The 144,179-nt window shown below is 48.0% G+C and overlaps 1 protein-coding gene and 1 long non-coding RNA gene across 2 annotated transcripts in view; both read right to left on the reverse strand.

The window, feature by feature from the left end:
* Nucleotides 1–24,092, reverse strand: part of LOC119374967 (uncharacterized) — a 96,119-nt gene extending 72,027 nt beyond the window's left edge. The window contains exons 1-2 of the mRNA XM_049411104.1: nt 24,077–24,092; nt 22,502–22,709 (exon numbers count right to left, since the gene is read on the reverse strand). Coding sequence (XP_049267061.1) covers nt 22,502–22,709; nt 24,077–24,092 — 224 coding nt within the window. The remainder of the gene's footprint in view (nt 1–22,501; nt 22,710–24,076) is intronic.
* A 13,377-nt stretch (nt 24,093–37,469) lies between these two features.
* LOC125760394 (uncharacterized) lies at nt 37,470–109,458 on the reverse strand. Its single transcript, XR_007417968.1, has 2 exons — nt 109,310–109,458; nt 37,470–37,554 (listed from the first exon to the last, which is right to left on the reverse strand). It is a non-coding gene; the product is annotated as an uncharacterized LOC125760394 (long non-coding RNA).
* Between the last annotated feature and the right edge of the window lie 34,721 nt (nt 109,459–144,179).

Raw genomic sequence — 144,179 nt, forward strand, 5'->3', positions numbered from 1 at the left:
ATGATCCGTCCGACTCTTGGCCGATCCTCCCGAGAGGGTAGTAGCCAATTATCCCAGGAGCATCATCACTATCATCACCAACTCAACGAAGAAAAACACTGCGGCTGGCACTGTTTCATAACCTGTATCGCAATAGCCCTGACCTTCGAACCTCCATTTTAATACCACCTGTGCGAACATCCCGTCGGCTTTTCCATGAGTGTGTTGCGTATAACTGGATCTACAAACTCTTTCATTAAATCTTTTTTACCCTTGGCCATAGAAAAACGGAACTTGCTTAACGAATCAATCGGCCATGAACATGACAGATCGAAATTCAGGAGGTTGGTATCAGCTCACTTGGCAAAATTAAACTTAACAGCAGAGACCTTCACTTCATTGGCTCAAAAATGAAACTGGAATTTTACTTTGCAGCTGCTCCTTTTCCTGATTTATATTAAATATATTGCCCTGTACCTTTTTATTCTTTCCAGAAAATTGCGCCTCTAAAGTGATATCATTCCAAAGTCCTCGCTTCCATAAGAATGTATAACGTAACCACTCCTTGTTGTAGATTTTACTTCCTGACCAGTACGTAAAACATTTTGTAAACACGCCCGGGGATGTTTCCTTTTTCTTTTTTTTTCTCTATTTTTTGTGCTGCTGGAAACGCACAGCAAATATTTCGTTAACACATACCATGTCTTTTCTTTCCCTTGTTTTAATAGCAGTGCACAAAGTTAACGTGCCTTTTTCTCTGCGATATTCCTTTCTAAATGTGACCTTGTATATATATTTCGCTACCCCCTTCCCCCCCCCCCCCTTAGGTAATGCCCAACCCAGGGCCCAAGGGATAATAAAGGATGATGATGATGATCTTCATTGTCATTGTCATTAGGTAAAGAAAATGTCTTCTTTCTTTGCCGACTTCTTCACATCCTTTGTAGCAAATTTCAATTTTTCTTTCTTTTTTACCCCTTGCTCTGCTTAATTATTGTGGCATTTACCCAGTCGAGTATACCTTTTCCGTGGGTGCTCGCAGGTTAACGACGTGCACGGTGGCACACGTCCAGTGATTCCCATGTCGTGTCGTCTATTATTCAGACATACACACACTAGTGCATATCCAACGACCCGGTAATTTGTACTTCGTCAAGACAGCAGCCGGAATGTAGCAGCCAGCACTTACAACGAGCAGAGGGTAGGGAGGAGGAATCAACGTTTATTATTCGAAACGGTGTCGCGGTGCTGGTCCCGCTTCTACCCTCGGTTGGTGGTAGGGGATGGCACAAAAAAGTAGACGTCATCGCGTCGACCTCTTTTTCGGCGCTCAAGCTTTCGTATGTCTTCTTAATCATTTTTCGAGAAAACCGCCACAGCTGACTGCTAAACTAAAAAAAAAAACGTAAAATCCTTTTGCACACCTTTTTTTTTCTTATCTCATGCCAGAACGCATGCAAATGTGGAACAAGCGCAAGTTTCTGCCGCTTGTTTTTCGTGACATCATGAATCGAGCATGTTACTTTTGTCATTTCTAGAACCTTTTGGGCAGCAAACGCTGCTAGGGAACATCAAGAACGCCACTAGGGAGCGTCAAAGCTCCACTAGGGAACTCCAATACGCTTCTAGGGGGTCCGTTCTTACATTTACCATGCGCTGAGCTACTTAACTATTGCTATTCAAGGGCCAACAATGACCGAGTAGACAGTCCTCGGCATCTCTGTTAGCAGAACACTCGCAGAAATTAAACAAAAATACGCAGACATCACGGACCCAGTGTAAACGTGGAAACAAAGAAAACATTATCGTGACTTTCAACTAATATACGTCACAGTCTGATTGAATGGCCGGACATTGTGTACGGGTACAAAAAGAGGGGGGCGTGGTCATTTTTTCAGCCGCACTGTGTAATGCCGCGAATCTGTTGGCAGATAAGCCTCACGATCGTGAAGGCGTCCGAACCGCATCTTTTTCTGGCGTCCCCCAAGTGAACGTTGAACAGCATCCAGGCGAGTCGGCGTCGTACGGAGCCGTACTTCTTGACGGCCTTGAAGTACTGCGTGCGAAAAGCGGGATCACCCGCTGATTTATCGTTTCGAGCTGGTTTCCACAAGTTAAGTAGATTCAAAACATGCGCAAACACAGTATGGTTTCCTTAGCCGAAGGCTAATTGTGGGGCCATGTACGATTATATACAAATACATACAAATATCTACGTAATATGTAGCTAGTCAATAATATCTGGGGTTTTACGTGCCAAAACTACGACATGATTACGAGGCACGCCGTAATGGATGGCTCCGGAAATTTTCACCATCTGGTGTTCTTTAACGTGCACTGACATTGCACAGTACACGGGCCTCTACCATTTCGCCTCCATGGAAATGCCACCGCCGCGGCCGGGATCGAACCCGCGACCTTCAGGAGGTAACAAGTCAAGGATACAATGTTGCAGAGAACGAACATAAGAAAAACAACATATAAAAACTCTCTCGGTGAAATGTACAGCGAATTCTGACGACACAAGATCTTGTTCGAGCCTTTCAAAAAAAAAAAAAACAAAAAAACATGGATGATCTCTCAGTCATAGGAATCGGTATAAGACGAAAGTGAAACGTGTCTTCACAGACGTAGTTGAGCGTTTGTTGTGCATTCTTTCGCCCCAAGCGCGAAGGAATGAATGCTACAGCAAGAAATTGTCACGCGAAGAACGGCCAGCAGCTCTAAACTTGCAACGCGATGCTGAAGCAGAAATGGCGCACCGAACGAACATACACAAGATGAGCGCGAATTAACTGTCACAGTTCTAACTTATTTCTGTGTGAGCAGCGCGCTCCTTTCGCAAAAGCGGCCGCTGCGGTGAGAGAAGTGACCTTCGTACTCTCAACGCGGTGAGAGCGCAAGACGTACACACCACCGCCATCACGAGATAAGCCCGGGCACGAGCGACCACGCCCTGCAGACGCGCGCGATCATTCGCGTGGGGCGACGCCTTTTTAGCGCGCACTTCGAGCCCTTCGCGCCATCTCGCTAGTGATAACGAAAACAGGCTGAAGTGCGACCGATCTTGGAGTACCGCCATGGCTAAATGGTGTATATAAATAGCTCGCCGTTAGGATGTCAAAGATCGTGCTCTCTGTGGCCGAATCGTTTCTCTCACGCGTTGCGGAGCGAGGGGTCGTAGGTTCGACTCCCGGTGACGAAACTTTTTCTTCTGGTTTTTTTCATTGCCAACTGTTAGTCTTTATATTTTACAACGTCATATCCGTGACGGAAATACGTCAGTAGAGCCGTGGTGGACCCCGGCATAAAACACTTTTGTGTTAAAAATTTTGCGGCAGTCGATTCGTGAGGCAGTGAACTCAAGCGATTCAGTGGTTAGTTGGAAAAGTGCTGCAGGGTCCCTTTAAGCTTATGCATTGAAGCGAAACATGGTGGCGCATGTAGGACAAACATGTTATTTCATCGCCCTAGGGAAATTCTTCGTATACACAAATGTGCATCGCGTGAACACAAGCCTCCGAGGTCTGGTCTAATCAGGCCAGGCCAGGGGCTTTTGAGATCCGATCTCGGAAGCAAGAAACAATTAGAAACGCAATGACTCGTTAGCATCAAAAAGGGAGTTACACTAACCACATAATGCGTGTACGTGCAAAAGGGGCGGGATTGATCGAGGACTCGATCGAGGTATACACGATTTTCCGCAGCTGGTTTGTTCAATCAAAACTAGATGGCGCCACCCCACCGTGGCCGTCCCCCTACCCTGGCCGTCTCCATGGCCATCCCCCTGCCGTGGCCTTTGGCAGCGCTGCTCAATGTCTCCATCCGCGTCGCGTCGCCTGCTCGGAGTTCCCGTAGCGACTGCGCGCACGCGAGTAAAAGTAAAAGACGGCAGCACCGGAAAAGTAAACATCACGGAACCTGTGGATGCAGTTTCCTTCCGCCTCGAATTTATCGCGTCGTCGTTCTGCGCTGTGTGGCCCGTAAGTTCAAAACCTACGCATTTATTTGTTTTATATTCGCGTCCTGAAGCTTCGAGAGCAATGTACTCGTCAGTATTTTGCAGTGTTTCTAAGATTCCTTCTCATATTGTCGGAGACAAGGCTTAGCAGTCATGATAAATAAACACAGCTGATCGCAATAAAGACAAAAGCATACCTGACGCTTTTTCTGCAGCGTGAGCTGACACAAAGCGATGGCCGATTTTGCCACTTATTTATTGCTGTGAGAACGGTGGGCGATTAGCAAGCTCGAGGCCCAATGCGTTGGTTGGGGGAAGGCCAGTTACGATCACGTGATCAAACATGGCAGCGCCCGTGCGCCGCTGCGGAAAATCGTCTATTGGGGGCATTACTGGTATGTTTTCACTGTAGTATAGTAATTATAACATAAATGGAAAGAAATTAAAGTGGATGGAAGATCAACTTGCCGCAGGTAGGGAGCGAACCCACAACCTTCGGATAACGCGTCCGATGCACGGTGGTGGTCGTGGTCCCCTCCACTTTAGTGGGTATTTTGTGTAATCCTGGGAGCGTTAGCTAGCGTTGTCAGCGGGGCAACAGCTAGATAAGTTAGTGCGCCGCCGCGCGTGCTCAGCAGCAGCCATGGGACGCCCAAGGATCGTTCTCAATGTCGAAGAAGAAGCCACGCTTCGTGAAGCAAGACTTGCCGCTAAGCGAGAACGGCAGCGGCAGTGACGAGTAGATCCGCAGTATGCAGCCATGGGACGTTCAGAACGAGAGACAGCGGTGACAAGAGAATGTCGGGTACAGGAACCGTGAACGTCACCAGAATGCTGCAAATATGGGGACTATACGCAGGCATCTAGCCTACTGGGAAGCAGAGTATGAGCGGCGCCCCGCCCGTTCTTCTACCGGTGATGCTACGTCGATGACTACTAGGTACTTAGGACTAAATAGAGGCTTCTCTCATTCAGTCTCGACCTCTTTCAAATAAAGGCAGTAGCTTCACTGTTTCAAGCCTTGCGCGGCCGATCGAGTGCCATCTTTCGTCTTTTGTTGTTTTCTTCTTGCTAAAGTTGATTTTTCGTCTGCTTTATTTTCATTCCATTTATGTCGTAATTACTATACTACATTTATAACACAGAAGTGATGTCCCTTAGACCTTCCTTAGCTTCATTGTCTATTGATTTCATTAGTTTAATGCTGAGTGTACTTATCCTGTATAGCACTCACCTTGTCTCGACCGCTGGTGAAGAACTCCGCGAAGGCGATGCGCTTCTGAGTGTCGTCGTCTATAAACGTGCCGTACACGACGTACGGCTCATCCAGAAACTGCTCTCTTATGGAGGTGCTCGTCCTTTTCCCGCAAATCTGCGAAAACAAATGCCCATCGGTTCTGGCTGATTTCGTTGGCTCGAAATTCCCGCTTGGAAATGACAAAAAATATTCTGGAGCCTACCAATACAACCGACTGAAAAGAAAAAAAGTTAGGGCAGCATCGCACTAGCGGGGCCAAGCCAGAAGGAACAGCGGGGATGGGTGGCTTTCCTTAGAAACCGTGGGCTTAGATTGGCATGGAAGCGTCATCACCGGACGAAGGCAGATTGACTTTTTCTTTATCACCATCCTCTTTTTCTTTCATCTGTCGATCTTTGCGTGGCGCATGTCCACTTTCTGTGGACCCCTCCTCCTTTATTGCTCCTCACCCTTGCATCACTGCTCCTCCTCCTCGCTTCCCTTTACCATCCCATTATTATACCGTAATATGCATCATTATGCTACGATATAAGCGGCTTGGCATATACCCGCTTTCCGTGCCCCCTCCTCTTTTATTATTCCTCAACCTTGCATCACTTCTCCTCTTCGCTTCCCTTTCCCATCCCATTATTATACCATTCTATGCATGATTATGCTACGATATGAGCTGCTTGGCACATACCCGGTTTCTGTGCCCCCTCCTCTTTTAGGGGCGAAGCTCCTTAGGGTGTGGGTCATTCCCTCTCCTGTAGTAATAGTAGTAGTATGTAGCCACCTCTAGTTTATGAATTGCTCAGTAGATGGCGTTGTGTGTATATGTCCTTGGAAATAAGCACTAGGTGGTGTTAGTGGTTTTTCGTATACGTTGATGATTAAAGATGATAGATGGCGCTGTTATAAGAAAAGGCGCTCGCTCTTGGCGCGCTTTCCTATTCGCTCGTATAGTCGCCGTAGGGAAGACAAAGCGGCGGAGCGACGAGAGCGCAAGGCGGTGGCAGCGCGCGCTCGCAGACAGAATCCGGCCGTTTGAGAACGAGAGGCCGAAGCGTGTCGTCAGGCTGCTCGGCGACGCCGGGAAAACCCCGCAGTGCTAGAAGGGGAGGCCTAAGCGGCACGGCCGTCTACCTTGCGCCCAATCTCTCCACTGGGGACGTCAAGGCGTTCATAGACGAGGCAATGCGCAAGTACTACAAGAATAGACCGTTTCTACTCGTCGGCGATTTCAACGTCGACGTTGCAGACAGAAGTAAGGACTCGTTGATGCAATACACGGCAATCAGATATGGACTCAGATGCATATCGATAGACCACCCGGAACCAACCACCATCAGGGGAACTTGCATCGATGTAGTGTTTGGCAACTTCACGTTAACACCCATACAAGAACCATTTTCCCTGCATTTTACTGATCACAAAGCGTTGATAATGAAGGGACCACGTAAACCAACAGTACAATAAAGCTTTGATGTTTAATACATACACGGTGTTTCGCACTCTTTATATGTTGCACTGGGCGAATTTGCACGGTTTTACCGATGATTCCCTCCGGAGCTCCGCCCCACTCATCATCATTCACCCCGTGGATATGCTGTGATTTTTTATTCTTCCTAAACCTTGCATCACTTATCCTCCTCGCTCCCGTTCCCATCCCCTTATTATACCTGACTGCCAGCGACGGAAGACACCGCCGATTAGGCCAGCGGGACTTCTGCAGCCAATCGAACCACCTCACCGGCCGTTCCAGCAAATCGGGATGGACCTACTGGGGCCGTTCCCGACGTCGAATTCCGGCAATAAGTGGATCGTCGTAGCAACTGACTACCTCACCCGCTACGCCGAGACAAAGGCCTTGCCCAAAGGCAGCGCCGCAGAGGTAGCCAAATTCTTCGTGGAGAACATCGTCTTGCGACATGGCGCCCCAGAGGTCCTCATCACAGACAGAGGTACCGCCTTTACTGCGGACCTATCTCAGGCGATCTTCAAATACAGCGAGACGAGACACCGCCGCACCACCGCCTACCACCCGCAGCCCAATGGCCTCACCGAGCGTCTAAATAAGACAATCGCCGACATGCTGGCCATGTACGTCGACGTTGAGCACAAGACGTGGGATGCCGTCCTTCCGTACGTGACCTTCGCTTACAACACGGCCGTCCAAGAAACGACGCAGATGACGCCGTACAAGTTGGTCTACGGAAGGAGCCCGGCGACGACCCTCGACGCCATGCTACCGAACGTCACCGACGAAGAAAAGCTCGACGCCGCCGCTTACTTACAACGTGCCGAAGAAGCTCGACAGCTCGCCCGCCTGCGCATCAAGACCCAGCAGCACACCGACAGCCGTCGCTACAATCTTCGACGACGCTTCGTGGAGTACCAGCCCGGCGACCGTGTCTGGGTCTGGACGCCAATACGACGACGCGGACTGAGCGAGAAGCTTCTTCGACGATACTTCGGACCGTACAGGGTACTTCGACGTCTCGGCGCACTCGACTACGAGGTTGTCCCCGACGGCATCACGAACTCTCAGAGGCGCCGAGCTCGACCCGAGGTCGTGCATGTGGTGCGCCTTAAACCGTACTATGCTCGTTAACGCACCTGAGGACTCTAATGTTTGTGTGCTTAGTTTTCTTTAGTATTGCATGTATTCATGTTCTGTTTTAAGCATCGGGACGATGCTTTTTCAGAGGGGGGCATTGCCACGTATGTTTCTTATCACTTCTGCTGCATTCGCCCACAAAGACTGTCGGCAACGCTCAGCGCAAACCGCGCCTCATTCTTCGAGAAGCTTCATGATTGTTGTAGATGATTTTGTTAAGATTGCGCGCAAGACGCGAACGCTCGAGCTCATTCTAGAGATTGCGCAACCACCAGCGATATCGCTGGAAAGTTCGATAGCGCCTGTATAAAAGCCGACGCGCTTGACCGCTTGTGAGTTGATCGACGGTCGACGCCCCGTTCGCCGCTATTATTGTACAGCGTGTATTGCTGTAGTTTGACTATCAGTTTCCCGGCCACAAGTTCGGCCAAATAAACAGTTTCATCTCGGACGTGCTGACTGCTGTCTTCGTCGACGTCACGACCCCGTGACAATACTATGCATGATTATGCTACGATATAAGCTGCTTGACACATACCCGCTTTCTGTGCCCCTTCCTCTTTTATTCTTCCTCAACCTTGCATCACTTCTCCTCCTCGCTTCACTTTCCCATCCCCTTAATGTACCATACTATGCATGATTATGCTACGATATGAGCTGCTTGGCACATACCCGCTTTCTGTGCCCCTTCCTCTTTTATTCTTCCTCAACCTTGCATCACTTCTCCTCCTCGCTTCCCTTTCCCATCCCCTTAATGTACCATACTATGCATGATTATGCTACGATATGAGCTACTTGGCACATACCCGCTTTCTGTGCCCCTTCCTCTTTTATTATTCCTCAACCTTGCATCACTTCTCCTCCTCGCTTCCCTTTCCCATCCCCTAATGTACCATACTATGCATGATTATGCTACGATATGAGCTACTTGGCACATATCCGCTTTCTGTGCCGCTTCCTGTTTTATTCTTCCTCAACCTTGCATCACTTCTCCTCCTCGCTTCCCTTTCCCATCCCCTTAATGTACCATACTATGCATGATTATGCTACGATATGAGCTACTTGGCACATACCCGCTTTCTGTGCCCCTTCCTCTTTTATTATTCCTCAACCTTGCATCACTTCTCCTCCTCGCTTCCCTTTCCCATCCCCTAATGTACCATACTATGCATGATTATGCTACGATATGAGCTACTTGGCACATATCCGCTTTCTGTGCCGCTTCCTGTTTTATTCTTCCTCAACCTTGCATCACTTCTCCTCCTCGCTTCCCTTTCCCATCCCCTTAATGTACCATACTATGCATGATTATGCTACGATATGAGCTACTTGGCACATACCCGCTTTCTGTGCCCCTTCCTCTTTTATTCTTCCTCAACCTTGCATCACTTCTCCTCCTCGCTTCCCTTTCCCATCCCCTTAATGTACCATACTATGCATGATTATGCTACGATATGAGCTACTTGGCACATACCCGCTTTCTGTGCCCCTTCCTCTTTTATTATTCCTCAACCTTACGTAACTCCTCCTCACTTCCCTTTCCCATCCCCTTGCTATTCCATATTACGCATGATCAGACACTTGTAGCTGAACGTTTACTATTCGCTCCTGTAAGACCTGCGTATGCTTGCGATTTACACAAGAACGCGTAGAAGGAACTGTAGTGCGTGTGCGCACAACGATAATGCGAGCAGCGGACCGTAAAACGCACCTCTCCACCTGCCGGGCAGAGGCACCCCTCACGGAGCTGTGATCTCGCCAGCACTCTTTAACATTGCTATGTCAGGTCTTCCCAAACAACTTGAGCAAGTTGAGCATCTGCACCATGCCATCTATGGCGACGATATCACGTTGTGGACGTTTCGGGGTTCTGACGGTGCCATTCAAGACCGGCTTCAACAAGCAGTCAAGGTTGTGTCAGACTATGCTCGACAGGGCGGCCTCACTTGTGCCCCGAACAAATCTGAGCTCCTTGTCTTCCGTGGCCGCAGTAAGAATTCCCCACCCCACATCAATGTACTCGTCGAAGGGACGCTCATTCCTCAGGTAGAACGAGCACGCATCCTCGGACTTTACGTTCAAGCAGATGGCAGGGCTAGACACACCATCTCTCTACTCTCACGCCAGACGGAACAGATCATCGCCGTGCTCCGACGCGTAAGCAATCGACGCTCGGGCCTTGGGGAGCGGGATATGCTTCGACTAGTAGACGCGTGCATTCTAAGCCGCTTTAGTTATCACCTTCCTTTTCAACAAGGACAACGTGAACGAGTGGACACGCTCATGCGTAAGGCCATCAAAGTCGCGTTGGGGGTTCCGCACTATACTTCTACGCAGCGCCTTTTGTCTCTAGGAGTGCACAATACCCTCGATGAAGTGCTCGAGGCCCAGTGGATTAGTCAACGCCAACGCCTCCTTCGCACTTCAACGTGTAGACAGCTACTGACCCGCCTGGGTCACCCAGTCTTCCCTGTACCTCCAGAAACACAGGGGACTTCCGTGCCACTCCAAGTAGCTCGAGTACTTCGCGTGCATCCCCTACCACGCAACATGCACCCTGAGCGCAACACCGGTCGTCGGCGGGCACGAGTAAGATACCTAAACCGTACTCTCAGCGAGGTTGAGGAGGATAGGGTCTATTACACGGATGCGGCTCGCACGGCAAACGCACACACGGCAGTGGTGGTTAGCGGCACTCATGAGATTGTAAGTGCTGCCTCGATCTCCTCACCATGTTCAGCCACCGACTCGGGCGAGATCCTGGCGGTTACCCTGGCCATCCAACATACCTTGAGCCTCCCCGCGGAAACGTGCTACATAATCACCGATTCGCAAGCGGCATGTCGTGCTTTCCTAACAGGTCGCGGCATTCCCAAAACCTCATATTCTATTCTTTTACGTACATCCAAAGTTGCATCAGACATCAGCCACACCATACACCTGCTCTAGACTCCTGGTCATGCCTCACTGTCGGGTAATGAACGCGCTCATGCGGCCGCTCGAGAATTCACCCTCCGAGCAGCCCCGCGCAGTGAGGCGGCCAACACAGAGCTAGGTTCCCCACTTCTCACATATCACGAGGTCACACAGCATTACACACGCCAACGACAGCGATACCAACCCCCACCAGCTCCTTTCACACGAGAGGCTGTCGCACTTCGCCGGCTGCAGACCCGGACTTTTCCAAATCTGCACTTCCTGCACAAATTATATCCAACTCGCTATACCGACGCCTGTCCAGGATGTGGCGCCATCCCCACAACCTTTCACGTCACCGTAGAGTGCACCGCTGCCTACTTCCCTCCCCTCCCACCAATCCTTCGGTCCACCCGTACCCCAGAGCAGTGGGAAGGCATCCTTCGCGACGGCGCTCCTGAGGTCTGTCGGGCGCTCATCCAGCGGGCCCGGGCTGTCGCAGAGGTTGTCATAGGAGTCCTGGAATAGGGACCCTCCCCGTTTTCTTTGTGCTTTTATAAAGGAATGTTTTCATCATCATCATCTCCGCTTATGAAGTAAATTGAGCGGAGCGTGAAGGTGCGTCCATTTGGTTTCGGCGTCAGCTTGCAGCCAAGCTGACCGCGTCTCGACAAGGCGCGCTCGTCCAAGACGCGATATATATATACGGAGTTCTCTGCACTGCATAGCTCGGGACGGAGCGGAGCGTAAGCGACGCTCAGTTGCAAGCGTCTACAGTTGAAACCCGCAATAACGAAATCGGCGGGGAAAGCACAGAATTTCGCTCTTGTGGGAATTTTGTTGGCGCGAGAATGCGGCAGAAAAGACATGGAATTTACAAAAAAAAAACACATTTTACTTCGAAAAGTCAGTAAGTATGCTTTGGCGGGCGTTACCATGCAGCAATTTCATGCCACTCGATCGGGAACCTCGTTTGCCATGGCACAAAGTTCGCCCCATGCACTGGTCAGTGACGGCGGCACTGTGCTGCCACCAGTACCGTCATCAAGTGCTCCTACAGGCGAACCTTCTTCGGGCTCCGCTGCATCAGCGCGTATCAGCGCAGAATCGTGGACAGCGAGCTGCACGCAACGCCGAATTCTTCGGTGATGTTCATTTTTTCTCTGCCCTTTTCCACCTCACTGATGATTGCAGCCTTATCTTCCAGCGTGATGAACTTCCGCTTTTTCGTTGGAGGTGGCATTGGCGGCATCTTCGCAGGCAGCGAAATCAGACGAAGCAATCTCAACACACAGTTCACGTTGCACCAAGCGACCAGGCAAACGCTCCACAAATGGCTCCACACACGCGACCATGTGCGCGCAAAGCCGACAAAGCCAAGCACAAAGCCAAGCCAACGAACGAAACTCCATGAGGAATGTGGATTTGGCTACGTAGTCCGCGATAACGAGCAAGTGTTTCGGCAAGCCATCATCATCATCATTGTCGCCAGCTTTATGTTTTTTTGTAAACTATGGTGGCGGCCAACGTTTCGTGGCGGCTGCTTCTCAAGTGCGCTGTAGCGATAGTTTTGCACAATTTAAGTGTAGCATGACTGCATTTCAGCAGTTTTCGAATGTAGTTAATGTTGCGAGAGTAGATTATTTGCGCACTCGTGTTTCAAAAATTTCGTTAATGAGGGACTGCGGTATGAATATCTTTCGTAGTCGCGAGTTACGAAATGTATCGACTCCTATGGGCGTTCGCCGGTGCTCCAAAAATATTTCGTTGCGGTGAGAATTTCGTTCCCTCGGGATTTCGTTATCGCGGGTTTCGACTGTATTATGCTATGATAAGTGCTGCTTGATACATACGCGCTTTCTGTGGCGCATAGCCGTTCCTGTCGCTCTCACCTCCTCCCTTCCTTACTTCTCACCCTCTCTTCCCTTTCTCACCTCGCACTACATGACGCGTGTATATGTTTTTTTCAGCCGAAGCAGTGGAAAGCACTGGCGTGGCTCTGTCGTAGAATATCTGCCCGCCATACAGAAGGCCTGAGTTCAATTCCCGCTCCAAACCAAGATTTTTTTTAACTCTTATGCTAGGAGCTTTTACTTTTCTGGTGACGTCAACCGGCCTAAGGAAAAGCTTTAACAGCTTAGCTGCCAAAGGAGATGGCTTTCGTCTTCTAGTCGTCTCGGGCAAATGCGTAATGGGCCGTGTGAGAGCTTTATAGCAGCGAATGCCACGCCGAGTTCAACTCACCGCCTCACGACTCGTCATGCCAAAGTCTGTGCATTTCGCGTAGGCGCCGTCGTGCAGGTTGACGGCTTCACTCTCGAGGATGTAGAGTAGGGTTCCCATCTCAAACGAGAGCCCCACCAGCGTCTTGTCGCTTGCGTACGTCGCATTGGCGCTCACTAACGGCCAGTGGGTTTCCTGCACGATGCGTAGCGCATGCGCAATAAACCATTATTTTTTCAAGTAATCTTGGATTACCTTCATCTGTCAATTTATAACAAACAGACGAAATGTCCATATCGAAATCTGACGCCGCTCATGAGGTGTATGTAGCTTAGGGAATTCAAGGCAAACGTAACCCTTATCACTGGTAGAAGCGGCCAATAGAGAAGGGTGTAGCGATGGGATATATATATCATCCCATCGCTACACCCTTCCACGAGCGCCGTTCCACGAGCGCTATTCACTGCATGCTTACAGGAGGTTCTCAGAGCCCTGGATTGAGGAATTATGCAGAAGCTTTAATGTTAATTTGAGGGCTAGGAGCGTTTCGTTACGTTGAAAAGTGCATTCCAAAAAGACCGATCTAATTTTTCGTGGCAGCGTACAGCCGTCAGTACCCTTAACAGGGTCATGAACGAATTTCATAAGTAATCATCTAATGACGTCGCTGTCAGAGATTATTGCCTGAAGAATCGACTGCCGCTAAAATTTCTCGATTCCGTTAAGAACGAGCGGAGTTACAGGGATTTGCTGCGTTCTTTAAGGGGTATTCAGACGGAGGAGAAATGCTCGGGGGGTAAAGGCGGAGCCTAGTGACGTCAACTCGCGAGGAGAAGTCGCCACAAATGCCCCCCACTCACACGGACGGGGCGAACGGAGGGGGAGACCAGTGTTACCAGACTACTCCTGTGGCTTGTACCGCCCGTTTCACCAGCTGCTGACGACGATGACCCCAGCTACAGATGACCCCAACTGCAGACTGGACACCCACTGCCGCTCTCTGCAGGAGCAAGTGCAACAATGTGGCCAAACAAGAGCCAGAAATTCCGCCACATCCCCCACCGCCGGGGGATTGTTTGTCCTTTCGGGGAAAACGTCCCCGTCTCCTCCGAGGAGGCGCGGGGGGGTCACGCCCACTCGCTAATCCGTGACGTCGTGGTCACGTGATCCGCAACCCCCCCGTCTACCCCGAGCATTCCTCCCCCGTCTGAATACCCCTTTAAGCGCTTTCTCTGATATCTCGTCCCGACGAGTGTGCTTGACGCTACACAGGGAGAGATGGCACCGGGGAAGGAAGTTACGTCAGCGCGAATCATGACCTTGAGCGTGCGTGATGAAACAATATCGCTCTCTCCCGTTGCGATTCCTGTGCGCGAGTGTGGCTCACTGTGTAGTGTTAGCAGGCTATGGAGCGCTGCGCCGGCACATGGTAGCACCCCGTGGCAAGAAGCACAATGGATCCAAAAGCCGCTCTCGATTTATGTGGGCTATTTGTCAATAGCGTGCCATCTGCTGTTCGACGTCAAACAGCCGGCGCCGGCAGATTCGAAGAGAATACGCACAGGTCTATGTATGAAAAGAGGGCGCCTGAGAAAATGGCAACTTCACGTTCCGCTTCTAAACTCTCCTTGCCGTGCACGACTGCAAGATTTGGCTGAGATGTTCATGACAGTGTTTGCTATCCGCAGGACGTGTTTTCTCACCATGCCCGAGGGATGCTTCATGACCTCTTTAAGAGACATTGCGGCGTAGTCTTGGAGGCACGGCCTAAAGGGCCGTATCTAACAGAAAACGTAGGTCAGTTCAAGGGTAAGTTCGGTGCATCTTCACATAGTACACCTTCATAAATTTTATGTTACGCAACTTCTGTGCGCTTACTAGAGAGTGTGGCCAGCCTGATGCACGACACACGAATGCAGAACACTCACGAGGCTAGGGAATTCGGGTGACGGTGAGCTGAGAACATTCGGTGGCACGGCGTAGCATTCTTCGTTGCTTTCCATCGTGCTAACCGAGGATATGGCTATCACCGCGTCGGCGTTGAAGGTGCTGCAGTGAGAAAGCCCAAGGGCGGCCATGTTATAACATGAATTGTTTCATCCATCTACCTTGTTGCTAAGATCCAGCTAACGGCCAAATCTAACACTTCCAATCACAACTCGACGCCAACAAAATTCATTGCCGTTATTCCGAGCCGTTATCCGATGCATATTATACACCAGAGGTCTGGTGTACGCGGTCCGCCGGCCCCACATGGCCCGGCCCGCACACGACTGTCTTTGTCCCGTATATATATATATATATATATATATATATATATATATATATATATATATATATATATATATATACATAAGTATGTCATCAGCTACAAAGGCGCTGGTCTCAAGCACTTTTTATTGCGATAGCAATTATATGGACAGTCTCGACGGGTTTTTTGCCGTCGCCATCGCTGTCGCCGTCATGTCCTTCCGGTATGAAGTCCAAATTGATAATATCCCCCCGCGCATTGTATGTTCTACCGCGGGTAAAAGCGCTCGAGCGGGGGAGATGAACGCGGCGAAGCAGAGTTCAAACAAGCCGGCCCATCGCTCGGAGAGTGCATGCGATAACATCACCCCGCTCGAGGGAGGCCTGCCGTTGATGCAGACAGGAAACGCCCGGCTTTCTTTAACTAGCCTTAAAAGACGCGAGGGGGGGGGGGGGAGTGCGCGTCGCGCGAGGATCAACGGGCGCGGTCGCGATCGCCGGCGCGCGCGCTATCTCGAAAGCCATCACAGCGGGCGGCTCGTGCACCGTTCTACGTGCTGCGCGCTCAGCGCGAAGTGACTATGCGAAGAGCATCGCTCCCTGGAGCAGCCGTATTCTCCTACACCAGCGTTTTGTAGTTACGCGAGATCAGATACAAAACAGTTAGCTGCCAGCCTCACTTCGTGTAACACTACAATTTGTTGCTATCGCATTCATTGCTTCGCCCTTGCGGTGAAGCTGACTTTTTTGTGAAGCATTCAATGTGGTCACTATGTGTACTAACATAACCGTGGAACAAAAACTGTATTGCAGAATCGGGGTCCAGATTTCAGTCATTCTGAATATCAATATCGGTGTATCACGAATTCTGACGTCAAAACACCTTCAAAAATGTCTTCTTTAAAAATACGTTCTTTCAAATGGCAATTTTAGCGGACATTTTGCGACATGAACATCGTTGTAAATAATGGAATCATCCGCATTTGAACCTATCTTTATTTGTTCAGTAATAAATGTGACTATATAAATTGTTAAAGTAAGAAAGAATGTCACAGTTTCGCCACAAATGCGAATCAGTGAATGCGATAGCAACAAATCGGAATGTGAAACGAAGTAAGGGTAGCAGCTAACTTGTTTAGAACCGATCTCGCGTAACACTACAAAACGCTGGCTTAAGAGAATACGGCCGCTCCAGGAAGCTAAGCGGTTTTCGTGCTGTGTGTCGCCTCACCGTAAAGTAAGCGGTGAGAGCTGGGCACGTACAAAGGCAGAAGCCATCTGCTGATCTCTGTAGAGGTAGTACACGCGACCGCGCCCTTCTGACCAAAGATCGCAGTTGCTATCCGAGCGACGTAGCTCCCCCACAGGCACCCCTTCATGATCCTTCGCCCAACGGAGCTAGCCGGCAAGTTTCATCCCTGCTTGAACCGCGCCCGTCTGCAGCCTTCGAAAGCTTTCGCTAGCACACAGAACATACGACGCGCGGGGCGATGTTATCGATTTATACGGAACATGACGGTGACGGCAGAAACGCGCCTCGAGTGTCAATATGATTTCTATCGCAATGAAGGCTGTCCTGATCGGGGACGCGCCTTTGGAACCCGACATGCCAGCGGAGTGTTCATGTCAACGCGGCTCTTGTTCAGTATTTTGTCGTGTCGTGCTTACTTGACGACCTGCTCGATTATCTGCTTGTACTCGAGCTCAAAACCCACGGGTTTGTAGGTGAGTGAACCAATCGCGATCACGGTCTTCTTATCAGGATCGTTGTCCTGTACGTCCTTGAGCGCCTGAATGAAAAAAAGAAAGGAAAACGGGCGTTGATTTCCTTCGCACATGTTTGCATGTATATTACTTTATCATCACAGTATATTACTTACATTTATCATTTCACGCGTGTTCTTGTTTGCACAGATATACCAGCCTATTTCTTTTTAAAGACGATAGTCTTTCTTGGGATACTTGAACGCAGAAATTTTGGTCTGTCTTTCTCTCTGTCTGTCACACGACTCAGCTAGCCGGCCAAAGTTTAAGCACTTGCTGAACGCCCAGCCATCTTGAACTGGTAGCTGCGTTCATACTTGTGAACATTGTCGATCAAAAAGCAAGAAGTACGCATATCTGAGGCGCAACATCAATACGTAAGTATTAGATGGTGTGTTTCTTTACTAGAAAATACATCCATACGTAATTCTAAAGACCCTAATGATTCTTAGGCTGCGCTGAAAATGCGACGCTATGCACGAAAAAGCCCTCTGCCGACGATATGGTGCTGCCATCTGGCAGTGGCCCTGGGAACAGTATCACGGGTGGCCGCAGATGAGACCAGGATTCATATAGTACGGGCGGCAGAAGACTATCGTCTTTCGACGACATTTGCAGCGAAGCACGCAGATACTTGGCAATTTTTTTTTTGAAAAATTTCCAATGGTCATTACGTTGCATTGTCAATTGCATAATGTATTCCACCTCATATGTAACACCCTTGATTAAGGGGCCTTTAGGAAATAAACTGGCCCGACCCGATTTTGTTCACGGTGGTTGTTAGTGTTAACCCGCTCATTGGGTGCAGAAGTTACGCTTAGTGGCTGTCTAGGGTTGCACAGAAGGACTGCTCTTCGAGCTAGATGGATTTGCAGTTGCAATATGAAGTTATTATAATGCATAATTCCGGAGCTCGACAAGCTGACTCGAAAGTCGCGGGTTCGATCCCGGTCGTCGTAGGCGCATTCCGATAGAGGCTAAATGCTAAATGCCAGTGTACTGTGCGATGTCAGTGAACGTTAAAGAGGTACTGACACAAAAATTTTGGCCTCGCGTTGTTTTGCTGCAATGTGTTGCTGGGGGCCTGTTATTCATAACACGGCACATCGTTTGCTGCAGCGTGCGACAGATAATTAGTTACAGGCTCCTCATTACCGACCAGAGTCAGTTTCGGTTTTAAAAACGACAAGCCTCCGGGCGCAAATATCACTACCTAGCGTGTGCAGCGCTCGGTCACGTCAGCACACAGAAGTGTGACGCACTTCCGCATGGTTCGCGAGCAGCCGCCGAGAAGTAGGCTGCTGGAGAAAACGCGGCAAAATAACATGGCGGCTTTGACGTCATCATAACTTGTTGCAGCGTGGTCACGTGAGGGAGGTATGGGGGTCCCCAAGGGTCCCCTTTGAGGGTGTCAGTAGCGCGAGGATGTCGATCGCTCACGCAAACGTCAAAATTCATTTAAAATAACTTCCAAGCTATATTCGCTGTTGGTATTTTGCAGATGATATACGTATGTTCACCGGAATCGATCCCGCTGGCTATCTCGGCCGTGAAATATTGTGTCAGTACCCCTTTAAAAAATGAACTTTGGTTGAAACATCCGGAGTCCTCTACTATACGGCGCGCCCCATTATCATATATCGCGGTTTTAGAACGTAAAACACCAGATATTGTTATTGAACGAAAGGAGGGAAATTTATCAAGGCCTCGTTTTTTTTTCTTTTTTGGACACAACGTTAACGAAAACCTGTAGACAATGAAGACAAGGAAAGTATAGGCAACTTGCCGCCGGTATGGCCGAACCTACAAAGTTCGCGCAACGCGTCCGATGTCTATATACCGATTGTGCTACAACGGCGGCTGTCCTCCCGTCCAATTTATCGCGTATCTTTTCGTCCATTTTAATTTTACATTCATATCATAATTACTACAATGTAGGTAAAGGACTAGAAATAACGCCCCTATACCTTCGTTGACCTCATTGTCTGTGGGTTTTCATTAAGATATCTTTAACGAATAACTCTGCAAGATTCCACAGAACTAACGTGCCACGAAGAAAGCTACCGTTGAGACGCTCTAAATTTCGTCATAGCGCAAATTTAACGGACATGGGTCAAACGCTTCATCATATCACAGTGATATCAAGTTGTGCAACGAGTCGTACGACACTGCCGCGCTCACTTACTTCTATAATTGGCTGCATCGCTTCCACTGTTTCGTTCAGTTCATCGGGCTTCGTAATTACGTTGAGCAAGCCATAGTGCTCTAGACGTTGCTGGGCCAATTGACGGAGTTCCCGCCGGGCAGCGTATATCTTCACTCGGGAGATGTATCTGCAACCGAACGAGGACGCATGAGCAGGGTGAGAGAGAAGGAAACAAATTACGCGCAGCTTCAAGTGACTTAACGTCGCGAAGGCTGATTACACCGCGGAGCTCGTGAATTGAGCGCGCCCTTCCTCCACTCTCACAAGCACCATCTGTGCTCGAGCGCGCGCTACCATTGGTCAACTACCTTCGCCAGCGCAGCCAATTGTGCACCTGCTCTGTGCTCCTTACCACACCATCTGCTGCGCTCCCGGCATAGCATCGCATTTGCTCTCCTCCTCTCTACGTAGCTTCCCCTTCTCCACTTCACTAACCTTTTTCTACCATGGCTCAAACCACAACACTAGTCTTCACTCTCATAATGCAACAGGATAGAAAGTTGGGCTAGTTCGTTCAAAAAACGTGGCTGATCCCCCTTTCATAGGAATCGGTATAACACGAAAATGAAACATGTCTTCACAGGGGTAGTTGAGCGTTTATTATACATTGTTTCGCCACAAGGGCGAAGGAATGAATGCTATAGCAACAAATTGTAATGTCACGCGAATAACGGCAACCAGCTCGAAACTTGCAGCGCGCTCTAAAGCAGAAAAAACGCATGAAAACAACATATACAGGACGAGCGCGAACTAACAACTATCAGAATTCTTACTTCTTTGCGTGTGAGCAGCGCGCTCTTTTCGGAAACGCGGCCGCTGCAGCGAGCGAAGTGACCTTCGTTCTCTCCGAATCGTCAACGGAAACTTGCGGTGAAAGGACAAGACGTTACAAGCAGCCCCCATCACGAGGTAAGCGGGCGCACACGAGAGACACCCCCTGTAGAAGCGCGCTCGCATCGGGACGCGCGGGGCGTCGACCTTTAAGGCTCATTCACACCTGCGACTAGCACCGGTCGCGCGACCATTTGCGACTGCAAGTCAAAAAGCGACTCAAAGCGACCGATGTTCACACCTGCGTGCGACCTATATATGTCGCCACATAGAATTCACGTCTGCTCACATATAGCTCGCATTGCCATTGCCCCGTAAAATAAGATGACATCATGTTCCTGCGCATGTGATTGGCTCAGAGCTTTGCGACTGCAGTCGCGCGACTGAAAAATCGAGCAGCGAGCGACTGAGCCAAAGCAGTCGCTTTGCGACCAAAATGGCAATTTGCGACCGTTTGCGACCAGTCGCTTTGCGACTAACTTAGTTGCGCGACCGTTGCTAGTCGCCGGTGTGAACGAGACTTTAAAGCGCTCTCTGCGCGCTCTTCGCGCCATCTCGCTAGTGATAACAAGAACACGCCGAAGCCACTGATCCCCGAGTACCGCGAACGGTAAATGGTGTAGCTTGCCGTTAGTAAGCTTAAGAACGTGCGCTCTGTGGCCTAGTGGTTTCCGCCGCGCTCTGCGGAGCGAGGGGACGTAGGTTCGACTCCCGGTAACGGAGCTTTTTCTTTTAGTTTTTTTCTTTGCCATCTGTTAGTGTTTATTTTACAACGTCATATCCGTGACGGAAATACGTCAGTGGAGCCGTTGTGGACCCCGGCATAAAACATTCGCGTTAAATGTTGGGCTAGTAGGTACTCTCATACACTTAGCTTTACCCATGCTCTCCTTCTCGTCAGGCTTCGATCTCGCAGCTGGGGTAGGAAGTGCGGACGACAGATGCCCAGGGATTGACCTCGGCCTTAAAAAGCTCCGCTGTTAAAAACTCGGCACCAGCGTCTATTTAAGGCACCACAACAGGGTAGTTGGCCACGTTAGAAATATGTCACAGTTACGCCTCAAGGGCAAAACAATGAAGGCTATAGAAAAAAAAATGGAACGTTTATGATGTAAGGCTAGCAGCTCACTCCTCTAGTCTGCGACCTGGCGTAACTCAACAAAACGACTAGTGAGGCAAGGTGGGCGGGCTGATAAAATTGCACAGTGACTTATTGAAAAGCGCCAAATAACCAGGGCACGCTTTTTAATAAGTCACTGTGCAACTTATGAACCCGCCCAGCTTGCCGCACTTGTCAGTTTAATTTTCAGGACCTGTCCCATGTACCTTTGGAGCTGGTTATATTGCGCTCTTCAATAAGTCACTCAACCAAACGCTGGCCTAAGGAAACGCGGCCGCTGCAGCGAGCAGAGCGAACTTCGTGCTGTCTATCGCTTCAACGGAAACCGCGCGATGAGCACACAGCACGTACAAATGTATGAGCCGTCTACCAATCACTGTCAAGATAGGGCGCGCGCTACCGCGCACGGCCGATCAGAGTGCGCAGTTCCTGCCGGAGCGATGCAACCCCTCCCTTCCGGAGACAACCCCGCTACCTCATGGGCCTTTCGGGCGAGGGAAGACGGCCGGCGCGTTTCGTTTCCGCTGGAGCTGCGATAGTCGGTGACGTAGAACGTATGACCTCGTTGCGATTTTATCGATTTGTACATTGTACTGAACCTCACGGCAACGGCACAAGTGCGCCCGGAGTGTTATCGCAATAATGACGGGTCCTGCAAAGCAGGCAGGCAATAACCAAGCGATTTAAGCGGGTGCGCTGAACACGCAGCGCCAGGGGCGTAGGCAGAAATTTATTTCGGGCGGTGTGGGAGGGGGGAGTGCGTGCCGGGCAGACGGATGTGGTCGACTGTCATTTTGTACACTGTATGCCGTGAAAAAAAAAAATTGTTCGGGGCTGCACGAGCCCGGTTTGCCACCCCCTGGCTACGCCATTGCGCAATGCTAATGCTACTTTCTAAGCAGGCGTCATCTTGAGACGTTGCTGGCTTGCGACTGCTATGCTAGAGCTGTCGGTTATTAAGGCAAAAGCCTTACATGCCTCATCACTCACGAAAAGTTACCGTCGGTGTCAACACGATAAGATCATCATCATTGTGTTATTACGTCGCTCTGTGACGTCATCATGACGTGACGTCACATGCCATGACGCCATCACGCGACATCGTCGCTTGGTCATAGGTGGCCCGATCCAGGAGGCACGTGAGGTGCAGAAAGCTTCCAATGCCTCTAATCGCGGAGGCAATGAATGACCACATTGGATGCAGACAGCTTTCGGGGCGGGGTGATCAACAGAATCGATTGAGAATAAAAAAAAGCTGGCTTTCACCTTCGAATCATCTTTGGCAAATGTATAAGTGATCTTGTGACTTTTTAGTCTCGCGGTGGTTGATGAATTGCTCTGTCATAGACGGGTGATGGCTGCGCTGTACACCACCAAGTTTCGAAAGAACTCACCGGTAGTCGAAACCGATGCCTGCCTTGACTGTTTGATATATTCTGGCCTTCCTCTGGAACAACTTCCAGCTCTCTTGAACGAGTGAAGCCCGTATTTCGCTTCCCACAATGACGACGTCCGTGTAATAGAGGTACTGGCACGGCCCTTCGGGCGGGTACATATTTGGCGTAACGGCAATATGGCCCACGGTGCACAGAATCTCTGTCACTGAAACGAACGAAAACCAACGTTTTCTCCACCTTACAGGGGCGTAGCCAAGGGGGGGGGGGGGGTTCAACGCCCCCCCCCCCGAAATTTTTCAGTTTTGCTTGCGTACATATACACGCACACATACAAACGCACACACGAACATACATTAAGTATGGTTGAACCCCCCCCCCCCCCGAAAAAAATTTATGGCTACGCCCCTGCCACCTTACCAATACTTTATATAACGTAGCACTACCCTAACACTGACACACTACCTTCACAATCTGGGGCACGTAAATGATAGCTGGCATGTATAAGTTACTTTATTACATTTAATCAGCCTCATGTTTAACACTTACTACGCCTTTTCGACCGCACTCTGCTGGCTGAGCGCCGAAACATTTTTTAATTGTTTTTTTGTGAAATGTACTTTGGCAATTTCCCATATTCACTTATTTGCGCGTACGCGTACACACACACACACACACACACACACACACACACAGCACACGCACACGCACGCGCACGCGCACGCACGCACGCACACACACACACACACACACACACACACACGCACACGCACGCACACACGCACACACACACACACACACACACACACACACACACACTCACTCACTCACTCACTCACTCACTCACTCACTCACTCACTCACTCACTCACTCACTCACTCACTCACTCACTCACTCACTCACTCACTCACTCACTCACTCACTCACTCACTCACTATCTCTCGTGCGCACTCCGGTTATCGCGCGTGACTAACACTTCTAAAATTTTGTGAGCCTCCGAAGGAAAAGTGGGCTGTTAAGTTTGGTTTAAATTGGTTTAATTTGCTCTTTTTGCCTATTTTAGTGGTGGTCATAAACTCACCGCATATACAAAGGAGCAAGCTGTTGGGACTCTCCTTGGTCCCCGTTTACTCCCCAACGATTATCACAGGCCGCTCTTTCGATATTTCAAAGCGGCATTGGGCTCTTCGCAGGAAGAACTTCAATTCTCCTATTTGAACCGACCACCTGCCTCCACTAGTTGAAAGTTAGTTTATTTATTTAATTATTGCCATAACTTGTCTCCAGTCATCGTAATATGCGTGCAGCTACAGGAAATGTGATTATGAAAACAGCGAGGACATATTTTATTTCCCTTATTTCATAGGATTTTCGGGCACATTTCTTGAAGCACCATGTACATACATATTACTGAGCACTAACAAACAATAATTCCAAGGAAAGTATAGGGGACGTTATTAGTGGTAAATGTAAGGTAAATGTGAAGAAAGAAAAGTGGACGAAAAGATAACTTGCCGCGGGCAGGGACCGAACCTGCGACCTTCGAATAACGCGCCCAATGCTCTACGAACTGACCTAACGCGGCGGCCATCCCCCGTCCACTTTAGGGTATATATATATATATATATATATATATATATATATATATATATATATATATTATATATATATATATATATATATATATATATATATATATATATACTTTTAAACGTGGGAGCGTCAGTCAGCGCCGCCAGTAGCCATGACGGCGAGTGTGGAACACTCTTTTTTCTGCCTGTTGGCGTCACGTAGCACGTGAACTTATTACGAGCTGGCAGCTGACCAATAATCCCTCGCATACTACCTGAAATCATCAAGTCTGTCAGAACGAGACCCTCGCTATGAATGAAGGAAAGACGACTTAATTTTAAGGGCTCGGTTTTCTTTGTTATACACAATATTAATGAGCACTAACAGACAATGCCAAGGTAAGTATAGGGGACGTTATTAGTGGTAAACGTAAGGTGAATGTGAAGAAAGAAAAGTGGACGAAAAGATAACTTGCCGCGGGCAGGGACCGAACCTGCGACCTTGGAATAACGCGTCCGATGCTCTACCAACTGAGCTACCGCGGCGGCCATCCCCCGTCCACTTTAGGGTATATATATATATGTACATTTGAACGTGGGAGCGTCAGTCAGCGTCGCCAGTAGCCATGACGGCGAGTATAGAACACTCTTTTTCCTGCCTGTTGGCGTCACGTAGCACGTGAACTTATTACGAGCTGGCAGCTGACCAATAATCCCTCGCATACTACCTGAAATAATGAAGTCTGCCAGAACGAGACCCTCGCTATGAATGAAGGAAAGAAGTGTCGCTATGAAGAAGGAAAAATTTGTTGGGCTAACTGTTGCCTTCTTCATTTTTAGTGAACCAGTGGTGAGTAGTAGGATTTACCCGATTTCTGTGGCACGTACCCGTTTATGATGATAGTTTTGTGATACACGATACAAGGAACGATTTGCTAAACATCTTCGCTGTTAATAGCTTCTCTTTAGTACCTCACTAAAGTAAATATCACATTAAGCGCGTTTTCTCTTAGAAAGTGAATACTATTGTAGAGACGTTAGTCCATGTGCTGGTGTTGACCAACACCGCAGAGTTATTCCTTCAAAATATTTCTTTCAAAATATTGCACGTTATCAATGAAGTCATTTGTGACTTACAATCAGGGTATGGCGTAGTGGTGGACGTCGTCGTTGTTGTCGTAGTTGTCGTTGTAGTCGTCGTAGTAGTGGTTGTAGTCGTAGTGGTTGTAGTCGTAGACGTTGTAGTTGTCGTAGTACTCGTGGTTGTGGTAGTAGAGGTGGTAGTAGTCGTAGTCGTCGTAGTAGTGGTAGTAGTTGTCATACTCGTAGTTGTCGCGGGAATCGCAGTTGGGGTTGGGACTAGCGACGTGGTTTCAACTGTTGACACTGCGAACGCAACAGGCAAAGTGAAACGTAAGCACCCAGTAAATAAGAAAAAAAAATGAATGCGATAGCAAGAAACTAATGCTATACGAAGTGAGGCTCTCCAGTGGAGACTCTCAGTTTGAACAGCGCTCCTGTTGCAAAGGCGGCCGAAGCAGCGAAGGAAACTAGCGTGCTTCAAGTGTCGAGCTGTGACACTTGAGAGTTCGCGCTCATGTTTTGTTTGTTCGTTTAGCTGCGTACCTTGAGCTCGAGTGACTTTCTTACGCTCCGTAACATGAGCGCGGACGTCACGGTGAAAGCTCGAAACATCCCTCTTCCCCTCACCACGAGAAAACCGCGCGAGCAGACAGCGGAAGGGCAAGGTTCTCCCTGCGCAAATGTAAGAAGAAGCGAGCGAGCTCGCCGACGACTTTTAAATGCACCCGTCGCGCTCCTAGCGCCATCTCGCTGGTAATAAAGAAACGCTTATAAGCGCCTGCCGTCTCCGAGTCCGTCCAGCGGTAGAGGGTGAGTATATAACGCTCGCCGTTAGCTACGTGGAGGATCTGCGTTTCGTGGCGTAGTGGTTAGCGCCACTCGCTGCGGAGCAAGAGGTCCCTGGTTCGATTCCGTGCTTCGGAAGCAATTTTCTGAATTATTTTTCTTTGGGATTTTGATATATATATATATATATATATATATATATATATATATATATATATATATATACATACATACTTATACATATACGGTGCATGACGGTGACGGTGACGGCAAAATCCAGCCGAGACTGTCCATATAATTGCTATCGCAATGAAAGTCACAGTTTCACCACAAGGGCGAAACAATGAATGCGATAGCAACAAATTGTAATGTTACACGAAGTCAGGCTGGCAGCTAACTCTTTTGGATCCGATCTCGCATAACTCTACGAAACGCTGGTGTAGTAGAATACGGCCGTTCCAGGGAGAGATGCCATTTCCGCACAGTCGTGTTGAGAGCACAGCACGTAGAAGGGTATACGAGCCGCACGACCATGGCTTGAAACAGCGACGCTGGACGATTCTGAAGACTACTTTGGTTGTTTCTAGGCCTTAGCTAGGTGATTGAGGTTATCTCTAGGTTGCTTCTAGGTCGTCGCTAGGCTTTAGCTAGGTGATGCTAGGTTGTTTATACGTTGATTCTCATCGCAGAGAGGTTCGAGAGAAACCACAGACAGTCACAGCCACGACACGGATGTCCAAACTCCGGAGACATAACCTCGCGTGAAACCAAGAGTTCGCACCTCTCATAGATCTACGGGCACCTCGTCGTTGGTGTAGGCCTTGCATCGCTTCGGGGTCTTCTCGCAGCCGCCGTTGCCTCTCCCTAGTATGCTCTCGTACGTACTCGGGGTCCTCGGCTTGCCACCGCGGCTTCGCAGCCATTTGTTGTTGGGCTAACTGTTGCCTTCTTCATTTTTAATGAACCAGTGGTGAGTAGTGGGATTCACCCGATTTTTGTGGCACATACCTGTTTATTATGATGACAGTTTTGTGATACACGATACAAGGAACGATTTGCTAAACATCTTCGCTGTTAATGGCTTCTCTTTAGTACCCTCACTAAAGTAAATATCACATTAAGCGCGTTGTTTTCTCTTAGAAAGTGAATACTATTGTAGAGACGTTAGTCCATGTGCTGGAATCGACCAACGCCGCAGAGTTATTCCTGCAAAACATTTCTTTCAAAATATTGCGCGTTATCAATGAAGTCATTTGTGACTTACAATCAGGGTATGGCGTAGTGGTTGACGTCGTCGTAGTTGTCGTTGTAGTCGTCGTAGTAGTGGTTGTAGTCGTAGTGGTTGTAGTCGTAGACGTTGTAGTTGTCGTAGTACTCGTGGTTGTGGTAGTAGAGGTGGTAGTAGTCGTAGTCGTCGTAGTAGTGGTAGTTGTTGTCATACTCGTAGTTGTCGCGGGAATCGTAGTTGGGGTTGGGACTAGCGACGTGGTTTCAACTGTTGACACTGCGAACACAACAGGCAAAGTGAAACGTAAGAACCCAGTAAATAAGAAAAAAAAGTCACAGTTTCACCACAAGGGCGAAGCAATGAATGCGATAGCAACAAATTGTAATGTTACACGAAGTCAGGCTGGCAGCTAACTCTTTTGGATCCGATCTCGCATAACTCTACGAAACGCTGGTGTAGTAGAATACGGCCGTTCCAGGGAGAGATGCCATTTCCGCACAGTCGCGTTGAGAGCACAGCACGTAGAAGGGTATATGAGCCGCACGACCATGGCTTGAAACAGCGACGCTGGACGATTCTGAAGACTACTTTGGTTATTTCTAGGCCTTAGCTAGGTGATTAAGGTTATCTCTAGGTTGCTTCTAGGTCGTCGCTAGGCTTTAGCTAGGTGATGCTAGGTTGTTTATACGTTGATTCTCAGCGCAGAGAGGGTCGAGAGAAACCACAGACAGTCACAGCCATGACACGGATGTCCAAACTCCGGAGACATAACCTCGCGTGAAACCAAGAGTTCGCACCTCTCATAGATCTACGGGCACCTCGTCGTTGGTATAGGCCTTGCATCGCTTCGGGGTCTTCTCGCAGCCGCCGTTGCCTTTCCCTAGTATTCTCTCGTTGTACGTACTCGGGGTCCTCGGCTTGCCGCCGCCGCTTCGCAGCCATTTGTTGGGCTAATTGTTGCCTCCTTCATTTTTAGTGAACCAGTGGTGAGTAGTGGGATTTACCCGATATTTGTGGCACATACCTGTTTATTATGATGATAGTTTTGTGATACACGATACAAGGAACGTTTTGCTAAACATCTTCGCTGTTAATAGCTTCTCTTTAGTACCCTCACTAAAGTAAATATCACTTTAAGCGCGATGTTTTCTCTTAGAAAGCGAATACTATTGTAGAGACGTTCGGCCATGTGCTGGAATTGACAAACACCGCAGAGTTAGTCCTGCAAAATATTTCTTTTAAAATATTGCGCGTTATCAATGAAGTCATTTGTGACTTACAATCAGGGTATGGCGTAGTGGTGGACGTCGTCGTTGTAGTCGTAGTTGTCGTTGTAGTCGTCGTAGTAGTGGTTGTAGTCGTAGTGGTTGTAGTCGTAGTCGTTGTAGTTGTCGTAGTACTCGTGGTTGTGGTAGTAGAGGTGGTAGTAGTCGTAGTCGTCGTAGTAGTGGTAGTTATTGTCGTGGTACTCGTAGTTGTTGTCATACTCGCAGTTGTCGTGGGACTCGTAGTTGTGGTTGTGACCAGCGAAGTGGTCTCAACTGGTGACACTGCGAGCGCAACAGGCAAAGTGAAACGTATGCACCCAGTAAATAAGAAAGAAAAAAAGTCACAGTTTCACCGCAAGGGCGAAGCAATGAATGCGATAGCAACAAATTGTAATGTTACACGAAGCGAGGCCGGCAGCTAACTCTTTTGGATCCGATCTCGCGTAACTACAAAACGCTGGTGTAAGAAAATATGGCCTTTCCAAGGAGAGATGCTATTTCCGGACAGTCGCGTTGAGAGCACAGCACCTACAAAGGTATACGAGCCGCCCGATTATGGCTGCTGAGATTAGCATCAAAGTTCAAAGTTGCTGCTCGAGCGAACCCCCCGCCCCCTCGCGTCTTTTTATGCTCGTTCAAGACCGGCTGGGCGTTTCCTCTCTGCTTCGATGGCAGGTCTCCCGAGCGGGGTGATGTTATCGCATGCGCCCTCCGAGCGACGAAGATGGGCAGGCTCGTTTGATATCTGCTTCAGCCACGTTCGTCACCCCCGCTGTTTTTTTACCGCGGGTAAAAACATTGTATGTTTTACCCGTGGTGAAACATACAATGCGCGGGGGGGTGTTATCGATTTGGACTTTATACGGACATGATGGCGATGGCAAAACTCGTCGAGAGTGTCCATATAATTGCTATCGCAATAAAACATTTACAGAACGGTTACCCATTGGCGTAGACGTCTATGTGACTACGTAGGAAGGCGTCGTGATGGCTACCCCTATCGAGCACCGCTGGTGGCGAAGTACGGTTGGCATTTTCGTAAGAACTTGAGAGAGTACAGATTCAATAGAAACATTTATTGCTGTTCTTTCTCTGCACACACATTCCGAAACGAGAGTGCTAGAGGAGCTAGATTGAACAACACATGCATTGAAATATTTCAAAAGAATATCGTTGAAGTTCACATTTCCCAATCTTGCGGCGTCAATTCTTTATCATCGCATTATTCCATACGATGTCTCTGTAATCGTTATTATGAATATATATTCTAGTATTTCCGAAGAGTTAATTTCTTTATTGATTTCTTATTCTTACCAAGGCCTAAAATTGAGACTAAAGCCTTCTGCACCCCCCGTAGTTCTTTTTTTCCGCATCTCTTTGATCGGCCCACCTGTGACCAAGCGACGATGTGATATGATGACGCCATCATGTGATGTCACGTTATGTGAAATCATAGTGATGTCATGATCACGTCACCAAGTATGGCGACCTGTGACGTCGTGAACACGTCATCACATGATTATTTTTGCATCGCTCATGAGGCGTCTAAGGATGTCGCCTTAAAAAACTTCAACGAGGACCTGGTGAAGGGCCTGGCGATGTTCTTGAGGACACAATCAGCTTCGTGACTTACCGATTGGGGTGTAAACTGCCGGCGTCGGAGTAACTGGTGGTGGCAGCGTCGGGACTGGCGTAGTGGTTGGAACGGTGACCGTCTCGGGCTCCAGAGTGTTGTCTCCAGGAGCGCCCCTGTCAACGCCAGGGATGGCGACGGATTTCGGCAACGGGGATTTGGTAGTTCTGCCGTCCTTGTCTCGGTCTACTTCGATCAAGTCGTCGTCGTCTGTATAGCACCAATACAACCGATACAATATGGGCTATAGTGACTCGCTTAGACGAGACTTTGTCTTTACTCGGTTACAACCTAATAAATAATGTCAGCTCCGCCCCACAGAACCGCAGCGCGCCTGTAGCAACGGCTGCAGGCTGAGCCGGCATTTTTTCATAGGTTGTAACCGAGTGTAGACTTGTTTGTCTGCCATTTTTGCCTCTCTGCCTAGTCTCTGGTACAGCACGCTCGATTACGATGTATTCATAACCTTGGTTGTGTGTCTGCTGCCGATGCTGCTCTACTCCTAGTGCGTTGCAGTCTTGCCTGGCATTGTTTCTTCTGTATTCCTGCTTCTGTATTTAGTCTTTCGTCGAGTTATTCTAGTTGTTCGTAGCCCAGCCTTGTCTTGCCTAGCTGTCTCTTTAGCTTCTATCTGATCAGTCTTAGCTGACCAGTCTTAACTACAGTCTGTCGACTGCAATTTAGTGAAGTCTTGTATTGTCTGTCAGCCTAGTGAAAAGTGTAGTATCCAGTCAAGTATTTTTGTCTGCATGCATCGCCTCTAGCCTTTTCGCAATAGTCTAGCCTAGTGCAGTCTGGGTGAACTTTAGTACAGTCGGGTCTTAATCTGTCCGAGTGCTGTCATTCGCGCATGCATGTGTGCGCGAGTGCTTGCGTGCGCGAAAATTGCGCTGAAGGTTACCACTGCGAAAGCAATACCTGTGGCTACATCGATAGCAGTGCTCACCATCCGCTCCTCTCAGGAAGACGACGAGAGCCACGGTTAAGGTGAGAGAGAAAATGACCAGGGTGATGACAACGGCCGCCTTGCCGGCTTCAGCCGCGTGCCTGCAACGTAAACGCGTATAATATTAATAACAATTGTTGGCATTTTACGTCCCGAGACCACGATATGATTATGAGGGACGCCATAGCGGAGGGTTCCGGGAATTTTGGCCCTCTGGTGTTCCTTAAGGCCACAGGGTAAGCCCTACACGTCCCATGCATTTTTGACCACGCTGAGGAACCGCTTTCTGAGAAACTAAAAAGGGCATCCACATAGTATCACTTTCTTCTATGTTTACCGCTCGTTTAACTCTACGAGATTCATTAAAATCTGACCAATATTACAATTTTCGTGAATTTTTTACCACTAAGACCTATATTTTGAGTTAATTTGCATCTTTCAAAATTTGTAAAGCAAAGACTCTCCAGTGCATAACTTGTAATCTGATTATCATGAAAACTGGGCGACCAACGTGGACGAATGGAGACAAAAACATTCTTCCAAGTTGTATCCCGATACAGCAGTTGCAGCCCCACCACGGTGGTCTAGTGGTTATGGCGCTCGACTGCTGACCCGAAGTTCGCGGGATCGAATCCCGGCCGCGGCGGCTGCATTTTCGATAGAGGCGAAAATGTTTGAGGCCCGTGTACTTAGATTTAGGTGCACGTTAAAGAATCTCAGGTAGTCTAAGTTTCCGGAGCCCTCCACTACGGCGTTTCTCATAATCATATCATGGTTTTGGAACGTTAAACCCCAGATAATATTATATGATACAGCAGTTGTATGCGCTTATGCAGAATAAAGAAATAATAATCAACTGTTTATCTTGGAATGCATAGGAAATAATGGCGGCTAAGTAATAAAACATGGTTCTGAGATAATCGAGTTTAAAGTAAGAAAACAGCGAGCGAACATCTTTTGCCACAAATACTATTCAACTATTTTATTTCGTAGCTACGAGCTTGGTAATCATTGCAAAATTCATTTTTTCCGTTTCCAGCCTGTCTTGCTTGCCTTGCTTCTTTTGAAAGCTGTCGTGCAGCTCTATCAGCAATGCATCGGCGATTGTGGTAAACGTTTTTCAGCAAGTTGACAGTGCTTTGGCTAGGCTTCAATCCTAACGATTTCAGAATTTTCGCACGTGCGATACTGCCATCATTAAACGAAAGAACAACCCCCAATGTCGCAATCCTTAAGACTCTGAAGTCATCTGTTCAGAAAAACAGCAAAGAATCTGTGACACACTTGCGATTAGCTCAGCACTTTTACCGCACAGTTTGCACGCGCAATTATGTCTAATCGCATCACAAATAACATTAACCTACATTATAGCATACCCGTTGTCACCCTGCACGCGATAGGCTTCGAAGGACTCTGAAAAGGCTGAGAGGTTCGACGATGAAGAGCTTGCATGCTGGTTCAGCCTTCGGCATCTCAATGTGTCGCCGGCATTTTATCCACATTTTACTAGAGAACTGTATTAGTTGCCGCGAAACTTGCACTTGCTGAGGACCTTCTGTACCCTCCGAATGTCAACTTATCGACAAGCACGCCTGACACAAGGTGTAATGAAGCTGGGAGCTGAAAGTGTTCGAACAGACGCGCTACGAAGAACAAGTGCGATTAAAACGGCGCACAGCGTCTTCAGACTGCCTTAGAAGTTACCCGACAATTTCCTATATGCAGGTGACTCCACACAAGCATTCTGGCTTTTTTTACAGCAAGTTTTCTCTTTTTTTCTGTTTTTTTAGAAAAATGAACCGTAAGCACGGATGGCATACGAGGGGCTTGTCCTGTGTCCACTTACCACTTGTTTTCGGAAAAACTAGTTTTAAGTCACAATAAGGCTTTTTTGAGAAAATCGCGAATATGGAAAATATGCACAAAGGGATACACTTCCCAAACTGCAGAGAAAAAAAAACTGTTTTTTTATATCTTTTGCCTCACCGTGAGCCCTAAATAAGTACACGGAGCCTCAAGCATTTCGCTTCCATCGAAACGTGGCCGCCGCATATTTGCTAATCAGAGTTTTCCTTCTTTTTCCAGCTAAGCTTGATTTCGGTGGCGGCGTTGTACGCGAGAAACTCGACACAGAAACCGACCCTCGAAGGTGTGCCGGTCGTCTGCGCATTTGTATGCGCCGTTTTCCAATAAGTGATGCTCTCTCGATCGTGGGATTGTCGGTGATCAACCGTTTCTGACATGACAATCTGATTTTTTTTTATCGCGGTCACTTGTCATTTAGCGTTGCCACGTGTCATTGTTGCGTAGATGTAAACGCATGTCCTCACGTTCCGGCGCCGGGACGTTGAGGCATTCGGCACAATGCCAAGTGCGTGGGCGCGCCCTCACGCGCCACGCCCGCAACCAATCAGAGCCGTTTCGCTTAGGCCGGTCAGGGAAAGAGCACGAAAGGGTCTCGCACACGCTGCGCCGACTTCGTTGAAAAACGGCGCATAAAAATTATTGGAAAATTGCGCATAATGTGGCGCCGGGTTCCGCCTAATGATGAGGCAATGAATGCGATAGCAACAAATTTTAATGTTATACAAAGTAAGGCTAACAGCTAACTCTTCTGGATCCGATCTCGCATTACTCAACATAACGCTGGTTTAAGGGAAGCTGAAGCACTTAAAAATGACTTTGGAGCGCGTAAGGACAGTTTGATCCCTGCTGAATTCGAAAAACGATGTGAGAGTTCTCAAACGGGAACGAAAATAGCACTTTTTTGGCAAAAAACAGAGGCTGTGGCCTCAGGGCTTCTTGAGATGCTGAGCGAATGCGGTTACGTAATCCTCGGTATGCCACGTTATCTGCAACAGCAGCACTGCTGAAGCGTGGCCTCCTCAATTAGCTCCGGCAACGGCACGTCACGAGTAGTAATGGAGGCCACAATTGAAGATACTAGAGACGCTTGTTCACGTTGCGTTAGACTGTTTGTCGTAATTTCACATATCGTAATCCAGCTGCAAAACACCCTCCCCCCCACCCTCCCATCCCCTTGCGTCCCTTCATGCTCCTTACGAAAGACGGGCGGGGCGTTTCCTCTCGGCTTGAGGAGCAATCGACGGCAGGTGTCGCACGCGTAATGGTGTTATCGCTTGCGCCCTCCTTGCGACAGAGACGGCCGGCTCGTTTCATGCCTGCTTCAGCCGCGTTCGTCGCCAGCGCTCGCGAGCTTTTTTTACTCGCGGGTAGAGCATGCGATGCGCGGGACGCGTTGTCATAAATTTGGACTTTATACTGAAAATGATGGCAATGGCGACGACGAAAGGCTGTACAGAGCGCCTATGCAATATATAGGGAAAAAATACCTGCGAACACTCGCAACGTTCGCTAAATCGTAGCCACGACCTCTGCGAAACACCGTCCACCGGCTGTGAAGTGTCTGTCAAGTCGAGGCAGTACTTACCGCATGTGGCTTGCTGAAAAAAAGAAAAACGGAAGGGGAAAATAAGGTGGGCTTTAGGGTTGAACGGGTAGCTCATAATGTTTACCTTGCGATGAATATGAACTGGAGTGCACGGTATGCCGTGGAGTCATCCATGTATGCCGCTTTGGATGGAACTTTCGCAAATGGGAATATGGTGCTCTGACCGGGGCCTCGTGCAAATGTGGAGCGTGGAGTGGCAGATGGGAAGGTGGCGGCACGACGTACGCCTGCTCGCGTGGCATGGTCTCGGCAAACTCTCGTGGGCTCAGAACTATTATGCGGGGTTCTTACGGACTTTTTTTTCCGTCGCGGATGACGGAGGCCTCCGGTGCACGCTAACTTCGGTTCACGGGACGGGAAGGGCCATCACCACAGTCTTCAAAAGTGCTTCGCCAAGACTCTAAATTCTGAAAAATAAGACGTTACGAATGAAAACAGGGTTAGGCGAAACGAGATCTGAGGCGCAAAGAAGCATTTATTAAGGCGCAAGCCTGAGATGCCTCATCAAACGCGAAAACTGACCGTTGGCGCCGGCGGCGGCAACACGAGTGATGCAAAGAATCATGTGCTGACGTCACCGATAGCCAGAATTTGTGACACCATCATGACGTCCCATTACGTGACGTCACGTGATGGTGCCATCGCCCCTTGCTCAAATGTGCGTCGATCCTGGAGGCACTGCAAAACTGCCTCAGCTGCAGAAAGCTTGTAATACGTCCGATCCCGGAGGCAGTACGAAAGCACGTTAGGTGAGCGTCTCCTCTATCGTTCAGTGCCTCGGTGAAGGAGAGGTGTGCAATGGGAACTGGCCGTCGGCGTCAGTGCGGCTTTTAGCCACCAGGCGCCGCCACTAGAGTAAATCGGCAATCGCGTCGTCGCTCGCGGAAAGGAATGCCGTGGCTTCATTGGAAGCTGCTATAGGTTCAGTTTTCAGCTGTATTCGCGCTGTTTAAAGTACAATGAAAACTTGCTAACATTAATCATGAACCAATTGTCGTTCTGGGCAACCAGCCTATTTCAAAAACATGTGTCATTCGTGGCTATTAGATCGAGGCGCTCGCGCGTCGTCTTCTAGGCCGATACCCGAGGGCACATGCATGCCAGTGATGCGCGGAAGATTGTTTTTTCCCCTTATATTTATACGACTGAGAGGGTTTTTGACTGTCTGAAAGTCTATTTTTGAAAGCGGCATTTGCCAGGAGCTAATACCGAAAGCTTCGGCGCTTAATGGTCCCTGATGGATGCTACCGTCTACTGGTAGATTACATTATACGCAAGTCTGGAGTTCATGCGCTAAATAGGACGAAATGTCACTAGACTGCTTCCAGGGATATACGTGATCACCCGTTCCCTTCGTAAAGCTTTTGAGGATTACATTTGTTCCCGCCAAGAGGAAGCAACAGCTGTACGGAACATGCGGCATGCGGCAAACGCGAACATGAGGCATCTACATTCCTCGCTGTTTCGCATTTATTTTCAAGTGGTGGTAGCCTGGATGATTGATAAAAAGACAGAGTCATCCATGATACAATCAAAGACCATCTAGCATCTTCTGATTGCCACCACGGTCAGAACGTGATGAAAACAGCGCGCCGCTATGTTCACGTTTTTTTCCACCGGCCCCATACCTGTGAAAGCCTGCGAGAAGCAGGAATGCAATTAAACTCGGATGCAAACACGAATTCGTGGGCTGCGTAATACGCGCGGCCGTTCAGCGCCAGCTTCCCGTAGTCTAGAGTCACTAGAAAATCAGAGTACCGCAAAGGTAGGCTGCACGCGGGCAACATTGGGTGGCGGCGGCCATGTCCCTTCCAGACCGTCCGGCGCGTCGCTAGCGTGTGTTGAGAAGTGACCGATCTTTTAGCCTCAGTGCCGTGTTACGCTCGGCAGAACGGCATTATGTGTGTGTGTTTCTTCAAGAGGATATTAGAAGTGATTTCGAGTCATCGACAGGTATGGATCGACTGCGCGGTTAGCGGTGTAACTAATGAAACGTACGGCGAATGTTGCCATGTGCTTGTGAACTCTCTTCATGTCTTCATCGGTCTCTTTTCGTGTCACGCCCTGGGCGTGTTCGCGAGGTCCGGATCTGTAAACATAGTTGCATTAGCGCGGTGACATAGTGCGAGATGCCATTTACTTGGACATTTGGTGAAACTTCACTGTTTGCGCTGGCTTTGCAGTCGGTGTTCAGGTTATTCACTGCACTCGAGGACGTTATCGAACATCGAGAACATCCAGCATTGCGTCCTTGACTGATTGCTGAGGCATAGCTTGCTATGCGCACCTTGCTTGCTGTTCAACTGGTTGACATGTGTAATAGAAGTTGTGTGTGTACGGTAATTGGAAGTTGTGCGCGACGTCTTGATTCGGAACGCCAGCAGCCGAACGCACGGGCGAATCGGCGTGCGGTAGGTAAGGTGCATCTTACGATACGCAGAAAATAGGCCATCAAAAATTATTGACATCACTACTTAATTGTTTCATTTCCTATTTCTTGTCTCCTTAATATTCCCAACATTGCAATGAATTTGCAAATATTTTGCTGTGTTCTGACAAACAGTTCTTTTTTGGGCGTTGCCAGTGCGTAAACAGCCGGGGTTCGGTTTCTGCACTGCTGCACTTTTTTTTTTTTTCATAACGCGCTCTTATTAAAAACGTCCTCGGCACGGTGTTTTATGTTCTTTTGATCAGAAATAGCACATCCCGGAATTTTTAAAGCGCATGCTACTGCAACACAGTATGTATATAGATCTAGGGCTCGCATAAAATCGACTCCCCCAATGCGTGGGATCTGCTTTTTTTTGTTGTGACCATTTCTCATCAACTATACAGTATTTTAAGGGTACGCTCGGTGCAATGCAGCATTAGCAGCATTTTTTTTTGCAACAAATGTAAAAATACGCTTGATAACATTGCCTTATACCAAGTTTATCAACAGAGTTCCACGCTTCTGTTTTGTGCAATGCCAAAGATAATAATAATAATATCTGGGGTTTAACGTCCCAAAACCACGATATGATTATGAGAGACGCCGTAGTGGAGGGCTCCGGAAATTTCGACCACCTGGGGTTCTTTAACGTGCACCTAAATCTAAGTACACGGGCCTCAGACATTTTCGCCTCCATCGAAAATGCAGCCGCCGCGGCCGGGATTCGATCCCGCGACCTTCGGGTCAGCAGTCGAGCGCCATAACCACTAGACCACCGTGGCGGGGCTGCAATGCCAAAGATCATGCCACAATTGCCTTCAAGGTATACCAGTAAACAGTTATTATTTTAATACACCTTCCATTTCGCTCTCGTGCGTGAGACGCTTATAACTCGGATAGCATGCGTAATCTGTTCAACAGATCGAGATATAAACAGCCGAGCAAATAGAAAGGTATGTAGTTTTCAATATCGCTGACCATAGCGAACCGAAAAGGTGAAGTATCCTGTCGCATAAGATCTTTTCCAGCAAAGTTAGTGTAGTTCACTGCAGGAAGGAGTGTTATTCGAGGGGGGCGAATTCGTTCAGGGCAACTATGCAGCCACGAAGAACGGCGCTCTTTGACATTATTTTTCCCACACGGCATACGAGATTCCCAGAGTAGCTCACCAGTAACGTTCGATTGATGGTGAGCTACTCTCTTCTGGCATCTGCATGCAGTGGCGTAGCCAGGGGGTGGCACGCCGGGCCCGTGCACCCCTCCCCCCCCCCCCCAAAAAAAAATTTTTTTGCTTACGTCCCTGTCTGCATGACGCGTTTAAAAAAGCGACGAAGTACTTCTGGGGACCGTGGTACTGCTAAATATCCGCCCACGCTCTGCATTGAACGCGCTAGAAACGCGCCTGCACCCAAAGCGCTTGGAAGGGATATGGCGGCGAGAAGTCACGTGATGCGAGTAAGCCAATCGCGTCGGCGGCGGCGCGCGGAAAACAGATGCGATACTCTGAAATTTTTCCAGTGACTCTACCGTAGTCTACTCGCACAGCGCCGCCACGCGGCAGGGGCGAGCGGAGGCGGAGAGCGCGCTCGGCGGCCCGAGGACAGCATTCGCCCAAGCACTGCAAAGCTTTCGGGAAAATTGGGAGGGGGGATCGATTGAATCGACCCAGAAGAAGAATATGGCTTTCGCCTTCTAGCGGTCTCAGCTAGGCGAATGCATAAGGGACCATGTGACTTTCTTTCGGCGAATCCTCATTAGGATCTTGTATGAACCAAGCCCCCATGCACCGCCGGTTAATGGGCCGTACCGAGGTATAAATACGTGCCTTTGGAAAGCTTGGACCCGAATGCTTCACCTGGATCGTGGTTCCGATGTGGTCGTTGCCACGAAGGCAGGCCAAAGAAGAAGCGGGCGTGGCAAGTGATCTGCTGCCTAGATGAACCACGGGCAGCGATAGCACCGGTGTTGATGATGATTATGCTACTGTACTGAACGCGGCCCACGTGGTGCTGGCTCGATTGCTTGCTTGAGTGCTTGCTCCTAGGTTAACGGCGCCTAGGCGCTACAGGTGATCGGCCAAGCAGGCGCCGGCTAATGTAAAAAAAAAAATGAAGGAAATAAAAAAACAAAAGACACGGCAAAAAGAAAACTTATTATTTAAGGTCAAATCATGATTTCGGTCACAGGGTAAAAATAAACGAATGAATAAACAATTTAGGTATAGCAATCGGATATTTAGTCTTCTTCTTCCTTACTACCTTGAAAACAACTACTCACACACGACGATATTTAGACAAGCAGTTGTTTTGCCTTTCCGTCCACGCTCTAACTTACTCCCTTAAGTTCCTCTATGTAACATGCCCGATGTCACGACCCCTACCTTATCCTTGGTCGGGCTTCTCCCGTCACTTACGAGGCTGATGCCTTGAGACTGTCTCATGACTTTCGCCGTCGCGGCCGAGAAATCGTCCATGTTACTCGCATCAAGTCATGTTACGACCCCGCCTTACTGTCAACGCCTAAAGTTGCCAGGGTGGCTCCGCTGTTTCCCGCAGGTCAATGCAGTGAATAGAGGACGACGACGGAGCTAAGAAGCAAGCAAGGGTAGGTATCAGTGGTAGCCATGGGACACGGGCTCGCGTTTCTGTGGGTGATAGTGAAATCTATTTTGAAATAAAGGAGAAATAACGGTCATTGACTAATGGCTATGTATCAACTTTACTTGGTATGCTAGTTGCGTAATGTGCAACCCCTCCTTGGTCTAACACTTTTCTGTGTGCTTGACATATGACAGTATGTGTGGTCGTATAATGACCTCTAAAAGTGGAGGATGTTCAAACTTTTTGAACTGCGAACAACTGTTACCTTGACGAAGTCGATATGCTTGACACTATGAAAATTTTCAGCAGTCCCAAAAAAGGCCATGTTAGGTGCAGACCAGTAGCGTAGCCAGGGCCAATTGGGGGGTTCGACCACCCCCCCCCCCCCCGGAATTTTTCAATTTTCATGTGTGTATATACACGCGCACACACAAACGCACGCACGAACATACATAAAGTGTAGTTGACCCCCCCCCCCCAAAAAAAAAAAAATCTGGCTACGCTATTGGTGCAGACGCCTTCAGGAAGGGGTGGAGGTGGAGGGGGGGGGGGGAAGGGAAGTAGCAAGTGCGCCGAGTAGAAGCAATATTAAGTGCATAAGGTGTATAAAATGCGCAATAGGGTGAATTAAGAGAATAGAAGGTTTATCGAAATAAACGATAAACATACTTTTATTGTTTCCAACGGCGATAAACTAATCTTTATTCACCTGAGGTGGGCGACTTTTTCAGTCCAGAAAACTGTTGGCCAATGTCATGGCACATGCCTGGTGTACTACACTTCGCCGATCCTGCATACTTTGTGCCGTTAACATTGGCTTCTACGTTTCTTAAGTAGCTTGTAGCGATCCATATAAATTAAGTTGAATGTGAACGGAAATCTGGGCACGTAGAACCAGTGGCGATGTTCGATAGACAATAGAAAGTAAGAATGCAAACATATGAAAACGTCGAGGTAATGGGTCTCTCGCAAAAGCATAGGCTTTGCCAGTGCTCTCTTTTGCGCTAGCTAAAGGGCCAGTAATTTCTTTGTTTTCTTTTCTACCCGGAGGTGTGTATTTCTTTGCGGAAGAGCCACCTCCCCTTTGAAAAGGCAACGCCGCCCGAGCTGATAACGTTCATTTGCTGTGAGATTAAAAAGAAAGGCAATCTCTCGGACGCGACTGCGATAGCTGCCCTCCCGCCAAAATACGTCAATGACAATACAATTGGGGTGGGAAGGGGGGGGGGGGTGTTAGCTCGCTGTCACGCTCGCTGCACGTAACGGTATCAATATGCATTGTGTGATCCCTGCTGCAATCCTGCAGTCATGGATTTTGCTGCTTTGTACTAAAGGCTGTCGTTCAGCATAGAACATCAAATGTACAGTCTATCAACTGTGTACATCTCTCAACCGGTTGTTTGTTGTGACGTACGGGGTCCCGCGAAGTTTCGCATTTTATTGCCGCATTCTCAGGCTATATATTTATGCCAAACGTTACACGCAAACACGCCATTTGACTTGCGACGACAGCAGCTTCAGGTGCTGCCGTTCTATTACAATCATGCCTTTTATTAGCGTGCGCATCTCTCTGTTCAATTTACAAAACGTTGTTCCCTTATGCCAGCCCGCAAGAAAATGTGGCCTGTGCATCGACATATATAGGATACGTGCACGTATTTTTATTTATATATGAAAAAATTAAGGTAGCTTTGCACTAGAGGCGCCAAGCCTGAAGGAAGTGCGGAGCTGGAGATGGTGGTATCTTTATTTCTCCCAGAACAAACAAAAAAAAAGAAATATAGAGGGGACCATGGTCCCCTCTATATTTCTTTTTTTGTTTGCGCAACCAGCCTTCGTATTGCAATACGAAGACTGGTTGCGCTGCTTCAGATTAGGTCGGCTTCGGTTTTCTCTTTCATTCCTCCTCTCTTCTTCTTGTTCTCTCGTCCAGTTTTTATGTATTTTCTTCTCTTTATTTCTATTTGCTTCCGTTTTTTTTTTCATTTCTTTCTCTCTCTTTCAATTTCTCGCTTGCTTCCTCTTTTTCAATTGCGCAGAAATGTGAAACTGTACACAGTAACATACAAGGAGAAAACATGTGCTGGTCGAGATGATTGATTACCCTCGTACAAGCAGCACACAAACAATATCTCGCTCGTGCACACTGGGTCGTGCATGTTAGCAGGGGATATAAGCAGTGACAACATCGGTACGACCGACAACGAACATTTAATGTCTGATGAAACTGTCACAGCAGCTTCTCCTGCGGGAGGCTGTGGCTAAACGCCCACTACCACGCCCCGCCAGTCCAGAGAAGTTTGGGCGGCGGAGATTACGCCTGTTGGCGTCTTGGCGTTCTTTCTTTCTTTCTTTCTTTCTTTCTTTCTTTCTTTCTTTCTTTCTTTCTTTCTTTCTTTCTTTCTTTCTTTCTTTCTTTCTTTCTTTCTTTCTTTCTTTCTTTCTTTCTTTCTTTCTTTCTTTCTTTCTTTCTTTCTTTCTTTCTTTCTTTCTTTCTTTCTTTCTTTCGATTTACATATGAGTGTGTGAGTGAGAACTTTATTGTGGTCCAAAACAGGCAGAAGCTGAACGCGACTGGAGGTCCCGCTAGCTCAGCCAGGTGGCTCCACCCAGGAAGATGCCGGCAGCTGGAGCCTCTCGGCGATGTCCCGGGCCCTCTGGACTGCCAGGAGTTGGTTGTTGAGTTCCATGCTGCGCATGGCTGGTTGGTTGGTTGCTCCTAGAGGAATGGCACAGCCCACCACGGGGGATCGGCCACGACTCGTGCGGCAGTAGGATTTGTGAATGAGAGAGAAAAAAAGGGATAATTCTAAAGAGATAATAATTTGTAGGTAAGCGAAAATATTATTTGTGTTTACGGTTTCCGAATTGGATGCTAAAGAGATAGAAGAAAAAAATAATAACAATCAAAGGGAGAGAAAGAGTGAGGTAAATGGCAGCCTCCATATGAAGCTCGTTTTAGCTCGTACAAAGCTTCTGTCGCATGAGCCTTACATCTGGTTTTGCTGCGTTATCACCATGAAGGCACTCGAAGAACAAAGAGGAAGAAGACTTCTATTTGGCGCGAGCGCGCGCTCAATGTTCTACAGTTGGCTATGCCATATGTGGATTTTCCTGCGTTGATATCATCATCAAGGTACTCGAAGAACAAGAGAAAGAAGACCTCTCGTTGGCGCGGTGCGCGCTTAATACGCTACAGTTGGCTATGCCATATGTGGTTTTGCCCGAGTTAATATCGTCATCAAGATACTCGAAGAACAAAAAGAAGACTTCTCTTTGGCGACAACAGCACGTGATCACAGCCCGGCCCCCTGATGTGCTATGCACTCAATATGGTAAGGTAGGCTACGTGAGAGCCGGCTATGCCGTCATGGTCTTGGGGGGGGGGGGGGGGGGGGTTCTAAACCATGTTGCATCGTGGCTAGAGCGGGAGGAATGGTGGTGCAGCTTGGGCGGTGGGCAAATGCGGTGTGGCTCGAGGCAGCAGCGCCCCTTTGCACCCCCCCCCCTCCTCCTGCCGACGCCCATGGGTAGTAGTATTGAAGACACGCACAAAGATAAGAAAAATTATAGGAAGATCAAAAGGATAAGAAGAAAGTGTTATTCAACACACACAAAGATAAACAAATTAGAAAGGTTAAAAGAATAAGAAAAAATAATCACAAGGCTATGTACATATATACAATATGGGGCGCATAAAGCGTCTCAGTCCAGTCAATGCGGATGGAAGTTTTCCCGACGGCCTCCTTCAAGGCTTGCTGCCCTGCATGAGATCAGCTCCCACGGAGTTTATCGCTTCCCTCAGCGTTTTTATGGCAGGTGGCAACTCGAGCTTCAGTCCGTCAAGAAGCTTCTTAAGTCCCTCCTGGCAGTTGCAATCAAGCAAAACGTAGTTGCCCATGTGGCAGAGCTGCGACAGTTCGTTTCCCAGTTTCACAATAGTGAAATCCTCGGTGATTGTCAGCCTGGCCTGGAAATACAGAAAAGGAAATGTTCTTTTTTCAATGCAAGTTTTCGTAGTGGTAAAAATGACGCGATTAGCGGAAGCGATAATAATTTAGTGCGTATATGGCATGCTGTACGGGTAAGTGATCTCGTTATGTATAACACGACGTATAAAACAACGTTATGGCAAACCCGGCACATTTTTTTTTAGTATTTTTACGCCTGTGGGCTATTGCACCTCTACTGTGCTGTATGGCTCTTTATAGGCCAAAAGCACAACGATAAAAGAACAACAGCGCCGTTCTAACTCCTGCACTGTGTCATGCGAAGCCAAGCGTCTGTCATGCAGACACGCCTATATTCAAGGCCTGTCTGGGCGACATCACGGCTGTTAGCTTGGATAACACTGAGGGACTGATATATGACTGAAAGAAAAAAAGACTGAAAACCATGCGCCTAGCTGAAGTTAACTAATAGTATCTTGCTTTCGCTAAGAATGCTTAGCTTGTCGTTGTAAGGCCCTTTACTTGACGTGAAATAATGGAAGAATGTCGCCAGCGCTTCCACATTGGGACATTCGCTGTTCTGGACAAGAGAATCCTGGACAGGATTCAACGGGCGGGCGTGAAGCTGCTTTTCTCCACGGCGTTCCCATCATTCGCATTCAGTGAGCTGCTGACATTTGCACTGTTGCTTACGTGGTTGCATCCGGCGGGAGCCTGTCACGAACGCTTTCGCTGTGCGTTCATTATTATATTATTTTCTTTGTTACTGCGCGCACGATCTGCGAAGAGATATTTCTGCCGGCCTATCATGACGATGCTCTCGGCTGTTATTTTTAAATGCGAAGCATTTCTTAGCCATCTTGATCTTTTCTATCTAAGTATCTATATCCGCCTACGTCTGGGTGCTCTCGTGATCGCCTCCTTAGCTTGATGTAGACCAAAATTAGCATGGGAGGGTAAGATAGTCTGAAGAATATACTCTAAGAAAAAATCGAGTATTTGGGGAGTATTTCTGCCACACAACAACAATCGTCATCCACCTTGCTTACTTTCCTCGCGTTATCACCGCGGTCCCGGCACTTCCCTGTCACGAACGGCGCGCGCGTTTTCAGCGTGACATAGCATTCTTGATAGGAAAGTGACGAGAGCCAGGCTTTCAAGAAAGGAAACGCGAGCAAGCCGGATAATGATTATTGTTGTGTGGCAGAAATACTCCCCAAATACTCAATGTTTTTCTTAGAGTGTATGACTGTTTGTCATGACATGAATAACGTCAAAATCCTGTCGCGTATACGTCGTCAAACCCTTTCCTCCAGACACGTGTGGCACATGCCCGTCTACCACGGGCCGATATTGTCTTGGAGGGTTCAAAACCATGTTGCATTGGTAATTTAAATGCGAGAGCGCCAAGAAAAATCGACATCGTAAATGTCGACCCGATGAATTCAAAGAATAAAAATTAGGATCCCAGCAGGAATCGAACCCAAGCATTCTGCGTGGCAGTCAGGTATTCTACCGCAGAACCACGCCAGGTCTTGTAACTGCTTTGGAAAAATACCCTACGCAGGCGTAATTTCGGTGCAACATATTTTGGTTGCAGTGCTGGCTATCTAATTCTAAAACAAAACAATAAACATTACATATGTACTCCTATGATACAGGCGTCATGTAGGTTGAACGTCAGTGGTGGTTCCAGCGTTGGCTCCGCTTTTATAGCAGTCTAATAAATATTACATATGTACTGCTATGATTCAGCAAGCTATATTCAAGCGTTGCTCGACACCGGAGGTATGCCCTAACGAAAGTTACGTATGATATTCACATCATCGCACCGTAACGTGCACTTCGTTTCAATACTGACGTATGTATATAAGTTTATACGTTTAATCAAAAATACAAGCATCTCCAATCGTCTCCAAACGCGACCAAACGTCGTCAAATCGCAGAATAGGTCGTTACTGAAGGCTAGAAGCTTATATGTTGACTCAAAATTACTGTAACGTGAGGGCGGACGTTACGTCGCGCCATAGGTTACGCTTTAAACGCCAGTGTTGTCGACGTGCCTGGTAAGCCCACGACGTGCACACAGCTACTACACTTACAAACACACGGCGATCCACCTTGTAACGCTTGTTTCAAAGCGAAAAAATTCAGCATAGACAACTACTCGCCGACTGCTTCGCATGAAACCGATTCCCACAAGGCGTGGAATATGCCGATTTTTTTCGCTGTTGTTTGATAACATTAGCATAGAACTACCCCCTTTCCTGTGACTGAACCTAGGCCCCTTATTTAATTTAGCTGTTCAATACTTACATATTTTACACACTCCTCCTTGAGCTCCTTCAGGCGATCCTTGGTTGTCCATGTTTGAGTTGGCGCCGGGCGACCTTTGACATCATCGCTGAAGTCCACAAGGACCGCGCTTTCCTCGCCAAATCTCAACCCTAGCGTCCAATGAGTGACGCTTTCTCGATGGAACTTTCCTTTTCCCACCTTGGCCTCGGCCAGCTTCATCGCAGCCTGGACGCAGATCCCCATATCCATATCCATAAAAAATATGTACGCCCTTTTGATGTAGTTATTGCCAGCTGAAAAGACAGAAGACAAGTAAGTTATACCCACTACAACATCCGAACTTTGACAGCCACTACGCCGAGAGATGTGCAAACAAAAATTCGAGGTAGATGCCAGAAAAGAGGAGCCGGAGAGCGTTCGCACTTTGCCTTTCCTTGCGGCATAGTTAGTCTCCACCGAGAAGTGAAGGCAGGCTAGCAATTGGGACGGCGATAGTGCGTGCGCGTGTGTGCGTACATGCGTGCGGATATCGCTCGAAGCTTAAGGATCCCCAAATTTTTTTTTCTCTTTATGGACAAGACGAGAACGCGCCGATGCCCATAAATGAAGTTAGATATCCACGCAGTTTTCTGGAATGCCCGAACGATCCAAACTTTACGACACTCTGCCGAACTTCAATTATTCGTGATATAATTGCTCTCAAGAGAAACCTAAAGGTGGCACGATGATAGCAGTGTCGTAGTATGTCTCGCCACCTATCTTTATCTTTTACAAACAGATAAAGCTACAGACATTGTTTGCGAAATGACATGTTAAGTTATGAATAACGCAGGCGGACGCTCCTCGAAGGTGATATATCAATCTGAACATTATCGACGAATACATTCGTACAGCAGGGACCGTGTTTATAACAAAGGTAGAAGTCTTTACAGCTGCAGGCGAGCGCGTGCCATGAAAGGGCCTCTAACCACCAAAATTCGAAATTTAGTCACGGTGTTGCAGTTGTGCGCGAGTCTACAATAAACACGTAGCCGTGAGAATTTTTTGAAATGGTGCGGTAATAGCGTAGTCGCAAGCGTTTGGTGATACAAAAGAGGCCCTCGTTCGTTTCGCGCTTTCCTTCGTTCGTCGGCTCGACTCTCCTCCTGGCCGAGTGTTCCTCCTCACCGTGCGAGGAGAAAGAGCGGTGAGCGCGCGTACCTGTGATCGGACATACAAGCTTGTAGATGACGAGGGCACACATGTTGACGTCACGGCGAACACTTGAAGGACTACTGAACACTGCCAAAAGGCCCGGAGAGGAGACGGGACTGTTTCTTGGAAATTGTGTGGCGTCCGCGGCTCGTAGCGCAGCCACGTTTGCATTTGCTGACCGTGACGGCATAATGAACACGATGGGCGCGTTTACTTGAAATGTACTTGAAACACACACACACACACACACACACACACACACACACACACACACACACACACACACACACACACACACACACACACACACACACACACACACACACACACACACACACACACACACACACACACACACACACACACACACACACACTTGCCTCCCCAATCGCAAGCGTTCCTTCGCTTCTCGCTAAGGACCTACACTGTGGCGGAAGGAAGGCTAAAGTGCCAACGCCCTCCGGCTGCTATCCATTGCATTTACCTGGAATTTTAATGGCGAAGCTCCTTAAGGCGGCACCCGTTCGTCCCTCGTAGTCGTCGTTGTCGTAGTAGTACGTAGTAGTAGTAGTAGTAGTCGTAGTCCGTAACAAGTCTTACGCTTTGAACTCCAAGGTGGTGCCGGTGGGAGATTTTTCCTGTGCGTTGTTCAACAGTAAAAAATTCGCAGCGTGCGCGTTAACTAAAAGCCGAATTCTTCTGTCTCTCATTCCCCATTAGCAGCCATTGGCATGTTAGAGTAGGAAACGTTAGCAGAAGTAGAAGTGTAAGTGTTAGCTAAAAGCCGACTTCTTCTGTCTCTCATTCCCATTAGCAGCCATTGTTTACCTCCAAGGTAGTGCCTGGTGAGATTTCTCCTGTGCGTGATTAAACAATAAAAATTTTGTTCAAAACGCCGTTGATTGATGAAATAAACCAACGAAAGACGCCAGATGTTTTGTAAAAGCAAAACGAAAGAACGTCAGATGTTTCTAAAGCAAAACGAAAAGACGCCAGCTGCTTAACGAAAGACGCCAGATTTTTCTAAAGCAATGGTTTTCTAAACAATGAAAATTCACAGCGTACATGTAAAATTAAAGTGAGCTGCAAGTCGTCATAACTCATCGAACCTTTAGTATAAACGCGCCCGATCTCACGTCGGTGATGATGTACTGGGCAGAATTCACGGAAGATTCACTGTTTACCGATGAACCTCCGCAGCTTCGCACACTCATCATCATTCACTCCGTGGATATGCTGTGATTTTTTTTGCTCACTGCGAACGTTTTTTTCGCTCACAACCACAGACGCCGACACCGCAATTTGTGTGAAACGAGCTCTTTGACGCCGTCGCATTAATACGACCACTCTCACTCAACAGGGGCCACTGTTCCAGGCCCCCGTCGCTCTCTTGCCGCGCTGCTCTCAATGTGGTTCTGGCTGCTTACCCAAGTGGAATTTTGAAGGGGTTGACAACAACTATTGAGGCTATACAAGGCATGCTGTAGGCTTGTTCTTAACACATTCCGCGCGATATGCCAGAGAGAGCGAACGCTCAAAATAAATTTTACTTTGCTCGTTCTCGCGATCGACACCCACCGCTAGCGCGACTTAAAACGACGTCACTGTGTATAAAGCGTAACGAAAATTTTGATGGCGTCATACCACATTAGACTGACGTGAAATGAGCGGTGATCCGCAACACCGCCGCACCGACCAAGCCTATAGAGTAGATCCGCTGCGAGCCCACATTCACTCAGTTTTTCTCAGCGATCTGGTTATGGCGCTCGACTGCTTACCCGAAGGTCGCGGGATCGAATCGCGGCCGCGGCGGCTGCACTTTCGATGGAGGCGAAAATATGTGAGGTCCGTGTACTTAGATTTAGGCGCACGTGAAGGAACCCCAGGTGGTCGAAATTTCCAGAGCCCTCCACTACGGCGTCTCTCATATTCATATCGTGGTTTTGGGACGTTAAACCCCAGAGATTATTATTAAATAGGCAAGCTTGCTGGCATTTTGCGATGTGATTCGCATCGTCACGCGAACCTGCGAGGACATCATGAGATAATTTTAGTTTGTCCGCACACGTCTTCGCGTTAGCGTAATAACGGGTTACCGTAGCCGTAAACGTTAGAAGCCGGATAAGTGGTATACAGGTGGGGCTTGTGATCATGCGAGAGTTTAGTAGCTTGAATCAATTGTTTAATTAAGTAATTGACGACGCTAGCATTATTACGATACGGTATAACAATTACGATTCAACTTCGGCATTACGAGACAAAAAACTGCGAAGCTCTAAACGTCGCAAACAAAACCTTCGCTATCAGGGGTACTTTAAGGCACGAACGGACGGAGGCTTCCAAATAAGCTGTCCATTATACTCGGTTACAACCTCACAGAAAATGTAAGCTCCACACACAGTGCGGCGGCGTGCCCACTCGTCACCTGTGTAGGACGGTCGTGTTTGATAGTTCCCGCTCGGAACGTAAGTACTTTTTTCTCGGCTAATGTAAACGCTATGCATGTTAGGAGGCTGAAGGGTCGTCGTTACTGCCTAAAAAATTATGTTTAGTGGGGCAGCGATGTCACCATCTCTGACGAAATTTTCCAGGACATTCGAGTTTTCTTCCTAGAACCGCCGACAAACGTGTGTCTGTATGGGAAAGTCAACTGTCAAAATCTTGGGTGCGCTTGACGTCACGAAAATGAGTAAGCGCTATTGGATGGTGCATTTATGCAAATTTTCTAAGGGAGTCTCAGCGATGGTTGTGCGCGGAGCTCACATTTTTTCCTCAATATGTATATGGTGAGAGCCAGAAGTGAACGGTCGGCGGAATCTTTGCTCTCCACGCGTTTGGCCTACACTCACAGAAGAGATCGAGTAAAAAGGGAGTCTTCTTGTCCCACAACAATAATCGTAATTTATTTTGCCTTCCTTTCCTTGCACTATCGCCGCGCGCCCGGCACTTTCTGGTCACGAACAGCAAGTGCGCTATCAGCGTGACATAGCATTCTTGGTAGGAAAGTGGCTAGCGCCGAGTTTTTAAGAAAGGAAACAAAAGCAAGCCAGATGACGATTATTGTTGTGGGACAAAAAGACGCCCTTTTTACTCAATCTATTCTGTGAGTGTACGGTTCTCTGGAGCGACGGACAACTGGAGTGACCCCCGTATTCAGAAACGCTCCTCGACTTGACTTGCCACCGCCTTGGGCAGCGCGTTCGAAACGCGTTTGTGCTGCCTTGGCACAGCGTAAAGGCTGCGCGTTCGAAACGCGTTGAAGGCGGAGGCAAGTCAAGTTCAAGTGAAGGAGCGTTTCTGAATACGGGGGTGAGGGAAGCGGCGCCTGGGTGCGATCAGGGCCGCGAAGTCTGGCCGGCTATGGCACCACAGCAAGCACGGTAATCGAAAAGCTCGTTATGCTGGATGTCATCGGGAACAAAGAGCTAAACACTGCGACAAATCATATAGACATAACAGAAGACTTTCTGCATGAATATTTTATAGAGCAGCCGTGCTGCAGCTGCGTTGGATCGCTTTTTTTTTCTCCCGTTTCGGGCCGCTATAAAGATCAGAAAGCGCCACGAAAATAGTGCGTGTTCTAGGGGGAACAGCGAACGCGACGAAATGCACTGGAGCTAATGCAACGCTTCACATATACTACGCTTATGAGATTTGCGAATTCTGCCAGTTCGCATAGCGGGTAATATATACCTTTAGGCATTTTCCTTTTTCTGATGGGTCACAGGCGGGCCTTGAAGAAGAGGCGACGGAGGCGAGGGAGAGGCGACGGAGGCCTAGCAGGAAGGGAACAGGGCCGAGTGGTACCAAGGGCCAGGAACAGCTGAGCCTGCAGAGGTCAGCGCAGCAGGAGTACAACCTGGAAACGAGGAACGCGGGTTCTCGAGCTTCGAGCGTCTCGTGGGGCACGCGCTGCACGAGAACCGTTGCTGATGATAGCCATGGGCCTTTACATTTTCCATGTCCAGGAAAAAGAAAAAGTATACATATTTCTGAAATAAGGTACCGCCTGTTTCATGGACGATCCCCTGCGGCAAATTGCGCCAGCCTACTAAGGAACAACCAACCAACCAACCAACACACTGGGAGGGCCACTAGAGGGACACGGCAGAGCAGAAACAGACGACGACGATCGAGGTGCGCGTGTGGTTCGCGGAGCGAGCCGTGGTTGGTGCCGTGGTTGGGCTTCAAATCCCGCCTCGTGAAGATTTTTTTTCGACAAACATTTTCCCCGTTCTCTTTCCTTATATATTTCTTTCCGTCTCCAGTGTTTCTCTCTCCATCTCTCCCTGTACTCGGTCACAGGGTTACTCAGACTACGCTGTAGCGGTGAGTAATGGGGCCTCACTTCTGTGCCACATACCCACTCATGATGATGATAGTTTTAGGGCACGGTCACACACTCGACGCCGAGCTAGAACATCTTCGCTGTTAAACACACACAGAAAAAATGATCAGACAGACGTATGACTGCTCCACTGCTGTGAAACCTAAGGAAGGGCGTAGCACGGGCTCCCAGCGATTCCCGTTCGTAAAGTTTCCAATGCTCCGTTTACCAAAGCATTGATTACGCCAATGTTTGAGGTAAGCCTGTAGGGCTTTTTCGGAAGATTCGCAAACTCGGCGTCTGACATATGCGCTCCTTTCACAGCGAAAGCTGTTATCAGATCACAACGGCAGTGGGGTAATTGTCCGCCGCCGACGCCGGTGTCCGTAACCATTATCGTGCGAAATAACAAAAAGAAAATGAAATGCGAAAAAATTTCTAGGAACATCGGCCACACTTACTATCATGCTCAACCAAGTATTAGCACCTGTAACAGCGGATGAGGTTCAACGCCATCAGCCTCGCTTCTCAAGATGAAGCGATGGCTTCCACCTGGGCGACGGATACCACCGGTGCTGCGTGTTATTCTTAGCTTCTACCCACCACCTACCTAGCCATTGGTAAGCAGACACTCTTTGCTTACGGCCATGGCTCTGGTAACGGTGTTGGTGTTCGGGGCCCTTATATATTACCGCGAAAGCTCTTATGAGACCACAACAACAGCCGATTTTGCTTCTGTAGTTGTCAGCGTCGCTGCCGCCGCCGCGTGTGTCCGTAAGCGCTGTCGCGCGAAGAAAAAAATGACATAAGAAAAAAACTGGTCTACGAACAGATGGGATTTGAACCCGGGCCCTATGCGTGGCAGTACAGTCTAGTATTGTACCACAGAGCTGCGCTGGTGCTTCAAACTCCTTGGCAAACATACCCTATGCAGGCGTCATGTCGGGCAAGAGTCGTGTTAACATACGTAATATAGCGTCGTAGAAGAGTAAATTAACAACCAGACATCACACAGCGTGAATTGCGGAATGAGTGGGTCGTTGAATGCTTCCAACCCATTACAAAATACTCAGCCATAATTGTTCATCTTCATCAGCCACAGCACAAAGTACGCATAATGTTTTACAGATGTGTAGCGGGTACCACGCTTCCACTCAGAATGGCGAATAATGCCATGGGTGCTTCGCTCCTTCTTGAAAGTTATGGCGTAGTGGGTACCTTGCATGTGTACGTGTATTAGTTGCCGCAAAAGAATCTACAACAGAAAATATTGGATAAATTCACCCACTGCTCGGCCAATTCCCTCCATTGGGTATGAGCCATGTCCAGAGGGCAACAACAACAACGGGCTCCAGAAAGGCCGCTCTTCCAGCTTTCGCTTTGACTGTGCTGCGTGTTCCGCGCGGGCCGGGCGATATTTTGCTGCTCTTTATCGACTTCCTGCTTGTTGCGGCATTTGAGATACGTGTCGTCTGCAGCCAGTTCCGTCAGGTTGTTTACCTCTGCAGATGTAGCGACGCAGCGCCGGTGAGGCGTAGGGGGAGGAGAATTCGCTCGCTCGCCCATGGTGGCGGTGCCATCTCTTGCGCGGCCCCGGAGTCAGCCGCAGGGTTCCGAAGCGTGTTTAGCAATTTCAGTTAATTATTGTGATTATTTCTTGGTTATTTCTGTTAAATATATTATATTCTAGACATTCTTCGTTCACTTGAATCCGGTTTTAAGTGCTCAGCACTTAAAAGAAAGCACGATGAGAATCAGAATAAAATTTTATTGTTGCCATAAAATGAAGTTATTGCGCCTCAATATACAGAACGAGGTGTTGCAGTCGGAGACTGAATTGGGAAGTCCTGTACATGGTAAGCATGAACAAAAAATTAGACTTTATCATCGACAGGAATGAAGAAAAATTACAATTTCCATTTTCATGTAAGTGACCACGTACATTTCAAAGACATAATATAAAAACATGAAAACACGCGATGCATTTAAAGATAGTGAAAAGAAAAGGTTTGCACATTACACTATATCCAAAAATGCGAAAGTGTGCTTTAGGGGCTGTGCAAAATAAATTTTATGTAATGTTATATTCGTTGATAAGGAACTTTTTTAAATTCTTTGACAAATTAGTTTAAGGTAACTGATTTTAAGACAGACTGCAGTGAATTCGCTATTCGCTATCAACTTGAAACAGAAAACAAGAAACTGCAACGTAAGGTTGATGAGCTGGAGCAATATACCCGCGTGAATAACTTGGAAATCAAAGGTGCCCCTAGTGATGAAGATCCATTTGAAATTGTAAAGAAGCTTGGCGATACCATTGGGGAGCAAATCCTGCAATCTGACATAGACACGTGTCATAGAATACCTGTTGGCAGAGCTGGAGACAGGAGTGTAATCGTTCGTTTCGTCCGACGTGAGAAAAGAAATGCTATCTTAACCAAAGCAAGGAAGCAAAGGCCATCTGCCAAAGATATGGGTTTCCAGTCAAATCAGCCCATATACGTGAATGAGAACTTGACCAAACATTCAAGGCAGCTGCTCGGTTCAGCAATTGCTAAGAAGCGAGAGACAAACTGGAAGTTTGTGTGGACAAACGGTGGCAAGATCTTTGCGCGCAAAACGGAGACGTCTGAGATTCTCAGAATTGTTGAGCCTGTGGATGTAGCAAAAATGACAATGTAGCCCATCTAATCAGGTTTTATTTTGTACTGACTAGACTTCATAATGGATCCTGACAGTAGCGAGTACTACGACATCAGCGGGTTCAACAAACTGGTTAATCAAAGCTCACATACTTTCAATGTCCTCCATTTAAACGCTCGAAGTATCAGGAACAAAAAAGAAAATCGTGACGTGTTTCTCGATTCTTTGGCAATAAAGTTTGACCTTCTAACATTTTCGGAAACTTGGTTAACACCAAATAATGTCCCGCCAAGATTTGTGGGTTATACTTACAGTGGCTTGGTACGTTCTTCCGGTCGTGGCGGTGGCATCGCATTATACGTCATAGAACAACTCAAGCATGAAATAATTGATGAGCTTTCGCACATTTCACCGTTCATTGAATGCCTTGTCGTCAAGGTTATGAATGTAATTGTTGTCGTGGTCTATCGGCCACCAACGGGTAAACAGCAAGAATTCTTTGACCATTTCGATACTCTCTTACAAAAGCTAAACTCAATGCGCGTGCCTTTTTTAATTATCGGTGACATCAACATTAACATGTTAGGTGATTCTCCCAGCTCTAAACAACTCCAGTCAATTTTAAATTCGTACGCATGCGCGAACACGATAACAAAGCCTAGCCGCATATCGGAAAAGTCTTCGACGCTACTTGATGTCAGTATCACAAATCTTTCAAACAGGAAATGTATTTCGGGGTTGCTGTCATACGATGTAAGTGATCACCTGCCTATTTTTTCTCTCTTATCAGTAACCTCAAAACAAAATAAAAAGCAGGTCACGGAACAGTACCGCAGAATAAACAATATTGCATTAGACCGTTTCCGAGCTGAAGTTGCCTCGACGAATTGGGACATAGTATACGCAGAAAGGGATACAAATCGGGCTTTTAATCTTTTTCTTAAAAAGCTGAAAAACATATATGACCGCGCCTTTCCTATAACGAAAATGCCCTCCAAAAAGAAGATACGCAAGCCATGGATTAACAACGCATTGTATGACAGAATACAAGGAAAAAAACAAGATGTACCACGCTTTTGTTAAATCTCGCGATTTATCACTTCTTGAAGAGTGTAAAAAGTACCGAAACAAGCTAAATGCTGACATCAAGCGAGCCAGGATATCTTATTACCAATATACATTTGAAAGAATTTATGATAATCCCAGAAAAATCTGGAATGAAGTAAATAATATAACCGAGCGTAATAAAAAAGGTGGTGTTGATATCCCTGCTTTTGCAGACAATAAGACAGATGTCGAAGCACTATCAGCCATGAATGAATATTTTGTTAACGCTGGCGAATACATAGATACATCTTGTGGTGTAACAGATCCGCCTGTAGCAGATAGAAAGCATCTACCCCACTCACTCTTTCTTACCCCTGTCACTTCTTGTGAAGTTGAAAGATTAATTAGTAAAATACGAGACAATGTTGCTGCAGGTGCTGACGACATAAGAGCCAGCCCTATAAAGTATGTAGCATCACTAATTTCTCACCCTCTTTCATATATCATGAACACAATGTTAGAAACCGGCATTTTTCCTTCAGATCTAAAGGTAGCCCGCGTTTGCCCTATCCACAAAGGAGGGGCTAAGAATGTACTATCGAACTACCGTCCGATATCTGTTTTACCGGTACTGTCTAAAATTTTTGAAGGAGTCATACACACCAGACTTGAGCGTTTTTTCTCAAAGCACCAGATAATCAATCAAGCACAGTATGGGTTCCAAAAATGTAGGTCTACGGAATTGGCGTTATTACATACCAAAGATGAGATACTAAAGAACATGGAAGACAGATCGTACACCATAGGTCTTTTCATTGACTTGAAGAAGGCTTTTGATACAGTAAAACATGACATTCTAATATCCAAGTTGCATGATTATGGTGTAAGGGGCGTGGCAGCTAAACTAATTAAAAGTTATCTCTCCGAAAGGAAACAGTACGTAAAGATAGGCAACATTGTTTCTCCAGTGAAAACTGTAAAAAATGGTGTTCCGCAGGGTTCAATCCTAGGACCATTACTATTTATAACTTATATTAATGATCTGTGTGACATTCCACGTTCCCCAAAATTAATTATCTACGCGGATGATACTAACATATTTTTACAGGTAGATCACTCGTGCACCTTGAAGCTGAGGCAAATAACTATTTAGTCCAATTGGAAACTTGGCTTCATCAAAATAAGCTCATGCTTAATATATCTAAGAGTAAGTACATCATATTCCAGCCCATCAATAAGCCTCACAAGGACGGCATCAACGTCTTGTTCAAAAACCAGAGGCTGGAGCAGGTTAAATCACAAAAGTTTCTCGGAGTGTGGTTCCAAGAAAATTTGTCCTGGAATACGCATGTCGATAGTCTCGCAGCTGAACTAAGCAAGACTGTTGGGTGCATATTCAAATTAAACCCACTTATACCGCTTTGGCTTAGAAAAAAGATATACTACGCTCTTTTTTACTCGCGTTTGAATTATAGCATCCTGGTATGGGGCACTACAAGTGAGAATAACTTAAATAAATTAGAAGTCTTACAGAAAAAAGTGCTCCGTCTATTTGAAGAATATTATGGCAACCCAAGGGAGATGTCTAGCAGTCCACTATTTATAAAACACGGCATACTCAAAGCAATCTACGAATACAAATTATTACTTTACATATATAAAAACAAGCTTCACAATATGACAGTACACGAGATCACAAACAAATACTCACTGCGTAGGCAACGAATTCACGTTCCTGCTACCAGGACTGGGTATGGTAGAGCCCTAATTACATATCGAGCACCACTGTTGCTGAATCGCTTTGGTGAGCAATTAAACTTCAACATGTCATTAACTCAGTTCAAACGTCATATCAAGGATCTACTTGTGAATGAATTTCTGTAAATATTATGTCTCCTATGAATGACAGGCCAGGTTCCTCCAACCTGTTTCTCACTTTTATGTACCATATGCATGTGTATGTAGATGTATATATATGTATGTATATATAGTGTGTGTATGTATGTAGACGGTGTGCGTATGCATAAATGCGTGTATGTATATAGCATTGCCTTTATGTGCCTTTTGTATTTTCTTTTTTTATATATAATGAAGACAGCCACGATGTCTGAATTTCGTATGCCTATGTAGCTTATGTTGCAAATTTTCATGCAAATGTGTTCTAGTTATTTTTTTTGCTGCTCCATACATGTTGACAATTGCTATATCATGTCGCACTGGTTGCTGGACGTTTAAATGTTGTACACTTCACGTAGCGAAGCCACGTCAGGCTGAATGGCCTTTAGCTTCGCTTCGTTTTTCTGTATGTTTTCCAGAAATAAAATTGGTTCATTCATTCATTCATTCAAAATGCGCTAAAATGAGCGGTTTGTTTACCGTAGTTAGTGCGGATTCTCGGCAACATGAAGTTTTTGTGTAAAGCAAATCTAGTGTTGTTAGGGTTAAGAAGCGGAGAATATGGGATTAATGAAATGGGATATCCATTAATGATATGCTTGAACAACCAGATGGCTAGAATATGTTTAACTATATCCTGCGCTGAAGGCACATTGTAGGGATAAAATAATTGTTTGGAATCGGTGTCATATGAGCTAGAAGTTACTATTCTGATTGCTTTGTTCTGAACAATCTGTAACGGTGCAAGGTGAGTATCACTCGTCCCCGCGGCGTGGGGGGCGAGTGATGCAAAAAATAATCATCACGTGATGACGTCACAGATCGCAAAAACGTTTTTGCCGCAGTTTTTGCGAATTTCACGCACATCTCATTGGTTGCGGTTTCCACACCGCAAGGACACGTGACTATAGTCACGCCATCGCTTTGCTGTTAAAGGGACACTTTGAGGGACGCATGAACGTGTGGAGTTTGACCCATAGGAACGCTTAAGCGCCGAAATTCACGAGACGTATCTATGAGAACTTCGGGATCAAAATACAGGACAACTTTTTTTTTTTTTTCGGGAATGGGCTCGCGTCTTGGGTGGAACATCCACTGGCTGCATTCCAGCGCCGGTGTAGTGCGGTGGGCTGTGGCTACCGCCAGCAATCGACATGGCTACCACACACCAGGACGTGACCACCGTAGTCTCCGTCAGCTTATACTGTATACGACTTACACTGTACAGTGTGCTAATACTGCGCCACTGTACCGTTATACAGTATGGTCCCCGTGTGAACTTTTCTACTAGACCTCCTTAAACCTCCTACCTCTCCGACCATCTACCTTTCACACTTGACCTACCCGACCTCCGACCTCCAACCTTTGACCTCCGCAGACTAGACCTAGACTCCAAGTGGCAGGGACTAAGCGAGTTACATCAGTCAAACGCCGGGTCAGGGACGTTGAAGAACCATCCTGCTTCACATAAAGTCGAATCGCTGGCTCATTATTGGCTACTGTGTCGCGACAACAGCGCCAACTGGGGCCGCCCACCGGCAGCGAGATACGAAACACGTATGATCCCCACCTCCCACGAACACAGTCGGTTTACTGCCGGCCGCGCTAATGGTGAACGGTGTTGGTTTCTAGCGCCATATATGTCGTGATCTCTAGTGCTGTGAGGCGAGCGCGCAGAGGGGAGGGGGGGGGGTTGCAGTGATCGGGCGTCTCCCCCCCCCCTGGGCATTTAAGGGGGCACCACGTTTGCCCCGTCATTGTTTAAAGCGCAGTTACGGCCACGCAGTTTTCTTTTTTAAACAGCGAAGCTGTTCTTTATCGAGGCTTCCTCGTCTGTTGTAGGCGTACGTAACGCTGGTCACGTGGCCTTACGGCGTGGCCAAGACGGGTGAGGCTCGGCAGAAAAGGCTATACCAGTGGTTCTCAAATGAAGGTCCGTGGACCCCAGGGGGCCCGCGAAGCCATTTTTAGGGGTCCGCGAAACCCATCGCGGAAATAAAACCCCCAGAAATGTGTTTTTTGGAGGCAGGCTACGTCACATGACAGCGGCCCCTTCTGGTTTGTGGTATGCTTAACTGCATAACATTGTTTGCGTTGCGCCGGAGCGGACTCGTGTTTTCCCTTCTCTATGAGATGGCTGTAAAGCTTTTGTTACAGTCTTCTACGACATATGCTCGCGCGCATGCTTTTTCTAGGCTTAAGTATTCGAAGAGAAAGCATAACTGCAAACAGGTGAAATGTGGCTGCCGACCGCACAACTTATTGGACGAGCTGGTGAGATCGAATTATCGTGGCACTTTAGCTGGACCATTATTTGCCAGGGACCAGCAAAAGGCCCCTAATTCACGCTGCATGTTGTGTTAATTGATACGATGGTAAGCCTACGATGCGCACACAACTACGCTTACAAAAACACGTAGATCCTCCTCGTAATACTGGGCCAAAGGCCAATAAATGCAGCATATAGACAATTACTCGCCGACTGCTTCCCATGAAACCGATCCACAAGGCGTGGTATCTGCCAAATTTTTGCTCTCACTACAAGGGGTCCCTCACCACTTACACCAGTCCCCGAGATATCCATCACTGAGAACCATTGGCTATACAGTACTTATTTTTTTCCTTTCAACCAGGCGTTGCGGGTAGTATCGACGTCTTTGCCTAGTTAGTGTAGTTGTGCGCATATCGTGAGCTTGCAGGGCACGTCAACCACGCGTGAGCCTAAATGGTAGCTTATGGTCTGGTATACCGCCAGTAATTCATCTCTGAACTGCTTCGCATTTTATAGAGAAAGTTGCAAGAGAAAAAAATTTAAACACCTTGACTGGCTTAATATTGCGGAGGCTGGTGCGGATATTTTGGTGTCGCATTGGTAGACATGGTCTGCATCGGCACAAAAGAGGCACCATAAACGCTTTCCTGCTGCTCTCCCATCAAATGTTCTCCACGAAGTCTTTCTTTCTTTTTCTCTTATTTCCTTTTTGTTTCTCTCTTTCTATCTTCCATTTTTTATCCATCTTTATCTCTCTCGTTCGTTGTGTTTTTTTTTCTGTCTTTCTTTTACTCTCTTTCTTTCTCAGCCGTGGCACATGTGCTTTTGCCCGGACTTCTTCATTTTTAGTCGGCCAGTGGTGAATAGCAGGGCTGGTGCTATTCCTTCGGCGCATACCCGCTAGGAAACTGCAAACGACGCTTCCCAGCTAGCACCACTCCGCGAATGCCTCCGAAACAGCGAAGCCGATGCCTTCCTTTGTCAGGCTTTTGCCCTTATATTTCTTTTTTTTTTTTAAGTGACAGTTTTCCTGGCCTAGTCGATCGAGTTTCGATGTGTATCTCTGCGTGGCCTTGAAGGGAAGAATGGATACTCCGCGACAAGCCGCGCGAAATTTAGTTGTGGTGTTGCAGTCAGTGCTGGGCAGTATCGAAGGTACATTTATCTTAGATAGTATCTCAGATACTTTACGGGTATCTCGTATCTGTATCGCGATACGTCTCGCAAGACCAGTATCTGTATCTGTATTTCCGATACATTCAATAACGTATCGCGTAATCTTAATATACAAGCTACTGCTGTAGAAACAACACCATGCGAAACAATAACTGGTGGCTGGTCTCCGCTCCTCAAGCCAATACAGCTGCCACTAAGCCACCTGAATAAAACTAACGACAATGACATTCGTTTATCTTTCCGCCAGAGTCCTCCAGCGATGGCAGGCGATGAGGTCTGCGCGTCTCTACTGGTGGAGCAGAGTCACGTGGTGGTGCTCGCACGATCTCGACAAAAACAAGCGTGTGGGCGTCTCCGTGCAGCCGAAAATTTTTTTTCTCGACATTTGCTCTCCTGTTACTGATGTCCGTGCGACGAAATTTTCCCGAAATGCTGCGCTGTTTTGCGTACTCCGATGTGTTCGGCGTCTTTCGCGCACACTACTATGCCGATAGAGTGTAGTTATCGAAGTTTCTCTTGCGTGGTGCTTCGTTGCGAAGTCTGAAGAACGCAAGAATGCGGTTGTGTTGCGTCTCGCCTCTTAAACACATAAGCGATTTGAAAGATCTCATGGATCTAAGTTTGACTTACATGCGATGTCATTGAGCAATTGCCAATGAAAATCTCAGAAGCGTCGCACCACAGGAGGCGATGCTTGATGCAACAGAACAAACACTTACGTCACAAAAGATATTTAGACGTACTGCAGCTTTGTTCCTCCTGATAATTTATTCAATGAGTTCTTTCAATTATAATTCCACTTTAGCACAAGTGCTGTTAAATACGTGCTGTTAAATACGTTATCTGTTTTATTCTTATTTCTAACAATCTGCGTCATTCCTACTATTTACATATCTACATTCCATTTCAGTTTACATTATATGATGGTGATGTTGAGGACAAAGGTAAAACAATCTGGGCGTGCCTAGAGTATATAGTAACGAACATTTGGTTACGACTTCCCAAAATTGCGAAATTGAGTTTACGTTATAGTAGGGGAAATATTAAGAAGACATCTTAAGGGTGTTTGGAAGGGGTTTCTAGAAACACATAATACCAAGTACTGCGTTTTTCTCACGAGCGTCCCCACGAGCCGTTTTATCCTATTTTCCATACGTTTATATTTTCCATATGTCTTATGCCGTTTTCCATTGCCTGACCTTAACATCTAAGCTTACGATATATCATGCTCAATTGTCATAGATTTGAGGGTGCCGCCTGTCTCGTGTTTATGCAGGGTGTTCCACCTAACTAGAACCAACGCCAGTGTTGTCGACGTGCCTGGTAAGCCCACGATGTACCCACAGGCACTACACTTACAAAAACACATCGTTCCACCTCGTAACGATTGGCTCAAAGCCATAAAATACAGCATAGAAGTACTCGCTGACCGTTTCGCATGAAGCCGATTGTCAGAACGCGTGGGATCTGCCGAATTTTTTATATTCCGCTTAATTTATTAACATCAGTTGTGCAACATTTCTAATATAAATTTTAGGGCCACGGCGTTTCGTTACGTTCTAGAGGGCATTCCGAAGTGACCGATCAATCATTTTGTGGGAACGTACTTGCCGGGTAGTGATTTTTTTCGGTGTTTAAAGGAACCCCGCCAAAGATGACCATGTGACTGCCCTCGTGCGCTACCGTACTGCAGCGCCCTCAAATGTGCTTCGAGCGAAACAGCCGGTGCTTGTACCGGTGCTTCTACCACGGTTCTAGGCGTCGGCTTCACAGTGTGTCAACATTTTTGAAGGGGCCCCGCAAAGCAAGGAAACGCCATCGTCTCTGAGAATTGGTAGGCTGGCGGTCCGCGCGCCTGTTGTTTCGCTCGGAGCACGTTCGAGTGCGCTGCAGCACAGAAGCGCAGGAGCTGTGCAGAGACGTAGCTTGATTCCATATTTCTTGGGCTTTCTTTAAAGCTGGAAAAAAATCACCACGCAGCATGCACGTCACCACAGAAAAGTGGACTGGTCGTTTTGGAATGCCCTGAAAAGTAAATATTAAAAATGTTGCAAAATTTATCTTACTTAATCAACCAATTAAGCGCATTATGAAAAATTCCATAACGGGCGCCACGTGACGGTAAACCATACGCGATTGTTTTCGTTCAGTATGTATTTTTAGGCGTCTTTAAGACTCATTTTCTTTGAAACTACTGCATGTAAAACGTTCGGTTTGCTTTATTTTATTCGTCGGTTCTAATTCCATTGAAAGAATTCTTTCAATGGAATTAGAACCAGAATTGTATTTCAAGTGTTGACATTTTTTCAATTTTTTTAGCAACGGAAGTAATGTTTGTCATCAGTTTTTATAAAACACTACCAAAAAATGAAATTTATTTCGCATACGTACAACATTCTAGTTCAGTAGCTTTGTAATGATGCTTGGTTTATTCTGGTAAAAAAAATCAGTTCTCTATTTATTCAACTTGTTTTGATAATGGGGCAAATGTAACAACAGAAATTGACTTCGAGATATCGAGAGTTAAAGAGGAAAAACAAGTTTGTTTCATGTTTTCTTCAAAAAGAAGATGTACCCAACTATTTAATAGCAACGTTCCATATATAGTCCTCACACGATTCAGCTTTTCGCTTCTTTTCTGGTCTTCTTGGTTCCCTGGCTTGTTTTGTCATACCTACAGTCGACAGTAGCCAAGTACAGTCGATGGCGGTCGATCTTACCCAACCATATAACACTGCTGCGCCGGTGACATGCCAAACTGCCTACGGCCTTGTAAACAATCACTCGGGCCATGCAGACCTTTTGGAAGTTAGAACGGTTTCAAAGGTGACAGATCTGAGGGTTTACATTCCAAGGAACACGATCCATTGTGTTCCCAACGAGTGTCATTGTTCCTCCGCATCCTGTAATGAGTCTGTTACTCGTAATCACGGTTTGTGGAACCTCCACATCAATAAAAGCAAAGCCATTGTCATTACAGGTAACATTTTGTCCTTGCGGCGACGCGTATTGAGGACAAAGCGCACTTGCTGAAGTGTTCGCACGGGTGCTCCCGGTATCGCTTCTGTCAGTAGCTGAAGCGTGTCGATTTCAAATTATATTGCGTTTTGTAAACAGTTTCTTTGATTCGTCAACACTTGGATATCATTTGCCGTAGCAACATAATCAACAAAGGCGCAACTAAACTCAAAATAAAGTTTCGATTTTTGAAAATTTCAGTTGAGGCAGAGAGCTCAGGTTTTGCACCGTACGAGAAAAAGGGGCTTGGCTGCTCGTCAATTGGTCTCGAAAACTTGGTCTTTTCGGCTCATTCAAAGAGCACAAAAATTTGTGGGGCAATGGTTATTGTTACGGCAGACATTATCATTTCAAGCAAGCCAAAAAAGGTAAAAATAAATTCCGATTGTTTAAGAACTTTTACCCTACCCTGTGTCCTTAACATTCGTAGAACATTTGTGATACCAAGGGCACAGTGCCAATTTATATAGGGAGGAATTTCCCCTCCACCAGCATAAGTAGCAGTAAACATGTTTATAAAATCATACGTGTTCCCTACGTCTTACATGTTTATTAAATGTTACGTCCAGAAGAATGTTTCCAGTAAATTGCGACAGAAGCACTGCTTTAGCGCGTATGTATCTATACAAAGTTTCGGGAAGAGTTCAGGAGCTTCAAAGCTGGAAGCAAGTATTTATTCTATCTGGTGACTGCCAATTAACGTTTATATTGAAGAAAAATTAACGCTGTTTATGTGGCCATAACGTTCCATAATAAGTCTGTAGCCCCTCTAGTGGTGTATTTTGGCATTAGATATTCTAAACATCGAAAAAACGAACACAACGCGCAGTACGTCTCCGTATGTTGCTGCATGTGTTTGTATGAGTCCGCGTACATATACATCACCAGAAGGTCGCGGAATCGAATCCCGGCCGTGGCGGCCGCATTTCGATGGAGGCGAAAGGCTTGAGTCACGTGTACTTAGATTTAGGTGCACGTCAAAGAGCACCTGATAGTCAATATTTCTGGTGTCCTCCACGACGGAGTCCCTCATTATCATATCGTGGTATTGAGACGTCAAACCCCCAAAATTTATTGCTGGTAGATACACACATACAAGATGTAATAACTTCAGGTGGGGGGGGGGGGGGGTGGGGCTGTTGCACTCCTCAATCCACCCCACTGGCTACGCCACTGCATTCTTATAATGGTTGTGGCGTATAAAGTATGTACGGGTTATCTCAGGTTGTGCCCCCCGCTTCCTTATTGTACCCGACGTAGCATAGTGAGTACTGCACCGAATTACTTTTCCCCACTGCATGGTGGTGTACTGTCTGTCTGTTTGTGACGCCAAGGTATAACATGTATATCCTGAGGGCTTTTGGGAAGGCCTCGTGCGCTTGCGGTACACTGCGATTTGACGAGTCGATCAGTTATTGTTTCCGGTCACAGTGCGTTTAGTAGTGAAAAAAGAAAGAAAATTCAGTGTACACCGTTGTGAGAACGGCGATTATTACGCAACATCAAAATCGGCCCTCGACAATGAACGGCAGATAACTAGAGAGAGAGAGAGAGAGGGAGAGAGAAGTGATTCATTCAGAAAGAAAACAGCGCTATTTACTGCAAGTCTCTTGGCGGGAGCGCGGCTCAGCGCGTTGGGGAAAGGGATCGAGATGGAGATAGGGGTTGAGGAGAAAGGTCAGAGGGCGATGATGATTGCGATGATGATTGGGCGTCGTGCTGAAGATGGAGAGAGTGAAAGGGAAATGGAAATCTATAGTCAGTCCAAAGAGGCACGGCGCGCGCATTTCTCCTTTGCGAACCTACCCCTAGGAACTCAATTGTCCGTGAAGGCACTGCAGGATGTAGCGACGATAGAGATGCGAGTCATGCTGAGACACATGAAAGGATAACCAAGCTAAGAAGTTTTGCGAGTTGAAGATATACTCTGTATCTATTTAAATGGACTTTCATTTTTTCAGCTTCGTTTTTTTAGACACTATAAGAAATTTTAAAATTCGCTTATGACAGATAGCGCAACTTAAGCTGGACTACTGCAACTAGCGGAAATTCCTTATGCAACAGATATGTAAGTACAGAATAAGCTGGTTATCGGGAAGATAATAACATTTCCAGTTATTCGTAACTTCGACATGGTAGCGCATAGGATACGGGTGCAAAAGAAAGAGACGTAGACAGCGCAAGCGACTGTGCTGTGTACGTCACTTTCTTTTGCGTCCGTTTCTTATACGCTACCCATTCAACATTAATTATGCACCTTTACCAACCTGCCCAGCTTGCCGCACTTGTTTTCAATTATTAACCGCACGTATATAATGCGCGAGCTATGACCGGTGAATTCGCAGGCATATGCGTACATGGGCGCTTTGAACCAATCTTCGTGGATGTCATGGGCAGTTTCGTCCGCCTCGGTGGTACACGCATCTCTTCACGATGATCGGCTGCTGACCCGAAGGTCGCGGGTTCGATCCCAGCCGCAGTGGTCGCATTTCGATGAATGGTAGAGGTCCGTGCACTGTGCGATGACAGTGGACGTTAAAGAACACGTACTGCTATAAAAGTGGAGTGAGCACTGGAACCACAATTGGCGTTAACCCGACATGACGCCTGTATCACAGGGGTACATAAGTAGTGTTTATTGCTTTCTTATCCCATTAGATAGCCAGCACTACAACCACGATTGACGTTGCACAGACATTACGCCTGCATAAGGTGTTTTCCCAAAACATTTTCTTGACCGGGCGTGGCTCTGTGGTAGAATACCCGATTTCCACGTAAAATGCTTGGGTTCGATTCCTGCTGGGATCCTAATTTTATTTGCTTTCGTCGCGTCAATGCTGCCGGTGTCGGTTTTTCTTGACGCTCTCGCCGTTCCTGGGCAGATATAAACTGTCAATTACATGGGGCGCATACCCGTATACCACGGCCCATGGTATACGGGTATGTGCCACACGTGTCTGGAGGAAAGGGCTTCACGACATAAGCGACAGCCTTTTCACGTCATTCGTGTCATGACCAGACAGTCATATTTGTAATACCCCCTTACCCCCCCCCCCCCCCATGCCAATTTTGGCCTACACAAAGTTAAGAAGGCGAGCACGAAAGTACCCAGACGTGTGCGGCTAGATAGATACGTAGGTAGCGACGCTCAAAGTTCCTTGGGCCCTTTAAGAAATGTTTCCCATTTAAAGAAAAATTTATCGAATGGATAGCGGAGCGCAGTCTGTCCGGTCTGTCTTCAGTTCACCGTTGCGAAGACCGCCAAACCCCAAACCACCAGGCAAAAACCGTGCACGAGTATGGTCACTACAAAACGATGTTATTGGGGATCGAGAAAAGAGAGAGAGAGAAAGAGCAAGCCATTCTTTATTGAAAAGAAAAGAGGTAAAAACATGTGAAAAGAATGGAGTGCTGTTTTTTTTTTGTTGTTGTTGCTGTTCATTTCTGGTTCCCTAGGAGCAGCTGGTTGCCTGCGGCATTAAGAGCTTCCTTCAGGGTTGCGAGGCCCTGGGGCATCTTTATGTGGAGCTTTCGAAGGAAGTTCTTGATCGCCTCTTGGCAATTTGAGGTCACTAGCTCATATGGCCCCAGGTCACATTCCTCGGCTAGACTGTTGCCAAGTTTCACGATGGTGAAACGTTTGCGCTTGTGCAGCCGGTACTGTAAAAAGAGAAGGTAAACGTTCTTTATCCAATGGAAGTCTTCATAGTAAAAATGACGCGATTAGCGGAAGCGATATTAAGTGCTTATATGGCATGCTGTACGGCTAAGCGATCTTATTGTGTCAAACACGACTTATATAACAACCTTATGACTTAAACCGCGCACATTTCTTGGAGCATTTTTATTCCGTTGGGCTATTGCACCTCTACTGTGCTGTATGGCTCTTTATAGGCAAAAAGCAACAACGATAAAAGAACAACAACGCCAGCACTTAGCCCATTTAAACGAATCGTATACGCACTATTCTCGCTGCCTGCACTGTGTCATGCGAAGCCAAGTGCCTTACAGTTATGCACACGCAGTTATACTCAAGCCTTGCTTGTGCCCTTGTGACACCACGCCTGTAAACTTGGATAACACTGCGTGACTAATGTATGACTGAAAAAAAAAAACTGAAAAGCATGCGTCTAGCTGAAGTGAATAGTATCTTGCTTTTGCTAAGAATGTTCAGCTTGACGTTGTAAGGTCTTTTACTTGACGTGATATAACGGTTACTCCAGTGGAAGAATGTCGCCACAGTTTCCACATTGCGACATTCACTCTTCTGGACAAAAGCCGTAACCTCAGGATTGAACGGGTGGGCATGAAACTCATTATTATATTATTCTCTTCCTTGTAATGCACGCACGATCTGCGAAGAGATATTTCTGCCGGCCTATCGTGACGCTGCTTTCTACTCCTCTTAATTCTTCGCTGTCGTCTTCGATAACGTTAGCATATAACTACTCCTTTTCCTTCGACTTAACGTAGATGCCTTATTTAATTTAGCTGTTCAATACTTACGTAGGTCGCTGCTTGATTCTTCAACTCTTGTAACCGACTCCTCGTGGTCCATGTTGTCGTAGCGACCACGTGTCCACGTGGGTCGATAACAAAATCGACAAGCACGGCGCTCTCCCTACCGAAACGCAGCGCTAGAGTCCAATGGGTGGTAGACGCCGTTGGGAAGTCTTCCCCCAGTTCCGCTTTTGCCATGTCTACGGCGGCCGACACTTTTATGCCAAGGTCCATGTTCATGCAGAGAAGATAGGCACCTCTGATCCTGTTCTTCCCTGTTGAAAAGACAGAAGACGAGTCAGTTATATGCACAACAACATCCGAACTTTTACAGCCACTACGCTGGGAGCTGTGCACACCAAAATTCGAGGTAGATGCCAAAAAAGGGGTTGAAAAAAAATGATGCAAGAAAAAAGGGGTTGACAACAACTATTGAGGCTATAAAAGGCATACTTAACACATTCCGCACGATACGTCGCAGAGAGCAAACGTTCAAATTGTATATTACTTTGCTTCCAAACTGTTTCTAACTGCTCGTTCTCGCGATCGACACTAACCGCTAGCGTGGCGAAAATTTTGATGGCGTCGGACCACATTAGACTGACGTGCAATGAGCGGTGATCCGCAGCACCGCCGCACCGGGCAAGCCTATAGAACAGATCGGCTCCGAGCCCACATTCGCTCGTTTTCCTTAGCGTTCTAGTTGCCCAAATTAGGCAAGCTTGCTGGCATGTTGCCAAGTGGTTCGCATCGTCAGGCGAACCTGCGAGGACATCATTAGGTAATTTTAGTTAGCCCGCACACGTCTTCGCGTTAGCGTAATAGCGGGTTTCCGTACCGTGAACGTGAGAGACCGGATAGGTGGGACAACGTGGAATGCCAAGTGACTTCGACATAAGATCAGATTGCCATGTCGGAAACGGCTGACCGCCTACAAGCGTACAATCGAGAAAACATAAGCTATTGTAGAGCCGCGCATACATATACGCAGGCGACTTGCGCATCTTCGAGGGCCGCACTTTTGAACATCCGCTGCCGCCGAAATCTAACACATAAAGTTCGCTTAGAAGTCATAGAATCCCAATAGAATCGCTCCGCGATAACACCCTGCAGGTTACCGGACGTTGACAGCCACACCTTGTGATTACAGACACGTCAAGGACACTTCTTGCACGAGTGCCCTTGACGTTTCTAAAAGTAACATATTCGAGATTATTCCGCAGCCAGGAATTTACACCACCAGAGCAGTGGAACAATGTCGGAAACACTCACGTCTGCGGGAATACCGTACAGCCTGGAACTGTGTTAGAGAATTTCAGCAAGTGTTCCAAACCATCAGGATGATCGCGTGCACGCGTGTGCGACAAGCGACGATGCAGTGTTGCGTGCGTCACAGCTTTGACGTCACCGTCAAACTCGGCGCCCAGAAACAGAAACTTCAAGCCGTTCACATAGTATGGCGATATTGAATTATTTACGGGCTATATATGAATCTACGAGCGTCGATCATGCTTCCTGAAGCAGTAAGAAACGTTTCAGACGAAAAAGGGCAGAGGCCAATAATTTGGTACACCTCACGCCCTATGCAAGGATTTTTTTGCTTCCCCCCCCCCCCCCCCCCCCCCCCCGATGTGGCACACACTTGATACTCCACTGGGTGTTTGGCAGGCGGGAGTGTGGCGTGTCGAAACGTTCGGCGGGAGTAGAGTTACTTATGTTCTACCTTTATATAGCAGAGTTTCGCGTAGGCCAGGCTAGCAACCACATCTGTGCGGCGAAGACGAACTCCGCTTTTGCAGGCGATGTGCCGAGCGTGTGGCCCATGGACATGTCCGGCCTTATGGATAGTTATGATCTTATGCCGGAGTTTTTTTAATTAACGCCGAAACTGGTCGTAAATGATGCTAGAATTAACTATAGGATACGTTATAACAATTACGATTCAACTTCGAGAAGAGTCTGGTGTTGGGCCTGTTGGTACATAGCTTGAAAACGAGGAACCCAGCCTTTAACAGACACGTACTACCAAAGAAGATAAGAAAGACGACCACACACGCTGGGGACTAACAACAGTTTAATGGAAAAACATCTACTCGCAAAGGAAACCTAAAAAACGCGCATGCGCCCTACAAGGAATCTTAGGTGGGAGGGGGAAAAAAAAGAGAGCGGTGAGCATGTGACAATCGACGAGACAACCCAAAACGCTGATGTGCTTTAAAAACCTTGCATATAAAACGCCGCTTGTGGCACCTTTTACTTACGTTTGTCTAAAAACGTCACCTCTTTTTCGTGATAGCGAAAGGAAAGGTGTGCTCACGCAACGAGCCGGGCCGTGTTTTTGCATTTGATATGCCTCAATTATTTCCCTTTGACATTTCGTGGATCCCTTACCAATAATTTCAGCGTCATTAAAAATGGCTGAACACCCGTACGCTCTGCAATGCGCAGGCAAGGTCGCGCCTCCTCCTGAAGTGACTGATGTCTCCTGTTCTTTCAGGTGCGTGTTCACACAGCGCCCCGTCTGTCCTATGTACAACCTACCTCATGAAATGGTATGCGATACACTACACTAGTAACGCAGTCAACGAATTTTGAGGAGTGTCTAGTTGCACAAGTGCCCTTAGATTTTCTTTCTTCAATGTTCGCACAAAGGCGTGACAACTTGCATGGCGCCGAGAACACTACTCGTACGCCATGCCTCGATGCAACTTTCTTGACACTGTGTGAAAGCTTATGGATATGAGGAAGGACTTCCGCTCGCCTATGGTCCTCATTTTGGCCGGTGCGTGGCATGCCACCTATTCCTTTCTTTAACTTCTTCATTTTTGTCTCAGCTACCGCCTTTAGGACGGTCTCTGGAAAGCAAGCCGCCTTTAGACGCTTCACTTGCACATTGAAGCTTTGGTCCATTGAGTGGCGGCAACTTTTCTTGAGAGCATTGCTAAAACACAGGTTCGCTATTCCACGCTTGACAAGCTTCGAATGTGATGAATCGAACGGCAAAAGCTGTTTTTTAGTGCGCGGCGCATACATACTTCAAGTCTAAAAACCTGATCTCGTTGTCTGATGCCAGTTCCATGGTGAAATTTGAAAGATTACTGCATGATTTTGTTAAACTTGAAGGACCCTACTGACCTAGATGATGTATCATGGGACATTTTAAACTCATTCAAATCGTGTAGTAATCATTCAAATTTCACCATGGAACTGGCATCAGACAACGAGATCAGGTTTTTAGACTTGAAGTATGTATGCGCCGCGCACTAAAAAACAGCTTTTGCCGTTCGATTCATCACATTCGAAGCTTGTCAAGCGTGGAATAGCGAACCTGTGTTTTAGCAATGCTCTCAAGAAAAGTTGCCGCCACTCAATGGACCAAAGCTTCAATGTGCAAGTGACGCGTCTAACGGCGGCTTGCTTTCCAGAGACCGTCCTAAAGGCGGTAGCTGAGACAAAAATGAAGAAGTTAAAGAAAGGTGGCATGCCACGCACCGGCCAAAATGAGGACCATAGGCGAGCGGAAGTCCTTCCTCATATCCATAAGCTTTCACACAGTGTCAAGAAAGTTGCATCGAGGCATGGCGTACGAGTAGTGTTCTCGGCGCCATGCAAGTTGTCACGCCTTTGTGCGAACATTGAAGAAAGAAAATCTAAGGGCACTTGTGCAACTAGACACTCCTCAAAATTCGTTGACTGCGTTACTAGTGTAGTGTATCGCATACCATTTCATGTGGTAGGTTGTACAAAGGACAGACGGGGCGCTGTGTGAACACGCGCCTGAAAGAACAGGAGACATCAGTCACTTCAGGAGGAGGCGCGACCTTGCCTGCGCATTGCAGAGCGTGCGGGTGTTCAGCCATTTTTAATGACGCTGAAATTATTGGTAAGGGATCCACGAAATGTCACAGGGAAATAATTGAGGCATATCAAATGCAAAAACACGGCCCGGCTCGTTGCGTGAGCACACCTTTCCTTTCGCTATCACGAAAAAGAGGTGACGTTTTTAGACAAACGTAAGTAAAAGGTGCCACAAGCGGCGTTTTATATGCAAGGTTTTTAAAGCACATAAGCGTTTTGGGTTGTCTCGTCGATTGTCACATGCTCACCGCTCTCTTTTTTTTCCCCCTCCCACCTAAGATTCCTTGTAGGGCGCATGAGCGTTTTTTTAGGTTTCCTTTGCGAGTAGATGTTTTTCCATTAAACTGTTGTTAGTCCCAGCGTGTGTGGTCGTCTTTCTTATCTTCTTGTGTACGTGTCTGTTAAAGGCTGGGTTCCTCGTTTTCAACTTCGGGGTTACGAGACAAAAATCTGCGAAGCTCTAAATGTCGAAAACAAATATTTCGCTATCAGGATTCCTTTATGGCACGAAGAGATGGAGGCTCCTAAATAAGCTGTTTATTATACTCGGTTACAGCCTAAAAAAATTTTGTAAGCTCCACAAACAGTGCGGCGGCGTCCCTGCTCTTCACCTGTGAAGGACGGTCGTGTTTGATAGTTCCCGCTGGGAACGTAAGTACTTTTTTTCTCGGCTAATGTGAACGCTACGCATGTTGGGAAGTTGAACGTTCGTCGTTACTGCCTGAAACATTACGTTTACTTGGGCAGGGATGTCCGAATCTGACGAAATTTACCAGGACGTTCGAGTTTTCGACCTAGAACCGGCGACACAAACGTGTCTCTATATGGGAAAGTCAACTGTCTGAAACTCTCAGATGCGCTTGACGTCACGAAAATGAATAAACACTTTAGATGGGGCATTTATGCAGATTTTATATGGGAGTCACAACGATGGTTGTGGGCACATTTTTTCTTAGGTTGTAAACAAATTTATATAGAGCCGAAAGTGAGCGGTCGGCGGTATCATAGCTCTCCACGCGTTTGGCCTACGGTTCTCTGGAGCGACGGTTCTCTGGAGAAAGGGATGCGGCGCCTGGGTGCGAACAGGGCCGCGGTCTGGCCGGCTATGGTACACAGCAAGCGCGGTAATCGAAAAGCTCGTGATGCTGGACGTCATCGGGAACAAAGAGCTAAACACTGCGACAAATAATTTAGACACATCGGAGGAGATTCTGCATGAATATTTTATAGAGCAGCCGTGCTACAGCTGCGTTGGATTGTTTTTTTTTCCTCCAGCATCGGGCCGCTCTAAAGGTCAGTAAGGGCAGCGACCATAGCGCGTGTTCTAGGGGCACGCCAAACGCAACGAAATGCTCTGGAGCTAATGCAACGTTTCAGATATACACTTATGGGATTTGCGAACCATGCAAATTTGCATAGCGGGTGGTACCTCGCGCCATCTGTGTTGGACCGTGAAGAACCCGGCAGCACGATGATGGCCGCGTAGAGACGGCAGCTGCCCTGGACAGCGGGAAGCGAGAAGCAGGAGCAGGAGCGCCGGAAAGCAGCACGGACCAGCACGGACCTTGACCTACGCCCTGGAACCCAGGTCTGCGCTCTCGTGCTGTCGCGTCTCGTCTACCATGCGCTGCACGAGAACTGTTGCTGATGATAGCCATGGGCCTTTACATTTTCCATGTCTAGGAAAAAAAATTATACATGCCTCAAAAATAAGGTACCGCCTGTTTCATGGCCGATCCCCCTGCGGCGGATTGCGCCAGGTTACTAAGGAACAAACAACCAACCGACACACTGGGAGGGCCACCAGAGGGACACGGCAGGGCAGAAACAGACGACGACGAGGTGCGCGTGTGGTTCGTGGAGAGAGCCGTGGTTGGTGCTCGGGGTTACAAGTAACACTCCGCGTTATAATATTCCCAAGTATACTCAATCATACAGAAGTAAGAGAAGTTGATTATATATTTCCGAAAAATGCTGAATTACTGTCGATTAGGGTCCCTGCAATACTTTTCGAAGTAACTATCGAATGGCTTCATTAGGGAACTTATTGCCTCACGAATCGACCACAGCAAAAAATTTCCGAATCTGTCAAGTACGAGCGGCTTATAGAGATTTGTTGGATGTTGTGATTGCTTTCTCTCTTCTCTCCTCCCGACGTGCCCGATGGAAGCTAAGCAGGGAGGGATAATCACGGGGGAATGAAGTTACGTAACGCGCGCGTATTGACATTGAGCGCTTGTTTTTCCCTTCGAGCGCGCGGCTTACTTTCAGTTAGACATGTGCGCCGCACCCAAGATCACCGGCGGTGGCGGGCTAGTGTTTCCACCTCCGGCGGCGGCGCGTGAACGGCGCGGGGTTCATCGGACCGGCTGCGGCGCGGTGCGGGGGAGGGGGGGGGAGAGGGGGGGAGGGCGAAGCAGTGAATGCGATAAGTACACGCCGTAATGTTACATGAACGAGGGCTAGCAGCTAACTCTTTTTGCTCCGATCTCACTTAACTCTACAAAACGCTTGTGTATGGCAATACGGCCGCTCCCGGGAGAGAAGCGGTTTTCGCTCAGTCTGTCGTATCAGTGGTCCGAGCGCGAAGCAGTGAGATCACAGCGCGTAGAAGGTATACGAGCCGTTCGCTGGGGGAGTTCTGCCGAAATAGTGCGAGTGCCGGCGCTCTCGACCGCGCCCTTATAGTCAATGTTCACAGTTGCTGCTCGAGTTACGCAGTCCCTCTCACCAGACATCCCTCCCTGCTCCTTCGCCCAGCAAATGACGGGCGGGGCGTTTCCTTATGCTTGAGGAGCAATCGACGGCAGGCCTCGCACGTGGGTTGATGCTATTCGGTGTGACGGAGTTGGCCAGCTTGTTTCATCTCTGCTTTAGCCATGTTCCTTGCCAACGCTCGCGAGCTTTTACTCGCGGATAGAACATACAATGCGCGGAGCGCTGTTATCGATTTAGAGTTTATAGGGAACATGACGGCGACGGTGAAAACCTGTCCTGAGTGTCCATACAGTTGCTAACGCAATAAAAATATACAAAAAACCGTCGAAGCGGGCTCACCTTTTTCCTGGAAAGCTGCATCGTCTCCGCTGTAAAGAGTGCGTCCGTTGGAAGAATCATATAATCCGGCGCTATTCCATTGGTTTCGTTCTCGCCTTCTATACCCTTCTTACAAGGGATATCTCCTCGCCACTTATTTCTTCATAAAGCACGCGTACAATGTCAGCACTAAGCGTTGAACCTATCATGATTTCGCGCTTGTCGGTTAGAGTCTGTTATCTCTGCATGCGCGGTCGCAAACTCACAAAATAGAGCGAAATCAGTTAATCGCGCACGATAGTCGTGCGAGAGAAGCAAGAGCTGGTGGGCGGCTGCATAGCAAAGCAGTATGGGAGACAATTCACAACTGTTATTTCTCGTATATGGACCAGTCGAGAGTATGTACCCTGATGATGTCACGTGAATCACTGTTCTGGCATCACGAAGTGCACCAAAAGACAAGAAACGCCAAGACAGAATAACGCGCTCGTTGTTTATGTTTTTTTGTTGTATTTTCAGAGGCTGTTAAGGGCCCTTTATAAAAACAGGGCATGCAAACAGGGACACAGGAGAGTAGTCAAGACACCAGAAACGGCGCTAACAACTGAAAAATAACACAGCGGCGGAACCGAAGGTAGACACAAATATTTATCTGCGGATTCCCACGTAAGAGGCCATACCTATCAATCAAGTACGAGTAGTGGTCTACGTGAGAGATAGCTGTTCACTCTCTCGACTTTTCTCTTATGTCCGGGTTTCCACGTTATGTCTTCTTAACATGAGTACCTACCAACTAGCTCAGCTATAATCTAAGTTTGCCATTCTCTTCACTTCTGTATTTATTTATCGATTTACTTGAGTAAGAATGAAAGGAAAACGTGTGCTAACGCACCGATATATATATATATATATATATATATATATATATATATATATATATATATTACTTATCTATTTTATTTATTTATGCTACATAGATACTACAACTTCTGGGGAGCTATTCTCGATGCGTTCCTCCAAAGGAGATGTCCACAGTCCATTTCGGCAGAGCGCATTCAGTGATTCGAAAAAGCGGTGAGCCGTGATGTCACCTCACTCTTGACCACGTCGCCGCACCGAACCCGCCAGCCCATTCCTAGCTTAAGAAGAGAGTGGACGAAATGCACAGAAACAGGAACTTTTCAAGTCTGAATTTGCATATGAATTTGTCCCAGATGTTTGAGAACGATGCAGGGAATGCGTACCGACCTTAGAGCTGCGTTAGACGAGCGGCCGCATTAAACCTAAATCGAGGGCTAACACGATCAAAAGACATGTGCACCGAAAATCGGATCTCTGAGGGCTGCGTTCGTTGCATTGAAGCGCATTCCGTCCCTATCATTTGTGTCGAGAGTGTTTGAAAGCTTGGTGATGCCATGATGGCGCTGCAGAACAAGAACCGGAAACAGGGGGCGCGCTTCTCGCCGAGCTCCCGCTATTCAGTGGCCGCTGAAATGGACAGGTCATTACATGGACACATCAAGAAGAGCTCCTTCGGCGAAGTGCTGTATTTTATTTCCAGATTCCCCATTCGAACTAAAAAAAACACTAACGGCGGCGCGCCGCAATTATTGCGCGGCGGCGACGGCGGCGTGATCTCTCTTGGGACTTCGGAGGCCAGGGTAACTATGCAGCTTACGATGCTCTAATCAGCCAATAGCCGTGAATTTGGGTATTCGGCATCGTTTGCAGAAAGAAGATGGAACGATTTCCAGCTGATTTTGAGAATTATTAGTAAATTCCAGGCCGTCGCCTGCGCTTTAATGTTTGGCTCGTGTGTTCTCAAGATTCTCGACTACCGCTTAGCAACGTTTTGAGACCATGCTGGAAAAAGTGTTGCAGGGCCCCTTTAAAAATAGATAAAAAAATGAGGACAGCGCGCATCGCAATTCGCTAAGAGTTCAAAAGCATACGCTTAACAGCGGCCAACTATAACAAAAGTTGGACAAAACGTCCAAGGTTGTCGCGTTGTCCGTAAGCATCAGCGGTGACGAGAAGTCCATGCGGGCACCGACAGCGAAGAACTCGGCGATCTGTATGAACATGTAAGCCAGGGATGGGCAGGAGACGTACAGTCACGCTCAATATGACTTGGAACACGGGAGCACGTGGCCTCACGAGTTCAAAGATTGCGCATAGCTTCAACTTGTTTTTATTTCAACAACTAAATGATGTTTTCTTATTTGGGATCATACCCAAGTGAAAGAACAGCGTTTAGTTATGGAAATAAGGGCTATTGGAAGCCATGCGCAGTCTTTGAACTCGTGAGGACACGCGCTCCCGTGTTGCAAGTCATATAGACCTTATTAGAGTTACTGTATATGCTACCTTTAGGTAGCAGAGTTGCGCCACTGTTTTCCGGACGCCGCTCGCTCTGCCTTCGATGATTCCAGCAACGCTATTCGCCGAGCGCCGTCACGTGGTCATAACTGGCTCCTTTGCGCTGCGGAGAAGCCAACACTTCGCAGGCGACGCCGACACTCCGTAGATTCCGGCGGCTCAAGGGCGGTTGACATCGGCGCTGTTGTATTAGACAGCCATTAGTTTAGCATTAGCGTGAGCGGGGGTTAAGGAAATATCGTTACCGTGCCGCAAACGTTCTCTGTGGACAGCGTGTTTTAGTTTAGCGGAATAGCACTTACGTGCCCAAGCTGGGATGGTGGCGCCACCTAGAGGAGGGTGAATGCGTTAAAAAAAAGTGAACAGAAAAGACTGAGAATTCTCGCCTGTATACCCGCACGACGCAATATTACTACTTTTTTTGTATATTTGCTTGAGATCATTGTTTTAGAATGTGACGAGTGCAATAAAAGCCCCATGAAGATCTGTTTAAATCAACACTGTTACTCTGTCGCGCGAGCGCGGCTCCTACGCGGGTGGTGAGTGGCTTTCCCGCAAGACTTCGGAGCCCAAGATGGCGTACCTTGAACTCTGCTACCTAAAGGTAGCATATACAGTAACTCTAGACCTTATGCGAAATTGCTGTCATCTGTCGGAGGTTTGACGAAACTACCGATTCGGCGCCATGTTAGAGGCTTGTGTCCGAATCGTATTGCTATCGCTGCTATAACTTCTTGCTTGTATCTGCGTTGATAGTCGGAAATCGGGACATAAAAACGTCAGACGAGCCTGTACACGTTACTGACATTTCCTAGTTTTTACGTCGGCAATTATTACGTGTGAAGAACATGTTTTTAACCCAGTCAAATGTAGGCTGGTCGTCGTTGAGAATGAAGAGAATGTATGTTTTGCCAGCGCTGGTTTGCATGGAGCTACTGCACGATTAAAATGTAAGAAAGGTCCGCTTCTCACGCACGTGAAAAGCGAACATGAAACGCGTATAGTTACTCCATGAAGTAGGCGCCGATTAGCTAGTATTTTATTGAATAGCCTTGCGACATGTACTCGTAAATAACACGATCCGCCAAGAATATTCGCGTTCACGTCGTCGCTTTCTTGGCCTACTCGCGCTTTACAATTTCAACCCGTTGCAGCAAGGCAGTTTTGCGTCGCCGACTGTTGCGAAACCACCTCATCGCGTAACCAACGGTAGCGCACCATGGTCGAATATAACACATCTGCGGGAACAGCATTTTGTTTTTCAGTTCCATACGAAAAGTGCCAAACAAAAGCATCTGTTAATATTTCATAGCACACAGGGGTGGGTACAGGATTTTTTCCGAAGGGCGATCAGCGTCAGCTGGGAGAACCCAGCTGACGCTGATATGTGCTCTTCTTGGGGTATAAATAAATAAAGAAAGTGGGGGGGGGGGGTGTCAGGCCATCCTGGCCGCCCCTCTGAATTCGGCAGCGATAGCACATGAAATGCTTGAAAAATACGCATAGTGAAGCATACGTTCCGTGTGTGCACATGCGGAGCGCGCTTAGCCTTCAACATGGCGGAAATGCGCACGGCGGCCGCTAGATGGCAGCAGATTTTGAATAATGTCTATTGAGCGCGACTGCACGTGTCCGCTCATGTGGATACGCCGAATCACCGGCAGGCTGCCAGATATGCCGTGGGCTGCCAGCCCATGGTGAAGCTGTTCACTGGCGAGACCAGGCCGGCGTGAGTAAAGACTACGCTCTTGGGCTTTTACATGGTGGTGATAAGTTGTATGGAGAGGGTGGCGTAAATAACAATACAAAAAAAAAGAAAGGGACACACATGGTAAAAAAAAATGCGGGAAGTTTGCACTATAAAAGGGGCTTGAGCTTGTTAAGGCTTTTTATTCGTGCTTTTTATTTGTGCGTTGTAGAGGGTAGGGCGCATGCGTTGTTCAATATCACTCCCCCTTCTCTAATGTGAAAAGCCTATTTATTCGTGTTCGCACAAATAAAAAGCATTGTGGGTAGTCAGCGCCTGGTCCTGTCTGTTTCTTTCTGTGTCCTCGTACTTTACGCGCTGTTTCGAACCCATGCAGTTTGCACTAAGTTGGCAGCGAAGCACTGGCCCATCGCCGCTCGTACTTCCCGTCGACCGGCACGTCTACCTTCGAGATGCGCGGCTTCGTCCTCGGTGTCTATTTCTCTTTCTCATTCTTTCTGTGCTACGCTTTACTCCCCCCCCCCCTTATTTTCACTCGTCCTCACCATCACGTCTCTCCTCTTCACGCCCACTTCCCTTTCCCACAGCCTTGCTGCACTATACTGTACAAGGCTATGTATATGCTCTGCTAGCGTGCCTGGATAGCCGAGTGGTTAGGACGCTCGCCTTCGGATCCAGGGTTCGCGGCTTCAAATCCCGCCTCGTGAAGAATTTTTTTTCGACAAACATTTTCCCCGTTCTCTTTCTTTACTCGTCTCCAGTGTTTCTCTCTTTCTTTCTCTCTCTCTCTGTACTCGTTCACAGGGTTACTAAGACCACGCTGTAGAGGTGAGTAATGGGTATAGCCCCAATTCTGTGGCACATTCCCGTTCATGATGATGATAGTTTTAGGGCACGGTCACACACGCCACACAATTTACGCCGAGCTAGAACATCTTCGCTGTTAAAAACACACAGAAAACATGATGAAACAGACGTATGACAGCTCCACTGCTGTGAAACCTAAGGAAGGGCGTAGCACGGGCTCCCAGCGATTCCCGTTCGTAGAGTTCCCACTGCTCCGTTTACCAAAGCGTCGATCACGCCAATGTTTGAGGTAAGCTTGTAGGGTTTGCCCGGCACGAATATATAGGATCTTTTTCAGAAGATTCGCAAACTCGGCGTGCGACATGTGCGCTACTTTTACAGCGAAAGCTGTTATCAGATCACAACGGCAGTGGGGCAGTTCCGCCGCCGACGCCGGTGTCCGAAACCGTTATCGCGCGAAATAAGAAAAAAAAAAATGAAATGGGAAAAAATGTCTGGGAACGTCGGCCACACTTACTATCATCCTCAACCAAGTATTAACACCTTTAACAGCGGATAAGGTTCCATGCCCTCAACCTCGGTTTTCAAGATGAAGCGATGGCTTCAACCTGGGCGACAGATACCACCGGCGGTGCGTGTTATTCTTTACTTCTACCCACCACCTACCTAGCCATTGGTAAGCAGACACTCTGTGCCCACGGCCATGGCTCTGGTAATGGTGTTGGTGTTTGGGGCCCTTATATATTACCGCGAAAGCTGTTATGAGATCACAACAACAGCCGATTTTGCTTCTGTAGTTGTCTGCGTCGCCGCCGCCGCCGCCGCCGCGTGTGTCCGTAAGCGCTGTCGCGCGAAGAAAAAAATGAAATAAGAAAAAACTGGTCTACGAACAGATGGGATTTGAACCCGGGCCCTATGCGTGGCAGTACAGTCGAGTATTCTACCACAGAGCTGCGCTGGTGCTTCAAACTCCTTAGCAAACATACCCTATACAGGTGTCATGTCGGGCAAGGAATCGTGTTAACATACGTAATATAGCGTCGTAGAAGAGTAAAATACCAACCAGGCATCAAACAGTGTGAATTGCGCAATGAGTGGGTTCGTTGAATGCTTCCAACCCATTACAAAATACTCAGCCATAATTCTTCATCGTCATCAGCCACAGCGAAAAGTGCGCATAATGTTTTACAGATGTGTAGCGGGTACCATGCTTCTCCGCAGAATGACGAATAATGCCATGCTGGGTGCTTCGCTACTTCTCGAAAGATATGGCGCAGTGGGTACCTTGCATGTGTACTTGTATTAGTTGCCGCAAAAGAATCTACAACAGAAAATATTGCATAAATTCACCCACTACTCGGCCAATTCCCTCCATTGGGTATGAGCCATGTCCAGAGGGCAACAACAACAACGGGCTCTAGAAAGGCCGCTCTTGCAGCTTTCGCTGTGACTGTGCTGCGTGTTCCGAGCGGGCCGGGCGATATTTTGCTGCTCTTTATCGACTTCCTGCTTGTTGCGGCATTTGAGATGCGTGTCGTCTGCAGCGAGTTCCGTCAGGTTGTTTACCCCTGCAGATGTAGCGACGCAGCGCCGGTGAGGCGTAGGGGGAGGAGAATTCGCTCGCTCGGCCAGGTGGCAGTGCCCTTTCTTGCGCGGCCCCGGAGTCAGCCGCAGGGTTCCGAAACGTGTTTAGCAATTTTAGTTAATTATTGTGATAATTTCTTCGTTATATCTGTTAAATATATTATTCTAGACATTCTTCGTTCCGTTTAATCCGGTTTTGAGCATTGCCAGCCTTGTTTTAGCCTGGATTGAGCGCTCTGCTGTGAGCGGGATCACGCCACATGGATGCATTGATGGACGGCAAGCCGAGCCCCTAAATTGCTCAGCACTTAAAAGAAAGCACGATGAGAATCAGAATAAAATTTTATTGTTGCCATAAAATCAAGGTATTGCGTCTCAATATACAGAACGAGGTGTTGCAGTCGGGAGACTGAATTGGGAAGTCCTGTACATGGTAAGCATGAACAAAAAATTAGACTTTATCATCGAGAGGAATGAAGAAAAATTACAATTTCCATTTTCATATAAGTGACCACGGACATTTCAAAGACATAATATAAAAACATGAAAACACGTGATGCACTTAAAAATAGTCAAAAGAAAAGGTTTGCACATTACACTATATCCAAAAATGCGAAAGTATGCTTTAGGGGCTGCGCAAAAGAAATGTTATGTAATGTTATATTCGTTGATAAGGAACTTTTTAAATTCTTTGACAAATTAGTTTAAGGTAACTGATTTTAAGACAGACCGCAGTGAATTCCATATCAAAAATGCTCTAATATGAGCGGTTTTTTTACCGTAGTTAGTGCGGATTCTCGGCAACATGAAGTTCTGTGTAAAGCAAATCTAGTGTTATTGGGTTAAGAAGTGGAGAATAGGGGATTAATGAAATGGGATATCCATTACTGATATGCTCGAATAACCAGATAGCTAGAATGTGTTTAACTATATCCTGCACTGAAAGCACATTACAGGGATAAAATTGTTTGTAATCGGTGTCACATGAGCTAGAAGTTACTATTCTGATTGCTTTCTTCTGAACAGTCTGTAACGGTGCAAGGTGAGTATCACTCGTCCCCGCGGCGTCGGGGACGAGGGGCGCAAAAAATAATCATCGCGTGATGACGTCAGAGATCGCAAAAATTTTTTTGCCGCAGTTTTTGCCAATTTTACGCACCTCTCATTTGAGGGCCGTTTTGAGGGACACATGGAGGTGTGGATTTTTTATGAACGCCTAAGCGCCGAAATTCAGGAGGCGTATCTATAGCGGTCGGGATCAGATTGCAGGGCAATTTTTTTTTCAGGTATGGGCTCGCGTCTTGCGTGGAACATCTACTGGCTTTTTTCCAGCGCCGGTGTAGTGCGGCGGGCTGTGGCTGCCGCCAGGAATTCACTGGCTACCACACACACCAAATGTCACATTAGTCTCCGTCTGCTTATACTGTATACGACTTACACTGTACTATATATAGTGTGCTAATACTGCGCCACTGTACCGTTATACAATATGGTCCCCGTGTGAACTTTTTCTACTAGACCTCCTTAAACCTCCTACCTCTCCGACCATCGACCTTTCACACTTGACCTACCCGACCTCCAACCTCCGACCTTTGACCTCCGCAGACTAGACCTAGACTCCAAGTGGCAGGGACTAAGCGAGTTACATCAGTCAAACGCCGGGTCAGGGACGTTGAAGAACCATCCTGCTTCACATAAAGTCGAATCGCTGGCTCCTTATTGGCTACTGTGTCGCGACAACAGCGCCAACTGGGGCCGCCCACCGGCAGCGAGATACGAAACACGTATGATCCCCACCTCCCACGAACACAGTCGGTTTACTGCCGGCCGCGCTAATGGTGAACGGTGTTGGTTTCTAGCGCCATATATGTCGTGATCTCTAGCGCTGTGAGGCGAGCGCGCAGAGGGGAGGGGGGGGGGGGTTGCAGTGATCGGGCGTCTCCCCCCCCCCTGGGCATTTAAGGGGGCACCACGTTTGCCCCGTCATTGTTTAAAGCACAGTTACGGCCACGCAGTTTTCTTTTTTAAACAGCCAAGCTGTTCTTTATCGAGGCTTCCTCGTCCGTTGTAGGCGTACGTAGCGCTGGACACGTGGCCTTACGGTGTGGCCAAGACGGGCGAGGCTCGGCAGAAAAGGCTATACCAGTGGTTCTCAAATGGAGGTCCGCGGACCCCAGGGGGCCCGCGAAGCCATATTTAGGGGTCCGCGAAATCCATCCTCGAAATAAAACTCCAAAAAATGTGTTTTTGGAGGGACGGTACGTCACATGACAGCGGCCCCTTCTGGTTTTTGGTATGCTTAATTGCACAACATTGTTTGCGTTGCGGCGGAGCGGACTTGTGTTTTCCCTTCTCTATGAGATGGCTGTAAAGCTTTTGTTACAGTTTTCTACGACATATGCACGCGCGCATGCTTTTTCCAGGCTTAAGTATTCGAAGAGAAAGCATAACTGGAAACAGGTGGAATGTGGCTGCCGACCGCACAACGTATTGACGAGCTGGTGAGACCGAATTATCGTGGCACTTTAGCTGGACCATTCCTTGCCAGGGACTAACAAAAGGCACCTAATTCACGTCACATGTTGTGTTAATTGATACGATGGTAAGCCTACGATGCGCACACAACTACTACACTTACAAAAACACGCAGATTCACCTCGTAATACTGGGCCAAAGGCCAATAAATGCAGCATATAGACAATTACTCGCCGACTGCTTCCCATGAAACCGATTCCCACAGGCGTGGTATCTGCCAAATTTTTGCTCTCACTACAAGGGGTCCCTCACCACTTACACCAGTCCCCGAGACATCCATGACCGAGAACCATTGGCTATACAGTACTTTTTTTTATTTGAACCAGGCGTTGCGGCTAGTATCGACGTTTTTGCATAGTTAGTGTTATCGTGGGCTTGCAAGGCACGTCGACCACGCGTGAGCCTAAATGGTAGCTTATGGTCTGGTATACCGTCAGTAATTCATCTCTTAACTGCTTCGCATTTAATAGAGAAAGTTGCAAGAGAAAAAAATTTAAACACCTTGACTGGCTTAATATTGCTGAGGCTGGTGCGGATATTGTGGTGTCACATTGGTAGACATGGTCTGCATCGGCACAAAAGAGGCACCATAACGATTTCCTGCTGCTCTCCCATCAAATGTTCTCCAAGAAGTCTTTCTTTCTTTTTCTCTTATTTCCTTTTTGTTTCTCTCTTTTTTTATCCATCTTTATCTCTCTCGTTCGTTCTGTCTTTTTTTTCTTTCTTTCACTCTCTTTCTTTATCTCCCGTGGCACATGTGCTTTTGCCCGCGGACGTCTTCATTTTTAGTCGGCCAGTGGTGAATAGCGGGGCTGGTGCTATTTCTTCGGCACATACCCGCTAGGAAGCTGCAAACGACGCTCCCCAGCTAGCTCCACTCCGCGAAGCCTATGCCTTCCTTCGTCAGGCTTTTGCCTTTATATTTCTTTTTCTAAGTGACAGCTTTGCTGGCCTAGTCGATCGAGTTTCGCTGTGCATCTCTGCGTGGCCTTGAAGGGAAGAATGGATACCCCGCGACAAGCCGCGCGAAATTTAGTTGTGGTGTTTCAGTGAGCGCTGGGCATGCAGTATCGAAGATACAAGTATCTTAGATACTATCTCAGGTACGTTTCGGGTATCTCGTATCTGTATCGCGATACGTCTCGCAAGACAAGTATGTGTATCTGTATTTCCGATACATTCAATAATCTATCAAGATACAAGATACCGCTGTAGAAACAACACCATGCGAAACAATAACTGGTGGCTGGTCCTCCGCTCCTCAAGCCAATACAGCTGCCACTAAGCCACGTGAATAAAACTAACGACAATGACATTCTTTTATCTTTCCGCCAGAGTCCTCCAGCGATGGCAGGCGATGAGGTCTGCGCGTCTCTATTGATGGAGCAGAGTCACCTGGTGGGGCTCGCGCGATCTCGACAAAAACAAGCGCGTGGACGTCTCCGTGCAGCCGAAAATTTTTTTTCTCGACATTTGCTCTCGTGTCACTTATGTCGGTGCCACGAAATTTTCCCGAAATGCTGTTTTGCGTACTCCGATGTGTTCGGCGTCTTTCGCGCACACTACTATGCCGATAGAGTGTAGTTATCGAAGTTTCTCTTGCGTAGTGCTTCGTTGCGAAGTCTGAAGAATGCAAGAATGCGGTTGTGTTGCGTCTCGCCTCTTAAACACATGAGCGATTTGAAAGATCTCATGGATCTAAGTTTGACTTACATGCGATGTCATTGAGTTATTTGCAAATGAAAATCTCAGGAGCGTCTCACCACAGGAGCCGATGCTTGATGCAACAGAACAAACACTTACGCCGACAAAAGGTATTCTGGCGTACTGTAGCTTTGTTCTTCCTGCTAATTTATTTAAGGAGTTCTTTCAATTATAATTCCACTTTAGCACAAGTGCTCTTTTCGTTCTCGTCCGTTTGCATCGCATACATTACCTAGGCCTCGGTGCTTGCTCGTCTGTTTACTGCAATGTGCTTTTGGTAACGTGCTGGTAAATACGTTCTCTGTTTTATTCTTATTTCTAACAATCTGCGTCATTCCTACTATTTACATATCTACTTTCCATTTCAGTTTACATTATATGAAGATGATTTTGAGGACAAAGGTAAAACAATCTGGGCGTGCCTAGAGTACATAGTAACGACCATTTTGCTTACGACTTCCCAAAATGCGAAATTGAGTTTACGTTATAATAGGGGAAATAATAAGAAGGCATCTTAAGGGTGTTTTTTGGAAATGGTTTCTAGAAACACATAATACCAAGTACTGCGTTTTTCTCATGAGCGTCCCCACGAGCCGTTTTATGCTATTTCCATACGTTTATGTTTTCTATACGTTTATATTTTCCATATGTCTTATGCCGTTTTCCACTGCCTGACCTTAACATCTAAGCTTACGATATATCGTGCTGAATTGTCATAGATTTGAGGGGTGCCGCCTGTCTCGTGTGTATACAGGGTTTTCCACCTAACTAGAACCAACGCCAGTGTTGTCGACGTGCCTGGTAAGCCCACGATATTCCCACAGGCACTACACTTACAAAAACACATCGTTCCACCTCGTAACGATTGGCTCAAAGCCATAAAATACAGCATAGAAGTACTCGCTGACCGCTTCGCATGAAGCCGATTCTCACAAAGCGTGGGATCTGCCGAATTTTTAAATGCGAAGCATTTCTTAGTGAACCTTTGGCACTTTGAGCGTTTCTATCTACGTATATATCTACGTATCTATCTATCTACCTATTTATCTATCTATCTATATATATCTATCTATCTAGCCGCTTACGCCTGGGAGCTCTCATGATCGCCTCCTTAACTTGGTGCAGACCAAAATCGGCCTGGGAGGGTAAGAGGATTTGACGAATATGACTGTCTGGTCATGACATGAATAACGTGAAAATCCTGTCGCGTACGTCGTCAAACCCTTTCTTCCATACACGTGTGGCACATACCCGTTTACCACGGGTCGCGGTCTACGGGTATGCGCCACAGGTGATTGACAGTTTATATCTACCCAGCAACGGCGAGAACAGACATTGATAATTTAAATTCGAGAGCGTTAAGAAAAATCAGCATCGGCAGCGTTGACCCGACCGAATGGAAAGAATGAAAATTAGGATCTCAGCAGGAATCGAACCCAAGCATTCTGCGTGGCAATCAGGTATTCTACCACAGAGCCACGCCAGGTCTATAAACCTGGCGTGGCTCGCTGATTTCAAATAATGCTTCTTAGTTATTATCGGCATGCAGGCTCGCTGCGTTGTGCAATGACAATCTGTTTGCCTTCTCAGTGTGTCTTTTTTCTTGCCTTGGTTTTATGGTGTTCATGATTTCGTCAGCATTTGCCGAGCCTTGTCTCTAGTGCAATAAAATGTCTAATTTATACAGTAAAACATCGGTGATACGATCACGGCTCGTACGAATTTCGGGGTTTTACGAATTTTTCTGTCGTCCTGGCCATGGCCAATTAGCCTGCAATGTATTGGAGTACGGTTGTTGCGAACCAATTTACACCCCGCGACGTTTGATACGAACGTACGCTGGCGCGGAGGTACGAACAGGTGCTGCCCGCGCTGTCGCGGAAGTCGCGGCATTCACGCGCGGGTGCGGGCATGCGTGCTGCGAGATCATGAACGGTGCGTCGTTGCCTCCGAGATAGTGCGAGCGAATCTTGGAGGCCTTTATGCGCCTTCGCGTTTAGATTACAGATGACGTTGACATCGCGCTTTTTTTTCTTTTTTCCACGCGTTGACGCGTGCTCCTCCACTCGAGGCAGCAGCGTCTTTTTACAGTGTTAACACGTGCCTGCCACGTCGATGCAAGCCATGTCTCCGCAGTCAGAGGTTCTATGAGAAGGGACTGAAACTTGGGCTGCGGGTCCGTCATGTCCCATGAAACGTGGACGAAGACCCCAAGAGACGAAGCGGACGGTCTTGGCGAAGGAGCTTGGCCTCTATCTATCGTGTGCAAAGCGCTTCTTAAGTCACTTTCGCCGCAGTACTCCACTGTCATGCAGAAAAGCGTAGTAAGATTAGGCAGAAACTACTATCGGTCACGCGGCACAACACATCTGGTTCATTAATTACACACGCGCGCCTGCACCGTATTTTTACGCGTACAAGTATGATCGTTGACGTCTAAAAACTTTACTTGCAATAATTCAGAGTTGTTCATGACGTCGCTGCGGCCCTGAGAAACACTAAATCAAAACGTATGCCAACTTTCTTTTGTCGCATACTAATTTTCCATGTTTTCTGGTGATACGAATTTCGGATAATACGAATATTTTTGGTAACCCCGCGAGATTCGTATCACCGAGGTTTTACTGTATATAGTTTCTTTTTAATGCTTTTTTTCGTGCGCTAAGCTTGTAACCTGCTGTTCATCGCTGTTTTTCTCATTCTTGTAGCGTTTGCACAATTAATGCAATGTATGTACCGACAGTTCAATTCGACTGACGAGCGCGCCTACTTGAACGGTGTTCTTTTGAATATGTGTAATACCTTGTAACGTTCCGTTATTATTGTTTCATTTTGTAGCGTTGTACAATTAAGGCGGAGAGCATGTGCACTGTCCAGTTAATTCAAATTATGTATGCGCCTACCCGAAATTGCTTCTTTTGATTATGTATTTTAGCCTCTTTCCTGCAACAGCCTCAAATGTGAGGCTAGCAGTATGTTCAAATAAATAAATAAATAAATAAATAAATAAATAAATAAATAAACTGGTTCGGAAAAACAGCCTCTGCAGGTGTAATGTCGGTGCACCGTCAATTGTGGTTGTGCTGCTTGCTATCTAATTTTACAAGAAAGCAATAAACACTACATGATATTCCTACGATACAGGCGTCATATCGGATTAACGTCTGTGATTCCAGTGTTGGCTCCGCTTTTATAGCAGTTTTATAAGCATTGGATTTGTGTTCCTATGATTCAGCAAGCTATATTGAAGCATTGCTCGACCCCGGAGGAATACATTAACGGAGGTTACGTATGATATTCACATCACCGCACCGTAAAGTGCACTTAGTACGCCAGCACGACGCAGTGTCCTCTTCATTTCTTACGAGGCTGGGCGATGGCCTGATGCTGACCGAGGATGATGCCAGATTGACTGACAGCCGCTTTGTAGACTGGGCTACGTAGTCCACATACACCCAGGTAGTCTACGAATACGACAAGCGCCATCCACTAATGTTGATCTACGTAGCACTATCCAGGCCTACCAGCCTCGACGGCCTATACCTCACCAACGCGAAGGGTGATTTCGGGTTCCGACATGTCGTCGGCTTTATCGACAGACAATTTGTCGACGAAATGACCGAGGCATCCACGAATTCCAACAGCTGTACTATACCTCATACTTCACTACACATGGACCCTTCGTCATTGCGATCACGACCGGATCCGATAACAAGTTATGACCAGCTGTTGTTGCGCACTGATCACGGTGATGATGACCTTGTTCAGGAACTGTCAAGAACTTCTTCCACACATGCACACGGGTTCGTTAAACCTGCGTGCGTTCTCCATCATGAGGGAGAAGTATGAATACTACATATCAGCTTACCGCTTCTGGTGTTGGTAATACCCACGTTGCCGTTGGCAGCGTCACCCAACTGTACACAACTATTTATATAAAACATATGCGGCTCTTCAACATATATGCGTGCGCATAAAATTTATACATATCTTTAGCGTAATTTTGTAACGTTTCGCTCAGCAAAAAAACTACGCCACAGTCACCTTTCCGCCGCATGCTTCGCATAACATCGACTCCGACGGTACGTGGGATCTGGCAAATTTTTTTATATTCCGCTTAATTTATTAACATCAGTTGTGCAACATTTCTAATATATATTTTAGGGCCAAGTGGCTTTCGTTACGTTCTAGAGGGCATTCCGAAGTGACCGATCGATCATTTTGTGGGAACGTACTTGCTGGTTAGTGGTTTTTTTTTCGGTGTTTAAAGAAACCCCGCCAAACATGACCATGTGACTGCCCTCGTGCGCTACCGTACTGCAGCGCTCTCAAATGTGCTTCGAGCGAAACAGCCGGTGCTTGTACCGGTGCTTCTACCACGGCTCTAGGCGTCGGCTTGACAGTGTGTCAACATTTTTGAAGGGGCCCCGCAAGGCAAGGAAACGCCATCGTCTCCGAGAATTGGTGGGCTGGCGGTCCGCGCCGGTTGTTTCGCACGAAGCATGTTCGAGTGCGCTGCAGCACGGAAGCGCAGGAGCTGTGCAGAGACGTAGCTTGATTCCATATTTCTTGGGCTTTCTTTAAAGCTGGAAAAAAATCACCACGCAGCATGCACGTCACCACAGAAAAGTGGACTGGTCGTTTTGGAATGCCCTGAAAAGTAAATATTAAAAATGTTGCAAAATGTATCTTACTTAATCAACCAATTAAGCGCATTATGAAAAATTCCATAACGGGCGCCACGTGACGGTAAACCATACGCGATTGTTTTCGTTCAGTATGTATTTTTAGGCGTCTTTAAGACCCATTTTCTCTGAAACTACTGCATGTAAAACGTTCGGTTTGCTTTATTTTATTCGTCGGTTCTAATTCCATTGAAAGAATTCTTTCAATGAAATTAGAACCAGAATTGTATTTCAAGTGTTGACATTTTTTCAATTTTTTAGCAACGGAAGTAATGTTTGTCATCAGTTTTTATAAAACACTACCAAAAAATGAAATTTATTTCGCATACGTACAACATTCTAGTTCAGTAGCTTTGTAATGATGCTTGGTTTATTCTGGTAAAAAAAATGAGTTCTCTGTTTATTCAACTTGTTTCGATAATGGGGCAATTGTAACAAAGCAGACTGACTTCGAGATATCGAGAGTTGAAGAGGAAAAACAAGTTTGTTTCATGTTTTCTTCAAAAAGAAGATGTACTCAACTATTTAATAGCAACGTTCCATATATAGTCCTCACACGATTCAGCTTTTCGCTTCTTTTCTTGTCTTCTTGGTTCCCTGGCTTGTTTTGTCATATCTACAGTCGACAGTAGCCAAGTACTGTCGATGGCGGTCGATCATACCCAACCATATAACACTGTTGCGCCTCGGTGATATGCCAAACTGCCTACGGCCTTGTGAACGTTCACTCGGGCCATGCAGACCTTTTGGAAGTTAGAACGGTTTCAAAGGTGACAGATCTGAGTGTTTACATTCCAAGGAACACGATCCACTGTGTTCTCAACGAGTACCATTGTTTCTCCGCATTCTGCGCAGAGACTGTTACTCGCAATCATAGTTTGTGGAACCTCCACATCAATAAAAGCAAATCCATGGTCATTACAGGCAACATTTTGTCTTTGCGGCGACGCGTAATGAGGACAAAGCGTACTTGCTGAAGTGTTCGCACGGCGTGCTCCCGGTATCGCTTCTGTCAGTAGCTGAAGCGTGTCGATTTCAAATTATATTGCGTTTTGTAAACAGTTTCTTTGATTCGTCAACACGTGGATATCATTTGCCGTAGCAACATAATCAACAAAGGCGCAACTAAACTCAACATAAAGTTTCGATTTTTGAAAATTTCAGTTGAGGCAGAGAGCTCAGGTTTTGCACCGTCCGAGAAAAAGGGGCTTGGCTGCTCGTCAATTGGTCTCGAAAACTTGGTCTTTTCGGCTCATTCAAAGAGCACAAAAATTTGAGGGGCAATGGTTATTGTTACGGCAGGCATTATCATTTCAAACAAGCCAAAAAAGGTAAAAATAAATTCCGATCGTTTAAAAACTTTTCCCTCTGTCTTTAACACTCGTAGAACGTTTGTGATACCAAGGGCACAGTGCCAATTTATATAGGGAGGAATTTCCCCTCCACCAGCATAAGTAGCAATAAACATGTTTATAAAATCACACGTGTTCCCTACGTCTTACATGTTTATTAAATGTTACGTCCCGAAGAATGTTCCAGTAAATTGCGACAGAAGCACTGCTTTAGCGCGTATATATCTATACAAAATTCGGGAAGAGTTCAGGAGCTTCAAAGCTGGAAGCAAGTATTTATTCTATCTGGTGACTGCCAATTAACGTTTATATTGAAGAAAAATTAACGCTGTTTATGTGGCCATAACGTTACATAATCAGTCTTTAGCCCCTCTACTGGTGTATTTTGGCATTAGATATTTTAAACATCGCAAAAACGAACACAACGCGCAGTACGTTTCCGTATGTTCGTGCGTGTGTTTGTATGAGTGCGCGTACATATACATCACCAGAAGGTCGCGGAATCGAATCCCGGCCGTGGCGGCCGCATTTCGATGGAGGGCTTGAGTCACGTGTACTTAGATTTAGGTGCACGTCAAAGAGCACCTGATAGTCAATATTTCTGGTGTCCTCCACGACGGAGTCCCTCATTATCATATCGTGGTATTGAGACGTCAAACCCCCAAAAATTATTGCTGGTAGATACACACATACAAGATGTAATAACTTCGTGGGGGGGGGGGGGGGTGAGGCTGTTGCACTCCTCAATCCACCCCACTGGCTACGCCACTGCATTCTTATAATGGTTGTGGCGTATAAAGTATGTACGGGTTATCTCAGGTTGTGCCCCCCGCTTCCTTATTGTACCCGACGTAGCATAGTGAGTACTGCACCGAATTACTTTTCCCCACTGCATGGTGGTGTACTGTCTGTCTGTTTGTGACGCCAAGGTATAACATGTATATCCTGAGGGCTTTTGGGAAGGCCTCGTGCGCTTGCGGTACACTGCGATTTGACGAGTCGATCAGTTATTGTTTCCGGTCACAGTGCGTTTAGTAGTGAAAAAAGAAAGAAATTCAGTGTACACCGTTGTGAGAACGGCGATTATTACGCAACATCAAAATCGGCCCTCGGACAATGAACGGCAGATAACTAGAGAGAGAGAGAGAGAGGGAGAGAGAAGTGATTCATTCAGAAAGAAAACAGCGCTATTACGCAAGTCTCTTGGCGGGAGCGCGGCTCAGCGCGTTGGGGAAAGGGATCGAGATGGAGATAGGGGTTGAGGAGAAAGGTCAGAGGGCGATGATGATTGCGATGATGATTGGGCGTCGTGCTGAAGATGGAGAGAGTGAAAGGGAAATGGAAATCTATAGTCAGTCCAAAGAGGCACGGCGCGCGCATTTCTCCTTTGCGAACCTACCCCTAGGAACTCAATTGTCCGTGAAGGCACTGCAGGATGTAGCGACGATAGAGATGCGAGTCATGCTGAGACACATGAAAGGATAACCAAGCTAAGAAGTTTTGCGAGTTGAAGATATACTCTGTATCTATTTAAATGGACTTTCATTTTTTCAGCTTCGTTTTTTTAGACACTATAAGAAATTTTAAAATTCGCTTATGACAGATAGCGCAACTTAAGCTGGACTACTGCAAATAGCGGAAATTCCTTATGCAACAGATATGTAAGTACAGAATAAGCTGGTTATCGGGAAGATAATAATAACATTTCCAGTTATTCGTAACTTCGATACGGTAGCGCATAGGACACGGGTGCAAAAGAAAGAGACGTAGACAGCGCAAGCGACTGTGCTGTGTACGTCACTTTCTTTTGCGTCCGTTTCTTATGCGCTACCCATTCAACATTAATTATGCACCTCTACCAACCTGCCCAACTTGCCGCTCTTGTTTTCAATTATTAACCGCGCGTTTTATAATGCGCGAGCTATGACCGGTGAATTCGCAAGGCATATGCGTACATGGGCGCTTTGAACCAATCTTCGTGGATGTCATGGGCAGTTTCGTCCGCCTCGGTGGTACACGCATCTCTTCACGATGATCGGCTGCTGACCCGAAGGTCGCGGGTTCGATCCCGGCCGCAGTGGTCGCATTTCGATGAATGGTAGAGGTCCGTGTACTGTGCGATGACAGTGGACGTTAAAGAACACGTTCTGCTATAAAAGTGGAGTGAGCACTGGAACCACAATTGGCGTTAACCCGACATGACGCCTGCATCACCGGGGTACATAAGTAGTGTTTACTGTTTTCTCATCCAATTAGATAGCCAGCACTACAACCACGATTGACGTTGCACTGACATTACGCCTGCATAAGGTGTTTTCCCAAAACATTTTCTAGACCGGGCGTGGCTCTGTGGTAGTATACCCGATTTCCACGTAAAATGCTTGGGTTCGATTCCTGCTGGGATCCTAATTTTATTTGCTTTCGTCGCGTCAATGCTGCCGGTGTCGGTTTTTCTTGACGCGCTCGCCGTTCCTGGGCAGATATAACTGTCAATTACATGGGGCGCATACCCGTATACCACGGCCCATGGTATACGGGTATGTGCCACACGTGTCTGGAGGAAAGGGTTTCACGACATAAGCGACAGCATTTTCACGTCATTCATGTCATGACCAGACAGTCATATCTGTAATACCCTCTTACCCCCCCATGCCAATTTTGGCCTACACAAAGTTAAGAAGGCGAGCACGAGAGCACCCAGACGTGTGCGGCTAGATAAATACGTAGGTAGCGACGCTCAAAGTTCCTTGGGTTCTCTAAGAAATGTTTCCCATTTAAAGAAAAAGTTATCGAATGGATAGCGGAGCGCAGTCTGTCCGGTCTGTCTTCAGTTCACCGTTGCCAAGACCGCCAAACCCCAAACCACCAGGAAAAAACCGTGCACGGGTATGGTCACTACAAAACGACGTTATTGGGGACCGAGAAAAGACAGAGAGAGGAAGAGCAAGGCATGTTTTATTGTAAGGAACTGACGTGGGAAAAAAAATATTTGTCACTACTCAAGCACTTGCAGCAGCTGTCCTCTCTGGCATGTCGCGTGTTCTACCTGAAGTGGTTGCCGGCAGATCTAGACCCAGTAGGCATGGGGAAAAAACAAGATGCCACAAATGGACTGCCGCTGAAGTTCAATTTTGTCCCCCTTGTAGGAGCTGGTTGCCCGCAGCATTGAGAGCTTCTTTCAGCGTGAGAAGATTTGGCGGCATCCGAAGGTGCAGTTCTGGCAGGAAGCTTTTGAGTGTTTCTTGGCAATTTGCAGTTACCAGTTGATAAGGTCCTAAGTCGCACCACTCAGCGAGTCTGTTGGTCAGCTTGATGATGGTGAACTGCCTTCGCTTTTTCAGCCGGTACTGTAGAAAGAGAAGGTAAACGTTCTTTTTCCAATGGAAGTTTTCGTAGTAAAAACGACGCGATTAGCGGAAGCGATATTAAGTGCGTATATGGCATGCTGTACGGGTAAGCGATCTGGTTGTGTCAAACACGACGTATATAACAACCTTATGACTTAAACCGCGCACATTTCTTGGAGCATTTTTATTCCGGTGGGCTATTGCACCTCTACTGTGCTGTATGGCTCTTTATAGGCAAGAAACAACAACGATAAAAGAACAACAACGCCAGCACTTAGCCCATTTAAACGAATAGTAAACGCACTATTCTCGCTGCCTGCACTGTGTCATGCGAAGCCAAGTGCCTTACAGTTATGCAGACACACTTATACTGAAGGCTTAATTGGTTGTGCCCTTGTGACACCACTCCTGTAAACTTGAATAACGCTGACGGACTTATATATGACTGAAAAAAAAACTGAAAAGCATGCGTCTAGCTGAAGTGAATAGTATCTTGCTTTTGCTAAGGATGTTCAGGTCCTTTACTTGACGTGAAATAACGGTTACTCCAGTGGAAGAATGTCGCCACTGTTTCCACATTGCGACATTCAATCTTCTGGACAAAAGCCGTAACCACAGGTATGAACGGGCGGGCATGAAACTCATTATTATATTATTCTCTTCCTTGTAATGCACGCACGATCTGCGAAGAGATATTTCTGCCGGCCTATCATAATGCTGCTTTCTGCTTCTCTTATTTCTTCGCTAACTACTACTTTCCTTCAGACTTAACGTAGATACCTTATTTATTTAGCTGTTCAATACTTACATATGTCACTGCTTCTGCCTTCAACTCCTGCAAGCGACTTCTCGTGGTCCACGTCGTGGTTCCTACAAGGTGACCGCGGGGATCGATGATGAAGTCGACGAGGACCGCGTTCTCCCGACGGAATCGCAGAGCGAGAGTCCAGTGGGTCGTCGATGCTTCCGGGAAACTTTCGCCTAGCTTGGTCCGAGCCATCTCCACGGCGGCGGACACCTTTATGCCGAGGTCCATTTTCAAACGCAGCAAATAGGCACCCCGGATCCTGTTCTTCCCTGTTGAAAAGACAGAAGACGAGTCAGTTATATGCGCAACAAAATCCGAACTTTTACAGCCACTACGCTGAGAGCTGCGCACACCAAAATTCGAAGTAGATGCCAAAAAAGGGGTTGCCAAAAAATGATGCAAGAAAAAAGGGGTTGACCACAACTATTGAGGCTATAAAAGGCATACTTAACACATTCCGCAGGATATGTCGCAGAGAGCAAGCGTTCAAATTGTATATTACTTTGCTTCTTAACTGTGTTTAACTGCTCGTTCTCGCGATCGACACACACCGCTAGCGCGACTCACACCGACGTCACTGCGTATGAAGCGTGGCGAAAATTTTGATGGCGTCGGACCACATTAGACTGACGTGCAATGAGCGGTGATCCGCAGCACCGCCGCACCGGGCGAGCCTATAGAATAGATCGGCTCCGAGCCCACATGCGCTCGTTTTCCTTAGCGTTCGAGTTGCCGAATTAGGCAAGCTTGCTGGCATGTTGCGAAGTGCTTCGCGTCGTCTGGCGAACCTGCGAGGACATCATTAGTTAATTTTAGTTAGCCCGCACACGTCTTCGCGTTAGCGTAATAACGGGTTTCCGTACCGTGAACGTGAGAGACCGGATAGGTGGGCCAACGTGAAATGCCAAGTGCCTTCGACATAAGATCGGATTGAAATATCAGAAACGGCTTAACGCCTACAAGCGTACAATCGAGAAAACATCAGCTATTGTAGAGCCGCGCATGCATATACGCGTGCGACTTGCGCATCTTCGAGGGCCGCACTTCTGAACATCCGCTGGCGATGGGTTTCTCGCGTACAAATCTATAACACATAAAGTTCGCTTAGAAGTCATAGAATCCCAATAGAATCGCTCCGCGATAACACCCCAGGTTGTTACCGGACGTTGACACCCACACCTTGTGATTACAAACACGTCAAGCACACTTGTTGCACGAGTTCCCTTGACGTTTCAAAAGGTAACATATTTCAGATTATTCCGCAGCCAGGAATTTTCACCACAAGAGCAGTGGAACAATTTCGGAAACACTTCTGCGGGAAAGCCCCGCCACGGTGGTCTAGTGGTTATGGCGCTCGACTGCTGACCCGAAGGTCGCGGGATCGAATCCCGGCCGCGGCGGCTGCATTTTCCATGGAGGCGAAAATGTTTGAGGCCCGTGTACTTAGATTTAGGTGCACGTTAAAAAACCCAGGTGGTCGAAATTTCCGGAGCCCTCCACTACGGCGTCTCTCATAACCATCGTGTTTTTGGGACGTTAAACCCCAGATATTATTATTATTACTTCTGCGGGAATACCGTACAGGCTGGAACTGTGTTAGAGAATTTCGGCAAGTGCTGAAAACCATCAGGATGATTGCGCGCACGCGTGTGCGACAATCGACGATGCAATACTGCGTGCGTCACAGCTTTGACGTCACCGTCAAATTCGGCGCACAGAAACCGAAACTTAAAGCCGTTCACATAGTATTGCGATATTGAATTATTTACGGGCTATATATGAATCTACGAGCGTCTATCATGTTTCCTGAAGCAGTGAGAAACGTTTCAGACGAAAAAGGGCAGAGGCCAATAATTTGGTATGCCTCACGCCCTATGCAAGGATCTTTTTGCTTGGTCTAAACGTTGGTCTAAAAACGTCACCTCTTTTCGTGACAGCGAAAGGAAAGGTGTACTTACGCAACGAGCAGGGCCGTGTTTTTGCATTTAATATGCCTCAATTATTTCCCTCTGACATTTCGTGGATCCCTTACCAATAATTTCGGTGTCATTAAAAATGGCTGAACACCTGCACGCTCTGCAATGCGCAGGCAAGTTCGCGCCTCCTCCTCAAGTGACTGATGTCTCATGTTCTTTCAGGCGCGTGTTCACACAGCTCCCCGTCTGTCCTATGTACAACCTACCACATGAAAGTGGTATGCGATACACTACATTAGTGACGCAGTCAACGAATTTATAGGGGTGTCTAGTTGTACAAGTGCCCTTAGATTGTCTTTCTTCAATGTTCGCACAAAGGCGTGACAACTTGCGTGGCGCCGAGAACACTACTCGTACGCCATGCCTCGATGCAAGTTTCTTGACACTGTGTGAAAGCTTATGGATATGAGGAAGGACTTACACTCGCCTATGGTCCTCATTTTGGCCGGTGCGTGGCATGCCACCTATCTCTTTATTTAACTTCTTCGTTTTTGTTTCAGCTAGCGTCTTTAGGATAGTGTCTCGAAAGCCAGCCGCCTTTAGACGCGTCACTTGCTCTTTAATGCTTTGGTCCATTGAATGGCGGCAGCTTTTCTTGAGAGCATTGCTAAAACACAGGTTCGCTATGCCACGCTTGACAAGCTTAGAATGTGACGAATCGAACGGCAAAAGCTGTTTTTTAGTGCGCGGCGCATACATCCAACATACGTGGCCTGTGTTCGAAAAGATTAACTTCAAATCTAAAAACCTGATCTCGTGTCTAACGAGCGTCTAAGAGAACACAGCAATAATGTCAGGAACGGTAACAACGGTCATCTCGCAACTCACTGCCGAAAGTGCTCCTGCACCCCGAAATTTGAGCAGTGCACAGTCATATCTCGCAACCGTAATCAATCGGCGAGGCTCGTAGTTGAAGCAAAATATATTTTAGAATGCGCAGAATCGTGTGTCAGCATAGCTTCATTGACATTGTCTAAGAAAGAGATAGCATTTTTGAGTGCTCAGTAACGTGTAACGCGCAGGCCCTGCGTCACGTGCTTAAGTGTATATAAGTGACGCTAACCCCTTTTTTCCAATAAACAAGTTGTAAGTTGCGCACTGTGTGTCCCGTCTCTTCTTCGTCCTCGTCTTTCAAGCGCATCCACTTCATCGACAAGCTCTGAATGTCGAAAACAAATATTTCGCTATCAGGATTCCTTTATGGCACGAAATGATGGAGGCTCCCAAATAAGCTGTTTATTATACTTGGTTACAACCTGAAAAATTTTTGTAAGCTCCACAAACAGTGCGGCGGCGTGCCCGCTCTTCACCTGTGAAAGACGGTCGTGTTTGATTCTTCCCGCTGGGAACGTAAGTACTTTTTTCTCGGCTAATGTAAACGCTACGCATGTTAGGAAGCTGAACGTTCGTCGTTACTGCCTCAAACATTACGTTTAGTTGGGCAGCGATGTCAGAATACCAGATAAAATTTACCAAGACGTTCGAGTTTTCGACCTAGAACCGGCGACACAAACGTGTGCCTCTATGGGAAAGTCAACTGTCTGAAAATCTGATATGCTTGACGTCATGAAAATGAATAAGCGCTATTGGATTGGGCATTTATGCAAATTTTATATGAGAGTCGCAGCGATGGTTGTGGGCACATTTTTTCTTAGGTTGTCAACAACTATATAGAGCCGAAAGTGAACGGTCGGCGGCATCATAGCTCTCCACGCGTTTGGCCTACGGTTCTCTGGAGCGACTGTTCTCTGGAGAAAGGGAAGCGGCGCCTGGGTGCGAACAGGGCCGCGGTCTGGCCGGCTATGGCACACAGTAAGCACGGTAATCCAAAAACTCGTGATGCTGGACGTCATCGGGAACAAAGAGCTAAACACTGCGACAAATAATTTAGACACATCAGAGGAAATTCTGCATGAATATTATATAGAGCAGCCGTGCTACAGCTGCGTTGGATCGTTTTTTTAGATGCGAAGCATGTCTTGCTCGAGGGTATGTCCCGCGGCCTGGTAGTCCGCACTCACACTACGCATGCACAACTCTTCTCCTTCCCTCTCTCCAACAGCTGCGCGTTACTCTCTCCACTTCTCTCCCAGCAGCTGCTTGCGCTTCTCCTGCGTTCTCGCTTCTGCTCTCGCGGCGCATGCGCTACTCTCCAACTCTAGTCTCCTCTCCAAGCGGGTAGAGCGCTGCGCGCGTTGTCCAGCGCTTGCTTCGGTTGACTCCTCTGAAATGCGGGCTCGACATGCCGAAATTTTCTCCTGCGCAACGCCGCGATGAGCGCCAGCGCATGCGTGTCCCCTCGCCCTCTCTCTCCTCTCCTACGTTGCCCCCCTCTCGCGCGCCTGTAGACCGCGTTCCCCGCTCGCCCTGTGAGAATTAACGGCTAGGCTAGAGGGAACACACGACGCGCGTAGCGCTCCTCTTCGCGTTCCACGACGCGAGGTCGGTAGCATGCCCAACGAACACCAACGGAACACGATCGTGCAAGTGCTCCGGCTTCGCATCGCCTCATGGTCCCCTTTAGCGGGAGATGGTGTAATTTTCTTCTGCAGCATCGGGCCACTCTAAAGGTCCAACGCAACGAAATGCTCTGGAGCTAATGCAATGTTTCAGATATACGATTATGGGATTTGCGAACCATGCAAGTTTGCATAGCGAGTGGTACCTCTAGGCATCTTCGGTGCTGAAGTCCGGGAAGCGCGTGTCCCAGTTGGTTCGGGGGCAGTGTGAAGAGCCTGCAAGCAGGGTGATGGCCGTGGAGAGACTACAGCTGCGCGGTTCACAGAGAAGAGCAGGAAGCCCGAAGGAGGAGCACCAGAAAGCCTGTGGGCAGACAGTCGTAAGCAGAACGGACCTGAGTTGAACCTGCCTGCGCACTGGAACCGAGGTCCGCGGTCTCGTGCTGTCGCGTCTCGTGTACCATGCGCTGCACGAGAAGTTTCGATGATGATAGCCATGGACCATTACAATTTCCATGTCCAGGAAAAAAATGATACATATTTCTAAAATAAGGTACCACCTGTTTCATGGCCGATCTCCTGCGGCGGATTGCGCCAGGTTACTAAGGAACAACCAACAAACTAACACACTGGGAGGGCCACTAGAGGGACACGAAAGAGAAGAAACACGACGACGACGAAGTTGCTCGTGTGGTTCGCGGAGCCAGCCGTGGTTGGTGCTCGGGGTTACAAGTAACAATCCGCGTTATAATTTTCCCAATATGTTTAATGATACACCAGTAATAGAAGTTGATTATATATTTCCGAAAAAATGCTAAATTACTGTCGATTAGGGTCCCTACAATACTTTTCCAAGTAACCATCGAATGGCTTCATTAAGGGAACTTATTTGCTCACGAATCGACTACCGCAAGAAATATCCGAATCTGTCAAGTACGAGCGGCTTACAGAGATTTGTCGCGCGCTGTGATTGCTTTCTCTCTTCTCTCCTCCCGACGAGCCCGATGGAAGCTAAGCAGGGAGGGATGATCACGGGGGAAAGAAGTTACGTAATGTGCGCGTCATGAGCTTGAGCGCTTTTTCTTTTTTTTTATTCCGTCGAGCGCGCGCCTTACTTTCAGTGTGATCGAGAGCGCGCGTGGGCACGTGGCGTCCTCCCAAGGAGGCCACTGTAACTATGCAGCTTACGATGCTCCAATCAGCCAATGGCCGTGAATTTGAGTATTTGGCATCGTTTGCAGAAAGAAGATGGAACGATTTCCAGCGGATTTCGAGAATTAATTGTAAATTCCAGGCCGTCGCCTGCGCTTTAATGTTTGGCTCGTGTGTTCTCAGGACCGTCGACTACCGCTTGGCAACGTTTTGAGACCATGCTGGAAAAAGTGTTGCAGGGCCCCTTCAACGATGGATACAGAAATTAGGACCGCGCGCGAATCGCAATTCGCTAAGGGTTCAGAAGCATACGCTTAACAGCGGCCAACTATAAGAAAAGTTGGCCAAATTGTCCAAGGTGGTCGCGTTGTCTGTAAGCATCAGCGGTGACGAGAAGTCCATGCGCGCATCGACGGCGAAGAACTTGGCGATCTGTATGAACATGTAAGCCAGGGATGGGCAGGAGACGTACGTGTCCGCTCATGTGGACACGCAGAATCACTGGCAGGCTGCCAGAGATGCCATGGGCTGCCAGCCCATGGTGAAGCTGTTCACTGCCGGACCAGGCCGCCGTGCGTAAGGTCTACGCCCTTGGGCTTTCCTGTGGAGCTATTGGTGTACATGATGGTGGCAAATTGTACGAAGAGGGCGGCATAAATAAAGAATCCCGCCATATCCACGAAGTGAATGATGATTGAGGAGCTGGCTCGGAGAAGATCGGGTAAACCGCGAATGCTCCGTACAATTCCTCTGCTGTCATGTAAAGACGTCACACGTTGCTATAGTAGCGACTGTGGTCAGGTTGTTGTCGAATCACAAGCGGTCGGAGACATTGCAGCTGTGGCCGAACGTGTGGTCGAGAAAATCGCGCTTGAAGCGCGCGTCGGCGCCAACAGCTTCAGGTAGCGAATGCTTTCCGCGCTTGGCCGCTGCATCCCGCGCCCGTACCTCTTTGAGGTTCTCTTGCGGCCGCTTGCGCGCTGCTTTGGTTTCGCAGGCTTGTATCTCAGGGTCCGCACGACGTTGACCTCTCTCTGCGGCCTCGCGAGCTCTCACCGGAGGGTCTTGGCGGCGAGCCCGCCTTCTGCCTTGCGAGCCTTCCGCTCCTTTGTTTGTTTTTATGTAGCCTGCCAAGTTTGGCACATACCCACTCTGGAGGATTGGCCAAGAAGATGTATTGTTAGCCTATGGATGATAACTACATTAATGTTTACCTCCCTATCACTAAAGTAGAAAAACAAAAAAATTACAAAGATAACGAGCAATAACCTGAAAAAAAAAATAAATTGAAAAAGGGAAGGAAATACGTGCTATTAAATAACGCAAGTCTGAAATTCTGAGCCGACCAGACGGCTGAGTTCACCTGACCCGACCAAATTCGACTGTATGTCTTACCTTTAATCACATTTTATAAGTATTTCCCGAGTAGAGTATTTTTTTCAGTATTTCTTAAAGTAGGAATTATGTTGGAATACGTTTAGTGGCTAGAATGAAATTACATACAGCATCAAAAATATCTCTGTGGCCATGCCCAAAAGAGAGGCACCGAAATTTAGAACATTATCTGCAGTGAAACTTAACCCTCTCGTCGAAAACGGAAGAACCAGAAGTCTTTTCCTGATTATTGAATAGTTGCGACATAATATAAAATAATGTTGAACAGATTCTGTTTCTTCGCAAAATGGGCAAAGGGGGAATATCGCCAGATCAGCTCTGTGTAAGTATAAGTTTAATGGGGGGACACGGCATCGAAATTTGGTAATAATAACTTCAAACTTTCTAGATTGACTCCACTGAGATTTCCATGGAAATTTAAGGTGCTGATATTCTGTCCATTTAGTTATAGTTTCCATCATATCTGTACAAATTGCTAATTTTCGATATCTGATCGCTGCTATGTATTCTACTTCTGGGAGTACCGAAATTATTGGTCCATCAAGGGAAGCCTGGGCTAAAGAATCGGCTAATTCGTTTAATTGTATCCCGCAGTGACCTGGGACCCACAATAGTTTCAGGAGTTTCAGCTGTGCCGCTCCACCGCCTTGTCTTCTTCATTCATGTTATTAGTATCGAAGCGCACTGCCGGAGTGGAGCGAGCGCCGCATGCTAAAGTTGGCTATGCTATATGTGGTTTTGGTGTATTCATGTGGGAGGTAGTGGCCAAGTACTACACCAGGGTGGCCAATCCTGCTCTGGTGAGGGAGTGCATTGCTGGCTGTGGTCGCCAGTGAGGCTGCACCCCAGGCCTTTCACACAATTCCATCATAACGCGGATTTTTTTTTTTTTTAATCCGGTTGGGAATTGTCCGGCACCGGGATTCGAACCACGGACCTCTTGCATGCGAAGCTGATGCTCTACCCACTACGCCACTACCCACTACAGGTAGTAACCGCGGAGCCGAACCATGAGAGGGAAATAACTAGAAGAATAAGGATGGGATGGGGCTCATTCGGCAAGCACTCTCAAATCATGAATGGTAGTCTACCACTATCTCTCAAGAGGAAGGTATATAACAGCTGCATCTTACCGGTACTTACCTACGGAGCAGAAACCTGGAGACTTACAAAGAGGGTTCAACTTAAATTGAGGACGACGCAGCGAGCGATGGAAAGGAAAATGATAGGTGTAACCTTAAGAGACAGGAAGAGAGCAGAGTGGGTCAGGGAACAAACGGGGGTTAAGGATATCATAGTTGAAATTAAGAAGAAGAAATGGATATGGGCCGGGCACGTAGCACGTCGGCAGGATAACCGGTGGTCATTAAGAGTAACTGACTGGATTCCAAGAGAAGGCAAACGCGTGAGGGGAAGACAGAAAATTAGGTGGGTAGATGAGATTAAGAAGTTTGTAGGTATAACGTGGCAGCAGAAAGCACAGGACCGGGTTGATTGGCGGAACATGGGAGAGGCCTTTGCCCTGCAGTGGGCGTAGACAGGCTGATGATGATGATGATGTGGTTTTGCCTGCGTTATTATCACCATCAAGGCTCTCGAAGGACAAGAGGAAGAAGACCTCTCTTTCGCGCGAGCGTGCGCATACTACAGTTGGCTATGTTATATGTGGTTTTGCCTGCGTTATTATCATCATTAAGGCGCTCGAAGAACAAGACGAAGAAGACTTCTCTTTCGCGCTAGCGTGCGCATGCAACAGTTGGCTAAGCTATATGTGGTTTTGCCTGCGTTAATGTCATCGTCAAGGCGCTCGAAGAACAAGAGGAAGAAGACTTCTCTTTCGCGCGAGCTGCGCCTGTAGCGGTCGCCTCTGGAACTAAGGTTACGCTTACGGCGCGGGACTTTTCCCCAGCTAAAGAACCTGGCGAACCAGCTCCTAATAAGAAAAAAAATTACCCCATTTCCCGCTAAAGGGGACCATGAGGCGATGCGAAGCCGGAGCACTTGCACGATCGCGTTCCGTTGGCGTTATTTGGGCATGCTATCGACCTCGCGTCGTGGAACGCGAAGAGGAACGCTACGCGCGTCTTGTCTTCCCTCTAGCCTGGCCGTTAATTCTCACAGGGCGAGCGGGGAACGCGGTCGGCAGGCGTGCGAGAGGGGGGCAGCGTAGGAGAGGAGAGAGAGGGGGAGGGGACGCGCATGCGCTGGTGCTCATCGCGGCGTTGCGCAGGAGAGAATTTCGGCATGTCTAGCCCGCATTTCAGAGGAAGAGTGGAAAGGGGAAGTGGAGAGGGGGGTGGGAGAGGGGAAGTGGAGAGGGTGAGTGGAGAGGGTATGCGCATGCGCAGTAAGCGTTGTCACGCCGCACACCACCACCACCACCGGATTGAACTCCGCCATAAGATACTTCGCATCTAAAAGAAGCGGGCACACAAGGTAATAAAAAATGCGGGTAGTTCCGGGCACCGATCTAGGTAGCGACGACTATATCATACACATAGGTATAGGCATGCCGAAACAAGAGACTAGAACGTTTCAGTGCACAGAGTGGCATCTTTTTAGGAAAGTTAGAGCAAAGAGACTATAGAATCGGAACCGATAGAAGTGGGCAGACAGTCCTACCAGACCTGGGTCAACCAGCTCGGAGAGGACCTCAAGGAAGCCACTAAAGAAATTAAGACCGAAGAAAACATACAGAGCGTAGACAATAGGCTCGCGCACCTGATCGAAGCCAAACAATTCATTCTGCAAAGATGGAAAACACAAAGACTAAACCGAAGGCTCAGGAAAAAGATAGCGTTGCTAAACAGACAGATCCAGGAGCACTCAAGAACACTCGTGAAACAGCAGTGGGACGAAGCTTGCAACTTGGCAGACGGCAGAATCAAACACAGGGGCAGTTGGAACCTCCTCAAACACCTACTGAACGAGCGCGAAACTAATTCAAACAAGAGAACGGACATTGCAAAACTAGTACATCAGGTCAGCCAGTACACGACTGAGGAGGTAATCATGAGGCAGCTCGCAGACAAATACCTTCCGCTCAAACAACAGGCGATAGTGCCGATCGCGTAGAGTACTCGGGAGGACCGTGCGAGGACCGTGCGAGGACCGTCATTTCACCGAGGGTGAGGTACGGGCCGCCCTCCATGGTCTCTTTAGCAGATCGGCAGCGGCACCCGACGGTATTACTAACAAACTCTTAATTAATCTAGATGACGAATCGATCACTTTCTTGACGGATCATATCACCGAGTTGTGGAGAAAGGGAGAATATCCGGATGAATGGAAGATGGCCAACACCATCCTCATACCCAAACCGGGCAAACCGCTCAATCGGGATAACCTCCGTCCAATCTCACTTACATCGTGCCTAGGTAAAGCTATGGAACACGTTATTCTCAACAGACTCACTAGATACGTCGAGAAAAACGACATACTGCCATATAATACGATCGGTTTCCGCCGCGGGCTATCGACTCAGGATGCCATGCTCCTGATCAAACACCAGTTCATACAGGTTAGCCCGGTGCACGCGAGAGCGATTCTGGGTCTAGACGTCGAAAAAGCTTTTGATCGCATAGAGCACAAGGCCATCCTCGAGGTCGTCTCCGAGCTGGCTTTGGGCGAGAAGCTTTTCCGTGTAGTCAAGGCGTTTCTCGGCGGTAGGCAAGCGAGCCTCAGGCTAGGAGAACTAAAATCTAAGGTGGTGAGCCTGGGAAACAGGGGCACCCCTCAAGGGGCCGTGCTCTCACCCATGTTATTTAATCTAGCAATGACCAGAGTCGCGCGCAAACTGGAGCAGATAGAAGGTATACGCTTTGTGACATACGCCGATGGCAACCACATTGTCACGTGGTCGTGACGTCGACGAAAACAGCAGTCAGCACGTCCGAGATGAAACTGTTTATTTGGCCGAACGTGTGGCCGGGAAACTGAAAGTCAAACTACAGCAATACGCTGATAGCGGCGAACAGAGCGTCGACCGTCGATCAACTGACCAGCAGTGAAGCGCGTCGGCATTTAAACATGTGCCGTCGAATATTCCAGCGTTATCGCTGGCTGTCGCGCAAATTCTAGAATAAGCTCGAATGTGCGCGTCTTGCGCGAAACCTTAACAAAACGATCTACAACGATCGCGAAGCCTCTCGAATAATGAGGCGCCGTTCGCGCCGAGCGTTGCTGACAGTCTTTGTGGCCGAAAACCAAACACAGCAAAAGTGATAAAGAAACGCACGTGGCAATGCCCCCCTCTGAAAAAAGCATCGTCCCGATGCTTAAGACAGAACACACGGGGGGGGGGGGAGGGGGCAATACATGCAAGAATAAATAACAAGCATAAAGCAAGAAAGTACAATAAACAATAAGCAAACGTGCAGTCCTCAGATTCACTAACGCGCTTAATATGGCTTGAGGCGCATAACATGGACGACTTCAGGTCGCGCACGGCGCCGCTGAGAGTTCGTAATGCCGTCAGGGACAACATCGTAGTCGAGTGCACCGAGGCGTCGAAGTACCCTGTACGGTCCGAAGTATCGTCGAAGAAGCTTCTCACTATGTCCCCGTCGGCGTATTGGCGTCCATACCCATACACGGTCACCGGGTTGGTATTCCATGTGGCGTCGTCGAAGGTTGTAGCGGCGGCTGTCAGTCGTCTGCTGGTTCTTGATCCGTAGGCGGGCGAGCTGTCATGCTTCTTCGGCGCGCTGTAGGTAGGTGGTCACGTCGATGTTTTCGTCGTCGGTCACGTTTGGTAACATGGCGTCGAGCGTCGTTGCCGGGCTCCGTCCGTAGACCAACTTGTATGGCGTCATCTGTGTCGTTTCTTGTACGGCCGTGTTGTACGCGAAGGTCACGTACGGAAGGATGGCGTCCCATGTCTTGTGTTCGACGTCGACGTACACTGTCGTCCTTTATGAAAGGGAACACGCGAGCGCGTGGCCTGCGCTCTGCGGCGGCTGCCTACAGCACCATCAACGGACAGCTAAAGGAAGCATGTCTGCTTTTGGTGTCATCTACTGGCAGACAAAATATCGAGTCATGGGCGTTAGACAAGCGCCGCTAGATAACGCTCCCGCTCCTGTCACACAACAAGCGATGCCGCCAAACGAGGGCGTGCTTTCTTTAGCTGTCGTTTGATGGTGCTGTACGCATCTGCCGCAGAGCTCAGACCATGCGCTCGCGTGTTCCCTTTCATAAAGAACGACAGTATACATGGCCAGCATGTCGGCGATGGCCTTATTTAGACGCTCGGTGAGGCCATTGGTCTGCGGGTGGTAGGCGGTGGTGCGGCGGTGGCTCGTCTCGCTGTATTTGAAGATCGCCTGAGTTAGGTGCGCAGTAAAGGCGGTAGGCGGTGGTAGGCGGTGGCAACGTTACTAGAACAAACTCAGTTTCCAAGCTCCGTATCTCCGCCAGCGGAGGAGGGTGGTCCGAACGGCGGTCGCGAGAACTAGCGGCGCTGCAGTTCCGTCTTGCGCCACTATCGGCGCGTCGTCTGCTGCCACGGCATAACGCTGTGGTGCGCCGCGCAGTTGCTCGCGGCAACTGCGCGGCAACTTTCTTATTGTACTAGTTAGGTAGATGCTTAGGTGGATATGCACAAGGTCGTCTGTATGCATTGGCCCGCGTGCGTTGTTCATTGATTGGCTAAGAATCGATGTTCGGTCTATATTGCCACGCCCACTTCTTGTTTTATTTTGATGTATTCGGCTTTGACCAGCAAGGACGGTTATCAACGCTCGACGCTGTCCGCGAAGCAGCGTGCGAGAAGCTTCGCGATTGTAATAGATCGTTTTGGTAAGATTGCGCGCTGCACGCGAATGTTCCAGCGTTGTCGAGAGATACCGCCGCCACAAGCGATATCGCTGGAATGTTCGATAGCGCCTGTATAAAAGCCGACGCGCTTGACTGCTTGTCCGTTTATAGACGGTCGACGCTCTGTTCGCCGCTATCAGTGTATTGCTGTAGTTTGACTTTTAGTTTCCCGGCCACAAGTTCGGCCAAATAAAGAGTTTCATCTCAGACCTGCTGACGGCTGCCTTCGTCGACGTCACGACCCTCTGACAATATTTGAGCTGTCTACATTGCGCTTAAATTCCAAGCATAGGTGTTTCTAAGCGAATGAGGGCTTTCAGGGTAATTTTTATAACCACTACCACAATTTTAGCCGCTGCCGTCTTATCTAGACGAACAACAACCCAACACATTTGTAAAAGCCTTTATAGTGCACAAAGAAGCGTACTTACTGGAGATACAAAGCCGTTCTAGAAAAACAGTACTCATGTTTCTACAATTTATTGAAAAAAAACTTTCTCGAAAAACATCACCAATGCTTTGCAATGTTTACAAGACACGTTTTCGCGACGGTTAAAGGGCTACTGACCCAAAATCGGAAAATTTTACGATAACTCGGTAAATGAAATCTCAGTGTGCGATTACATCGAATAGATGTCTTCTCGGAGCAATTTTTTCAGCGGATTTTCGGTGTCTCATCTTTCGACGTCGCATCCTTCTACGCTGCCTTAAACAATTCGAACAGATCGGCCGTGATGTGAGCACAGAGCCGTTATTCGCGCGAACTCTGTCGCTAGAAGATATAATAATATCTGGGGTTTAACGTCCCAAAACCACGATATGATTATGAGAGACGCCGTAGTGGAGGACTCCTGAAATTTCGACCACCTGGGGTTCTTTAACGTGCACCTAAATCTAAGTACACGGGCCTCAAACATTTTCGCCTCCATCGAAAATGCAGCCGCCGCGGCCGGGATTCGATCCCGCGACCTTCGGGTCAGCAGCCGAGCGCCATAACCACTAGACCACCGTGGCGGGGCCTGTCGCTAGAAGAGTCGTCAGTATTCAACTTCAGTTTTTCAACTTCACCGAGCAGATGTTCCATGCCCGCAGCACTTTACACTGTACGACAGCCGTTTGCGTTTCGTGCTGTAGCCGTTCACTACGCAGTTAAACTGCTCGTCAACTACAATTATCTTTTGCACAAGTAAGTCTCCCTTCCCGAAGCAGAGTGTGGGATTGGGCTAGTTGGTATTCAATTATTAAACTGCTCAGCGCAAAAAATTTGACACGATACACATAGAAAAGACGAGGACCAGCGCTGGTCCTCGTCTTTTCTTTGTGTACCGTGTCAAATTTTTGCGCTGAGCAGCCCGTTCCCGAGCCGGCGAGTGTAAAATATTCCGCACATCTTGTTCAATACCTCGTCGTAAAATCGTTCGAAAATCCACTGCTTTGAAGGCATAGCGACAGCTGACAACTGATCGAATATCAGTGTGATGCAACTCTCATTCTCGGTAGCGTATATATGCAATCGCCTGCCTTTCGTTTTGCTGTTCTATTTCTGGCGGCTCCTCCAAGTTGGGCACTGGGCTTTCGCGGGACGCCGTGCGTTTTGGGGGAGATATGCGCCTAAACCCCGAACATTTTGGCTTTGAAATGTGGGGTGGAAGTGCTGGGAACGAGCGCGGCACGGCACCTGGCGCGAGTTCCCACTTTCCACGAGGGATCAAACTTCTTGTCCCGCAATGACACGACGATAGTGCTTTGCAATGTCGTCACTCTCAAAATGAACGTCACAGACCTTACATTCCGCAGTAAGCTTTCTATCTTTGCGATGCAAAGCTTGAATGGCGTAGGGTCTTTTGCAGGTCCGAAGAAGTGTCGTGAAGCGGAGTCGTCGTTGCGGTAGCCGCTCTTGCAGCCCGGCGCAAAGCAAGTCGGCATACCGCACTGTGAATCTGTTCGCCCTCGTTACGCTTCGTACATCATGCACGTGTCTTCGTACACGACGCTAAGCCTGGTCAAGAACAGTCGCAAAAATGACGAGCTAACAAAGCGCAGACGACGCTGCAACCCACGTGCGCTCGTACATCGGCGGCGCCGATCACAACAAGCGCCAGCCGCGGGAGCTAGACGTGACTGCAGCGCCACTAGTTCTCACGACCGCCACGCGGACCGCCTCTCCGGCGGAGCTTTTAAACTGAGTTTGTTCTAGTAACGTTGGGCGGTGGTGCGGCGGTGGCTCGTCTCGCTGTATTTGAAGATCGCCTGAGTTAGGTGCGCAGTAAAGGCGGTACCTCTGTCTGTGGCGGTACCTCTGTCTGTGATGAGCACATCGTCTTGCGCCATGACGCAAGACGATGTGCTCCACGAAGAACTTGGCTACCTCGGCGGCACTGCATTTGGGCAAGGCCTTTGTCTCGGCGTAGCGGGTGAGGTAGTCAGTTGCCACGACGATCCACTTGTTTCCGGCATTGGACGTCGGGAACGGCCCCAGTAAGTCCATCCCGATTTGCTGGAACGGCCGTCGAGGGGGCTCGATAGGCTGCAGAAGTCCGGCTGGCCTAGTGGGCGGTGTCTTGCGTCGCTGACAGTCCCGGCAGGTCTTTACGTAACGGGTGACGTCGGCAGAAAGGCGCGGCCAGTAGTACTTCTCCTGTATTCTTGCTAGCGTTCGAGAAACACCCAAGTGTCCAGACGTCGGGTCGTCGTGCAGAGCCTGGAGGACCTCTGGCCGCAGTGTCGAGGGTACCACGAGAAGGCAATCGGCTCGAAGCGGTGAGAAGTTCTTCTTTAGGAGAACACCGTTGCGCAAGAAAAGCGACGTCAGTCCCCGCGTGAATACCTTCGGAACAACGGTGGTCCTGCCCTCGAGGTATTCCACAAGGCCCCTGAGTTCTGGGTCCGCTCGCTGTGGTTCGGCGAAGTCGTCGGCACTTATGGTTCCCAAGAAGCAGTCGTCCTCCTTGTCGTCCTGTGGCGGTGGGTCGACGGGGGCGCGAGACAGGCAGTCAGCGTCGAAATGTGTTCTTCCGGACTTGTAAACGACGGTTATGTCGAATTCTTGAAGTCGTAGGCTCCACCGTGCGAGCCGACCTGAAGGGTCTTTCAAGTTAGCTAGCCAACACAATGCGTGGTGGTCGCTCACAACTTTGAAGGGCCTGCCGTAGACATAGGGGCGAAACTTGGATGTAGCCCAGATGATCGCCGGGCACTCCTTTTCTGTTGTGGAATAGTTCGTTTCTGCCTTTGATAGCGACCGGCTAGCATAACTGATGACCCTTTCCTGCCCGTCAGTCTTCTGCACAAGGACGGCGCCGAGTCCTACGCTGCTTGCGTCGGTGTGGATTTCCGTATTGGCGTATTCATCGAAATGCGCTAGTATTGGAGGCATCTGAAGGCGTCGTTTCAGTTCTTCAAATGCTTCGATTTGCGCCGTTTCCCACTTGAATGACACGTCGGCCTTCGTGAGGTGAGTTAGCGGCTCGGCGATTCGTGAAAATTCCTTGACGAAGCGCCTGTAGTAGGCGCACAAGCCGAGAAAACGGCGCACGGCTTTCGTGTCGGTGGGTGGCGGGAAGGCAGCGATGACAGCTGTTTTCCGCGGGTCTGGGCGAACACCATCCCTGCTGATAACGTGACCCAAAAACAAGAGCTCCTCGTACGCGAAGCGGCACTTTTCAGGCTTCAAGGTGAGGCCGGAGGTCTTGATTGCTTCAAGTACAGCTTCAAGGCGCCGGAGGTGTTCGTCAAAGCTTGAGGCAAACACAACGACGTCGTCCAAGTACACGAGGCACGTCTGCTACTTCAAGCCAGCCAGCACTGTGTCCATAACACGTTGGAATGTCGGAGGTGCCGAGCAAAGACCGAAGGGCATGACCTTGAACTCGAACAGGCCGTCTGGTGTTATAAAGGCCGTCTTTTCTCGGTCTCTCTCGTCAACTTCGATTTGCCAGTAGCCGGTCTTGAGGTCCATCGACGAAAAGTGCTTCGCGTTGTGGAGTCGATCCAGGGCGTCGTCTATCCGTGGAAGAGGGTACACGTCCTTCTTCGTTATTTTGTTCAGGCGACGATAATCGACGCAGAAACGTAGGGTTCCATCCTTCTTCCTCACTAACACTACGGGAGACGCCCACGGACTCTTGGACGGCTGGATGATGTCGTCGCGTAGCATTTCGTCGACTGGTTTTTTAACGGCGTCCCTTTCTCGCGTCGAAACCGGTAGGGACTCTGACGGAGTGGTCGAGCATTTTCTTCCGTTATGATACGGTGTTTAGCAAGGGGCGTTTGCTGGACCCGTGATGACGACGAGAAACAGTCCTTGTATTTCTTCAGAAGGCATCGGAGCTGTTGCTGTTGGCGGGCGGGAAGGCTTGGGTTTACGTCGACGGGTGGCTCAGGCATTGCGGTTGTCGTTGTAGCTTCGTCAGAATGTGAAAAGGCAAACGCATCGCTGACAGCCAAGATTTCTTCGATGTACGCAATCGTCGTGCCCCTGCTCAAGTGTCTGTATTCTTGGCTTAAATTCGTTAGCATCACGCTTCCTTTTCCTTCATACAGCCGAGCAATGCCTCTTGCGACGCAAATGTCACGGTCTAGCAGCAAACGCTGATCGCTCTCGATGACACCTTCGATGCATTCAGTCGTTTTGCTGCCGACGGGAATTATGATGCTGGACCTAGGAGGAATGGTGACTTGATCCTCGAGCAAGTTCAGGGGATGTTGACATGGGTTCGCATCCGGCGGTGTCACTTTCTCCGACGATAGAGTTATCGACTTGGTTCTTAGGTCGATGACGGCGCCGTGATTGTTTAAGAAGTCCATGCCAAGTATGACATTCCTCGAGCAATGTTGCAAGATTACGAAGCTCGCAGCATAAGTGCGATTATTAATGGCGACTCTCGCTGTGCAGACTCCAGACGGCGTTATTAGATGGCCTCCAGCGGTCCGGATCTCGGGGCCTTCCCAAGCAGTCCTAACTTTCTTCAACATTGCGGCGAACGGCCCATTGATGACGGAATAGTCGGCTCCGGTATCGACGAGGGCTGTGACGCTGTGGCCGTCGATAAGAACGTCGAGGTCGCTAGTTCGTCGTCTTGAGTTGCAGTTAGGTCGTGGCGTCGGATCACGGCTACGTCGGTTTGTTCCCCTGCTTCCAAGTTGCGTCCTAAGGTCTACTTCGGTCCGCGATGTTTCGTCGTCAGGGCTCTGTCTGGTTCGCGTCGTGTCCTGAAGGTTTCGTCGTGGCGTCGTCGTCGGCGGCGGAGGATCTTCGAAGTTTCGTCGTACAGCAACCGCACCTCCATCGGTTGCTGCCCTTAGTTTTCCGGATACGGGCTAGGCGACCGGCCCCGGAATGGGCCAGTGTACTGGCGGCGTTGGGGAGAGGCGTAGCGGCCTGGCGACGGCGATCGGGAAGGTCCTCGGGCGGTCCACTGCGCTCCTGCCAGATAGTCGGCGATGTCACGTGGCCGTTCACCCTGCTGTGGACGCGGCGCGTCAATGGCGAACCCGCGCAGTTCCATCTGTCGATACTGGCAGCGGCGGTAGGTGTGGCCGGCTTCTCCGCAGTGGTAGCAGAGTGGACGATGGTCGGGAGCGCGCCAAACGTCGGTCTTCCTCGGCGTGTATCGCTGGCCGGTTGGCGGGCGGTATGGTGTCGGTGGTGGCAGCGGTGGTGCCTGGCGGCGGAACTGCTGGGGCGGCGCGGCGTCTTGACGCGGGCGAGGAGGGGGGGCGTTGCGTCGGGCTGCAGCAGCATAGCTCATTGCTTGAAGCTGCGGCGGTGCCGGCTGAGGAACACCCAGTGACTCTTTGATTTCCTCGCGGACAATGTCTGCGATCGAATCCACTTGAGGCTGCGGCGAAGGTAACAGCTTGCGCAACTCCTCCCGCACGATCGCTCGGATGGTTTCGCGCAAGTCGTCGGTGGCTAATGAGTGCACTTCTGAATAGGTTGCAGACAGCGGCGAGCGGTTGTACTGTTTCGTCCGCATGTCCAGTGTTTTTTCAATAGTCGTAGCCTCGGTGAGGAATTCGGCGACCGTCGTGGGCGGGTTGCGGACAAGTCCCGTGAAAAGTTCTTGTTTGACACCCCGCATGAACAGGCGAACTTTTTTGTCTTCCGCCATCGCAGCGTCGGCCTGACGGAAAAGTTGAGTCATCTCTTCCGTGAAGATGGTGACGTTTTCGTTTGGCAGCTGCACCCGGGTCTCCAGCAAGGAAGCGGCCCTTTCCCTGCGGACGACGCTTGTGAACGTGTGCAGGAATGCGCTGCGGAAAAGATCCCAGGTCTGCATTGAGGACTCCCGATTCTCAAACCAGGTTCTGGCCGCGTCTTCGAGGTAGAAGTACACGTGACGCAGCTTGTCTTCATTGGTCCAGTTGTTAAAGGCGGCGTCACGGTCGTATGTTTGAAGCCAGGTTTCCGGGTCTTCAAACGACGATCCGCGGAAGGTTCGCGGCTCCTTGGGATGCCGAAGAAGGATCGGCGCAGGCTGCACGGGGTCGGTCATCGTCGCTGCGGTCGATGTTTGGATCTGCGGCTGTCTGTCTTTTTCGGGAAGGAGCCCGTGCTCTGGCGGCAGTCCCTTCTGCCTGCGGCTTGTTCGACGATCCGGGTTCTCCTTGCCGTCGTCCTTGTCGCGGCTTGGGCTTGGGTCAGCACCCCGCGGTGGCGTCCGGATCATGAAGCAGCACCTCCACCAGATGTCACGTGGTCGTGACGTCGACGAAAACAGCAGTCAGCACGTCCGAGATGAAACTGTTTATTTGGCCGAACTTGTGGCCGGGAAACTGAAAGTCAAAGTACAGCAATACGCTGATAGCGGCGAACAGAGCGTCGACCGTCGATCAACTGACCAGCAGTGAAGCGCGTCGGCATTTAAACATGTGCCGTCGAATATTCCAGCGTTATCGCTCGCTGTCGCGCAAATTCTAGAATAAGCTCGAATGTGCGCGTCTTGCGCGAAACCTTAACAAAACGATCTACAACGATCGCGAAGCCTCTCGAACAATGAGGCGCGGTTCGCGCCGAGTGTTGTTGACAGTCTTTGTGGCCGAAAACCGAACACAGCAAAAGTGATAAAGAAACGCACGTGGCAATATGGAGCGCCAACGGTAACGTAGGCCTAACGGAGACTAGACTGCAGGAGAGCATACAGACCGTGGACACCACACTAAGCGAAATGGGGCCCAACTGTTCGTCGGCAAAGTCGGAGCTTTTGGTCCTAAAATATCGATGCAGGGGCCGAAGGCCAAAGGACTACGTACCCGAGGAGGAGCCCACGATTATCTTGCGCTGTCACGACGGATCCGCGATCAAGCAGGTCGAAAAGATTAGAGTTTTAGGCTTCCACATGGAATCAGGAGGCACGAAACTCAGTACCATTCGACACATTTCCAACAAAACGGACCAAGTCCTGAGGTTACTAAGGAGAATTACCAACAGACACAGGGGCCTTGGTGAGGACAGCGTTTTAAGGCTAGCACACGCCTTCGCTCTCTGTCAATTCACCTACGTAGCAGGTCTACTCAAATGGTTTCAGGAGAAGCTGAACAAGCTCAATATTAATATCAGAAAGCTAGTTAAGGCTACCCTAGGTATACCTAACAGCACCACGAACGAGAAACTCATGAGCCTAGGCGTACATAATACGATGGAAGAGATGGCGGAAGCGCAACAGATTGCGCAGCAGGAAAGACTGACGAAAACGCGCGCGGGTAGGCTGATACTCGAAGCAATCGGGACAGACCCTAATAGATCGAGGAACCCGAAGGAGGCCGAGGTGGAGCTGAGCGCGGAACTTAGAGCCGCGATCAGAACCACCCCTCTCCCGAGAAACATGCACCCGGAGCACAATGTTAAAGGGGAAAGCGAGAGCGAAAGCTTTATTGAAAGAAATTGAACAGGTAGGTCAAGAGGCAGCCCTCGCAGACGCCGCCTGGGTCAAAGGCAAAGAGGCCTACACGTCCGTCTTGGTCGACAGCCAGAGCGAAGTACGCGACGCCGTCACCTTATGACGTCACCTTATGAGTTATGAAGCCGGGTCTGAAAAGACCGGGCTTCATAACTCCTAATAAAGTTTTGTGAATGAACGAATGCACTAAGTCGCGCAAAGCTTAGCACAGCGAAGCACATGCCCGTCGCCGCTCGTACTCCCCGTCGAACGACACGTCTAGCTTCCAGATGCGCGCCTTCGTCCACAGACGTCTATTTCTCTTTCTCATTCTTTCTGTGCTACGATTTGCTCTCTCCCCTCCTCCTTTCACTCGTCCTCACCATCACATCTCTCCTCGTCACGCTCACTTCCCTTTCCCACAGCCTTGCTACACTATTATGTACAAGGCTGTGCACATGCTCTGCTCGTGTGCCTGGATAGCCGAGTGCTTAGGACGCTCGCCTTCGAATCGAGGGTACACGGCTTCAAATCCCGCCTCGTGAAGAGTTTTTTTCGACATTTTCCCCGTTCTCTTTCTTTATATATTTCTTTCCGTCTATGTTTCTCTCTCTCTCTCTGTACTCGGTCACAGGGTTACTCAGACCACGCCGTAGCGGTTAGTAGTGGGCATAGCCCAAATTCTGTGGCACATACCCGTCCATGATGATGATAGTTTTCGGGCGCGGTCACACACTCCACACAATTTACGCCGAGCTAGAACATCTTCGCTGTTAAAAACACCGAAAAAATGATCAAACAGACGTATCACAGTTCCACTGCTGTGAAAACTAAGGAAGCACGTAGTACGGGCACCCAGCGATTCCCGTTCGTAGAGTTTCCATTGCTCCGTTTACCAAAGCGTCGATCACGCCAATGTTTGAGGTAAGCATGGTGTTGAGGTAAGTAACGTTGTTGGTGTTTGGGGCCCTTATATATTACAGGGAAAGCTGTTATGAGATCACAAGAGCAGATTTTGGTTCTGTAGTTGTCTGCGTCGCCACGTACCGCCGCCGCCTGTGTCCCTAAGCGCTGTTGCGCGAAGAGAAAAATGAAATAAGAAAAAAAACTGCTCTAGGAACAGATGGGATTTGAAGCCGGGCCCTATGCGTGGCAGTTCAGTCGAGTATTCTACCACAGAGCTGCGCTGGTGCTTCAACCTCCTTGGCAAACATACCCTATACAGGTGTCATGCCGGGCAAGGAATCGGGTTAACCCACGTAATATAGCGTCGTAGAAGAGTAAAATAATAACCAGGCTTCGAAAGGTGGGAATTGTGCAATGAGTGGGTCGGTGAATTCTTCCAACCCATTACAAAATATTCAGCCATATTTCTTCATCGTGATCAGCCACGGCACAAAGTGCGCATAATGTTTTACAGGTGTGTAGCGGGTACCACGCTTCTCCGTAGAATGACGAATAATGCCATGCTGGGTGTTTCGCTACTTCTCGAAAGTTATGGCGTAGTGGGTACCTTGCATGTGTACTTGTATTAGTTGCCGCAAAAGAATCTAGAAGAGAAAAAGTTCCCCATATCCCACTAAAGGGAACCATGTGGGGATGCGAAGGAGCGCATGGGTCGACTTAAAGTTCCGTTCATCACGGCCACCTTGCCCGATGTTAACGCGTCCTTGCATGTGGAGCATACCATGAATTCACTGTAGTTGCTATTGCTGTTACTCGTCCCGAACTGTTGTTAGAGCACGTCACGCGGTTTCATCGCGCGTCTGCAGAATCTCGTTCCCCGACGCCACTACGTGATTGCTGAGAGAGTGTAAGGGGGAGAGGCCACAGCGTCTTATCCAGCCCCTTACACAGGCCCGAACGCGCTAGCGCGTGCCAGCGCGTTCTGACTAGGATAAAACGCGTTGGTTCATCGCGCGTCTGCAGAATCTGGATCGCCGACGCCATCACATGATTGCTGAGAGAGTGTAAGGGGGAGAGGCCACAGCGTCTTACTCAGCCCCTTACACAGGCCCCAACGCGCTAGCGCGTGCCAGCACACGTGGTTTTGTCTGCGTTACGCCAAGCTAGGACAGCATACGGCAGCCCGTGCCCCTAAAGTGCTCTGCACGTATCATCAACAAGGCGGTCGAAGAACAAGACTTCTCCTTGGCGCGAGCGCGCGCTCAATATGTTACAGATGGTTATGGTAGGTTTTAGAAAGCGGACGGTCGCCAATGGAACTACGGACAAAGCCCAGCGCAAAAGCTGCTTCGCATCTAAAATATTGGATAAATTCACCCACTACTCGGCCAATTCCCTCCATTGGGTATGAGCCATGTCCAGAGGGAAACAACAACAACGGGCTCTAGAAAGGCCGCTCTTCCAGCTTTCGCTGTTACTGTGCTGCGTGTTCCGCGCGGGCCGGGCGATATTTTGCCGCTCTTTATCGACTTCCTGGTTGTTGCGGCATTTGAGATAGGTGTCGTCTGCAGCGAGTTCCGTCATGCTGTTTACCCCTGCAGATGTAGCGACGCAGCGCCGGTGAGGCGTAGGGGAGGGGCATTCGCTCGCTCGGCCAGGTGGCGGTGCCCTTTCTTGCGCGGCCCCGGAGTCAGCCGCAGGGTTCCGAAAGGTGTTTAGCAATTTCAGTTATTTATTGTGATTATTTCTTGGTTATTTTTGTTAAATATATTATATTCTAGACATTCTTCGTTCACTTTATTCCGGTTCTAAGTGCTCAGCACTTAAAAGAAAGCACGATGAGAATCAGAATGAAATTTTATTGTTGCCACAAAATCAAGTTATTGCGTCTCAATATACAGAACGAGGTGTTGCAGTCGGAGACTGGATTGGGAAGTCCTGTACATGGTAAGCATGAAAAAAAAATTAGACTTTATCATCGACAGGAATGAAGAAATATTACAATTTGCATTTTCATATAAGTGACCGCGTACATTTCAAAGATATTATAAAAACATGAAAACACGTGATGCACTTAAAAATAGTGAAAATAAAAGGCTTGCACATTACACTATATCCAAAAATGCGAAAGTATGCTTTAGGGGCTGTGCAAAAGAAATGTTATGTAATGTTATATTCACTGATAAGGAACTTTTTTTAAATTCTTTGACAAATGAGTTTAAGACAGACTGCAGTGAATTCGCTATGAAAAATGCGCTAAAATTAGCGGTTTGTTTGCCGTAGTTAGTGCGGATTCTCGGCAACATGAAGTTTTTGTGTAGAGCAAATATAGTGTTGTTAGGGTTAAGAAGTGGAGAATATGGGATTAATGAAATGGGATATTCATTACTGATATGCTTGAATAAGCAGATGGCTAGAATGTGTTTAACTATATACTGCACTGAAAGCACATTACAGGGATAAAATGATTGTTTGGAATCGGTGTCATATGAGCTAGAAGTTACTATTCTGATTGCTTTCTTCTGAACAGTCTGTAACGGTGCAAGGGGAGTATCACTCATCCCCGCGGCGTGGGGGACGAGTGGTGCAAAAAATAATCATCACGTGATGACGTGACAGATTGCAAAAATTTTTTTCCCGCAATTTTTGCCAATTTCACGCACCTCATTGGTTGCGGTCCCCACACCGCAGACACCAACGAACAGAGAAGCCTGTATTAAGAACAGCTTTGCTGTTAAAGATATTTGGGGGCCGTTGTGAGGGACGCATGAAGGTGTGGAGCTTGACCCATAGGAACGCCTAAGCGCCGAAATTCAGGAGGCGTGTCTCTGAGGGCTCGGGATCAGATTACAGGGCAATTTTTATTTTCAGGCATGGGCTTGCGTCTTGCGTGGAACATCTACTGGCTTTTTTCCAGCGCCGGTGTAGTGCGGCGGGCTGTGGCTGCCGCCAGGACTCCACTGGCTACCACACGCACCAGATGTCACAGTAGTCTCCGTCTGCTTATACTGTATACGACTTACACTGTACTATATATAGTGTGCTAATACTGCGCCACTGTACCGTTATACAATATGGTCCCCGTGTGAACTTTTTCTACTAGACCTCCTTAAACCTCCTACCTCTCCGACCATCTACCTTTCACACTTGACCTACCCAACCTCCGACCTCCAACCTTTGACCTCCGCAGACCAGACCTAGACTCCAGGTGGCAGGGACAAAGTACGTTACATCAGTCAACGCCGGGTCAGGGACGTTGAAGAACTATCCTGCTTCACATACATTCTGAAGTCGAATCGCTGGCTCCTTATTGGCTACTGTGTCGCGACAGCAGCGCCAACTGGGGCCGCCCACCGGCAGCGAGATACGAAACACGTATGATCCCCACCTCCCACGAACACAGTTGGTTTACTGCCAGCCGCGCTAATGGTGAACGTTGTTGGTTTCTAGCGCCATATATGTCGTGATCTCTCGGGATGTGAGGCGAGCGCGGAGAGGGGGGGGGGGAGGGAGAGGGAATGCAGTAATCGGGCGGTGCCCCCTCCCCCCCCCCCGGGCATTTAAGGGGGCACCACGTTTGCCCCGGCATTGTTTAAAGCGCAGTTACGGCCTCGCAGTTTTTTTTTTTTTTTAACAGGGAAGCTGTTCTTTATCGAGGCTTCCTCGTCCGTTGTAGGCGTACGTAACGCTGGTCACGTGGCCTTACGGCGTGGCCAAGACAGGTGAGGCTCGGCAGAAAAGGCTATACCAGTGGTTCTCAAATGGAGGTCCGCGGGCCCCAGGGGGACCGCGAAGCCATTTTTAGGGGTCTGCGAAACCCATCGTCGAAATAAAACCCCCAGAGATGTGTTTTTTGGAGGCAGGCTACGTCACATGACAGCGGCCCCTTCTGGTTTGTGGTATGCCTAACTGCATAACATTGTTTGCGTTGCGCCGGAGCGGACTTGTGTTTTCCGTTCTCTATGAGATGGCTGTAAAGCTTTTGTTACAGTTTTCTACGACATATACACGCAGGCATGCTTTTTCCAGGCTTAAGTATCCGAAGAGAAAGAATAACTGGAAACAGGTTGAATGTGGCTGCCAACCGCACAACTTATTGATGACCTGGTGAGATCGAATTATCATGGTACTTTAGCTAGACCATTATTTGCCAGGGACCAGCAAAAGGCACCTAATTCACACTGCATGTGGTGTTAATTGATACGATGGTAAGCCTACGATGCGCACACAACTGCACTTACAAAAAATTGGCAGATCCTACGAAGTGTGGGAATCGAGGTAATGCGAAGCAGCCAGCAAAGAGCTGCATACATCGTCTTGTTTGTCATTGAGGCTTATGAAGTCATTCATGTCGTGACATCTAGTTCGCTATATATCGCGGGATTGTCATACATGCATGCGTGTACAATCTGGTATATGCCATGCTAATGAAACATATATTCTGCTACATATATACGATGCGTGACCTGCTATGTACGTTCGTCACACACTCTTGTCATGCCATATTAATTGAGGTATATATCCAGTAAACAAAATGGCCGGGAGTGCACCGTGAGCGTGGCATCTAAATCATACCCTACATGACATGCATATCATGATTTTCGTGTTACCACCTGTTATTTATGTTCGTCACACAGTCGCGTCGCAAGATACCAATTTTGGTGTATATCAAGCTAGTGAAACGGCCGCCAGCGCACCATGAGCGTGGCACGTAAGTCATGGTGTACATGGCATGTGTGTCATGATTTTCATATTAACTCCTGTTATTTATTTTCGGTACACAGTCACGTCACGCGATGCCAATTTTGGTGTATATCAAGCTAGCGAAACGGCCGCCAGCGCACCATGAGCGTGGCAGTAAGTCATGCTGTACATGACATGTGTGTCATGATTTTCATGGTACCACCTGTTATCTGTTTTCGTCACACAGTCACGTCGCGCGATTCCAATTTTGGTGTATATCGAACCAGCGAAACGGCCGCCAGCGCGCCATGAGCGTGGCACGTAACTCATACTGTGCATGACATGCGTGTCATGATTTTCATGTTAACTCCTGCTATTTATGTTCGTCACACAGTTACGTCGCGAGATACCAATTTTGGTGTATATCAAGCTAGCGAAACGGCCGCCAGCGCGCCATGAGCGTGGCACGTAAGTCATACTGTGCATGACATGCGTGTCATGATTTTCGTTTTACTACCTGTTATTTGTGTTCGCCACACAGTCACGTCACACGATACCAATTTTGGTGTATATCAAGCAAGCGAAACGGCCGCGAGCGCACAATGAGCGTGGCACGTAAGTCATACTGTGCATGACATGCGTGTCATGATTTTCATGTTACCACCTGTTATTTGTGTTCGTCACACAGTCACGTCGCGTCGCGCGATACCATTTTTGGTGTATATCAAGCTAGCGAAACGGCCGCGAGCGCACAGTGTGAGTGAGTCAGAACTTTATTATGGTCCAAAAGTGGCAGAAGCTGAACGCGACTGGAGGTCCCGCTAGCTCAGCCAGGTGGCTCCACCCAGGAAGGTGCCGGAAGCTGGAGCCTCGCGGCGATGTCCCGGGCCCTTTGGACTGCCAGGAGTTGTTTGTTGAGTTCCATGCTGCGCATGGCAGCCTCCCAGGAGGGTTTGTCAGATAATCCTGACCCCGAATTAAAGGGGCACAGCCAGAGCATGTGTTCGAAATTGCAGTGCTCGTGATTACAGTGCTGACAGTGAGGTGAAAAGTCTGGATCGATTCTGTTTAGCATGGCTGGAGTGATGTACGTTTTTGTCTGTAGTTGTCATAGTGTGACCGCTTGCGCTTTATTCAATTTAGGGTGTGGAGAGGGGAAGAGCCTGCGCCCTAGTTTGTGAGCTGAGGTGATCTCGTGGAACGATATTAATGGATCCTTGAAGTCCATGCATCCCCGTTCCCGTCCCGTCTGAGATGGCCGGTCACCGCCGCGGGTAGCTAGTTCACGCGCTAGCTGGTGAGCCCTCTCGTTAGGGTTGCCGGTTGGGGAGGATGAGATGTCACCCATGTGGGCCGGGAACCATATGATGTGCGTTAGGGGATCTTCCCCTTCGTTAGCCTCAGCAGTCGTCTTATTAACAATGCTTGCGGCTGCGGCGGAGACGAAGCCGGATGAAAATGACCTGATGACAGTTCGTGAGTCTGAAAAGATGGTGACGTCCCTTCTTCGTTCTTGCAGAGCTACCGCGATAGCCAGTTCCTCGGCTTCGTGAGTGAAGCCGGTGACCACGGCGGCCGCGTTAACTAGTGGTCCCTTGGCATTGACGACTGTGACGACATACGCGTCCTTCTTCCAGTATTTGGCTGCATCAACAAAGAGGGCGGTTGAGCTGGAATCGATCTTCCTCAGGATGGCCTCGGCTCTTGCTTTTCTTCGCCCTTCATTGTGTACGGGATGGATGTTCCTGGGGACCGGGTCGACGCATATGGCACCTCTTATCGCCGAGGAGATCTTGTCTTTCTCGGGGGGCATGAACAGGGGTTGCAGCCCTGCCTCCTGGGGGATCCTGGTGCCTGCTTTTGTGAGGGACAATCGGCAAATTTGAGCCGTTCGTTGAGCTTCAAAGAGCTCCGTTGCTGTGTTGTGCAGTCCGAGCTGCAATAGCCGCTCCGTGTTGGTGCTTTTTGGAAGATTAAGAACCCGTTTAACCCCTGTCCTGATAAGGGCATCAATTTTATTGAGCTCCATCTTCTTCATTCTCAAGAAAGGGGCAGCGTAGATAATGTGGCTGATGAGGAACGCATGGAAGGCTTTCATGAGATTGTCTTCTTTAAGCCCTTTCCTCTTGTTGGCAACTCTGGAGATGACCCTGGTGAAGCTGTGAGTACTCTTCTCGATACGTCTGAGTGCCTCAGTGTTGTTATTGCTGTACTTTCCAATTGTCATGCCAAGAACCTTGATTGAGTCACAGATGGGGATTGTTTTTCCGCTTTTGGACCGCAGGCAAATAGACGCCCCGTCGATCTCCGGCCCCCGTCTCGGGAAACACTTGTGGAGGAGGAGTTCGGACTTGCTAGGTGACAGCTGTAGCCCAATGAGCGTGGAATGCATATCATGCTGTACATGATATGCGTGTCATTATTTTCATGTTAACTCGTGTTATTTATGTTTGTTACACAGTTACGTCGCGAGATACCAATTTTGGTGTATATAAAGGTAGCGAAACGGCCGCCAGCGCGCCATGAGCGTGGCACGTAAATCATACTGTGCATGACATGCGTGTCATTATTTTCATGTTAAGTCCTGTTGTTTATGTTCGTCACACAGTTACGTCACGCGATACCAATTTCGGGGTAGATGAAGCTAGCGAAACGACCGCCAGCGCACCATGAGCGTGGCTGTAAATCATGCTGTACATGACATGCGTGTCATGATTTTCATGTTATGACTTGTCATTTATGTTCGAAATACAGTCATGTTACGCCATACCAATTTTGGTGTACATTCGATTAACCAAGCGACCAGGAGAGCACGAAATCGTAGGCGGCTAGATAGATAGATAGATAGATAGATAGATAGATTGATAGATAGATAGATAGATAGATAGATAGATAGATAGATAGATAGATAGATAGATAGATAGATAGATAGATAGATAGATAGATAGATAGATAGATAGATAGATAGATAGATAGATACGCTCAAAGTCGCAGAAGTTCGCTAAGAAATGCTTCGCATTTAAAACACGTAGATCCTCCTCGTAATACTGGGCTAAAGGCCAAGAAATGCAGCATATAGACAATTACTCGCCGACTGCTTCCCATGAAACCGATCCACGAGGCGTGGTATCTGCCAAATTTTTGCTCTCACTACAAGGGGTCCCTCACCACTTACACCAGTCCCCGAGACATCCATGACTGAGAACTATTGGCGTATGCAGTACTTTTTTTCCTTTCAACGAGGCGTTGCGGGAATATCGAGGTCTTTGCGTAGTTGGTGTAGTTGTGCACATATCGTGGGCTTAAAAGGCACGTCGGCTACGCGGGAGCCTAGATGGTAGCTTATGGCCTGGTATATCGTCAGTAATTCGTCTCTTAACTGCTTCGCATTTAATAGAGAAAGTTGCAAGAGAAAAAAAAAATTAAGCAGCTTGACCGACCTAATATTGCGGAGGCTGGTTAAACAGCGAAGATGGTAGTGTCACATTGGTAGACATGGTCTGCATTGGCACAAAAGAGGCGCTACAAACACTTTCCTGCTGCTCTCCCAATCAAATGTTTCCCGCGAAGTCTTTCTTTCTTTTCTCTTATTTTCTTTTTGTTTCTCTCTTTCTCTCTTCCTTTTTTTTATATCCATCTTTCTCTCTCTCGTTCGTTCTATTTGTTTTTTTTTCCTCTCTTCCTTTCACTCTCTTTCTTTCTCTCCCCGTGACACATGCGCTTTTGCCCGTGGACGTCTTCATTTTTAGCCAGCCAGTGGTGAATAGTGGGGCTTCTGCTATTTCTGCAGGACATACCTGCAAACTGCAAACGGAAACTGCAAACGACGCTCCCCAGCTAGCTCCACTCCGCGAATGCCTCCGAAACAGCGAAGCCGATGCCTTCCTTCGTCAGGCATTTGCCCTTATATTTCTTTTTAGATGCGAAGTATCTTAAGGCGGAGCTCAATCCGGTGGTGGTGGTGGTGGTGGTGGTGTGCGGCGTGACCACCCTTACTGCGCATGCGCATACCCTCTCCTCACACCTCCTCTCCACTCACCCTCTCCACTTTCCCTCTCCACTTTCCCTCTCCCCTTCCCCTTTCCACTTTCCTTCTCCCCTCCCCCTTTCCACTCTTCCTCTGAAACGCGGGCTAGACATGCCGAAATTCTCTCCTGCGCAACGCCGCAATGAGCTCGAGCGCATGCACGTCCCCTCCCCTTCTCTCTCCTCTCCTACGCTGCCCCCCTCTCGCCCGCCTATCGACCGCGTTCCCCGCTCGCCCTGTGAGAATTAACGGCCAGGCTAGATGGAAGATACGACGCGCGTAGCGTCCCTCTTCGCGTTCCACGACGCGAGGTCGGTAGCATGCCCAACGAACGCCAACGGTTCCCCGCTCTCACAGGGCGAGCGGGGAACATGGGGGAACGCGGTCGACAAGCGGGCGAGAGGGGGGCAGCGTAGGAGAGGAGAGAGAAGGGGAGGGGACTCGCATGCGCTCGAGCTCATCGCGGCGTTGCGCAGGAGAGAATTTCGGCATGTCTAGCCCGCGTTTCAGAGGAAGAGTGGAAAGGGGGAGGGGTATGGGAAGGGGGAGGGGAGAGGGAAAGTGGAGAGGGGAGTGGAGTGAGGGAAAGTGGAGAGGAGAAGGGCAGAGGGAAAGTGGAGAGGAGGTGTGTGGAGAGGGTATGCGCATGCGCAGTAAGGGTGGTCACGCCGCACACCACCACCACCACCACCAACACCGGATTGAGCTCCGCCTTAAGATACTTCGCATCTATTGCGGCCTCCGTGGCCGCGAGAATCGCACCCGCGTCCTACGACTTAACAGCGAAACAGATTAACCGCTGAGTTACCACCGCAGGCAAAGCAACATTTCGATGCATGTACACACCGGATTTTCCGTCCGATCGCCCGCTACAAAGCACACGGCATCATTAATAATCATCATCAACAACTAATATCCTCTAGCGGGCCCGGGCCGGGCCCGGGCTTGGAACGACGTGCCCGGGCCGGGCTCGGGCTGGGTACGGTCAAGTACGCCCGGGCCCGGGCCGGGCTCGGGCTGGGTTCGGTCATTTACGCCCGGGCCCGGGCCCGCGCTTGAAACCACGGGTCCGGGCTGGGCTCGGGCTTCATAAAGCGGGCCCGGGCCGGGCTCGGGCCGTAAAATCCAGCCCGTGCAGTGCTCTATAGTCTCCGTGCAGCCGAAAATTTTTTTTTCTCGACATTTTCTCTCCTGTTATGTCCGTGCCACGAAATTTTCCCGAAATGCTGCGCTGTTTTGCGTACTCCGATGTGTTCGGCGTCTTTCGCGCACACTACTATGCCGATAGAGTGTAGTTATCGAAGTTTCTCTTGCGTGGTGCTTCGTTGCGAAGTCTGAAGAATGCAAGAATGCGGTTGTGTTGCGTCTCGCCTCTGAAACACATCAGCGATTTGAAAGATCTCATGGATCTAAGTTTGACTTACATGCGATGTCATTGAGTTATTTGCAAATGAAAATCTCAGGAGCGTCTCACCACAGGAGCCGATGCTTGATGCAACAGAACAAACACTTACGTCACAAAAGGTATTTTGGCGTACTGTAGCTTTGTTCTTCCTGCAAATTTATTCAAGGAATTCTCTCAATTATAATTCCACTTTAGCACAAGTGCTCTTTTCGTTCTCGTCCGTTTGCATCGTATACATTACCTAGGCCTCGGTGCTTGCTCGTCTGTTTACTGCAATGTGCTTTTGGTAACGTGCTGTTAAATACGTTCTCTGTTTTATTCTTATTTCTAACAATCTGCGTCATTCCTACTATTTACATATGTACTTTCCATTTCACTTTACATTATATGAAGATGATGTTGAGCACAAAGGTAAAACAATCTGGGCGTGCCTAGAGTATATAGTGTAATGAAGGTAGTGGACATGCTGCTTAGGTAGTGGACATGCGGCTTGACCAAGAGAGAAGATAAGGACGACGACGAGCGATCGCTACCCGTGCTTAAAATCTTATTCGAAGAATGTAAAATGGTTAAAAAAAATTAAGAGTAGAAATGGTAATAATAAATAAGACATCAAATTAATACTTCAAAAATTATGCTATTGCGCTCGTATTTCAGACAGCCGTATTAACCTGATCAGAACAATTTGGTGAGATTAGATATATTGAACCGCATTTTAATAAAGAGCGTTTTTGAAGGAAGATTAAAATGGTACACGTTTAGTGGTTTGCATGAAATTACACACGGCATTGAAGGCATCCCTATGGCAGTATCCCAACCCTGAGGCTCCGAAGCTTAGTATAATTTCTTCAGTTAAGTTTAAGCCTATTTTTAACAGCGGAGTAATGAGCAGTCGTGATCTAATAATTGAATATCTGCGGCATGACATAAAGAAATGTGCAATATTTTCTAATTCTCCGCAGAATTGACATAGGGGCGATATCGTCAGACCAGCTCTGTGCAAGTATAGATTTAATGGGGGGACACGGCATCGAAATCTGGTGATCGTAACTTCAGATTGTCTAGATTGGCTCCAATGAGACTTCCATGGGAAGTTGAGATGTTTGTATTCCGTCCACGTTGTTATTGTTTCCATCCTATCAGTGTGAATTGCCAATTTTCTGTATCTGATTGCGGTGAAATATTCTACCACTGGAAGAACCTGGATTATTGGGAGATCTAGCGATGCGCGCGCTAAAGCATTCTTGGCCCATCCCCCAGAGTGGGTACGTGCCATAGAAAAGAAGGCAAAACAAACAAACAAACAAGCTACCCGTGCTGCTAGTTGGCCCTTGTCGGAGTAAAACCGGTGTCCAGTTGTCGCGACTCCTGTCTTTAGCACACCGCTTCTCGACTTCCTCTCGAAAAAGACACCTTCTCCTGTCTCTCGGACGCTTCGGCGCCAAGCCCAACACTTCGCCGTTCGAGATAACCTGCTCTACCGCCGCAGCTACAACTTGATTGGCCGAAAGTGGCTGCTTGTTATTCCTCAACACCTCCGCTCCGACATCTGCGCCACGGTTCACGATGATCCACAATGCGGTCACGCAGGTGTCTTAAAGACATACACACGCCTGCACCTTCGGTACTACTGGCGCATTATGTACCGTTTCGTTCGCCAGTACATACGGTCGTGCCCTACGTGCCAACTACGCAAGACGCCACCTCAACATATCGCCGACACGTTACAACCGCTACCGTGTCCAGCCCGACCTTTTGATCGCGTGGGCATTGACTTATACGGTCCCCTTCCTTACATTCCAAGCGGCAACCGCTGGGTTATAGTAACCATCGATCACTTGACGCGGTATGCTGAAACATCAGTGCTAATTTCTGCTACCGCAAAAGACGTCGCTGGCTTCATGCTGCGGAACATTGTCTTGAGGCATGGAGCGCCTCGAGAATTACTCAGCGACCGCGGCCGTGTTTTTCTGTCCGATGCTATTACAGCCTTGCTGAAGGAGTGTCGCATCATACACCGCACTACCACGGCGTATCATCCCCAAACTAATGGGATGACGGAGCGTTTCAACCGCACCCTTGGCGATATGTTGTCCATGTATGCTTCATCGGACCACACCAATTGGGACAGCATACTACCTTTCGTCACGTATGCATACAACACGGCCACACAAAGCACCACCGGATTTTCATCTTTCTTTCTTTTTTATGGACATGAACCTTCTTCCACAATGGATACAATTCTTCCGTACCGGCCTGACTCCTCCGAGTTCACAACCGTTTCAAGAGCAGCCGCATATGCCGAAGAACGTCGCCAGCTTGCTCGTTCATTCACATCGCACGCCCAAAGTCGTCAGAAACATCGCCACGATGAATCGACTACTGCGACATACTTTGATCCCGGCACACTGGTATGGTTGTGGGTTCCATCTACTCCTGCGGGACTCTCCCACAAGCTATCGTCGAAGTACTGCGGCCCTTATCGGGTACTGCAACAAACGTCTGCAGTCAATTACCTCGTGGAGCCGCTCGACGTGTCTTCAGACAAGCGTCGAAGCGGACAAGAAATTGTGCACGTTTCCAGGCTCAAGAAGTACTACGATCCCTTTGTGTGCGCTTGCCCTTAGGTCGCCAGGATGGCTCCCTTATTGCCCGGGAGTGATTGTAATGAAGGTAGTGGACATGCTGCTTAGGTAGTGGACATGCGGGTTGACCAAGAGAGAAGATAAGGACGACGACGAGCGATCGCTACCCGTGCTGCTAGTTGGCCCTTGTCGGAGTAAAACCGGTGTCCAGTTGTCGCGACTCCTGCCTTTAGCACACCCTCGTTTGAATAGTAGCGAATATTTTGCTTACGACTTCCCAAAATTGCGAAATTGAGTTTACGTTATAATAGGGGCAATAATAAGAAGACATCTTAAGGGTGTTTGGAAGGGGTTTCTAGAAACACATAATACCAAGTACTGCGTTTTTCTCATGAGCGTCCCCAGGAGCCGTTTCATGCTATGTCCATACGTTTATATTTTCTATACGTTTATATCTTCCATACGTCTTATGTCGTTTTCCATTGCCTGACCTTAACATCTAAGCTTACGATATATCATGCTCACTTGTCATAGCTTTTAGGGGTGCCGCCTGTCTCGTGTTTACACAGGGTTTTCCACCTAACTAGAACCAACGCCAGTGTTGTCGACGTGCCTCGTAAGTCCACGATGTTTCCACAGCCACTACACTTACAAAAACAGATCGTTCCACTTCGCAACGTTTGGCTCAAAGCCATAAAATACAGCATAGAAGTACTCGCTGACTGCTTCGCATGAAGCCGATTGTCACAACGCGTGGGATCTGCCGAATTTTTAAATGCGAAGCATTTCTTAGCGAACCTTTGGCACATTGAGCGTTTCTATCAATCAATCAATCTATCTATCTATCTATCTATCTATCTAGCCGCTTACGTCTGGGGGCTCTCATGATCGCCTCCTTAACTTGGTGTAGACCAAAATAGGCCTGGGAGGGTAAGAAGATTTGACGAATATGACTGTCGAGTCATGACATGAATAACGTGAAAATCCTGTCGCGTACGTCGTCAAATCCTTTCCTCTATACACGTGTGGCACATACCCGTTTACCACGGGTCGCGGTCTACGGGTATGCGCCACAGGTGATTGACAGTTTATATCTACCCAGGAACGGCGAGAACAGGCATTGATCATTTAAATTTGAGAGCGTTAAGAAAAACCAGCATCGGCAGCGTTGACCCGATGAATGGAAAGAATGAAAATTAGGATCCAAGCAGGAATCGAACCCAAGCATTCTGCGTGGCAATCGGGTATTCTACCACAGTGCCACGCCAGGTCTATAAACTGGTTTGGAAAAACAGCCTATGCAGGCGTTATAGCGGTGCAACGTCAATTGTGGTTGTGCTGCTTGCTATCTAATTTTACAAAAGAGCAATAAACACTACATGATATTCCTACGATGTGTACTCCTACGATACAGGCGTCATATCGGATTAAGGTCTGTGATTCCAGTTAGGTAAAAAGTTTTGTGTACCGTTGTATCGCGCCCTTCTGCTTATCATGTGATAGTGTTGGCTCCGCTTTTATAGCAGTCTAATAAACATTATATTTGTGTTCCTATGATTCAGCAAGCTATATTGAAGCATTGCTCGACCCCGGAGGAATACATTAACGGAAGTTACGTATGATATTCACATCACCGCGCCGTAAAGTGCACTTAGTCCGCCAGCACGACGCAGTGTCCTCTCCATTTCTTACGAGGCTGGGCGATGGCCTCATGCTGACCGAGGATGATGCCAGATTGACTGACAGCCGCTTTGTAGACTGGCCTACGTAGGCCACATACACCCAGGTAGTCTACGAATACGACAAGCGCCATCCACTAATGTTGATCTATGTAGCACTATCCGGGCCTACCAGCCTCGACGGCCTATACCTCACCAACGCGAAGGGTGATTTCGGGTTCCGACATGTCGCCGGCTCTATCGAAAGACAATTTGTCGACGAAATGACCGCGGCATCCACGAATTCCAACAGCTGTACTACAGCTCATACTTCACTACACATGGACCCCTCGTCATTGCGATCACGACCGGATCCGATAACAAGTTATGACCAGCTGTTGTTGCGCACTGATCACGGTGATGATGACCTTGTTCAGGAACTGTCAAGAACTTCTTCCACACATGCACACGGGTTCGTTAAACCTGCGTGCGTTCTCCATCATCAGCTTACCGCTTCTGGTGTTGGTAATACCCACGTTGCCGTTGGCAGCGTTACCCAACTGTACACAACCATTTATATAAAACATATGCGGCTCTTCAACATATATGCGTGCGTATAAAATTGATACATATCTTTAGCGTGATTTTGTAACGTTTCGCTCAGCAAAAAAAATTACGCCACAGTCACCTTTCCGCCGCATGCTTCGCATAACATCGACTCCCACGGTACGTTGGACCTGGCAAATTTTTTATATTCCGCTTAATTTATTAACATCAGTTGTGCAACATTTCTAATATAAATTTTAGGGCCAAGTGCGTTTCGTTACGTTCTAGAGGGCATTCCGAAGTGACCGATCGACCATTTTGTGGGAACGTACTTGCTGGGTAGTGTTTTTTTTTTGTTGTTGTTTAACGACAACCCCGCCAAACATGACCATGTGACTGCCCTCGTGCGCTACCGTACTGCAGCGCCCTCAAATGTGCTTCGAGCGAAACAACCGGTGCTTGTACGGGTGTTTCTACCACGGCTCTAGGCGTCGGCTTCACAGTTCGTCAACATTTTTGAAGGGGCCCCGCAACATTTTGTCATTACAGGAAAGGAAACGCCATCGTCTCTGAGAATTGGTAGGATGGCGGTCCGCGCGCCGGTTGTTTCGCTCGAAGCACGTTCGCATGCGCTGCAGCACGGAAGCGCAGGATCTGTGCAGAGACGTAGCTTGATTCCATATTTCTTGGGCTTTCTTTAAAAGCTGGAAAAAAATGACCACGCAGCGTGCACGTCACCACAGAAAAGTGGACTGGTCGTTTTGGAATGCCCTTTGGAATGCCCTGAAAAGTAAATATTAAAAATGCTGCAAAATTTATCTTACTTAATCAACCAATTAAGCCCAATATGAAAAATGCCATAACGAGCGCCACGTGACGGTAAACCATACGCGATTGTTTTCGTTCAGTATGTATTTTTAGGCGTCTTTAAGGCCCATTTTCTCTGAAACTACTGCGTGTAAAACGTTCGGTTTGCTCTATTTTATTCGTTGGCGTCTCGTCTTTCAATGGAACTAGAACCAGAATTGCATTTCAAGTGTTGACATTTTTTCAATTCTTTTAGCAACGGAAGTAATGTTTGTCATCAGTTTTTAAAAAACACTACCAAAAAATGAAATTTATTTCGCATACGTACAACATTCTAGTTCAGTAGCTTTGTAATGATGCTTGGTTTATTGTGGTAAAAAAAAAATCAGCTCTCTGTTTATTCAACTTGTTTTGATAATGGGGCAAATGTAACAAAAAAATTGACTGACTTCGAGATATCGAGAGTTAAAGAGTAAAAACAAGTTTGTTTCATGTTTTCTTCAAAAAGAAGATGTACTCAACTGTTTAACTAATAGCAACGTTCCATGTATAGTCCTCACACGATTCGGCTTTTCGCTTCTTTTCTTGTCTTCTTGATTCCCTGGCTTGTTTTGTCATATATTCAGTCGACAGTAGCCAAGTACTGTCGATGGCGGTCGATATTACCAACCACATAACACTGTTGCGCCTCGGTGATATGCCAAACTGCCTAGGGCCTTGTAAACGTTCACTCGGGTCATGCAGACCTTCTTGGAAGTTAGAACGGTTTCAAAGGTGACAGATCTGAGGGTTTACATTCCAAGGAACACGATCCATTGTGTTCTCAACGAGTACCATTGTTCCTCCGCATTCTGTGCAGAGACTGTTGCTCGTAATCACGATTTGTGGAACCTCCACATCAATAAAAATCCGGCAGATCCCACGCACTGTGGGAATCGATATAATGCGAAGCAGCCAGCAAAGAGCTGCATACATCGCCTTGTTTGTCTTTGAGCCAAATGAAATCATTCATGCCATGCCATCTTGTCCACCATATATCGCATGTTGGCCATGCACGCATGCATGCACAATCTAGAATACATCATGCCAATGAAACGCATATTCTCGTATATTCAATGCATGACCTGTCGTTTATCTTCATCACGCACTCGTGTCATGCCATACCAATTTTGGTATATATCCAGTTAACAAAACGGCCGGAAGCGCACCATGACAGTGGCATGTAAATCATACCGTACATGACATGCATAACATGATTCGCATGTTAGGACCTCTCAGTAATGTTCGTCATACAATCACATGGCGCAATACCGATTTTCGTCTATATCAAACGAGCGAAATGGCCGCGAGTGCACCATGAGTTGAGCATGTAGATCATGCCATAAAGACATGCATATCATGGTTTTTCATGTTACCACCTGTCACTAATGTTCATCATACAGTCACATCACGCAATACCAGTGTTGGTGTATATCAAGCAGCGAAACGGCCCTGAATGCACCATGAGCGTGGCATGTAAATCATGACATACATGGCATGCATGTCATGGTTTTCATATTACCATCTCGATCTTATTCATGTTCTTCATACAGTCACATCGCGCAATACCAATTTTGGTGCATATCAATCTAGCGAAACGGCCACGAGTGCGCCATGAGCATGGCATGTAAATCATGTCGTACATGTCATGCATGTCATGATTTTTATGTTACCACCTCTCATTTACGTTCGTCATACAGTCGTGCCGCGCAATACCAATTCTGGTGTATATCAAGCTAGCGAAACGGCCGCGAATGCACCAGGAGCACGGCATGTAAATCATGACATACATGACATCATGTGACGGCGTTCATGTTACTACCTGTTATTCATGTTCGTCATACAGTCGCGTTGCGCAATACCAATTTTGGTATACATCAAGCTGGGAAAACGGCCGCGAATGTATCCTGAGTGTGGCTCGTAAATCATGTCGTACATGACTTGCGTATCATGATTTCCATGTTACCACCTCTCATTTACGTTCGTCATGCAGTCGCGTCGCGCAATACCAATTTTGGTGTATATCAAGCAAGCGAAACGGCCACGAGTGCGTCATGAGCATGGCATGTAAATCATGTCGTGCATGTCATGATTTTCATGTTACCACGTCTCATTTACGTTCATCATACAGTCGCGTCGCGCAATACCAATTTTGGTGTATATCATGCAAGCGAAACGGTCGCGAATGCACCGTGAGCATGGCATGTAAATCTTGACATACATGTCATGGATGTCATGGTTTTCATGCTACCACCTGTTATTCATGTTCTTCATACAGTCACATCGCACAATACCAATTTTAGTGTATATCAATCTAGCGAAACGGCCGCGGGTGCGCCATGAGCGTGGCGGGTAAATCATGTCGTACATGACATGCATGTCATGATTTTCATGTTGCCACGTGTTAGTTATGTTCGTCATACAGAAATGTCTCGTCATACCAGTATTCATACATATCCCTTCATTTAAACGGCCGCGAGAGCCCCGAGACAATGTCAGGTAAATCATGCTGCACATGACATGCGCCTCGTGATTTGCATGTTAGGACCTGTCATTATGTTCGTCATGAACTCTTGTCACGCCTTACCAATTTTGGTATATATGGAATTAACGGAACGGCCACAAGAGCCCAAAGGCCGTGGAATGTAAATCATGCTGTTCATGACATGCGTGTCATGATTTTCATGATATGACCTGTCATTTATGTTCGTAATAAGGCCATGTTATGACACACCAATTCTGGTATACATCCGATTAACGAAACGGCCAGGAGAGCGCAAAGTTGTAGGCGGCTAGATAGATAGATAGATAGATAGATAGATAGATAGATAGATAGATAGATAGATAGATAGATAGATAGATAGATAGATAGATAGATAGATAGATAGATAGATAGATAGATAGATAGATAGATAGATAGATAGATAGATAGATAGATAGATAGATAGATAGATAGATAGATAGATAGATAGATAGATAGATAGATAGATAGATAGATAGATAGATAGATAGATAGATAGATAGATAGATAGATAGATACGCTCAAAGTCGCAGAAGTTCGCTAAGAAATGCTTCGCATTTAAAAGCAAAGCCGATGGAAGCTGAGGAAGGGAGAGTGATCACGCGGGAAAGAAGTTACGTAAAGCGCGCGTCACGAGCTTGAGCACTTTTTCTTTTTTTTCCTTCGAGAGCGCGCCTTACTTTCAGTGTGATCGAGAGCGCTCGCGAGAGCCAATGGCCGTGAATTTGGGTATTTGGCATCGTTTGCAGAAAGAAAACGGAACGATTTCCAGCTGATTTTAAGAATTAATACTAAATTCCAGGCCGTCGCCTGCGCTGTAAATTTGGTTCGCGTGTTCTCAGGATTCTCGACTATACCACTTGGCAGCGTTTTGAGACCATGCTGAAAAAAGTGTTGCAGGGCCCCTTTAAAAATGGATAAAAAATATGAGGACCGCGCGCGAATCGCAATTCGCTAAGAGTTCAAAAGCATACGCTTAACAGCGGCCAACTATAACAAAAGTTGGCCAAAACGTCCAAGGTGGTCGCGTTGTCCGTAAGCGTCAGCGGTGACGAGAAGTCCATGCGCGCACCGACGGCGAAGAACTGGGCGATCTGTATGAACATGTAAGCCAGGGATGGGCAGGAGACGTACGTGTCCGCTCATGTGGACACGCCGAATCACTGGCAGTCTGCCAGATATGCCATATGGGCTGCCAGCCCATGGTGAAGCTGCTCACTGGCGAAGCCAGGCTGGCGTGCGTAAAGACTACGCTCTTGGGCTTTGCCGTCGTTTATCTTCATCGCATTTAAAAGCAAAGCCATTGTCATTACAGGTAACATTTTGTCCTTGCGGCGACGCGTAATGAGGACAAAGTGTACTTGCTGAAGTGTTCGCACGAGTGCCCTCGGTATCGCTTCTGTCAGTAGCTGAAGCGTGTCGATTTCAAATTACATTGCGTTTTGTAAACAGTTTCTTTGATTCGTCAACACGTGGATATCATTTGCCGTAGCAACATAATCAACAAAGGCGCAACTAAACTCAAACTAAAGTTTCGATTTTTGAAAATTTCAGTTGAGGCAGAGAGCTCAGGTTTTGCACCGTCCGAGAAAAAGGGGCTTGGCTGCTCGTCAATTGGTCTCGAAAACTTGGTCTTTTCGGCTCATTCAAAGAGCACAAAAATTTGTGGGGCAATGGTTATTGTTACGGCAGGCATTATCATTTCAAGCAAGCCAAAAAAGGTAAAAATAAATTCCGATTGTTTAAAAACTTTTACCCTACCCTGTGTCCTTAACATTCGTAGAACGTTTGTGATACCAAGGGCACAGTGCCAATTTATATAGGGAGGAATTTCCCCTCCACCAGCATAAGTAGCAATAAACATGTTTATAAAATCATACGTGTTCCCTACGTCTTACATGTTTATTAAATGTTACGTCCAGAAGAATGTTCCCAGTAAATTGCGACAGAAGCACTGCTTTAGCGCGTAGGTATCTATACAAAGTTCGGGAAGAGTTCAGGAGCTTCAAAGCTGGAAGCAAGTATTTATTCTATCTGGTGACTGCCAATTAACGTTGATATTGAAGAAAAATTAACGCTGTTTATGTGGCCATAACGTTATATAATAAGTCTTTAGCCCCTCTAGTGGTGTATTTTGGCATTAGATATTTTAAACATGGCAAAAACGAACACAACGCGCAGTACGTTTCCGTATGTTGGTGCATGTGTTTGTATGAGTCCGCGTACATATACATCACTTGAAGGTCGCGGAATCGAATCCCGGCCGTGGCGGCCGCATTTCGATGGAGGCGAAAGGCTTGAGTCACGTGTACTTAGATTTTGGAGCACATCAAAGAGCACCTGATAGTCAATATTTCCGGTGTCCTCCACGACGGAGTCCCTCATTATCATATCGTGGTATTGGGACGTCAAACCCCAAAAATTATTGCTGGTAGATACACACATACAAGATGTAATAACTTCAGGGGGGGGGGGTGCTGTTGCACTCCTCACTCCACCCCACTGGCTACGCCACTGCATTCTTATAATGGTTGTGGCGTATAAAGTATGTACGGGTTATCTCAGGTTGTGCCCCCCGCTTCCTTATTGTACCCGACGTAGCACAGTGAGTACTGCACCGAATTACTTTTCCCCACTGGTGGTGTACTGTCTGTCTGTTTGTGACGCCAAGGTATAACATGTATGTCCTGAGGGCTTTTGGGAAGGCCTCGTGCGCTTGCGGTACACTGCGATTTGACGAGTCGATCAGTTATTGTTTCCGGTCATGGTGCGTTTAGTAGTGAAAAAGGAAAGAAAATTCAGTGTACACCGTTGTGAGAACGGCGATTATTACGCAACATAAAAATCGGCCCTAGACAATGAACGGCAGATAAATAGAGAGAGAGAGAAAGAGAGAGAGAGAAGTGACTTATTCAGAAAGAAAACAGCGCTATTTACTGCAACTCTCTTGGCGGGAGCGCGGCTCAGCGCGTTGGGGAAAGGGATCTAGATGGGGATACTGGCTGAGGAGGAAGGGCAGAGGGTGGTGATGATTGGGCGTCGTGCTGAAGATAGAGAGAGTGAAAGGGAAATGAAAAATCTATAGTCAGTCCAAAGAGGCACGGCGCGCGCATTTCACATTTGCGAACCTATAACCCCAAGAACTCAATTGTCCGTGAAGGCACTGCTGGATATAGCGACGATACAGATGCGAGTCATGCTCAGACACATGAATGGGCGACCAAGGTAAGAAGTTTTGCCAGTTAAATATATACTCTGTATCTATTTAATGGAGTTTTTTTCAAGCTTAGTTTATTTAAACACGGTAAAAAAAATTTGCAGTGGCTTAGCTCGGCTATGCCAGGATATACGTAGCGTTAGCAAAGGTTCAGCTGATTATTCTGAGCTTTCCAGATTTCCGCAGCACGTTTAGCTTTCCGCAGCACGTTTAGCGTTCCTCTGTTCATTCTTCTTAAGCTGAAGCGCTAATTGCCAGGCAACTACTTCGGGATCCGATGACATAAGCTTCTCGGCTCTTCTGCGCCGTTGAGCAGCATTTGCGCTCTCCTTCTCCATGGCGTTACCCACCTGCAAACGCCAGTCAGAGGCGCTATCAAGCGGCACCAGCGCACTGTCAGACGGCGACTGCACAGCGAAGGCGAATACACCATCTCCCGCACCATGAGTAGATGCGAAGCCGGAGCACTTGCACGATCGCGTTCCGTTGGCGTTCGTTGGGCATGCTACCGAGCTCGCGTCGTGGAAGGCGAAGAGCGACGCTACGCGCGTCGTATCTTCCATCTAGCTTGGCCGTTAATTCTCACGGGGAGGGGGGGGGGTGATTCTTAAAAGGAAGGAAATGAAAATGAAAATTGGGTGTAGAGTGCACGATAACTGTCTCTCAAGTGAGGACACCTCAACCGATTTAATTCTCACGGCTAGCGGGGAACGCTGTCGACAGGCGGGCGAGAGGAGGCAGCGTAGGAGAGGAGAGAGAAGGGGAGGGGACGCGCATGCGCTCGAGCTCATCGCGGCGTTGCGCAGGGGAGAATTTCGGCATGTCTAGCCCGCGTTTCAGAGGAAGCGTGGAAAGGGGGAGGGGAGAGGGGAAGTGGAGAGGGTAACGGAAGAGGGGAAGGGAGAGGGTGAGTGGAGAGGGGATGGGAGAGGGTAGATGACAGGGGGAAATGGTGAGGTTGGAGAGGAGGTGTGTGGAGAGGGTGTGCGCATGCGCAGTAAGGGTGGTCATCACCGGATTGAGCTCCGCCTTAAAGGGCCCCTAAACCACCCACAGGTGGAAATTTAGTTGTGGCGTTGCAGTTGTGCACGATTCTATAGCGAACGCTGGCGGAGTTGCACGCGTTTTCTCGTTTCGCTCTTTCCTTCGCTAGGCCGCGTTCCTCGGCTCGTCTGTCCACCTATCCGAATGCCCTTCCTCAGCGTCCGAGGTGGAAACGCAAGAAGCGCGCGCATCTACTCGCAGAAAACAGGCTCTTCAATGCCCAGTCACAGCGTCTCTTGCTCACGACGTCACCTAATCATACAGGTGACGTCATGACAGCTGTTGTCAATATAGAAAAGGCACGGAGAGGAGCACGCGAGCGTCTGTTGGTGGTTTAGGGGCCCTTTAAGATGATGATAGTTTTCTGCGATCGACTCACAAGGAACTATTTGCTAAGCAGCTTCGCTCTTAAAACAGGGCAAAGTGTCATGTGTGAGTCATCCCTCAGTCTTCCTTACAAATAAAGAATCCGCGGTTCTAAATAGCGGCTGCACGCGGCGCTGATATTTTGGTGTTTCGTGGGAATGGGCTGCTTGTACCACTTGGACACGTTTCTTGGCTTTGTACTCTTAGTTGAACAACTGTGACACGGCTCAGATAGCCTATTTACGCATGCGCTGCTGGTTCATGCGGGTGTGGGCTTTCTTCAATAAATATTTAGTTGTAAGCCCAGCGCTTGTCCTGTCTGCTTCTTAAAGTCCCTAGTTTTTTTTTTTCTGTTCCTTGCTAAGTACCGACAACCACTGAAGCGCCACCGATGAATCGCATTGGCTAACGCTCGTTTTCTGTAGCCATGTTCTTCCTAACGCTTTTTCAGCCCCTGGTAGCTCACTAATAACGGAGGACTAGCGGAGGGAGAAAGGCGCGTCGCGTTCGCATATTGTCCGCTGAGAGATGCGTGGCTAATGCACTTAGACGTACGTGGCTTTGTAAATCTTCCAAGTTAGGAAGAACATGGCGGCAGATGCCCACTACGCGTGAGAGAGGGTCGGGAGAGGAGGTGGTTGTCGGTACTTAGGCGAAAAGGAAAAAATCTGGGGACTTCAGTTGTTCTCATTCCGTGTCTAAGTGTTTTTCGCTGGTTTCATCTTAAATCATCACGATTATCGTCATGCGGGCGTAACCCCCCTCTCCTCCTCCTACCACCCTTCCTTCTCACCCACTATTTTCCCATCATGCACATACACGAAAGGTTTTCATCATTGCGCGAAGTGAACGAAAGATGTGTTGCACCTTTGGCCCACAAATTCTACAAACCGATCAGCCTTCTTTCAGCATGTTGTACAAGATCTGTTCAGGGAGATAACTTCCAATAGGATAAGAGCCATGTACCTAGAGAACCAGCTGTCTTTAGGAAAGCTTTCTACCATAGATCACCGTCATACCATTAATAAAATAATTAAGAAAACTGCCGATTACTAAAAACCCCATGTAAGACATTCATAGATTACGAAAAGCCATCGGCCCCGCCACGGTGGTCTAATTGTTATGGCGCTCGACTGCGGACCCGAAGGTCGCGGGATCGAATCCCGGCTGCGGCGGCTGCATTTTCGATGGAGGCGAAAATGTTTAAGGCCCGTGTAGATTTCGGTGCACGGTAAAAAACCCCCGGTAATCTAAATTTCCGGAGCCCTCCACTACGGCGTCTCTCATAACCATATCGTAGTTTTGGGACGTTAAACCCCATATATTATTATTACGAAAAGGCGTCAGCATAGAGGTGTTCTGTCGACAAGGAGTACCTGAAACATTTTTGCGTACCATATACAGATTCCACAGATACTCTGCATCTCCTCAAGAAGAGCAGCAGAATCCCTTCTGACGCACTGGCAAAAGTAAAGTACTTTTCAGTAAACCCTTTCTGTTGTTCTGAAGGGCCATTTGTAGAATGAAGGTGCGCCGATGATACAGGTGGTTCATGGCCTCGGCGATTAGTTCCGGTTTCGCAGATGAGCGCCGAAAAAAAATAGAGAGAAAGAAGCGAGAGAGAGAAAAAAAGAGAAGCGCTGCTCGGTAAATCAGCAGGAGAGCAAACACGCTGTCTGTCGGAGCCACGGTGTCAGAAAAATCACCGTGGTCGGGGCTTTTGCTGACGGCGCGCATTGCGCAGACTACAATGCACCACATTATTTACAAAGCAAATGACACTGCTGGAATTAAACATAGCGGCGCCACCGACGCGCTGCGGGCTTACGACGGGTGATATGTCACTGCCTCGATCGGCAGTGTATTTTTGAGGGGTCACGCATACTTACAACATAACAGAGGGGATTAGGCTGCATTGTTGAGTTGTGCACGCTCTGCGCGAGCCGAAACGAAATTGAAGAAGTGAAAAAAAGAAACAGGTGGTATGTCGCGTGCCCATGAAAGGGAGGACAGTAGGCTAGTGGAAGTAAAAGATTTCCCATAGTGTGAAAAAAGTTGCCACGGGGTATGGCGTACGAGCCGTGTTCTCAGTGCCATGAAAGCCAGGTCACGCTTTTGTGCAAGAATTGAAAACCGGAAGCCAAGCCACCCGAAGGTCGTGGCATCGAATCCCGGCCGCGGCGGCTACAATTTTGGTGTAGGCGAAAATGTTTGAGGCCCGTGTACTTAGATTTAAGTGCACGGTAAAGAACCCCAGGTGGTCTAAATTTCCGGAGCCCTCTGCTGCGGCGTGCCTCATAATCATATCGTGGTTTTGGGACGTTAAACCCCAGATATTATTATGAAAACCGGTAATCAAGGAACATTTGTACTACTTGCAATGCCCCTAGATTCACCGAATGAATCACAGATATCGTTTATCGCATACCGTTTTCTTCTGGTAGAGTGTTCATAGGACAGACGGAGCGCTGAAAGAACATGAAACGTCCGCCACATCAGGGGGGGGGGGGGACTAGCCTGCTCATTGCAGAGGGTGCTGCTGCTCGACCGTTTTTAATGATACCAAATTATTGATAGGGCAGCCATGAAATGCGAGAGGGAACTGATTGAAGCTTATCAAATGCAGAAAACATGGCCTTGATCGTGTAATTTCTATATCGTTATCATGAAAGGAGGTTGAACCTTTTTTAGAGAAATGAAATTAGAGGATATCATGAGCTGCGTTTTTATATGTATAGTTTTTCACGGCGCATGGGTGTTCTATTATTGGATTGTCTCATGCGCAGCGCTTTCACCTCTACTGCATCATGTGTGGCGCGTGTGCTTCTTGGTTTGCCTTTCGAGTCGTGTTGTTTCATTAAACTGTTGCTAGTTCCCTCTTGTATGTTCGTGCAATTTTCTTCTGTTGTGAACGCGTTCTTGAAGGCTGGAGTCAAGTTCTCCAAGCCGAACGTTAGCTCGAGTTAAAGTCCCTAGAGAGAAAAATCTAGGGACTTTAGCTCGAGTGAGCCCTCGGGCAGTGCGCAGAACACGTGCTCCGATTGTTAGAGGATTAGTCGCAGCCGACCCCGCGCCACTGTTCACACGCGCGGCCGTTCCGCCGTGTCATCTGGAGGGGCACGAAAGTGGACAAAGAGCCTCCTCGACGGCGTGCGCCGTTTACGGCTTCGGGGGAGATAAGAGACATGGGTCATGGATTGCGCGGCGCGGAAGACGAAGTTGCTTATGCACTTCAATCAATCAATCAATCAACCAATCAATCAATCAATCAATCAATCAATCAATCAATCAATCAATCAATTGTTGGCGACCCTCGGACCAATTTGTGTGTTTGCGAGCAATGTCGCCGCGCCAGACCGGCTGTACAGCGGTCGTCTCGTCGCGTGTAGGCATGCCTCATACAGTAGCCCGAACCCTCCCGGTGCCGGCGCCATCATTATCTGAACGGGGCCTGGATGCCGACCAAGCGGACTCTTCGGCGGCGCGGGTCTATGACTTCAAAAGGACAACAGTGAGGAGAGGTCCCGCGTTGACATTGCGTGGGGCGAAGGGCGAGATAACTTGTTCATTGTTGGCAACATTCGAACCAGTTGTTGTGTTCGCGAGGGATGTCGCCGCGCCAGGCCAGCTGCACTGAAACGGACGGAAGTTGTAAACAGGAGAGCCCTGGGGCACTGCTGTAAGTGTCCCACAGTGTTACGTGAACGATGTGTCGTGGAAGGCGGGCTCCAAAGGGGGCGTGTACACTGAAGGTGCCCCGCCTCTTTTTCTATCATATGATATGACGCACTCATTGGTCGAAATTGAGTGAGGAGTTTAAACAATGGTTCCGCCCCACATCACGAGTGTTTATAAACGGATGTGTATGTGAATGGAAGGGAGCGCGAGCCGGGCATCGGCCACCGCTGGACAGTCATGTATATTGATCCCATCTGATCTTGCCTTTTTGCTTTCAATAAACAGTTTTGTTTTGGAAGTTGGCCTCCCTGGTTGCAAGGTGTCTCCGGACGATAAGGAAGAGGCATCCCTAGTAGCGGGAAACGCCTAGCCTCC

Source organism: Rhipicephalus sanguineus, chromosome 11 (assembly GCF_013339695.2).
Source record: "Rhipicephalus sanguineus isolate Rsan-2018 chromosome 11, BIME_Rsan_1.4, whole genome shotgun sequence".
Taxonomy (NCBI): Eukaryota; Metazoa; Arthropoda; class Arachnida; order Ixodida; family Ixodidae; genus Rhipicephalus; species Rhipicephalus sanguineus.